Here is a 144179-nt window from a genome sequence, read left to right as displayed (position 1 = left end):
TTGGGAACATTTCCTCGCAGGTGTTGATATAATCCTGCTTACTTCAATGGCCTGTGACCTTTATATGGCCATTTGCAAGCCCCTGCACTACACAACCATCATGAATTGGCAGTTATGTTGGTTGCTAATGGGAATGGCATGGATAGGAGGCTTTCTTCACGGAATCATACAGATCCTTTTCATCATCAGATCACCCTTCTGCGGCCCTAATGTCATAGATCACTTTATTTGTGACGTGAACCCTTTGCTTGAACTTGCCTTCACTGATACCCACACTCTAGGGCTCTTCCTTGCTGCCAACAGTGGTATTCTCTGTCTGTTAAACTTCCTTCTCTTGGTCGGCTCCTATGTGGTCATTCTGTACTCCCTAAGGACCGAAAACTCGGAGGCCAGACGCAAAGCCCTCTCCACTTGTGTCTCCCACATCACAACAGTTGTCATATTCTTTGTGCCCTGCATATTTGTATACATGAGACCTGCAGTTATTTTGCCTACTGATAAATCAGTGGCTGTATTCTACACTATGATAACCCCCACATTAAATCCCTTAATCTATACCTTGAGGAATGCCCAGTTGAAAACTACCATTAGGAGATCGTTTAGAAGTAAAGCTATTTCAGATGAAATACAAATGTGGCCAGAACCCAAAGTCTATTGAACAGAGATAACTGTCAAAAGGACATTGCTGATAATCTCTGCAAAGAATACCTAGTGAAATAAAGAACAACAACAACCACAAAAAATTTTACCAAACTTAGATTCTGTAAAAAGCAAATTAGAAATTGGTGCAAGAAAATGGGAAAAGCCAAACCCAGGACCATTCTCTAAATATGTAGAAAATTCTAGCAAATTGGGACTTGATATCACTGAATTCATCAATTTATATGGATTCAAAATGTTTATTCTAGTAAAAATAAAAGCCATAAAATATATTGTTTCTTATTAATAATCTCAATAACAATCCATAGAGATAGGCATGGCTATTTTCCCCATTAACAGGTGAGATACTAAACAGAAAGGAGTAAATTCCAAAATGAAAATATAAAAGAACTAATAAACAGAATTTAACTGATCATTCATATCATGCTCTTAACTGTCAGAAAACAATGACAGAAGGGTAGCCTAATTACCATTCAAAGAATCTGGGACTGTTTCAGACTACACACACACACACACACACACATATATATTTATGTGTGAGTTATATTACATGCCATATATTATCATATAATCATATTACATATTATTAATATAGTATATGCATTTATTATATAATTAGTTATATTACATGTATAGTTATATGTATATATTATATATACAATTGGTTATATAACATATTATTAGGTTGGTATGTATATATGTGTGTTCCCAGTCATGTACAACTTTGTGATCCCATGGACTGTAACCCACTAGGCTTCTTTGTCCATGGAATTTTTCCAGGCAAGAATACTGGAGTGGGCTACCATTCCCTACTCTTGGGGTTTTCCTGACCTAGGTATGGAAACTGTATTTTTGTGTCTCCTGAATTTTCAGGCAGATTCTTTACCACTAGTGCCACTTGTGAAGCCCTAGTATGTGTACTAGGTTATTACATATAACTAAATACTAATAATTTTATTAATAATTATGCCTACTTATATACATCACAGTAGATTATAAGACATTGACTTATCACTGTGATATGTATTTGCTTTAGCCGGTCCCTTCTCCAGGGGATCTTCCAAACTCAAGGATCACACCCAGGTCCCTGGAATTGCAGGCTGATTCTTTATCAGATGAGCCACAGCAAAGCCCTAGAATGCTGGAGTGGGTAGCCTATTCCTTCTCCAGTGGATCTTCCCAACCCAGTAATTGAACTGTGGTCTCCTGCATTGCAGGGAAATTCTTTACCAACTGAGCTACCAGGGAAACCCTCATAAAAGCAACAGGGCATTCAATCTCTAAAGGGCAAGTAATGAATATCACATCATGTGTCCAAATATCCTTTTAGCATTCTGAATTCTTTTGCATTGTCCATGTGACCTTCTTATGTTTCTGATCTATCACGAAAAGTAATGATTTAAATCAAAGAATATTTTGAAGTAAAACAGAAATTTCAATTTATTACATAAACTGTCATACTCCTTAAAACATTAGCTTACTTGATAGAAATGGATTCTACAATAGCATGATGTATGGTTTATAATAAATATCAAATGAATAAATACAAGTATTTACAGTAAGCAGAATGACAAACACCTATAATATTGTCTTCCCTGGTTGAGAAGATCCCCTAGAGAAGGGCATGGCAACCCACTCCAGTATTCTTGCCTGGAGAATCCCATAGAAATGGAAGCCTGGGAGGCTACAGTCCATGGGGTTGCAAAGATTCAGACATGACTGAGCAATTTAGCATGAGTCTGGAATTGTCTAATTGATTATGGAATTTTAGCTCAGGTCCATGTTACTGAACCAATGTGGTTATTTCCTCAGATCTATAGCTGAAATGGACAAAGAACAACCAACAGATTCTTATTGTTGTTCATTGTACCATAATCCACTATGTTGATCCATTACATTGATGATAGGCTGACTGCATCTTCTGATCAAGAAGCAACAATTGCTTTAGATTTTTTTCTAAGACATTTCTGTCTGATGTTAGAATAAATCCAAATAAAATTCAGAGTATCAAACTCAGTGATAATTTTAGGCACAGTGGTATGGGGCATATCAAGGTATTCCTTTTAAAGTGAAAGTTAATTTGTTCCCTCTGTCCTCTCCTATAACCAAAGAAGATGCACTGTACTCAGTGGACTTCACTGTTCTTTGGAGAAAGCACATTTTTTGTGTGGATGTATTTGTAAAGGGACGCAGAGAGCTACTAGTCTTGAGTGAAGTCCGGAAAAAGAAATAGCTTTGCCACAGGTTCAGATTGTCATTCAAGCTTCTCAGCCACTAGGGACAAATGGTCCAGTAGATCTATGGTGCTTGATGTGTCAGTGGAGATAGGGATGTGGGAGTCTTTGGCAGGCCTCCACATGTGAAGTTCAGTGCAGACACTTAGGACTGTGGAGCAAAATCTTGTGATCCTTTTCAGATAACTACTATCATTTTGAGAAATAGCTCTTGGCTTTCTTAACAGAGATTGAATGCTAAACCATGGACCACCAAGTTACTAGTCAACCTGGGTTGCCCATCATGAACTTGTTGCTGGACTCATCAATGACATATGCTTGGGTATGCACAGTAATAGTTCATTAGTCATTAATTTCATCAAATGGAAGCACAGTATATGTAATCAGGCTAAGTTTGTATATGTGTGTGTTCAGTTGGTCAGTCATGTCTGACTCTTTTTGGCCCCAAGGACGTTAACACACCAGGGTCCTCTGTCCATGGAATTTTCAAGAAAACTGGAGTGGGTTGCCATTTCCTACTCCAGGGGATCTTCCTGATCCAGAGATCAAACCCTTGCTTTTTGCATCTCCTGCATTGGCAGGTAGATTCTTTATTTTTTTAAATCATATTTAATTGATTTATTTTTTAACTGAAGGAAAATTGCTTTAGAGAAATTTGTTGTTTTCTGTCATGCATCAAAAAGAATCAGCCATAGGTGGACCCATGTCCCCCCACCTCCCCAAGCTCCATCCCATCTCCCTCCCTATCCCACCCTTCTCCATGAGTCATACAGCAAATTCCAATTCTTTACTATTGCATCATAAACTCAAAAGTGGAAAATTGAGTGCTACAGCCCCATTCTGGAAAATCCCTAAAGGTCAGAAGGAAGATAACTCCACTCAATCAATAAAACTTGAAGCAGTGTACGTGGTTATTCACTTTGCTTGGAAGGAAAAATATCCACATGTGTACTGTATACTGATTTATGATTTTGATCAATGGTTTTGCCAGATGGTCAAGAGACTTGGAAGGAACATGGTTGGAAGATAAACAACAAGAAAATTGAAGGAATAGTTATCTTTACCTACTTTTTTTAGATATATTTAAAAAAAATGTGTGTTACATGCCACAATGTAAAAATTGGAGTGACACCACTTGCTACTACCTTTAGAAATCTATTAGCAAAATCTGTGCTTTCTATTGCCATTAACTTAGGTTTTTCCTGCTTAGAGGTCTTATTTCCAAAGGGAGAAATGATTCACCAGGAGACACAACAATGCTGTATTGATCTGAGAGTTAAGACTCCTGCCTGATCACTTTGGGCTCCTCATGCTTCTGAATCAACAAACAAAAATATAAGGTAGTGTGATCCTGACTGCTAAGGATAATTGGACTACTCCTCCTTAAAGGAGAAAATAAAAGTATGTCTGGAATATAGTAGGTCCCAAAGGGCCCCTCCTGAGTTACATTAAGGGCCCCCCCTTAATCACCATATCTGATGATTAAGATCAATAAAAAACTGCAACAACCCAATCCATTTATAATTACTAACAGTGAAGAATTTTCAACGATGAAGGTCTATGCCATTCCACCAGGCAAAGATAATGAACAAGTTAGGTGATTATTGAAGGCACAATCATTCCTCTTTGCTAAAACAGCTCCACTTAGTTTTATCTCCCTTTTTACTGTTTTCTGCTCTTTAATCTTCTTTGTACAGTGCCTCCTAATGATAATAACTCTTGCATTTATATATTCTAAAATTCTTCCATTATTTTAACTCTATTTCTTTTCATAAAATCCCATTATCCAGTTCTTTCTCTATTATGATATTTTCAGTGTATCTTAAATGACCTTATTTTTAAAAACTATTAAACTTGCACAAAAAACATTTTAATAAAAGCTGATTTACTAGAAATTTACTAGAAATTTACCCCTAATTTACTAGAAAATCTTTCTGAGAGTCTCTTCTTCACTTACTTATAAGATTTCCTCTAAGCATTGTACCACAATGTATTTGCTAATCAGTAAAACTTTACTTTTAGAGAGGTTTTAGGTTCATGGCTAAGCTGAGATTAAAGTATAGAGATCCCATATACCTCCTGTCCCCAAATGGGACACTCTCCCCTTCAGAGGGATACACTTGTTAAAATCAAAGGAACGTACAATGATGCACTGCTATCACCCCAATTTTATAGTTTACATTAGGGTTCACTCTAAGTACTGTATATTGTGAGGATTTTGACATATACATTGATAAGATTCAAAATTATAGAAACAAGCCAGAAGAATTTCACTGTGTTAAATATCCTTGGTGCTCCATCTATTCATCCTTCTCCCTTCCCTAATCCTTTACTTTCACTTATACTTTTTCTGTCTCCATAGTTTTGCCTTTTTCAGAATGTCATATAGTAGAAATATATAGAGGGAGCCCTTTCAGTCCGGTTTCTTTCATTTGGTAGTATGCATTCAAGTTTCCTGAATATTTTTTCACAATTTAATAACTCATTTATTTATTTATTTATTTTCTTTTTTTTAAATTTTATTTTATTTGTAAACTTTACATAATTGTATTAGTTTTGCAAAATATCAAAATGAATCCACCACAGGTATACATGTGTTCCCCATCCTGAACCCTCCTCCCTCCTCCCTCCCCATACCATCCCTCTGGGTCGTCCCAGTGCACTAGCCCCAAGCATCCAGTATCGTGCATCAAACCTGGACTGGCATCTCATTTCATACATGATATTTTACATGTTTCAATGCCATTCTCCCAAATCTTCCCACCCTCTCCCTCTCCCACAGAGTCCATAAGACTGTTCTATACATCAGTGTCTCTTTTGCTGTCTCGTACACAGGATTATTGTTACCCTCTTTCTAAATTCCATATATATGCGTTAAGTATACTGTATTGGTGCTTTTCCTTTTGGCTTACTTCACTCTGTAAAATAGGCTCCAGTTTCATCCACCTCATTAGAACTGATTCAAATGTATTCTTTTTAATGGCTGAGTAATACTCCATTGTGTATATGTACCACAGCTTTCTTATCCATTCATCTGCTGATGGACATCTGGGTTGCTTCCATGTCCTGTCTATTATAAACAGTGCTGTGATGAACATTGGGTACATGTGTCTCTTTCCCTTCTGGTTTCCTCAGTGTGTATGTCCAGCAGTGGGATTGCTGGATCATAAGGCAGTTCTAATTCCAGTTTTTAAAGGAATCTCCAGACTGTTCTCCATAGTGGCTGTACTAGTTTGCATTCCCACCAACAGTGTAAGAGGGTTCCCTTTTCTCCACACCCTCTCCAGCATTTATTATTTGTAGACTTTTGGATCACAGCCATTCTGACTGGTGTGAAATGGTACCTCATAGTGGTTTTGATTTGCATTTCTCTGATAATGACTGATGTTGAGCATCTTTTCATGTGTTTGTTAGCCATCTGTATGTCTTCTTTGGAGAAATGTCTAGTTCTTTGGCCCATTTTTTGATTGGGTCATTTATTTTTCTGGAGTTGAGCTGTAGGAGTTGCTTGTATATTTTTGAGATTAGTTGTTTGTCAGTTGCTTCATTTGCTATTATTTTCTCCCATTCTGAAGGCTGTCTTTTCACCTTGCTAGTAGTTTCCTTTGATGTGCAGAAGCTTTTAAGGTTAATTAGGTCCCATTTGTTTATTTTTGCTTGTATTTCCAATATTCTGGGAGGTGGGTCATAGAGGATCCTGCTGTAGGATCCTCTATGACCCACCTCCCAGAATATTGGAAATAAAAGCTCACTTATTTTTAACTCTGAATAATATTCCATTGTCTGGATGTACTACAATTTTTATCTATTTATGTCCTATTGAGGGACATCTTGGTTGCTTCCAAGAGTTGATAATCATGAGTAAAGCTGCTATAAACATCCTTGCACAGCAAAACTACTTTCTTCGTATGTATGTGTGTGAATATGTTTATAGACCACATTTTGTCTTTTTACTAGTTTTTGTTTTGTTTTGCCTTGTTATATTTTCCCCCTTCATTTTAACAGCTCAGTTGCTAAAGAATCTGCCTGCAATTCAGGAGACCCGGGGTTAATTCCTGGGTTGGGAATATCCCTTGGAAAAGGGATAGGCGATACACTCCAGTGGAGAAGTCAGTGGCATCCCACTCCAGTACTCTTGCCTGGAAAATCCCATGGACGGAGGAGCCTGGTGGGCTGAAGTCCATGGGGTCGCCAAGAGTCGGACACGACTGAGCGACTTCACTTTCACTTTTTACTTTCATACATTGGAGAAGGAAATGGCAACCCACTCCAGTGTTCTTGCCTGGGGAATCCCAGGGGCGGGGGAGCCTGGTTGGCTGCCATCTATGGGGTCACACAAAGTCGGACACGACTGAAGTGACTTAGCAACAGTAGCAGCAGCAGCATACATTCCAATATTCCTGGGTTTCCCTTATGGCTCAGCTGGTAAAGAATCCCACCTGCAGTGTGGCAGGTCTAGGTTCAATCCCTGGGTTGGGAAGATCTCCTGGAGAAGGGAAAGGCTACCCACTCCAGCATTCTGGCCTGGAAAATCTCATGGACTGTATAGTCCATTGGAGAAGGCAATGGCACCCCACTCCAGTACTCTTGCCTGGACAATCCTATGGACGGAGGAGCCTGGAGGAGACTGGTAGGCTGCAGTCCATGGGGTCGCTAAGAATCGGACATGACTGAGCAGCTTCATTTTCACTTTTCACTTTTGTGCATTAGAGAAGGAAATAGCAACCCACTCCGGTGTTCTTGCCTGGAGAATCCCAGGGACGGGGGAGCCTGGTGGGCTGCTGTATATGGGGTCGCACAGAGTTGGACATGACTGAAGCAACTTAGCAGCAGCAGTATAGTCCATGGGGTCGCAAAGAGTTGGACACAATTGAGTGACTTGCACTTTCATTTTAACAGGAGTGGGCTTTGATTCTGGATACAATCACTAGACACTTATAAATTTAGGAAAATAATTTTATTATACAACTCCTTAATTAATATTGGGAATGGTATTAAATTCAGGTCATTAGGTGGAAAACAAGTAAATTTGTTTACAGTGATCTGAATTATTGATTCTATCTTTGTATCATTATTATTTTCTATAGGGCACCAAGAGAGTTAACTCACAGGAAACACATTAAAATAGTTGCTACACTAAATATCTCTGCTGCACAATTTGTTCCTTAAAGGTGTGCTTCCTTTGAAAACAAAGTTTGATACTAATTTTTTTCAAAGTATTTTTCATCTCTGCCTTTCTTAGAGTATAGCTTAAAGGATTGAACATGGGGGCAATGATGGTGTAAAATAGTGCAAATACCTTATCCTCAGGGAAAGTATTGGGATGTCTAAGATAGATAAAGATAACAGGTACAAAAAATAAGATGACCACAGTGATATGAGACCCACAGATAGAGAGTGCTTTGTGTCTTCCCTTGGTTGAATGATTATTTAAAGTTAATAATAGAATGCCATAAGAAACAAACAAGACAGCAAATGTAACTAAGGCAACCATTCCTGAAAAGGCAGTCACAAGCACACCAGTGATGTAGGTACATGCAATTTTTAGCAATGGAAAAATATCACAGAAATAGTGATCAATTTCATGATGACCACAGAAAGGCAAGCCGATTGCTATAAAAAGTTGAGGAAAGGAATGGACAGCTCCACCAGCCCAAGCAGCTAAGAAAAGAAGATTGCATCTTGTTCTGTTCATGATAATCACATAGTGGAGAGGCTTGCAGATGGCAACATAGCGATCTAAAACCATGTCAGTAAGAATAAAGATCTCAGTACTTCCAAAGAAGTGCATAATAAGGACCTGTAGCATTCAGTCACCATAGGAAATAGTCTTTCTCTCTACTAACAGATCTCCAATTAATTTGGATGTAATTCTGGAGGTATAGCAGATGTCTATGAGGGATAAGTGGCTGAGGAAATAGTACATTGGTTGGTTAAAAAGAGGACTGCATTGAATGGAGAAGCGGATCAGAAGGTTTCCTATCAACAGGACAAGATAACAGAATAAGAAAAACACAAAGCAAAATATATGTATGTTCTGGTTATATGAAAGTCCTAGAAGAATGAATTCTGATATGTTTTTCTGGTTTTCCATTTGAGTTTAATGTAGATTATACACAAATGACTTATGTTTCAGAAAAAAAGAAAACATATGCTTGGGTGAATATGAGCACAATAATATAAAATTTACCAAAAATACATTTACATGAATTAAACTTTAATATTAATTATTGATTTAGCAAATGTTTTAATCTCTCTTACTTTATAAATCTATTGCAAAACAATTTATAATGAAAATGATTATATAATTTACTCAATTACTTGTAAAATTTTTAAATATTTAAACATTATTTTGAAAATAAAAATGTTAATTGCTGTTAATAAAATATTTTACAAAATAAAGAAGGCTAATTGACCCAAGGCAAGAAAATATTCTTTTGTATATTTTTCAATTCTTATGGCAATATACATGAAGGCAACTTTCCTTCTTTTAAAATTATCTAACCAAATTCCCTGAATTATCTGGGATGAATCCCAAAGAAACACATATTTGTTTAAAATCGAGGGATGGTATGGGGAGGGACGAGGGAGGAGGGTTCAGGATGGGGAACACATGTATACCTGTGGTGGGTTCTTTTTGATATATGGCAAAACCAATACAATATTGTAAAGTTAAAACATAAAATTAAAAAAAAATAAAAGACAAAAAAATAAATAAAATAAAATCCCAGCTTGAACTGCTGAACATTAATTTAAATAGGACATCCTAAGGTTTCTGTAATGGCTCAAGTGGTAAAGAATCTGCTTCAAAGCAGGAGACACTGGTTTGATCCCTGGGTTGGGAAGATACCCTAGAAGAGGGAATGGCAGCCACTCCAGTATTCTTGCCTGGAAAATCCCATGGACAGAGGAAGCTGGAGGGCTACAGCCTGTAGCATCTCAAAGTGTTGGACACAAGTCAGCATGTACACATACTCTGTGATCAAGCATAGTTAATGGGGCATGGTAAATCAATGTGATTGTTGTTACATAAAAAGGTAAAGAACTTTTGAGAAATATACATTAAGATTCACAATTTATATTTTATTTATACATTATGATTCGTGGGGTCGCAAAGAGTCAGACACGATTGAGCAACTGATCTGATCTGATCTGATGATTTAAATTGCAAAAATCTACAAATTAATTTATTTCTTGTATTTATATTTCATGTGTTAAGACAATTAATATATACATACTGATATTGAAGTTTGTTTTGAATATTGGTAAAGAACAATAAACATGAAATTGCTCAAGTGTTTGTTGCTGGAAACTTCATGAAAAAAAAAAAAAAAACTACTGTTAGTAAAAGAAATGATATGACAACTTTTGGTCCAGTTATCCCTCAGTGGCATGTGTTGCAGTAAAGAATTAATGAAATGTTTATAGATTTTCATCTTTTGTAACTAAGGGATAACCTTAGGACATTATTTAATCAGTGTAAAATAAGTGCAAGATAGAACAAGTTCACTTCTAGACACTATTTTAACCACTGATGAGGTACTGTTTGTCCACAGTGGCTTTGCAAAAGCTAGCACACTTTTAGTGTTTTACACTCATATCCAGGGCCCCAAATATCTATTTAAAAGAAAAAAGAAAAAACAGAGAATGAATGTTTTTATAGCAATTGCATGGTTTTCATATTTAAAAACTGTCAAGTCTAGGGCTTCACAAAGTTATTATTAATGTTATTTATAGTCTTGATGATTATTTTAGATGGCAAATAGTTAACAACCATTTTAAATGGCCTGTATGACACCAATTCTATTTTAAACTATTATTCAAAACAGCAATATCACAGAGATTAAATTTTCTCATTATCCTACTTTTTCACTCTCACTATAAAGCTTCCAGACTGTTTTTCTGTAACTACCAGAACAAAATATCTGTCATACAGTGTTTAGCAATTAGCATCAATTCAAAAGTACTTAAAAGGTTTTTGTGTGGGGGGGGGGGAGTGGGGGGGTTTGCAGCACATTGATCTGTATTTACATAATTACAATTGATACATAGATTTTTTTGTCAGGTTGAATAATATTGATATGTCAAATAAAAGCATTATTATATAAGTAGACAAAAATAAATAAATGAATTGGAGAGAAAGAACTTCATTAACCTGAATCTTTGACTTTAGAAGAGACCTAGATAGAGAGTTAAAATAATTCCTCAGAATTGGAAAGTAATACACTAAAATTAGAAAAGATAAACGCCCTGATTCTTTTTTAATCTGAGGTTAAACATGAGAGTTGAGATGAATGGGGAAGAAGTTATCACAAAGGGCAGCAATGAAAATAATGAAATCTCAATTCAGAATCCTTATCTGAGCAGAAAGCAACATGCAAATATCTGGTTAATGAATGTCCAGTGTGTCTTTCTGAGTATTGGCACTTGTAAAAAGATACTATATATTAAAAAAAAAAAAACACACACACACACATTTAACTGATAATATATTAAAACAGCATTGTATCATCTGAGCTATTACAATGTAATTAATGGTGTTAACAGAGGAAATGTGAAAAGTCAGGTGATAAAATATTGTCATAAAACAGCATTTTGAACATGTGATAGTAAGGAAATCTATACAAAACTGAAGACACAATAGATAAAATAAAGAATACCAGGCAGCCAGGAAACAGATGGTTCAATTAATGACAGCAAAGTTATGGGGTGAAAGTTGAGGAGTGCTAAATTAACTAACTAGTGTGACTCACAGGCTAATGGTTTAACATGTTTGAAAGTCCTATCTTATTTATCTTACAATTAAGATATTATTACATAATTCAGAAATTTGATGAAAAATATAAAATACCCAGTGATATATATGGTTCATAACACACTTCTTTTTAACACTCATTTTTGTTTTAGTAAGTAGTTTAGCAGTCAAACATAAAAGTTTGACTACATAAAAGTTCAACAAAAAGAAAAAATCCCACATAATTTTAACAAGTGAAATCATATAAGCATCAATTTCAACAATATGGTGATAAAAATTATCAATCAGTTTGTTGATAGGTTGGTTATTTGGCAATTTTTAACATATGTCAATTGTCTGATTTTCCTTGCGTCATGAAAAAATCCTCCAAAATTACTTTATTTCTTCATTTGAAAATATCTTTGCTGTTCGTTATGCTGTCAGCATAAGAGCAGGCACTCTCATATTTAAATTACATTCTCCAGAATATACTTAAATTTTCTCTTGTTTTATTAAAACATTGCATGTTAAAAACTTATTTTTATTGACCTAGATGAAACTAGTTATGTTAAAGTGGCAGATACTTTGAAATGGAGAATTACACATATTTATCATATAGACGCTTACTCCTTGGAAGGAAATTTATGACCAACCTAGATAGCATATTGAAAAGCAGAGACATTACTTTGCCAACAAAGTTCCATCTAGTCAAGGCTATGGTTTTTCCAGTGGTCATGTATGGAAGTGAGAGTTGGACTGTGAAGAAAGCTGAGCGCTGAAGAATTGATGCTTTTGAACTGTGGTGTTGGAGAAGACTCTTGAGAGTCCCTTGGACTGCAAGGAGATCCAACCAGTCCATCCTGAAGATCGGCCCTGGGATTTCTTTGGAAGGAATGATGCTAAAGCTGAAAATCCAGTACTTTGGCCACCTCATGCGAAGTGTTGACTCATTGGAAAAGACTCTGAAGCTGGGAGGGATTGGGGGCAGGAGGAGAAGGGGACAACAGAGGATGAGATGGCTGGATGGCATCACTGACTTGATGGACATGACTTTGAGTGAACCCCGGGAGTTGGTGATGGACAGGGATGCCTGGCAGTCTGCGATTCATGGGGTTGCAAAGAGTCAGACACGACTGAGCGACTGAACTGAACAGATGGATATTCAAGCTGAAATGGTGTCTTATCTTAATACTAATATGGGAAAATGCATACAAGTAGATGATGAGGCACAATGAAGTACATTGCCAACTTGAGAATGCTTTCATTCTGTTATTAAACAGAATTTTCCATTTAAATAATATATAATTACAACTAAAATATGCTGTGACACTATTATAGTAATTAAATTATCACATGTTACAAGAGGAGTAATAGATTTTAGAAAGAAATTATATCAAACAAATGTAAACAGCATAAACCAAGCTAGCACATGGCTGGTGGGACACTACCCAAACCAGTGTCACAAACATCAGACTTGAGTGGCTGTCAGGTTAGTTTTAAGATGCATCAAGAAGAATTCCACCCCCAGATACTTAGTCATCAATTTGTTCCTTGTATAAAAAAATCTGAAGTTAAATGCAAAGAATAAAAACCATTAATTCAAACATATCTCTCAAATATTTTGGAAATCAATACATCTTAAATCTTCCACAGGTTTACACGGGAAGCAGGATTAAAATATTCACTAAAATTGTCAGGAATGAAAGCAGTGTATCTTTATCCCACAGGAAATCATATTTAGGTCATTGGTATCATCTATTTTATACCTATGCCTGAGGAAAATTTGGTTGGGAAGGACAGAATATAAACTTCAGTAACTATGCAAAAATTAATAAGTATTTGAAAGCTGTAAGTAATTATATTCCCAAAGGTATTTGTCAGTTCAGTTCAGTCATACAGTCGTGTCCAATTCTTTGCAACCCCATGAATTGCAGCACGCCAGGCCTCCCCGTCCATCACCAGCTCCCGGAGTTTACTCAAACTCACGTCCATCTAGTCGGTGATGCCATCCAGGCATCTCATCCTCTGTCGTCCCCTTCTCCTCCTGCCCCCAATCCCTCCCAGCATCAGAGTCTTTTCCAATGAGTCAACTCTTCACATGAGGTGGCCAAAGTACTGGAGTTTCAGCTTTAGCATCATTCCTTCCAAAGAACACCCAGGGCTTATCCAAAACAAAGATTGTCAAGCCACTCACTGTCCAAGGTAATGTCCCTGTTCCTCTGGTTGTTTACTTTCCAAATTTATCTTATCTTGCCTCAGGTATTATTCACCTCGAGGCTCACAAAGTCTGTAAACAAGGCATTTCAGAAAACTCTGCTCCGTGTTCATCCAGCTTTCTGAAAGCTGGGAGGGAAACTAAAGTGGCTTTCAGGAAAACCTGAGATGAAATAGGACAGACAGAACCAATCATGTGCATTCCAAGAATGAAACATATGGACAATCAAGGTCCTACCGTGTAGCTAGCTGCTGGCTCAGATGGTAAAGAATCAACCTGCAATGTAACTGACCTGAGTTCAAGCCCTGGGTTGGGAAGATCCCCTAGAGGAGGGCATGATAACCCACTCCAGTATTCTTGCCTGGAGAATCTCCATGGAGAGAGGAGCCTGGTGGGCTACAGTCCATGGGGTTGCAAAGATTTGAACATGACAACTGAACAACTGAGCACACATACTGTATAGCAAAGGGAACTATACTCAATATCCTGTGATAAAATACAATGGGAAATATGAAATAGAAAACATATATATGTATATGTATACACATATACATAAACTGAATCAATTTGCTCTACAGTAGAAATTAACACATTTTAAATAAACTATGGCTAATGGACATGAGATTGAGGAAACTCCAGGAGATAGTAAAGGACTGGGACCCTGGCATGCTGCAGTCCATGGGGTCACAAAGAGTCAGATATGACTTAGAGACTGAACAACAAAAGTAATTTAAAAATAATAAAATTATAAAATATTGTTTGGAAGGTAAATATTTGCAGAAACATGGATGGAACTACACATTCTCATGTTACGTGAAGTAAGTCAGACCAAGTAAGGCAAATAATTACATCACTTATGTGGAATCAAAAATTGATACAAATTCATTTATTTACAGAGCAGAACTAGATTCACAGACATGGAAAACAGACCTCTGGTTACCAAAAGGGAAAGGAAGGAGGGAAAATTAGGAGTTTATCATTGGCATATACACATGAATTCCCTAGTGGCTTAGACAGAAGAAACTGACAATTCTTTTTTGAAATTTGTGTAGGAAGATACAGTTTCAAAATTACGTGGAATAGAAATTCATGTTCAAAGAAAGAACACAGCTGGAGAATTTATTCTACCAGCATTCAAGAGGAACTATAAAGCTCCCATAAGTTAAGTTGTGTGCTGTTAAACGTGACAGGATGTTTATAAATAAACATATATGTATAAATTTTAAACAAAAATATCAAGGAAAATTAATGCAGAAACAATAGTTTTCTGAATAAACGTTTGATCAATTGGATCAGTTCAGTTCAGTTGCTCAGTCATGTCCAACTCTTTCTGACCCCATGAACTGCAGCACACCAGGCCTCTCTGTCCATCATGAACTCCCGGAGTCCACCGAGACCCATGTCCATTGTGTCAGTGATGCCATCTAATAATCTCATCCTCTGTCATCCCCTTCTCCTCCTGCTCTCAATCTTTCCCAGGAACAGAGTCTTTTCAAATGAGTCAGCTCTCCGCATCAGGTGGCCAAAATATTGGAGTTTCAGCTTCAACATCAGTCCTTCCAATGAAGACCCAGGACTGATCTCTTTTAGGATGGACTGGTTAGATCTCCTTGTAGTCCAAGGGATTCTCAGGAGTCTTCTCCAACACCACAGTTCAAAAGCATCAATTCTTGAGGGCTCAGCTTTCTTTATAGTCCAACTTTCATATGCATACATGACTACTGGAAAAACCATAGCCCTGACTAGATGGATCTTTATTGGCAAAGTGATGTCTCTGCTTTTTAATATGCTGTCTAGGTTGGTCATAACCTTCCTTCCAAGGAGTAAACGTCTTCTAATTTCATGGCTGCAATCACCATTTGCAATCACCATTTTGGAGCCCAGAAAAATAAAGTCAGCCACTGTTTCCACTGTTTTCCCATCTATTTGCCATGAAGTGATGGGATCGGATGCCATGATCTTAGTTTTCTGAATGTTGAGCTTTAAGCCAACTTTTTCACTCTCCTCTTTCACTTTCATCAAGAGGCTCTTTAGTTCCTCTTCACTTTCTGCCATAAGTTTGGTGTCATCTGCATATCTGAGGTTATTGATACTTCTCTCGGCAATCTTGATTCCAGCTTCTGCTTTTTCCAGCCCAGCGTTTCTCATGATGTACTCTGCATATAAGATAGATAGGCAGGGTGACAATATACAGCCTTGACGTACTCCTTTTCCTATTTGGAACCAGTCTGTTGTTCCATGTCCAGTTCTAACTGTTGCTTCTTGACCTGTATATAGGTTTGTCAAGAGGCAGGTCAGGTGGTTTGGTATTCCCATCTCTTTCAGAATTTTCCACAGTTTATTGTGATCCACACAAAGCCTTTGGCATCGTCAATAAAGCAGAAATAGACGTTTTTCTGGAACTCTTTTGCTTTTTTGATGATCCAGCGGATGTTGGCAATTTGATCTCTGGTTCCTCTGCCCTTTTTAAAACCAGCTTGAACATCTGGAAGTTTATGGTTCACATATTGCTGAAGCCTGGCTTGGAGAATTTTGAGCATTTCTTTACCAGCATGTGAGATGAGTGCAATTGTGCAGTAGTTTGAGCATTCTTTGGCACTATCTTTCTTTGGGATTGAAATGAAAACTGACCTTTTCCAGTTTTCAATCATAAGATATCTATATGCAAAAAAATATGAGCCTGAACCACTACCACACACTATACACAAAAATTAATACAAATGAATTAGAGGTCTAGAAGTTACATCTACATATATAAACATTCAAAAAAAATTGGCCTTGAGATAGACTATTACTTATGAGATATGATGAACAGCATAAAGCATAAAACAACTTAAATTAAAACCTGTTAATTTGTCCTGCACACCCAATTTATCATCCTCATTTTTAAATAAAAGCAAATTCACAAAAGAAATAATAGAAAATCCACAAATTTGGATAGTATATATATATACACACACACATACACACGTGCACACACGCACACACACACACATATATATATATATAATTTCTTTCCCATGGGGATGGTCTTGATTCCTGTCTGCTGTCCAATGTCACGGACCTCTGTCCATAGTTCATCAGGCACTCTATCTATCAGATCTAGTCCTTTAAATCTATTTCTCACTTCCACTGTATAATCATAAGGATTTGATTCAGGTCATACCTGAATGGTCTAGTGGTTTTCCTCACTTTCTTCAATTGAAGTCTGAATTTGGCAATAAGGAGTTCATGGTCTGAGCCACAGTCAGCTCCTGGTCTTGTATTTGCTGACTGTAAAAAGCTTCTCCATCTTTGACTGCAAAGAATATAATCAATCTCATTTCGGTGTTGATAATCTGGTGATGTCCATGTGTAGAGTCATCTCTTGTGTTGTTGGAAGAGGGTGTTTGCTATAACCAGTGCGTTCTCTTGGCAAAACTCTATTATCCTTTGCCCTGCTTCATTCTGTATTCCAAGGCCAAATTTGCCTGTTACTCCAGGTGTTTCTTGACTTCCTACTTTTGCATTCCAGTCCCTTATAATGAAAAGGACATATTTTGGGGGTGTTAATTCTAAAAGATCTTATAGGTCCCCATAAAACCATTCAACTTCAGCTTCTTCAGCATTACTGGTTGGGGAATAGACTTGGATTATCGTAATATTGAATGATTTGCCTTGGAAACAAACAGAGATCATTCTGATGTTTTTGAGATTGCATCCAAGTACTGCATTTCAGAATCTTTTGTTGACCACGATGGCTACTACATTTATTCTAAAGGATTCCTGCCCACAGTAGTAGATACAGTGGTCATCTGAGTTAAATTCACCCATTCTAGTCCACTTTAGTTCGTTGATTCCTAGAATGTCGACGTTCACTCTTGCCATCTCCTGTTTGACCACTTCCAATTTGTCTTGATTCATGGACCTAATATTCCAGGTTCCTGTGCAATATTGCTCTTTACATCATCTTTCTTCTCTCACCAGTCACATCCACAACTGGGTATTGTTTTTGTTTTGGCTCCATCCCTTGATTCTTTCTGGAGTTATTTCTCCACTGATCTCCAGTAGCATATTGGGCACCTACCAACCTGGGGAGTTCCTCATTCAGTATCCTATCATTTTGCCTTTTCATACTGTTCATGAGGTTCTCAAAGCAAGAATAGTGAAGTGGTTTTCCATTCCCTTCTCTAGTGGACCACATTCTGTCAGACCTCTCCACCATGACCTGCCTGTCTTGGGTGGCCCCACAGGGCATGGCTTAGTTTCACTGAGTTGGACAAAGCTGTGGTCCATATGATTAGATTGACTAGTTTTCTGTGATTATGGTTTCAGTGTGTCTGCCTTCTGACGCCCTCTCACAAGTGAACCGTGTTTCCAGATGTTCAAGCTGGTTTTAGAAAAGGCAGAGGAACCAGAGATCAAATTGCCAACATCCGCTGGATCATGGAGAAAGCAAGAGAGTTCCAGAAAAACATCTATTACTGCTTTATTGACTATGCCAAAGCCTTTGAATGTGTGGATCACAATAAACTGGAAAATTCTGAAAGAGATGGGAATACCAGGCCACCTGAGCTGCCTCTTGACAAACCTATATGCAGGTCAGGAAGCAACAGTTAGAACTGGACATGGAAGCACAGAGTGTTTCCAAGTAGGAAAAGGAATATGTCAAGGCTGTATATTGTCACCTTGCTTATTTAATATATATGCAGAGTACACCATGAGAAATGCTGGGCTACAAGAAGAAGAAGCTGGAATCAAGATTGCCAGGAGAAATATCAGATGACAGCAACTTTATGGAAGAAAGTGAAGAGGAACTAAAGAGCCTCTTGATAAGAGTGAAAGTGGAGAGTGAAAAGGTTGGCTTAAAGCTCAACATTCAGAAAACTAAGATTATGACATCTGGTCCCATCACTTCATGGGAAATAGATGGGGAACAGTGGAAACAGTGGCTGACTTTATTTTTCTGGGCTCCAAAATCACTGCAGATCGTGACTACAGCCATGAAAATGAAAGATGCTTACTCCTTGGAAGGAAAGTTATGACCAACCTAGATAGCGTATCCAAAAGCAGAGACATTACTTTGCCGAAAAGATCTGTCTAGTCAAGGCTATGGTTTTTCCAGTAGTTATGTATGTATTTGAGAGTTGGACTGTGAAGAACGCTGAGTGCTGAATAATTGATGCTTTTGAACTGTGGTGTTGGAGAAGACTATTGAGAGTCCCTTGGACTGCAAGGAGAGCCAACCAGTCGATTCTTAAGGGAGATCAGTCCTGGGTGTTCTTTGGAAGCAATGATGCTAAAGCTGAAATTCCAGTACTTTGGCCACTCTATGAAAAGAGTTGACTCATTGGAAAAGACTCTGATGTTGAGAGGGATTGGGGGCAAGAGGAGAAGGGGACGACAGAGGATGAGATGGCTGGATGGCCTCACTGACTCGATGGACGTGAGTTTGAGTGAACTCCGGGAGTTAGTGATGGACAGGGAGGACTGGCGTGCTGCAATTCATGGGGTCGCAAAGAGTCAGACATGACTGAGCGACTGAACTGAACTGAAATGATATATATATATATAAATCAAGAATTTGACCATAATTTTTTGTAAATAAATATATTTATATATATGAAACATATATATGACAAACATGTATTTAGAATATGTAGAAAGCACTAAGTAATAAGAAACAAAGAACTATTATTTTTAAATTATAGAAAGAACTGAAAAATAAATGTCTCCCCCAAAGGATACACCTATAAAAATATTTTTTAAATGCTCAACATCATTAGTCAGCAGGAAAAGTGAATTAAAATTACAGTAGTTTATCACTGCATACCTCCTAGAATAACTGAATGAAAAATACTACAAAGTGACCAGAATATGAAAAATTATTTGTGGTTGATTTAGGCATTCCTCCTTGTGCTTTAAATATCTCTCCACATATTTAGTGTTGCCTAGTGTTTCATGCTGACCATCACATGGATCCTATTAGAGTTTCTGTTTATATACATAGCCCTTTGATGAAAGTGAAAAATGGTGGGTTTGGGCTCAAGTACTTTGAAATGACTTCCATTAACCTTATACCCTCACACTGTTCTAGCTCTCAAGTAATCAACATTAGGTTTCCAGAAAAAAAGTCAAATACTGATAAAATGATACAAGTTTTCTCTCTGAGATGAATCCACAAGTTCACTGTATCACATGTGCCCATGCCTGATTTATGTCATCATTAGTATTCACATGACATTCAGGTTTCTTAGAAACCCAGGTTCAGATATAGGAATGGGACTCACATGTTTTGGTTGCAAGTGCAGGGAATACAATTCCTCACTCCAAAATCAGTGTTCCACAAACATACCTCTTCAGAATACCTGCTTTTCATGCAAGGTTTTTCCATCAAAAGAGTTAATTAATTCCTGAGAGAGAAAATAGCATCTACAAGATGAGGTCTTTGAACATCTGTGGAAAACTCTTTAAATATCCATGTATTTCCACTGAAAAAGTCTTTTGTGAATTGTTTACATATGCAGAGCAAGATTCATCAAGGTTGGGATGACTCACTTGAATGTGTTTCCACCGACCTTTCTGCTTCTTGTCTGTGGGACAAGAACCACCTATAGACGATCATTCCTACGTAATGTTCTAAATGAATCCATTCTAAATCCAAGTCCAAGGTTTCCTCTGAAAATTTATAAGGCTTTCAGTTCAGTCAGTTCAGTCGCTCAGTCGTGTCCAACTCTTTGCGACCCCATTAATCGCAGCATGCCAGGCCTGCTATAAGAAAAGATTTACTCTTATATAAAGAATTAATATCTACTCTGAAATTGAATAATCTGAAATGTCTTTATGTCATATTTTTCAAACTGAAGTTACTTATCCCAAGTTGAAGTCAATTTGAAAATATAATTAATTCTGAATGCCCTCAAATATCATTAATATCATGTAAAACCAGAAGGTAAGTTATTCATTAGTGTTAATACTTGTTAAATTGTTACTTTACATATATAGTTAGTAATCACATTCTTCAATACTTTTAAAATATGGATACAGAACATTACAACTTCATCTGTTTCTTTAAAAGACAGTTGGCAAATAACATTAACCTAATTTGATTGATAATATATTTGAGGCTGGAGATTAAGAAATGTGTGTGAGCTAACACTCCATTACGAGATATTCTTTTTTTTTTTAATCAGGAAACACTTATTTTAATAATGAAAGCCATTTCTGAGGGATAAAAAGACAATTTAATACACTTCATACACAAAATATATAAATGCATTATAAAATAAAAATAATCACCTTTATTCCAAGCAGGAAGAAAGATAATTCTTTTTTGGATCAACTCCCAGTGTACTGCATGTTTAAAAGTTTCTCTGTATTATTACTCAAATTGTCAATTATTCCTGTCTACTAGCTGCGTATAGAGCCATAAAATAAACTGAAGTTTTTTGTGTGTTTTCACAGCAGTATGATGGATATATTCATATATGTTTCCTCAACCAATTCTCGTAAGAGACTGTGAGGCCGACATAATGTTCCCACTTGATACTAGAGGAAACATGGGTGTAAGTTGACAAGAAATGTAACCTGGATCAAGAGCTGCAAGTAGAAAAGGCAAGACTCTTCTAACATGGACTTTAGATTCGCCAGTCAAAATATTTAACCACTGGGATCAGCATTTTGTAGAAGAGTTTGTGAGTGTATGATTTCTATGGAAATTGAGGTAGGAAGGAAACGGAGGTAAAAGAAGGACAAAGATAAAATGGGCCTTCAATGAAAGCAGTACAGCATAGCTTTCAAAATTTGGGAATTCCAGTATGTTACACTGTGTGTGGTTGTGTCCGAGTCTGTGTGTATTTGTATTTGTGACTGTCAATGAAATTGCTTCATATATTCTTGACTCTGAGCAATTATACTTATTATGGTTATAGATCATGTCAAAAGGAAGAGTTCTAATTCAACATGGCTAATTTAAACTTAACAATAAGGCATGCATTTTAAGAGTTTTGGAGGGGAAAAAAGTATACTCTGACCTAATTTTACACCTATCTTTCATTAGTTGTTCTATTCGGTGCAGGAATCTAAAGACATTAATTAAAGTAACCACAATAATTATTTTTATTATCATGGTCATATCAAAGGAGTTTGCTGGCTTAACATTATTTATAATATAACATCACAATATAGGGTGTCTGTAAGAATTTAGAGGAAAAAGAAGATAAGAAGTATAATCTGATCTAATTTTGACTTTGCACTTTATTAGCTGCTTGATCTTGGCAGGATCCTAATTTCTCTATTCTTCTCTTCCTGATATGTAAAATAAGTATAAAAATGATGGCAGTAAACATCCTAAAGATTTTTAACGAGGATTAAATAACCAAATGTCTGAAAAAATAGCACACAGTAAGTGTTCATTAAGTTTTTTTAAAATAAATTTATTGGAGTATTGTTTATTTAAAGTAAGGGTTTTGTTAATAGTATCATTAGTATTACTAATTACATTAGTCTCTGAGATTATGTGCAAATTCCAGGCTACTATCATGCCATACTTATTATGGCATGGAAATTATTCATTAAGTATATCAGGTATTATAAAACTATCAGGTTTAGGCAATTGGTTTATCAATTCTATTACAATACTCCCTGTATGTTTTTCTTTCTTTCCCATTACCAATGCAAAGGTACATTTAATGTCAACTAACGAGTCTGAGTAGACTCCAGGAGTTAGTGATGGACAGGGAGGCCTGGTGTGCTGTGACGGGGTCACGAAGAGTCAGACACGACTGAGCAACTGAACTGAACTGAACTGAATACAAATAGTTTGACAATGGCATTAAATTCTCTGATTTCCATCCTGTTACTGAATCTCAGCCTACTTCATCCAAGTCCATGAAAAGTTTACTATACTTGACTCTTGAGAGTCCCTTGGGCTGCAAGGAGATCCAACCAGTCCATCCTAAAGGAGATCAGTCCTGAGTGTTCATTGAAAGGACTTATGTTAAACCTGAAACTCCAATACTTTGGCCACCTGATGTGAAGAGCTGACTCATCTGAAAAGACTCTGTTGCTGGGAAAGATTGAGGGCAGGAGGAGAAGGGGGCGACAGAGAATGAGATGGTTGGATGGCATCACCCACTCAATGGACATGGGTTTGGGTGGGCTCTGGGTGTTGGTGATGGGCAGGGAGGTCTGGCGTGCTGTGGTTCATGGGGTTTCAAAGAGTCAGACATGGCTAAGTGACTACGTGAAGTGTACGCAAGATTCCCTCCTTCTCAAAACCCTCTTCTCCATTACATTCATATTCTCATATAAAATTCTTACACTCATATTTTTATATTCTCATACACTCATATCTAAGTAATTTTCAGTGGTTCAGAATTATTTTCTTTTATCAGAAAAAGTCGTGAAATTTATAATACAGTATAAACTATGGATTAATCATTTATTACATTGATAGGCTTACTAAATTCAAAGTAGAACTAATAAATTGTAACTTTTTTCAGGTAACATCATTAATTATAACGAGATACGTGAAGAATAGAAACAACATGACAGAGTTTATTCTACTGGGACTCACACTGAATCCAAAGATGCAGAAAGTCATATTTGTAGTCTTTATGGGTTTCTACATTGTCTCTGTGGTAAGAAATGTGGTCACTATGGTCACCACCACTACCAGCCCATTATTGGGGCCTTCCATGTACTTTTTTCTGGCTCATCTCTCTTTTACTGATGTCTGCTATTCCTGTGTCAATATCCCTAAACTGAATGTAGATTCACTGCATAAGAAGAAAGCCAGCTCTTTCATTGAGTGTATGTGCCAGATCTTTGGGGAGCATTTATTTGCAGGTGCTGATGTCATCCTCCTGACTGCAATGGCCTATGACCACTACATGGCCATCTGCAAGCCCTTGCACTACAAAACCATCATGAACTGGCAGGTGTGTTGGTTGCTGGTGGGGGTGGCATGGGCAGGAGGCTTTCTTCATGCAATCATTCAGATCCTCTTCATCTTCAGGTTACACTTCTGTGGCCCTAATATCATAGACCACTTTATGTGTGATCTGAACACTTTGCTCAATCTTGCCTGCACTGATACCCACACTCTAGGACTCTTTGTTGCTGCCAACAGTGGGTTCATCTGTCTGTTAATCGTCCTCCTCTTGGTTGGCTCCTATACTATCATTCTGTTCTCTTTGAGGACATGGAGCTTGGAGCCAAGGCAAAAAGCCCTTTCCATCTTGATCTCCCACATTACAATGATCCTCTTGTTCTTTGTGCCAAGCATATTTACTTACATGAAACCAGCAGTTACTTTACCTATTGATAAAGCAGTTGCTGTATTCTACACTATGATAACTCCCATGTTAAATCCTTTAATCCATACCTTGAGAAGTGACCAGATGAAAAATGCCATTAGGAAATTGTGTGGTAGAAAAGTGATTTCAAGTGATCAATAAAATGTGTTTGTGTTCCAATGTTCATTCAACTGATGCAAATGTCAAAAGGACATTATTGGTGAACACACATTATCAGTTAAGAATATCAATACGATAAAGAAAATAATAACCAACAGAAATCATTGCTTCTGCAAAAAGGGGAGAAGAAAGTAATGCAAGATATGATAGAATGACCTAGCAGAGGACAACTCATATTTAAAATGTTCTGCAAAATCAGAAACTGATTTTACTAGTTTCATCACTGTACATACATTCATAAGCTTTAATCCCAGTAAAATGAAATAAAATAGATAATTAATTGACTTTTAGCAGTCATTTCTATAATAACACAAAGAGGTAGGTACTCTTTTTATCCCCATTTTAACAGGTGAGTAACAAACATAAAAGAGGATGATCCAAAACAAACAAACAAACAAAATGAAGATCCAGTAATCAGAGTATAACTTCCTCTCATTCCATGTTCTTTATTGCTGTGATAATGTTTGGAAATGCAATAGTAAGGTAATATAATTATACTGTTACAATTTATTGAGACAACAGTAATCCTGGACTATCTATTTATCTATCTTTCTGTCTCTCTCTATATATATATGCAAATATGTATTTGTTATATATTTATATATTTAATTGGCTCTATATACTAGTATACGTACTGTCTTTTATTACATGCATATATTCATATATATAACTAAATCACATATTTTCACTCACTCTGTTCATTTTTATATAACATAGTGGGTAGTAATATGTTGATTTTAACACCATGTTATGTAACTACTTTTGAAATACAAAATTAATGTGTAATTTAAACTCTAATGCATAAGTAACAATATTATACCATATCCAAATATCCTTTTAGCATTAAGAAATACTAAAAATAAAAAAGTGATGCATAAAAAAGTAAAAATCAAAAAAAAATTCTGTATTTTTCATGTCAGCAACTTAGGTTTAAAAACCATCAGAAAAGAGGATGATTTAAATAAAAGAATATTTTAATTCCAGACAGTAATTTCAATGTATTCTCTAAACAGTCCTACTCCATGAAATACTTTTAGATTTCCTAGCAATAATTTCTGCAAATAGCACACATTTGATTTATGATAAATGTTGAATGGATAAACATTATTTGAAAGGAAAATGAACATATTCAGTAAAATATAGGGGAAAAGAAAGTAGTAGTGGAGAATAGGAATTTTTTTTCTCATCTTTTTCAGAATCTAGGAAGAATTCTAGCTATGTCTATTTTGGAAGCCACAAGTTGTTTTAGTCCTGCTTATGTAAGAAAAAAAATTGAAAGTATGTTATTACATAAAAAAATATTTTACATTGATATCTTCTCTGCTCTTAGAAAGATTTTTTTATGAATATTGTTTGATTTGTTATATTTTTCTTTTCTCAAATTAATGTTTTTAATTTTTAATTTTATATTAGAGTATAGTCAGTTAACAATGTTGTGATAGTTTCAGGTGAATAGCAAAGGGACTTAATAGCAATGCATATACACATATTAATTCTTTCTCAAAGTCCCTTCCCATCCAGGCTGCCACATAACATTGAGCAGAGTTACATGTGCTATTCAGTAGATCCCTGTTTGTTATCAATTTTAATTATAGCAGTGTGCACACGTCCAACCCATGTACATGTTGTATTTTTCTGTTATTAATTTTTATTTCTAACTTTTTATTTCTTTATTAATAAAAACAGTTTTAAAAATATGTAGCTCTGTCTATACAGAAAACAATTGCAGTGAAAATATATTCCATTCATTTCTTTTGTCCTTCGTTCATTAAACAACAAATATGCTTGAGCTCAAGAAGTATAACAGTGGTCCAAGGGTTGCAAAGAGTCAGGCACTTCTGAAGTGACTGCACATGTGCACATATTTGACTTTGATCAGTGGACAGAGGAAGGGGAGTTTTGTGACTTTTATACCAAGAGTCCTGCAGTGATAAGCAGGCATCACCCTAAAGCAGACAGCTGCAGAACTAATAGCCCCATTCATTCTTAAAAAAAAAAAAAAAAAAAAAAAATCCTCGAAGGTCAGTAGAGATGGAAAGCCTCCCAATTAGTACAAGTTCAGGCAATACACCTGGTTTTTCACCTTGATTGGAAAAAGACATATCAGATGTGCAATATATACTGAATCATGGATTTTGACCAACAATTTGGCTGGATGGTTGCTGGTGCTGCTAAGTCACTTCAGTCGTGTCCAACTCTGCGACCCCATAGACGGCAGTCCACCAGGCTCCCCCGTCCCTGGGATTCTGCAGGCAAGAACACTGGAATGGGTTTCCATTTCCTTCTCCAATGCATGAAAGTGGAAAGTGAAAGTGAAGTCTCTCAGTCATGTCCGACCCTCAGCGACCCCATGGACTGCAGCCTTCCAGGCTCCTCCATCCATGGGATTTCCCAGGCAAGAGTACTGGAGTGGGGTGTCATTGCCTTCTTCAGGACGGGTGGTTAGGAACATGGAAAGAACGTGTTTAGAAAATTGGGCAAAACCAATATGGTCAAACCCCCAAAATTCTAAGGTCAGTTGTTTATAATATGTAAGCAGTTGTTTGAGGCACATGGGGTAAGAATCTCAGCACAAGGAACAGGTCAGATTGAGAGTATAAGGTGCCATAGGCATCTGGTGGCCTACAGTCACATGGGGTCACAAAGAGTTAGACACAACTGAGTGATTAACACTTTCACTGCACCATCAGGCTACTTGCAATGGGCCTAAAATTTCCAAAGTAAAACCTTTCAAAATAACTTCAATCATAAAAGCTGAATTCAATCATAAGTAGGTTGTTTGAAAGAATTGAGAGAGTAAAGAAAGAATATTGCATGAAGTATAAGAAGCGGCTTGAAAAATAACAAATTGTAATCAAAAAAGGAACTTTCAAGAAAGTCTAAATACATTTTTTTTTCCAGCTGTTGGAAGAAAAGAAACAACTGTAAGTAAAATATATGGTAGCGTTCCTATCTTTAAGATTTAGGAATAACTATAGAAAACTTATTTGTATACATGCTGTATTACAAATATATCATGTAAAATTACAATTTGGGGGTTCATACTATACACAATTATTGAAAGCAAAACCTCAAATACAGTTAAATGATTTTGGAACTAAAAAACAAAAATGGTGACAGTACTTAGAAATTTAATCAAAAGACCCTGTGCATGTGAAGGAAAGGCCCATCGATGGATGTTGAGGTTTTCAGTGACCAGAGTCTGGATACTGATCAGGTCAAACATGGGTTTCCAAGGTCCTTGCTTCCTTCTAAGAAAAACGTCAAGTCATTTCCTGTTCCCAAGTAAAGAGTTCCTGGGGAAGCAATAGTTACATTCAGAGAGAAGGTTCTGCCTTTCCCCTTTTATAGATGTCCTTTATATTGAAACCTATAAAATGCTACTCTAGGGAAATTTTAAAAGTCTTATAAGTAGAAACATATTTCACATTCATGGGCTAAACAATTAGTATAATTAAGATAACATAATTCCTCACAGTGATCTATAGACTCAATATAATTTCCATCAAGATACTATTAGTATTCATTTTTTTCCAGAAAGAAAACATTGATCCTAAAATTCATAAGGCACTCCAAGAAACCCTAAATAGCTAAAGAGTCTTGATATAGTTTTGAAATATTCTTTATTAAGAACAAATGGGGAGGACTCACACTTCTTGCTGAACTTACTAAAAGCTAAAGTAGTTAAAACAATGTATTAGAATGAGAAGACAAAGATCAAAAGAATAGAAATAAAAGCCCATAAATTACCCTTATATCTATTGGCAATTGTTTTTTCACAAGGTTTCCAACACCATTCCATAGGCATTGAATAGTATATATACAAGTAGTACTGAAAAACTTTTGTATCAAAATGAAAAAAAAAAAAGGATTTGAAACCTTACCTCATACCATAAATGGATACTAAATCAAAAGAGATCAAGGATCAGATGCACATCTAAAAATATAAAATTCTTGGTAGGGAGAAATATTTATAACCTTGTATAAGCCAGTGGTTTCTTAAATATAGCAACAAAAGCACAAATAGCACAAGGAAAATAGAATTAGATTCCATCAAAATTAAAAACTCTTGTGCATCAAGGGACACTATCAAGAAAATGAAAGCCAGAAGCACTGCTGATGGGATGTAAAATAGTGATAAGATGTTGGTCCTCATTATTGTTTTGTTCATTTTCTTTTCATTTATTTTTTTTTCTCTGATCTTTATGATTGCTTTCCTTCTATTAACTTTGGTATTAAACAAATTAAAGTAAATGAAATATGCTAAGTTATTCAATAATTCACCATGATCATATGTAGGTTATACCAGGAATAAAATATTGTTTGAAGTGAAAAACATAATCAATTATATTCACTAAATTAACAAAATAAAAGAGGATAATAACATCACTTCAGTTGTTGTGTTCAGTTGCTAAGTTGTGACTAACATTTTGAGATCATTACAATAGATGCATACAAATTAATACACTTCTATTTGTATTTATGAATGAAAATATTTATGAATAAATATTCCACAAGATAGTTATTACTAAATAAGGAAAGTAAAATTGTTTACTCAACCTGATAAAAAAGGCATTGGTATAAAAACTATAGCCACCCTCATACTTAAAGATGAATTCTCTCTCAAGGTTAGAAACAAGTCTCTCCTTTCCAAATTCTGTTCTACATTATAAGACTCCAGCCATTGCAACAAAGTAAGAAAAATAAAAGACACACAGATGGGTAGAGAAGAGCAAGACCATGCAAATATATTTATGGGCATATAACATCCCAATATAGGTAAAAATTGTGAAGGGCTCTACAAAAAATAAAATAGACTAAGCAACTAACTAAACAAGCTCACTGGATAGAATTTAACACAAAATATCAAATGGATTTCTATAAAAGCAATTAAAAATTGAAAGTAGAAACAAAATGTTATGTAAAATAATACAAAACATGAACTTTGATGAGCATATTATGAGCATATTTAAAAATATAGTCAATATTTATACATGAAAACCATAAAATACTAATGAAAGTAAATATCTAAGCAAAGGGAGATATATGCTATGTTGATAGATTAACAGATTCAATATGTTTACCATATCATTTTTTACAATTTTAAAGCAATTCCAATAAATATAGCCCACAAGATATTTGAAGAAACTAAAAATAATGTTTTGAAATTTATACTGAAATATAAACTTTTAAAAGAAACGGGGATAAAAAATAACTCTCAATGAAAGAACAAAATTGAAAAATAATTCTACCCAAATTGAAGACTTAGTATAAAGCTCTCATAACCATGTTGTATAGTATTGAAACATAATAGAATATACATAAAAATGTAAATGTAGAGGTTCTTTTTAAAAAAGACATCAAATTAATTCAATGCAAAACAACAGATTTTTCAACAAACGTTGATTTTTCACAAGTGCTTATTTATTGCATCAGGTCTAAAATATTGATCTACCTCCACATCAGGTATGTTTGATCTAGAATTTTTCCAGGCTTAAGTTTAACATCTAGTTATCTGACTCATTTTGCATTAACTTTTACATAAAGCAGTGGTTGAAGTCCATTTTTTTCTTACATGGATAATCTAGAATATATAATAGTGCTAATTAGCATTATTACTAAGAAAACGTAAAGTTTTTTTTATAGGTACATTATGGAGAAGGAAATGGCAACCTACTCCAGTATTCTTGCCTGGAAAATCCCATGGAAAGAGGAATCTGGTAGGCTACAGTTCATGAAGTTGCAAAGAGTTGAACACTGCTGAGGACAGACACACAAATAGGTACTTTGTATATACATGCTATGTATATATATATATATATATATATATATATATAGAGAGAGAGAGAGAGAGAGAGAGAGAGAGCATGTAAATATATTTATATATAAAAGTTTATGCATACAATTTTATATAATACATAAATGTGCGTGTATATATATATCTATATATAATATAATATATATACCTATATCTAGAATATATAAACCATCTTTACAACAACTTAGTAATAGGAAACTCAGATATCATTCTTAAATTGTGGAGAGATGGAATGGGGAGGGAGGAGGGATGGGGTTCGGGATGGGGAACACGTATATACCTGTGGCGGATTTATGTTGATGTATGGCAAAACCAGTACAATATTGTAAAGTAATTAACCTCCAATATAGTTTAATAAATAGAATTAAAAAAATAAAAAAATTGTGCAAAACAACCTACAGCTCAACTCAAGAAAAATAAATGACCCAATCAAAAAATGGGCCAAGAAACTAAATAGACATTTCTCCAAGGAAGACATATAGATGGCTAACAAACACATGAAAAGATGCTCAACATCACTCATTATCAGAGAAATGCAAATCAAAACCACTATGAGGTACAATCTCACACCAGTCAGAATGGCTGTGATCCAAAAGTCTACAAATAATAAATGCTGGAGAGGGTGTGGAGAAAAGGGAACCCTCTTACACTGTTGGTGGGAATGCAAACTAGTACAGCCACTATGGAGAACAGTCTGGAGATTCCTTAAAAAACTGGAAATAGAACTGCCTTATGATCCAGCAATCCCACTGCTGGGCATACACACTGAGGAAACCAGAAGGGAAAGAGACACGTGTACCCCAATGTTCATCGCAGCACTGTTTATAATAGCCAGGACATGGAAGCAACCTAGATGTCCATCAGCAGATGAATGGATAAGAAACCTGTGGTACATATACACAATGGAGTATTACTCAGCCATTAAAAAGAATACATTTGAATCAGTTCTAATGAGGTGGATGAAACTGGAGCCTATTATACAGAGTGAAGTAAGCCAGTAGGAAAAACACCAATACAGTATACTAATGCATATATATGGAATTTAGAAAGATGGTAACAATAACCCTGTGTATGAGACAGCAAAAGAGACACTGATGTATAGAACAGTCTTATGGACACTGTGGGAGAGGGAGAGGGTGGGAAGATTTGGGAGAATGGCATTGAAACATGTAAAATACCATGTATGAAACGAGTTGCCAGTCCAGGTTCGATGCACGATACTGGATGCTTGGGGCTAGTGCACTGGGACGACCCAGAGGGATGGTATGGGGAGGGGGGAGGGAGGAGGGTTCAGGATGGGGAACACATGTATACCTGTGGCGGACTCATTTTGATATTTTGCAAAACTAATACAATTATGTAAAGTTTAAAAATAAAATTAAAAAAATAAAAAAAAAGAAACTTCTTGGTGGGGGAAACAGATACATGAATGGCCAATAGAATATATATTTTTTAATGTTCAACATCATTAGTCATCAGGGTAAACAAACTAAAACCTCAATAATCTATCATTGCACATGTCCTAAATGACTAAAAGGAAAAAAAAAAAATCATGCAAAGTGATAAGAATGGTGAACAATTCTTGTGTTTGAATTTAGAACTCCCCTCTTGAGCTTCAGATATCTTTCCACATGTTTAATGTTGCCTAGGATTCCATAATGACCATCACATGGATTCCTGAGATGTTTTATCTGCAGCCTTTTATAGTTTTTTTTTTTTTAATTTTTCTTTTCTTTTTTTTTAATTTTTTTTAAATTAATTTTATTTTATTTTCAAACTTTACATAATTGTATTAGTTTTGCCAAATATCAAAATGAATCCACCACAGGTATACATGTGTTCCCCATCCTGAACCCTCCTCCCTCCTCCCTCCCCATACCATCCCTCTGGGTCGTCCCAGTGCAATAGCCCCAAGCATCCAGTATCGTGCATTGAACCTGGACTGGCATCTCGTTTCATACATGATATTTTACATGTTTCAATGCCATTCTCCCAAATCTTCCCACCCTCTCCCTCTCCCACAAAGTCCATAAGACTGTTCTATACGTCAGTGTCTCTTTTGCTGTCTCGTATACAGGGTTATCGTTACCATCTTTCTAAATTCCATATATATGCATTAGTATACTGTATTGGTGTTTTTCCTTCTGGCTTACTTCACTCTGTATAATAGGCTCCAGTTTCATCCACCTCATTAGAACTGATTCAAATGTATTCTTTTTAATGGCTGAGTAATACTCCATTGTGTATATGTACCACAGCTTTCTTATCCATTCATCTGCTGATGGACATCTAGGTTGCTTCCATGTCCTGGCTATTATAAACAGTGCTGCGATGAACATTGGGGTACACGTGTCTCTTTCCCTTCTGGTTTCCTCAGTGTGTATGCCCAGCAGTGGGATTGCTGGATCATAAGGCAGTTCTATTTCCAGTTTTTTAAGGAATCTCCAGACTGTTCTCCATAGTGGCTGTACTAGTTTGCATTCCCACCAACAGTGTAAGAGGGTTCCCTTTTCTCCACACCCTCTCCAGCATTTATTATTTGTAGACTTTTTGATTGCAGCCATTCTGACTGGTGTGAAATGGTACCTCATAGTGGTTTTGATTTGCATTTCTCTGATAATGAGTGATGTTGAGCATCTTTTCATGTGTTTGTCAGCCATCTGTATGTCTTCTTTGGAGAAATGTCTATTTAGTTCTTTGGCCCATTTTTTGATTGGGTCATTTATTTTTCTGGAGTTGAGCTATAGGAGTTGCTTGTATATTTTTGAGATTAGTTGTTTGTCAGTTGCTTCATTTGCTATTATTTTCTCCCATTCTGAAGGCTGTCTTTTCACCTTGCTAATAGTTTCCTTTGATGTGCAGAAGCTTTTAAGTTTAATTAGGTCCCATTTGTTTATTTTTGCTTGTATTTCCAATATTCTGGGAGGTGGGTCATAGAGGATCCTGCTGTGATGTATAGTTTCTGTTTATTCTAAAAGTACTATGATAATTGCAAAAAACTGGTTTGACATCAAGTATTTTAAAACCACTGTCATTATTATGTCCTCATTGCTTTTGTCTCTCTTGGCAATGGATACCAGATTTCCAGTAATACCTTAGTATGGATTAGACGAAGTTTTCTTTCCAAAATGAGTGCACAGGTTAACTACATCATAGGCTGCCAGGCTGGAATTAAACCATCCTTGCTATTCACCAAAGATTACCTTCTTAGAAAGCTTGGTTCAGATAGAATAAGGGGACTCACATGTCTTGGTTACAAGTGCAGGGAATGCAATTCCCCACTCAGGAATGAGAGTTTGATAAATGCATGCCTCCATAATACCTGTTTTTAAGACAAAACTTTAACATCAAAGCAGATAATTAATTCACTGGAGAGAAAATAGCATCTACAAGACAAGAACGTTTATGGAAATCTCTTTAAATATCCATGCATCACCTATGAAAATGTCATTTCTGTTTTCATCTCCAGAGCAAGATTCATCAAGGGTGCAATGACACATTTGCATATGTTTTCACCACTCTTTCTGCCTGTTGTCTGAAGGACTAAAACTACTTGTTTTGGCCATTTCCCCATGATGTTCCAAGATAATGCATTCTAAATTCAAGCCCCGAATTTTCTTTGTAAACTTTGTGAGTCTTTAGGCTAGAAGAAAAGACTTAGACTTATAAAAAGGATAATATTTCTACTGTGAATAATCTGAACAGGGTCTTTTGAAATTTGTCATATCTTTCATACCAAAAGCTACTTATCCAAAGATGAGGCGGGATAATTTGAAAATGGAATTAGTTCTGAACACTTTGAAAATCATTACTATCATCTAAAACCAGAAAGTAAGTTCTTTGATAGGGTCGATCATAGAGCTTGTGATTTTATGTATACAGTAATCATTCTGTTTCAACAGTTTTCAAATATAGTGATAGAGCATTTTAACTTCACCCAATTCTTCAAAAGGTAGTTTGTAAATATAATTTACATAATTTTACAAATAAAAAATTATGGTGCATAGAATTTAAGAAAAATTTAAGATCTAGCTAAATATTAAATATAGTTCTTTGGCCATGAGATACTTCTTTTAATCATTAAGACTAATCATGTGAGTGAAAATAAAACTTAAATATAATTTACACACATATGTAAATAAATGTAAATATTAGATGATATAAATCATCACTTGTTTAGTTCAAACATGAATGTAAAGAACATTTCCTGGGATCAACTACTGTGCAAAATAAAGTTCTCTGTGACTTCATTAAAAATAAAATTGGAGATGACTCTTCCTCACTTTAATTGGTTAATTTATTTGTATTATCACACAAAATATCAATTCTTCCTACTGCTGCATAAATAGAGGAATAAATGAAATACCTTTATGTGTTCTCCACAGTGTGGTGGATATATTCATATATGTTTCCTGAATCACTTTTTATAACAACCTGTGAGTCAGACACTATTGTTCTCACTTGATTAGAGGAAACAAGGATGGAAGCTGCAATGAAGTGTACCCCAGATCAAGAAGTTGTAAGTAGGGGAAAACAAGATTCTCATCTGGTTTTTCTGACTCTCAAAAAAACATACTTAACCACTGGGATTGTGGTTTTCAACATTTTTCAGAAGAATCTGTGAGATTATATTTTATAGCAGAATTGGGGAGAGAACAAAAAGACTAAGGGAACACAAAAATAAAGTGGATCTACAAAGAAAGCAGCACCATATGTCATTGTTGTTGTTGTTGTTCAGTTGCTCAGTCATGTCCAACTCTTTGTGACCCCATGGACTGCAGCATGCCAGGCTTCCTTGTCCTCCACCATCTCCTGGAGCTTACTAAAACTCACTAATTAATTAATATTTGAGTATTCAAAAAAGCTATATTGTGTGTGTATGTGTGGATGTTCCTGTGTTTCTGTTGTATTTGCTTGATATACACTTGCCTCTAAAGTTATTAAAGTAATTCAAGTCATCATGGTCATATCAAAAGAATTTACTATGTAAATATTGTTTATTATGACATAATATAGAGCATGAATTAAAAATTTGAAGCAGAATCAGTATTCATTAAGTTTTAGTTAATGATTATTATTATGACTAAAAGTAGTCTTTACAATTTTTAATCCTGTGCAAAAAATGAAATAATACTATCCACATATGTTGCTATCATGCCATGATAATGCCAGTCATTGGAAGTATGCTTATTGGCATTATAAATTTACTAAAATTAGGCAACACATTGATCATTTGACTACAGTAACTGTGTCCTTTCATTTCCTTCTCATCAACAATGTTCTGTTACAATTTATGTCAACTATTGCAATCAGTCTGACCCTGGGGTTCCCATATCTATCCTCCTTTACTTTCCTGAACCTCAACCTGTTTCATAAAAGTCACACAAAGACCTCTATCAGAGTTATATCCAGCATTCCCTCTTTCTCAAATGCTTCTTCATCATTCCAATAGTATTCCAGTTACTTTCCCTGGTTTCTTATTTTCTAAGATTAAAAGGAAAACTCTTTAACTTTGAATTTATAGCCTTTGCATCCATTTTCTACTTCTTTTTTCAGGCTTAGTTGCCACTATACATGAAACTTACTGCTTCTACTAAGACCCTAAATCATCTCACATGGTTCAGTATACACAGATTCCCTCTTTCCTCTGTGTTCACTAAGTTCCTCATGACTCTAAGCATTATCTTCTCCCAGGAAAGAATTTGAGTAATTTTTCAAGATATCAGAAGCTCTTTTTTTTTATTTAATCTCAAATAAACTCATAAGGATACAGAACTCAATAGAATTTAGGTATTTATTACTGGGGACAATGAATTCAAGGTTGCATTATGAAAAAGTGAGATTTTTTTCATGTAATGTAATTAACCATAATATGAGATACATGGAGAAAAGGAATAATGTGACAGAGTTATTCTACTGGGACTCACACAGAATCCGAAGGTGCAGAAAGTCATATTTGCTGTGTTTCTCATCGTCTACATTGTCTCTATGGTAGGGAATGTGCTCACCTTGGTCACCATGACCACCAGCTCATTATTGGGGTCCCCCATGTACTTTTTCCTGGCTCATCTCTCTTTTATTGATGCCTGCAATTCCTGTGTCAATACCCCCAAACAATGGATGCATGGCTCAAATATTTGGGGAACATTTCTTTGGAGGTGCTGATGTCATCCTACTTACTGTGATGGTCTATGACTGCTATGCGACCATCTGTAAGCCCTTGCATTATATGACCATCATGAATGGGTGGCTGTGTGGACTGCTAGTGGGAGTGGCATGGGTGGGAGGCTTTCTTCATGGAATCGTTCAGATCCTCTTCATCTTCATGTTACCCTTCTGTAGCCCTAATTGCCGGGGTTCAGCCCCGGTGGATCCAGGGAATTTGAAGTGACAATGGCGTCAGTGAAGGTCAGGAAACAATTGCTTAATTAAACATTAATTAAGGATATAAAGAGTGGTTAAATAAGGACAGCTCAGTGAGGAAATTCAGTGGAAAAAAGAGGCTGAATAATTCAGCAAGAAGGTGAGAGAAAGAACGACATGGGGAGACCAAGTTTCGGTGAACAAGGCCCACACTTTATTTTCCAAAGTAGTTTTTATACCTTAAGTTATGTATACAGGATAATGGGGGAAGAGGTAGAGTCATGCAGTAAGCCAGGCTTTCTTCCTGCAAACTTATCATATGCAAAAGTTTAGCTGATTTGCATCATCTTCTGGCCCAGAGGCCTGTTAACATTTTAAGACCCTTTCTTCAGAAAACTTATTTTTCTCTAAGGGTGATTAGTCAGGTGCCACCCTCCAAAAGCATTAGATAAAGTTGCATTCCTATAGGGCAAAGGTATGGTGGGCTATAACAAGAAAAAGAATTAACTCAAGGGTCCAAGGTTACAAACGTTAAAGCTACTACTTACACCAGTTATATTAATCAATACACTGCCAGGGACACAGCAGGTAAGGGATATGGAAACTTAGCAGCAAACATTGGCCCAACAAGTGAAAAACCCTTCACTAATACAATTTCTAATCAATCTTTTAACTGCTGAAAGGAATCTGTATTTAGACAGTTTAGAACATCTCATGCCTCTCACAGTTGGGAGACTCTGAACAATCACATGTGGCCAGAAAATCCTATTCAGGCAGGCTAGAGGACTTCCAAAGGAGTTTGTAGGTTGAAACACTATCACACCCAGGAACTTTATTAACTGGAGCTGTAAGTTAACTCTTTTCAAGAGAGAGGACAACCCCCCATAAAGTCAGAGGTGTAGGTGAGAGCAGAAAGTAGGCAGACTCTGGTTTGGGGGGTAGATGCTCGAGAATTTCCAGGGGGACTCCTGAGGCTTTATCTCTCCTGTGCCTATGGCGAGCCTCCTTCCTCATGACCTTTGCCACAGGCAGAATTCCTCACGCTGGCTCCAGGCATCTCCCCCTTTTTTATTTCTTAAAACAGCCAGATGCAGCTCAGTCGCAAGCTTCTGAATGTTCTGCCGAAGAATCCTGACAATACAAGGAAGAATGCTTATGAGAAGCAAAATTAAAGCACCAGCAGCGACATAACCAAGGATATTAGACAGTATGTTTTTTCCTGAAATGAAGTTAGAGAAAGTGTGAAAAAAGTCATTAGCTGCTCCAGCAGCGGTAAAATCCAGTTGAGAGTGTTCCAGGGTCTGTATTTGATTATGAGGTTTCCCTAAGTCCAGGCCAATGTCAGAGCTGTTCCAAACACCTGAGATATGATTTTTGATTTTTTCCCATTCATAATCTGTCTCATTTACCTTTAAAGATGTCGCGCATATCCACTGGTAATCAGCCTGGCAAGACAGAGCCATTTTCATTTTTAAAGCCTGTAACTGAGTCCCAATATGCATTATTGCCTCCTCCAAGGCATCTACCCTCAGCTCCAACTTTCTATCTATAGCTTCTTGTGTTGTTAGAGTTAGAGAAACATTTTATTTTATTTTTAAACTTTACATAATTGTATTAGTTTTGCCAAATATCAAAATGAATCCGCCACAGGTATACATGTGTTCCCCATCCTGAACCCTCCACCCTCCTCCCTCCCCACACCATCCCTCTTGGTCGTCCCAGTGCACTAGCCCTAAGTATCCAGTATTGTGCATCGAACCTGGTCTGGCATCTCGTTTCATACATGATATTTTTCATGTTTCAATGCCATTCTCCCAAATCTTCCCACCCTCTCCCTCTCCCACAGAGTCCATAAGACTGTTCTATACATCAGTGTCTCTTTTGCTGTCTCGTACACAGGGTTATTGTTACCATCTTTCTGAATTCCATATATATGCATTAGTATACTATATTGGCATTTTTCTTTCTGGCTTACTTCACTCTGTATAATAAGCTCCAGTTTCATCCACCTCATTAGAACTGATTCAAATGTATTCTTTTTAATGGCTGAGTAATACTCCATTGTGTATATGTACCACAGCTTTCTTATCCATTCATCTGCTGATGGACATCTAGGTTGCTTCCATATCCTGGCTATTATAAACAGTGCTGCGATGAACATTGGGGTACACGTGTCTCTTTCCCTTCTGGTTTCCTCAGTGTGTATGCCCAGCAGTGGGATTGCTGGATCATAAGGCAGTTCTATTTCCAGTTTTTTAAGGAATCTCCAGACTGTTCTCCATAGTGGCTGTACTAGTTTGCATTCCCACCAACAGTGTAAGAGGGTTCCCTTTTCTCCACACCCTCTCCAGCATTTATTGCTTGTAGACTTTTGGATCACAGCCATTCTGACTGGTGTGAAATGGTACCTCACAGTGGTTTTGATTTAAATTTCTCTGATAATGAGTGATGTTGAGCATCTTTTCATGTGTTTGTTAGCCATCTATATGTCTTCTTTGGAGAAATGTCTATTTAGTTCTTTGCCCCATTTTTTGATTGGGTCGTTTATTTTTCTGGAGTTGAGCTGTAGGAGTTGCTTGTATATTTTTGAGATTAGTTGTTTGTCAGTTGCTTCATTTGCTATTATTTTCTCCCATTCTGAAGGCTGTCTTTTCACCTTGCTAATAGTTTCCTTTGATGTTCAGAAGCCATTAAGGTTAATTAGGTCCCATTTGTTTATTTTTACTTTTATTTCCAATATTCTGGGAGGTGGGTCATAGAGGATCCTGCTGTGATGTATGTTGGAGAGTGTTTTGCCTATGTTCTCCTCTAGGAGTTTTATAGTTTCTGGTCTTACATTTAGATCTTTAATCCATTTTGAGTTTATTTTTGTGTATGGTGTTAGAAAGTGTTCTAGTTTCATTCTTTTACAAGTGGTTGACCAGATTTCCCAGCACCACTTGTTAAAGAGATTGTCTTTAATCCATTGTATATTCTTGCCTCCTTTTTCAAACATAAGGTGTCCATATGTGCGTGGATTGATCTCTGGGCTTTCTATTTTGTTCCATTGATCTATATTTCTGTCTTTGTGCCAGTACCATACTGTCTTGATAACTGTGGCTTTGTAGTAGAGCCTGAAGTCAGGTAGGTTGATTCCTCCAGTTCCATTCTTCTTTCTCAAGATTGCTTTGGCTATTCGAGGTTTTTTTGTATTTCCATACAAATTGTGAAATTATTTGTTCAAGCTCTGTTAAGAATACCGTTGGTAGCTTGATAGGGATTGCATTGAATCTATAAATTGCTTTTGGGTAGTATACTCATTTTCACTATATTGATTCTTCTAATCCATGAACATCGCATATTTCTCCATCTATTAGTGTCCTCTTTGATTTCTTTCACCAGTGTTTTATAGTTTTCTATTCATAGGTCTTTAGTTTCTTTAGGTAGATATATTCCTAAGTATTTTATTCTTTCCGTTGCAATGGTGAATGGAATTGTTTCCTTAATTTCTCTTTCAGTTTTCTCATTATTAGTGCATAGGAATGCAAGGAATTTCTGTGTGTTGATTTTATATCGTGCAACTTTACTATAGTCATTGATTAGTTCTAGTAATTTTCTGGTGGAGTCTTTAGGGTTTTCTATGTAGAGGATCATGTCATCTGCAAAAAGTGAGAGTTTTACTTCTTCTTTTCCAACTTGGATTCCTTTTATTTCTTTTTCTGCTCTGATTGCTGTGGCCAAAACTTCCAAACTATGCTGAATAGTAATGGTGAAAGTGGGCACCCTTGTGTTGTTCCTGACTTCACAGGAAATGCTTTCAATTTTTCACCACTGAGGATAATGTTTGCTGTGGGTTTGTCATATATAGCTTTTATTATGTTGAGGTATGTCCCTTCTATTCCTGCTTTCTGGACAGTTTTTATCATAAATGGATGTTGAATTTTGTCAAAGGCTTTCTCTGCATCTATTGAGATAATCATATGATTTTTAGTTTTCAATTTGTTAATGTGGTGTATTACATTGATTGATTTGCGGATATTGAAGACTCCTTGCATCCCTGGGATAAAGCCCACTTGGTCATGGTGTATGATCTTTTTAACGTCTTGTTGGATTCTGATTGCTAGAATTTTGTTAAGGATTTTTGCATCTATGTTCATCAGTGATATTGGCCTGTAGTTTTCTTTTTTTGTGGGATCTTTGTCAGGTTTTGGTATTAGGGTGATGGTGGCCTCATAGAATGAGTTTGGAAGTTTACCTTCCTCTGCAATTTTCTGGAAGAGTTTGAGCAGGATAGGTATTAGCTCTTCTCTAAATTTTTGGTAGAATTCAGCTGTGAAGCCGTCTGGACCTGGGCTTTTGTTTGCTGGAAGATTTTTGATTACAGTTTCAATTTCCGTGCTTGTGATGGGTCTGTTAAGATTTTCTATTTCTTCCTGGTCGAATTTTGGAAATTTGTACTTTTCTAAGAATTTGTCCATTTCTTCCACGTTGTCCATTTTATTGGCATATAATTGCTGATAGTAGTGTCTTATGATCCTTTGTATTTCTGTGTTGTTTGTTGTGATCTCTCCATTTTCTTTGTTTTTTTTTTTTAATTTTATTTTATTTTTAAACTTTACATAATTGTATTAGTTTTGCCAAATATTTTTGTTTCTAATTTTATTGATTTGATTTTTCTCCCTTTGTTTCTTGATGAGTCTGGCTAATGGTTTGTCAATTGTATTTATCCTTTCAAAGAACCAGCTTTTGGTTGTTGATTTTTGCTATGGTCTCTTTTTTTTCTTTTGCATTTATTTCTGCTCTAATTTTTAAGATTTCTTTCCTTCGACTAACCCTGGGGTTCTTCATTTCTTCCTTTTCTAGTTGCTTTAGGTATAGAGTTGGTTTTTTATTTGACTTTTTTCTTGTTTCTTGAGGTGTGCCTGTATTGCTCTGAACTTTCCCCTTACGACTGCTTTTACCATGTCCCACAGGTTTTGGGTTTTTGTGTTTTCATTTTCATTCATTTGTATGCAAATTTTGATTTCTTTTTTGATTTCTTCTGTGATTTGTTGGTTATTCAGCAGCGTGTTGTTCAGCCTCCATTTGTTGGAATTTTTAATAGGTTTTCTCCTGTAATTGAAGTCTAATCTTACTGCATTGTGGTCAGAAAAGATGCTTGGAATGATTTCTATTTTTTTGAATTTACCAAGGCTAGATTTATGGCCCAGGATTTGATCTATCCTGGAGAAGGTTCCATGTGCCCTTGAGAAAAAGGTGAAATTCATTGTTTTGGGATGAAATGTCCTATAGATATCAATTAGGTCTAACCGGTCTATTGTATCGTTTAAAGTTTGTGTTTCCTTGTTAATTTTCTGTTTAGTTGATCTATCCATAGGTGTGAGTGGGGTATTAAAGTCTCCCACTCTTATTGTGTTATTGTTAATTTCTCCTTTCATACTTGTTAGCATTTGTCTTACATACTGCGGTGCTCCTGTGTTGGGTGCATATATATTTATAATTGTTATATTTTCTTCTTGGATTGATCCTTTGATCATTATGTAGTGACCTTCTTTGTCTCTTTTCACAGCCTTTGTTTTAAAGTCTATTTTAACTGATATGAGTATTGCTACTCCTGCTTTCTTTTGATCCCTATTTGCATGGAAAATCTTTTTCCAGCTCTTCACTTTCAGTCTTTATGTGTCCCCTGTTTTGAGGTGTGTCTCTTGTAGACAACATATTTTTAGATATGGTATCAACATATTGGGCAGTATGCACCTGTTGAGTCAATGATATTGCTGCTGCAGAAGTAATTGCGGTTATTAACGCTGTTATTCCCAGGATAAACAAGCCCACAAACCATCACAATCACATTAAATCCTGAAGTTGTTGTAATACAGCAAGACTATAGTTATATCAATAAGTGGTTACATTATAAGATAAGGTGGATGTTATAACATTACAAAGGAGCAAACGTTACATTGAGGGTTTAAACAAGATGCCTTGTTCACAAGTCACTACATTAGATCCACCTGAATAATTCATATGTACATTGAGTTTCTTGGAGTCATTAGTAAAAAGAAAAACATAAGGCAAGCGTAGACAAGCTAAAACAGAATAAGTAGAATTATTTTCTGGTTGGAGTCTGCGCTGCAGCAGCCCCGTCAGTCTCACCGGGATCTCCATGTTTATCTTGCCTCCCCTTACGGTGGGCATCGCCCCCACTCCTTCGCTGATCCGGCCTCGGGCTCAGGGGCAGCCAAGCGAGTGCAAACGTAGGCTGGCGGGGCTATCTGTTGCAAGCACTGTGCGCTGGGCCCAGGCAGCCAGGCTGGTCGGGTCCGCAGCTCCCAACGTGCAGCTGTTCTGTGCAGCAGCTGCGGTGGCAGGGGCAGAGGAGTGCCCCTCCTCTTCTGTGATAGAAGCAATGGGGGAACCGGATGTCTGGGGGACTGCAACATGGTGCATCAGCCTGTCTGGGATAAATTGGAGAATCTGCGTCCTGTGGAAAAATACAAGCATATCCTCGACCGCTAGTTAATAATTGGTCAGGACCCTCCATTGTCTGGAGAGGAGGTCCTTCCATTTAACTAATGGTTTTGCATTTAATTGCTCTGAGCACCAATGATGAAGCATTGCAGTAGTTCCAGCTGAATCAGTATTTAAAATATTTATTACGAAAAGAGCATGTTGCAATATTTGATGGGGAGAACTATACTTAAATTCCCCTTCCGTTAATTTTTTGAATTTGGATTTTTAATGTTTGATGTGTTCTTTATGTGTGATCTGAACCCTTTGCTCGATCTTGCCTGCACTGATATCCACACTCTAGGACTCTTTGTTGCTGCCAACAGTGGATTCATCTGTCTATTAAACTTCATTCTCTTGATGGGCTCTTATGCGGTCATTCTGCACTCCCTAAGGACCTACAGCTTGGAAGGGAGGCAAAAAGCCCTCTCCACCTGCATCTCCCACATCATGGCAGCCATCTTATTCTTTGTGCCCTGCATATTTGTGTACATGAGACCCACAGCTACTTTACCTGTTGATAAAGCAGTGGCTGTATTCTACAGTATTATAACTCCCATATTAAATCCCTTAATCTATACCTTGAGAAATGACCAGATGAAAAATGCCATTAGGAAATTGTTTAGTCAGAAAGCTATTTCAGATGTAAATATAAATGTGCTTTGACACCAAAGTCAATTGAAGAGAGGCAATGTTCAAAGGATATTTTTGACCAAAGAAAGAAACTAGTATAAATCATAAATTCTACAAAGAGGGCAGAATAAACGGGTGTAGAAATGGGACAAAAAAAATAAGCTTTTGTAAATTTGGAAAACTACCAAATTTTTACCTATTTATCTAACTTCATTAATGTTTATGGATTCAAAACTATTTTTCTAATAAAACAGAAGTAACAAAATATGCTGATATTTATTAATAATTTCAATTACAATCCAAAGTGTAGACATAGTTATTATTGCCATATTACAAGTGAGCCAACAAACAGAAAGGAATATGTTTCAAAGCAAAAGTACTGAGGAACCAGTAACCTGAAGCTACCTGAACTGTCAGACTATGTTCTTAAATGCTGCAGTGTACGACCAGGCCATAATGATCAACAAGCAACATAGTTATATTTGTTAACATTTATAGAAATAGTTCTGCTGAAATGTATATTTATACATGTATTATACCTTAGTATATACACTATCATAATGTGTATATATATATATATATATATATATATATATATATATATATGCACACACATATATTTAGTTGTCGTTATATATGAATAAATGCTAATGATTTTAATTAATAATACTGACCACTTTTTATGTGTCATAGTTGATGGTTTTATGTCAAGTAGTGTGCTATTGTGTTGTGTAACTATTCTAGGAATATAAAAGCAATGTACCATTTAATATCTAAATGATATACTATATTTCAAAATTTCCTGTTGCATTCAGAATCACTTTGAATCACTCATGTAACCATCTTATCCTGATAAGGAATCAAAAGGAAGAATGATTCAAATAAAGTAGCATTTCATGTCAAATGGGAATTTCACTGTATTAAGTATATAAATAGTCATACTCCATAAACTATTTGCCTACTTGCTAACATTTTTTTTTACAATTAGCCCAATGTCTGGTTCATAATAAATGCTGAATAAATAATATAAGTGTAAACAAAGATGAATAACATTAATAAAATAAAGATAAATAAGGTAGTGATAGAGATTAGGAAACTTTTTCTACTTTTATGTGTTTTAAAGTCTGGGATGAATTCTAGTTTTATCTCCTTGGAAACAACAATTTTTTATTTATTCCCACTTAAACTATGAAAAAGAAAGAAACTAAAGCTGTTTCTGTAATCAAATGAGCAAATTATTAACCTTTTAATCTTTGTGCTATTACTAAGATTTCATTATTGTGTTACTGTGGGCTTTTTCTGTTATTTGTTAATCAATTTAGTTTTGGGTAACATTATATTATGAAAAAAATTTTAAATAAGTAGCTTCAGTTACATATGAGGTAATTTCAGCATAAATGTATTCCATTTATCACTTTCATATTTCATTCATTAAACAACAAATAGTTTTGGGTCCAAGGAATGAATAAAGCACATTAATATTTGCTTGGGTTTCAGTGATAAAGTGGAGGAGGAACTAGGAACCCACTCCTGTACTCTTGCCTGGAAAATCCCATGGACGGAGGAGCCTGGTTGGCTGCAGTCCATGAGGTCGCAGTCGGACACGACTGAGCTACTTCACTTTCACTTTTCACTTTCATGCATTGGAGAAGGAAATGGCAACCCACTCCAGGCTTCTTGCCTGGATAATCCCAGGGACGGGAGAGCCTGGTGGGCTGCTGTCTATGGGGTCACACAGGGTCGGACACTACTGAAGCAAGTTAGCAGCAGCAGAAGCACCAATAAAGAGAAATTCAAGTGATGGCTTCACAAAGTTTAGGACCACTGAGATACCCCAAAAAGTACAGGTGATTATAATGCAGTTTTACAAAAAAATAAGACAGTGGAAGGACAGGATGCTCTGAGAGCATGCTTGATGGATACACAACAAAGACTTTGGAATCAGAAAATTTACAGAGTGAAAAAAATCTGAAAACTGAAACTAGAAGTATGAGAAAATGTTACCAGAATAAATAGACATCAATTGAAGTAAGAGTGTTCTTGGAGATGGAGTATATAACAAAGGCTAGAAGGTGAATATAAGAATGCAGGAATCCTAATAATTTTGATAGAGTTGTGGTTGTGAAATCAACTATTCATTTAAAATTATTTATTGTATTCCAACTATATGCCAGGAAACATGCTGGCCATTTAGCTTATAAAGGGAAAATAGCAAGAGATAGAAATAAGGAAGTTAAAGAAGGGTCTCATAATTGTGTCAAGGCTTCATGCTATGTACTATATGGAAAGGACTGGTCTTTTAAGCTATCTAGTGATGCAGTTAGACTTGAAATTTAGGTGATGACTCCAGATACAATACAGAAAATAAATTGAAGGGAGCAACACAAGCAGCAGTAGAGCAGTTAGAATGTTACTGTAATTATCTGGGTATGAAATGATAGAGGCTTGAGCTGCGGTGGTACTAATGATGACACGGAATGTGGTGGCCATGTTGCACCTGGTCAAATCTCCTTCACTGGGCCAATGTACCCAGGAATAGCTATCATATGGCTGAGCGGCTAAGAGCTCACAACCCCATTGTTTCTGTACAATTGCACCAGAGAAAATTGGAACTGCTTCACTGGGGATTATTCTCACTATCCCAGTGTCCACCACTGGCCAATAAATGACTGGGTTTGGGGTGAAAGGCTGGTCCTCTTGCCTTAAAGTGGAGCCAATATCATAGTACAATAAATACTGCAGAACTCTCAGGGCTCCTTGGTAAATCCAAACACTAATTGAGACTCTATTCCTTTCCCCCTGTGCTACAGACAGCTTCCCTCAACATTTCTCCTTAGAAATTACTTTTATAAATTTCCCTCTCTGCATTTGACCTAAGAAAACCAAAGTAAAATGGAAAAATAGAGAAGGGTTCCAGAAGTATTCCAGAGATATAGGCAAAATAATTTCATATATAAAATGAAGATTTAAGAAAGAAGAGTCATGTTGAAATCCAGATTCTATCATAGATCACTGGAGGTTTGAGTAACCCAGGGAGAGGGAAAAAAAGAAAACCAAGTCTTCTTTGCCAATAGAAGAGGTCTCCCCAGACCCAGAGGACATGACCTCTCATCCTCTCTCTGAAGGATTAGCCTAGCACTGGTTAAGGAAATTGCAGCCATTGTGAAAGACAGTATTACATTTCTAAATAAGTGAAAAATAATATTACCCAATGATCCAGCTTTTCCAGTTCTGGGCATATTCCCAAAAGAATTGACATGAGGAATTCAGATATTCATAGGGTAGTAGCACTACTCAGAGCAGCCAAAATGGTTAAGGAACCTAAGTACCCATCAACACATGAAAAGATGAACAAAATGTGGTATACAGTTAAAACAATATGATTCAGCACTTAAAAATAATGAGTCTCTGACACATGCTACAACAGAAAAAATGAGGATGAGTCAAAATATGCCACTCAGTTTTCATATTTAAATTTTTGTATTTAAAAGTTTGTATTTAAATTTGGAAAACTCAGAAGTGGCCACAGGACTGGAAAAGGTCAGTTTTCATTCCAATCCCAAAGAAAGGCATTGCCAAAGAATGCTCAAACTATCACCCAATTGCACTCATCTCACATGCTAGTAAAGTAATGCTCAAAATTATCCAAGCCAGGCTTCAGCAATATGTGAACCATGAACTTCCAGATGTTCAAGCTGGTTTTAGAAAAGACAGAGAAATCAGAGATCAAATTGCCAACATCTGCTGGATCATCAAAAAAGCAAGAGAGTTCCAGAAAGACATCTATTTCTGCTTTATTGAGTATGCCAAAGCCTTTGACTGTGTGGATCACAATAAACTGTAGAAAATTCTGAAAGAGATGGGAATACCAGACCACCTTACCTGCCTCTTGAGAAACCTATATGCAGGTCAGGAAGCAACAGTTAGAACTGGACATGGAACAACAGACTGGTTCCAAATAGGAAAAGGAGTACTTCAAGGCTGTATTTTGTGACGCTGCTTATTTACCTTATATGCAGAGTACATCATGAGAAAAGCTGGACTGGAAGAAACACAAGCTGGAATCAAGATTGCCGGGAGAAATATCAGTAATCTCAGATATGCAGATGACACCACCCTTATGGCAGAAAGTGAAGAGGAACTAAAAAGCTTCTTTTTTTTTTTTTTTGATATTTTTTAAAATTTTATTTTATTTTTAAACTTTACATAATTGTATTAGTTTTGCCAAAAGTGAAAGAGGTGAGTGAAAAAGTTGGCTTAAAACTCAACATGCAGGAAACTAAGATCATGGCATCTGGTCCTATCACTTCATGGAAAATAGATGGGGAAACAGTGGCTGACTTTATTTTTCTGGGCTCCAAAATCACTGCAGATGGTGATTGCAGACATGAAATTAAAAGACACTTACTCCTTGGAAGGAAATTTATGACTAACCTAGACAGCATATTAAAAAGCAGAGACATTACTTTGCCAACAAAGGTCCATCTAGTCAAGGCTATAGTTTTTCCAGTGGTCATGTATGGATGTGAGAGTTGGACTGTGAAGAAAGCCGAGTGCTGAAGAATTGATGCTTTTGAAGTGTGGTGTTGGAGAAGACTCTTGAGAGTCCCTTGGACTGCAAGGAGATCCAATCAATCCATCCTAAAGGAGACCAGTCCTGGGTGTTCATTGGAAGGACTGATGCTGAAGCTGAAGCTGAAGCTCCAATACTTTGGCCACCTCATGCGAAGAGTTGACTCATTGGAAAAGACCCTAATGCTGGGAGGGATTGGAGGCAGGAAGAGAAGAGGCTGACAGAGGATGAGATGGCTGATTGGCATCACCGACTCGATGGATGTGAACTCTGGGAGTAGGTGATGGACAGGGAGGCCTGGTGTGCTGTGGTTCATGGGGTTGCAAAGAGTAGGACATGACGGGGCGACTGAACTGAAGAAAGGTTTAAGAAGTAAAAATTAAACTTAGTCAAGGGAACAGATTAAAATAAATTTAATGATAGACTGGATCACCTGGCTGTGTATTCATTTCTAAAATTGTATGCTTTTTTTTTTTTTGTCTCCACTCAGTCTACTATCATATGTGTCTATGTGTGTTATGCAGTGTGTATATGTGCATATATTTTTATGTGTGTTTTGTTGTAGTTCAGTCACTAAGTTATATCCGACTCTTTATGACTGCAGCACACGAGCCTTCCCTGTCCTTCTCTATCTTCCAGAGTTTACTCAAACTCATGTTCTTTGAGTTGGTAATGCCATCCAAGCATCTTATCCTCTTTTATCCTCTTCTCCTCCTGCTTTCAATCTTTTACAGCATCAGGGTCTTTTCAATGAGTCTGTTTTTCTCATCAGATGATGAAAGTATGGGACCTTCAACTTCAGCATCAGTCCTTCCAGTGAATATTCAAGACTGATTTCCGTTAGGATTGACTGGTTTGATCTCTTTGTTGTCCAAGAGATTCTCAAGAATCTTCAGGTTTTATTATGAAAGACATTCTGAAATGTTTGAATTCTGAATCATTACTCAAAGCAATATTGAGTAGAACAGTATTTTGTCACTGGACATTTTGTTAAAGATGTGACAGCATATTGAGTTAATTAGGTAAACTATTTCTCTACTTCTGCAATAGGGAACTTTAATATCAGTATGTCCTTGATAGAAATTGAAGACAACCAGCTGAAAAAGTTTTTCTCTCTTGTGAAATAACTCAATTATTATTCATGGCATCTGAAGAATTATTTACTTTTTTAATTATCTTCAATTTCTTATATTATTATTTTCAGATGCATTTATGAAACAGGTTGAATGAGTATTATGAATTCCATTTAATGCAGATAAAACATTGCACTGCAGATAAATGATTAAGCATTGAAAGGTGGCAGTCCCATGAACATGTGTACCTATTAGGGCTCTATCACGCTAGCGGTAAAGAACCCACCTGCCAAAGCAGGAGACAGACACTGGTTCAGTCCCTGGGTCAGGAAGATCCCCTGGAGAAGGAAATAACAATCCATTCCAGTATTCTTTCCTGGAGAATTCTTTGGACAGAGGTTCCTGGCAACTACAGTCCATGGGATCACAAAGAGTGGAACATGACTAAAGTGACTTATCACGCATGTGTCATTCATGCCATTTTCTTTCTTCTTTTATCCTTTTATCCTAACCCTAACCCTAACCCTGCAGATACTTTCTCAACAGAGCTTTGCCCTCACCACATGAAACAATGCAGCAAAATAAAAGTGTAATTCATACTGTTAGGGTTGACTCAAGATCCTAAGAGAAAGAAAAGGGTATATGTAATCTTCTTCATTTTCTATGTAGGAACATTGAATGATAATTTGCTTATTATTATGACCATAAATTTCAGCTGGACACTTGGAAGCCCCATGTACTTCTTCATATTTATTTGTCTTTGGTTGATACCTGCTTTTCAACTTCAATATCCCCAAGATTACTCATGGATGCCCTGTCTGCAAAGAAAAGCATATCTTACAATGAGTGCCTGACACAGGTCTTTGCACTGCATTTGTTTTGATGCATGGAGATCTTTGTCCTGGTCCTCATGGCCATGGATTGGTATGTGGCCATCTGTAAGCCCTTGAACTATGCAACCATCATGAGCTGGCAAGTCTGCATCATCCATATTGTTCTTGCATGGATAGACTCTTTTTCACATGCTCAGATTATTCTGGCCTTGAGATTGCCCTTCTGCGGATCCAATTTCATTGATCACTATTGCTGTGATATGCAGCCACTGCTGAAACTTGCCTGCATGGATATTTATGTGATGAACTTATGGTGGCAATTAATAGTGGGGCACTTTGTGCAAGCAGTTTTATAATTCTGATGATCTCTTACATTGTTATCTTGCAATTGCTGTGGAACCACAGGGCAGAAGGGAGGAAAAAGGCCCTCTCCACTTGCACTTCCCATGTCATCATAGTTGTCTTCTCGTTAGGTCTGTGTATATTTATACATACTCGGCCCCCAACCACATTCCCCATGAACAAGATGGTGGACGTATTTTACATGATTGGAACACCCTTCCTCAATCCACTCATCTACACACTGAGGAATGCAGAAGTGAAAAATGCCCTGAGAAAGTTATGGCATGTCAGAATTACCTCAAAAAACAAAAGATGAATTGTGGGCCTGGATTGATTGTTTATTGAGTCATGGTTTTAGTGAATCTGTACAAATTATCATATATTACAATATTTGACTCTTGTGGGAATAGCATAATTAAAATCAAAGTATTCTTTGCTTTATTATTATTATTTTTTAATTCACAGACAAGATGAATGCCAAGGCTTCTCATTCTTACATGCACCAAACATGCCAATTCTAATAATGATCCCCTGTCAAGTTTATTTTTCAATCAGTTCAGTTCAGTTAAGTTGCTCAGTTGTGTCCGACTCTTTGCAACCCCATGGACTGCAGGACACCAGGCTTCCCTTGTACATCACCTAAAGAGTAAAAATAACATGAATTTTTGTTTGTTTGTTTTAATTCTCATGTATTTGTACTTTTTGTGACATTGCAAAGTTCGGTGTCTAAACTGGTGACTCAGAAGTTTCATGTGATGCATTAGGAGGCCCATATGTATAAAAAAGAACAGAAGTGTCATAATTTTGTTGCAAGCTCATCTAGTCTAAATATCCCTCATGCCAGTACACAAACAGGCACAGAGACATACACTTACTCTACAGGAGTTTGTGGTTATTTGTACTTCAGATGATTGAATGGATGAACAAGTGTAAGAGATATAAAAGAGAAGAAAATAAGCTCGCATGCAGATGAAAACATAAACTTTTGATAATAGAATAAGATGTTATACAGGGAAAGAAAACTTAGAAGTTTTTATGTAGTTCAGAAGTACTTACAGCCAAATTAAATAGGGGAAATGGTGTAATTTTAAATGATTTTTGGAAGATGCTATTAATATAAACAGAGTATATAATTGTTCATAGTCATCTGCCCTCAAAAGTGATTCACCTAAAGGAGAAACTCTCAATTCTAAGTATAATTTCATTTCTCTCACGAAGAAGTAGAATTCCTGATATGTTTCCAGTGCTTTTTTGCTATCTCAGTTATGGCTCAAATATATTATAAAGTTGAATATGTCTTTCAAAAACATACAAAAAACAAATTCAGAACAAATAGCAATTCTCTGAAGTTCCCAGAGTAAACTCATCCTCGAGATTGTTCTGCTAAGAAATATAAGAAGGAAGGTTTCAAAATCTTCCATATGTCTTCCTTATCTCTAATCTATAATAAATGACTCTTCCACTTTATTTAAACATCTGCAATGTAAACTAAAACACAAGAAACATTAGGAATTGATAAAGTGGTCATGAACTGGTTTTATTCTAGCTTTGAAATGGGGAATAAAATATAATGATTAAGAGCATTAGGTTTGGATTCAGTCTTGGTGAATCCAAATCCTTGTTCTATCACCTCATAGACCTGTAACTTCAGGAAAGATAGATGGACTTATAGGCCTCAGTGTTTGTCTATAAAATGGAAATTAAAATTATTTCTATGTTATTGGCTTGTCATAAGGGTTCAGGATTGCATACATAACAAAATCTAGTATGTGCTATTGTTATCATAAATGAATTTTAAATATAATTACTAAAATGTCTGTTTTTAATTAATGGCAACCACATACGTTTGCCAGCAATATTTTTTTTACTTCCTTTCATTCTATGTATCTTTAATTCATTTTTTGTATTATTGAAATAGCTAAGACTTTATTGTATTCAGAGAATACAAGTTACAGTTATAATGGAAGGAAAATCAAACTGAAGATATCCATCAAGCATTGGTTTTGTGTGTGTGTTGTTTTGACATTTTAAAATATATTGGTACGTTGTCAATTTACAATTTTCTGTTGGTTTCAGGTATATAGAAAAGTGAATCTGTTATGCATATACATATATGCACTCTTTTTGTTTAGATTCTTTTCCCATATACACCATAAAACAGTATTGAGTAGTTCCCTGTGCTATACAACATGTCCTTTTTAGCTATCTAGTTAATATATGGTAGTGTGTACATGTCAATCCCATACTCCAAAATTATCCCTGCCCCTCTTTATTCCCTGGTAAACATAAATTTATTTTCTACATTCATGGCTCTACTTCTGGTTTATAAATAACTTCATTTATACCCTCTTTTTAAAAATCCCACATATAAGTGATATCATGATATTTGTCTTTGTTTGACTTACTTTACTCAGTATGACACTCTCTAGGTCCATCCATGTTGATTCAAATAGCATTATTTTGTTCTTTTTTATGACTGAGTGGGCTTCCCTGGTGGCTCAGTCAGTAAAGAAGCTGTCTGCAATGCGGGAGACCAGGATTTGATCCCTGGATTGGGAAGATCCCCTGGAGGAAGGCATGACAACCCATTCCAGTATTCTTACCTGGAGAATCCTTTGGACAGTGGATCCTGGTGGGCTACAGTCAATGGGGTTAAAAAGAGTCAGACAGGATTAGGCAACTAAGCACAGCACAGCATGGTTGAGTGACACTCCATTGTATATTTGTACCACAACTTCTTTATCCATTCCTCTATTGATGGGCATTTAGATTGCTTCCATGTCCTGACTATTATAAGTAGTGCTGTAATGGATATTGTGGTGCATGTATCTTTTCAAATTGTTTTTTCCTAGATATATGCACAAGTGTGGGATTGATGGGTCATAGGGTAGTTCTATTTTTAGCTTACATCACGAGAAACACTGGGCTGGAGGAAGCACAAGCTGGAATTAAGATTGCTGGGAGAAATATCAATAACCTCAGATATGCAGATGACACCACCTTTATGGCAGAAAGTGAAGAAGAACTAAAGAGCCTCTTGATGAAAGTGATAGAGGAGAGTGAAAAAGTTGGCTTAAAGCTCAACATCCAAAAAACTAAGATCATGGCATATGGTCCCATTACTTCATAGCAAATAGATGGGGACACAGTGGAAACAGTGGCTGACTTTATTTTGGGAGGCTCCAAAATCACTGCAGATGGTGACTGCAGCCATGAAATTAAAAGACACTTACTCCTTGGAAGGAAAGTTATGACCAACCTAGACAGCATATTAAAAAGCAGAGACATTACTTTGTCAACAAAGGTCCATCTAGTCAAGGCTATGGTTTTTCCAGTAGTCATGTATGCATGTGAGTAAAGAAAGCTGAGCACCAAAGAATTGATGCTTTCGAACTGTGGTGTTGGAAAAGACTCTTGAGAGTCCCTTGGACAACAAGGAAATCCAACCAGTCCATCCTAAAGGAAATCAGTCTTGAATATTCCTTGGACGGAATGATGCTGAAGCTGAAACTCCCATATTTTGGCCACCTGAAGTGAAGAGCTGACTCGTTTGAAAAGACCCTGATACTGGGAAAGATTGAGGGCAGGAGGAGAAGAGGACGACAGAGGATGAGATGGTTAGGTGGCATCACCAACTCAATGGACATGGGTTTGGGTGGACTCTGGGAGTTGGTGATGGACAGGGAGGCCTGGCGTGCTGTTGTTCATGGGGTCAGGAAGAGTCGGACATGACTGAGTGACTAAACTGAACTGAAGGAACCTCCATACTGTTCCCCATAGCTACTGCATAAATTTACCTTCCTGTCAACAGTGTTGGAGGGTTCCATTTTCTTCACATCCTCTTCAGCATTTAAATAAAGATCAACAAAAAAAGAATAGAAAGCACAGAGACAAACCCATGCACCTATGGTCCCCTAACTTATGAGAAAGTAAGCTAGAATATATAATGGAGAAAAAACAGTCTCTTCAATAAGTGGTCTGGGAAAACTGGACAGTTATATATAAAACAATGAAATTAGAACACTTCCTAACACCATACACAAAAATAAACTCAAAATGGATTAAAAACTTAAATGTAAGGCCAGACACTATAAAAGTCTTAGAGGAAAATAACCAGAAAACTCTTTTACATAAATCATAGCAATATCTATTTGGATCCACCTCCCAGAGTAATGAAAATAAAAACAAAAATAAACGAATGAAAGCTTATTAAATTTTAGTTTTTGCACCACAATGGAACCCATAAACAAAATGAAAAGACAACCCTTATAATGAGAGAAAATAATTTAAAGTATATATATATATTTGGGGGTATGGTGCAGATGGTGACTGCAGCCATGAAATTGAAAGACGCTTACTCCTTGGAAGGAAAGTTATGACCAACCTAGATAGCATATTCAAAAGAAGAGACATTACTTTGCTAACAAAGATCCGTCTAGTCAAGGCTATGGTTTTTCCTGTGGTCATGTATGGATGTGAGAGTTGGAATGTGAATAAGGCTGAGCACCAAATAATTGATGCTTTTGAAGTATGGTGTTGGAGAAGACTCTTGAGAGTCCCTTGGACTGCAAGGAGATCCAATCAGTCCATTCTGAAGGAGATCAGCCGTGGGATTTCTTTGGAAGGAATGATGCTAAAGCTGAAACTCCAGTACTTTGGCTACCTCATGCGAAGTGTTGACTCATTGGAAAAGATTCTGATGCTGGGAGGGATTGGGGGCAGGAGGAGAAGGGGACGACAGAGGATGAGATGGCTTGATGGCATCACTGACTTGATGGATGTGAGTCTGAGTGAACTCCGGGAGTTGGTGATGGACAGGGAGGCCTGGTGTGCTGAGATTCATGGGGTCACAAAGAGTCGGACACGACTGAGTGACTGAACTGAACTGGTATTATATTTTTCATATAATTGTTATAACTAATTAAATGTATGAATATTATTTATGTGTGTACACATGTAAATACATATATATATATGCAACATATATATGTGTGTATGTATATATATGGATAGGGAAATGGATAGGTAGTCTTTCAAGTCCCCAAATCAATAAATATTAATTAGTATAGTTATGCTGCTCTTCGATCATCATTGCCTTGGCCATCTCACACAGCACTTAAGTGCATGATCTGAGATGTCAGTTAGATTTCAGTTACATGTTCTTCAATATTTCTGTTTTAGAATGTACTCCTTTCGTTTGTTTACCCATCTGTAAAATGAAGATAATATAAGTGCTTGCCTTTTTGTATTGCTATAAAGATTAGTGCTGAATATCACTGTTGTTGTTTTGCTTATTTTTTGTGCATTTATTTTTAATTAATTAATTGTTGCTACATTGCCACTTTATTGTTGTGTGTGGGCTTTCTCTAGTTGTGGCAAGCTGGGACTACTCTTTGTGGTAGTGTGTGGGCTTCTCACTATGATAGCTTCTCTTGTTGAGGAGCACAGGCTCTAGGCACTTAGGCTTAAGTAGTTGTGGTATGTGGGCTCCATAGTGTGGCAAACAGCCTTAGTTGCTCTGCATAATGTGGAATCTTCCTGGACTGGGGTCAAATAGTGTCCCCTGCATTAGCAGTCACATTCTTAACCACTGGACTACCAGGAAAGCTTCATCACTATATTTTTTAATTTCTTCAATGCATTTTACTAGGATGAAATCTTATGAATACATATACAATAATCAAGCTTGTGAAACTAGGCTTCAATTTGGTTTTAATAAAACATCAAATATTTAAGAGTAGTCCTGGACTGTTTTTGATCTATAACAGCAGGGCCACAGAAGGGTACTCTGATGATGAAGAGGAGTTCTACAGCTGAATGAAGAAAGCCTCCCACCCATGCCACTCCCACTAACAGTCCACACAGCCACTGATTCATAATGGTCGTATAGTGCAAGGGCTTGCAGATGCCGCACAGGGTGATAGGCCATCAGAGTAAGTAGGATGACATCAGCACCTGCAAAGACATGTTCCCCAAGATCTGCATCATGCTTTCATTGAAAAGGCTGATTTTGTTTTCATAGAGTGAATATATGATCAGTTTGGAAATAGTGACACAGGAGTAGCAGGCATCAACAAAAGAGATATGGGCCAGGAACTATCACACAGGTTAACCTAATAAAGAGCTGGTGGTGATGGTGACCATAGTGAGCACATTTCCTATCATAGAGACAAGGTAGATGACCAAAAACACAACAAATATGATTTTCTGGTTCTTTGGATTTTGTGAGACCCCAGTAGAACAGATTCTGTCATGTTGTTTCTATTATACCTGTATCTCAGGTCATGATTAATTACACCAATATATGGCCTGGGCTTCTACTTGGATGAACAGGAAGAAGTACTTTAAGATTCTTTTGTGCTCAAGGCCATGTGTGCACTAACCTAGCTGTGACCCCAGCAATTTTTCCATTATATGAGACTGAGGGACAAAGAGGTCAGTATTTCACTGGTATTTAACAGCTATTTTATGCCTTCAGAGGATGGAAAGATGCAATTGCCTATATGGAAACTTTTTTCAGAATTCACATATAAGGCCTAGAATGACAGTAATCAAGCCACAAACTTACTGAATTCTAGAATCTCTGTGAGAAAGAAATGGCAACCAACTGCAGTACTTTTGCTGGGGAAATCCCATGGACAGAGGGGTCTGGTGGGCTACAGTCCATAGGGTCACAAAAACTCTGACTTGACTGAGTGAGAAAACCAACAGCAACATGATAACAAAACTAAGTTACAGAAATCATATGGCCATATCCAGGGGGAACTTGTAAAATAATTCAAACTCATGCTGCATTTTTATACAGATGAATTGTATTTTATACAGATGAATCCTACAATACAAAGCATTTACTAACCTACAGAGAAAATCAGATTTCTTAGTTAAGTGATCCATTTCCTAGTCTTGTTGATCTTTTAGAGACTTGGTTTGGTCTGAAAGCTCATGGTAGAAAATCACTCTCAAGAAAGGATTTATTCTACTTAAATTCAAGGCATAGTATAAAATTACTACAAAACAAGTTATGTGCTATTTAAACATATTAGAATGTTCATGAAAATCTAAATGTATGAATTTCCCAACAAAGATATCAAAGAAATTCAGGGTGGAAATAATAGATCTTTCAACAAATGCTGGATCAATATGATATCCACTTGCAAAAAAATGAACCTCAACAATACTTTACACTATACACTAATATTAACGCAAAATAAGTCTGTGAACTAGATGTAAAATCTAAAACCATAAAAATTCTAAAAGAAGTATTTTTATCATGAGGATATTGTTCAGTTGATAAGTCTTGGTGGACTCTTTGTGAATCCATGGACTGCAGTATACTAGGCTCCCATGTCCTTAGTGGGACAAACTCCAGAGGTTTGTTCAGATTCATCTCTATTGAGTCAGTGATGCTACCTAGCTATCTCATTCTCTGCTGTCCCCTTCTCTTTTTGCCTTCAATCTTTCCCAGGGTCAGGGTTTTTTCCAATGAGTTGTATTCTCGTATCAGGTGGCCAAAGTATTAGAGCTTCCCTGTCAGTCCTTCCAATGAATATTCAGGGTTGATTTCCTTTAGGATTGACTGGTTTGATCTTCTTAGTGTTCAAGGGACTTTAAAAAGTCCTCTCCAGCACCACAATTTGAAGGCAATAATTCTTTGGCCTTCAGCCTACTTCATGATCCAACTCTCACATCTGAACATGACTACTTTAAAACCAAAGCTTTGACTGGACTTTTGTTGGTAAAGTGTGCCTCTGCTTTTTAATACATTGACTAGATTTGTTATAGCTTTCTTTCCAAGGAGAAAGTGTCTTTTATTTTCATGGCTATAGTCACCATCCACAATGACTTTGGAACCCAAGAAAATAAAATCTGTCACTGTTTTCATTGTTTACCCATCTATTTGCCATGAAGTGATGGGACCAGATGCCATAATTGTAGGTTTTTTTTTTTAATTTAATTTTATTTTTAAACTTTACATAATTGTATTAGTTTTGCCAAATATCAAAATGAATCCGCCACAGGTATACATGTGTTCCCCATCCTGAAACCTCCTCCCTCCTCCCTCCCCATACCATCCCTCTGGATCGTCCCAGTGCATTAGCCCCAAGCATCCAGTATCGTGCATTGAACCTGGACTGGCAACTCGTTTCTTACATGATATTTTACATGTTTCAATGTCATTCTCCCAAATCTTCCCACCCTCTCCCTCTCCCACAGAGTCCATAAGACTGTTCTATACATCAATGTCTCTTTTGCTGTCTCGTATACAGGGTTATTGTTACCATCTTTCTAAATTCCATATATATGCATTAGTATACTGTATTTATGTTTTTCCTTCTGGCTTACTTCACTCTGTATAATAGGCTCCAGTTTCATCCACCTCATTAGAACTGATTCAAATGTATTCTTTTTAATGGCTGAGTAATACTCCATTGTGTATATGTGCCACAGCTTTCTTATCCATTCATCTGCTGATGGACATCTAGGTTGCTTCCATGTCCTGGCTATTATAAACAGTGCTGCGATGAACATTGGGGTACACGTGTCTCTTTCCCTTCTGGTTTCCTCAGTGTGTATGCCCAGCAGTGGGATTGCTGGATCATAAGGCAGTTCTGTTTCCAGTTTTTTAAGGAATCTCCAGACTGTTCTCCATAGTGGCTGTACTAGTTTGCATTCCCACCAACAGTGTAAGAGGGTTCCCTTTTCTCCACACCCTCTCCAGCATTTATTGCTTGTAGACTTTTGGATCGCAGCCATTCTGACTGGTGTGAAATGGTACCTCACAGTGGTTTTGATTTGCATTTCTCTGATAATGAGTGATGTTGAGCATCTTTTCATGTGTTTGTCAGCCATCTGTATGTCTTCTTTGGAGAAATGTCTATTTAGTTCTTTGGCCCATTTTTTGATTGGGTCATTTATTTTTCTGGAGTTGAGCTGTAGGAGTTGCTTGTATATTTTTGAGATTAGTTGTTTGTCAGTTGCTTCATTTGCTATTATTTTCTCCCATTCTGAAGGCTGTCTTTTCACCCTGCTAATAGTTTCCTTTGATGTGCAGAAGCTTTTAAGGTTAATTAGGTCCCATTTGTTTATTTTTGATTTTATTTCCAATATTCTGGGAGGTGGGTCATAGAGGATCCTGCTGTGATGTATGTCAGAGAGTGTTTTGCCTATGTTCTCCTCTAGGAGTTTTATAGTTTCTGGTCTTACGTTTAGATCTTTAATCCATTTTGAGTTTATTTTTGTGTATGGTGTTACAAAGTGGTCTAGTTTCATTCTTTTACAAGTGGTTGACCAGATTTCCCAGCACCACTTGTTAAAGAGATTGCCTTTAATCCATTGTATATTCTTGCCTCCTTTGTCAAAGATAAGGTGTCCATATGTGTGTGGATTTATCTCTGGGCTTTCTATTTTATTCCATTGATCTATATTTCTCACCATTGCAACGGAAAGAATAAAATACTTAGGAATATATCTACCTAAAGAAACTAAAGACCTATATATAGAAAACTATAAAACACTGGTGAAAGAAATCAAAGAGGACACTAATAGATGGAGAAATATACCATGCTCATGGATTGGAAGAATCAATATAGTGAAAATGAGTATACTACCCAAAGCAATTTATAGATTCAACTCAATCCCTATCAAGCTACTAACAGTATTCTTCACAGAGCTAGAACAAATAATTTCACAATTTGTATGGAAATACAAAAAACCTCGAATAGCCAAAGCGATCTTGAGAAAGAAGAATGGAACTGGAGGAATCAACCTACCTGACTTCAGGCTCTACTACAAAGCCACAATTGTAGTTTTTTGAATGGTGAGTTTTAAACCAGCTTTTTCACTCTCCTCTTTCACTTTCAAGAGTCTCTGTAGCTCCTCTTCACTTTCTGCCATTAGAGTTGTATCATCTGCATATCTGAACTTGTTGATTTTTTTCTCCCAGGAATCTTGATTTCAGTTTGTGATTTGTCCAGCCCAGATTTCTCATGATCTACCTGCATATAAGTTGTACCAGCAGCTGGCAATATACAGACTTGACATACTCCTTTGTCAATTTTAAACCAGGGTGTTCTTCCATGTCCAATTCTGTGGCTCCTTGACCTGCATACAGATTTCTCAGAAGACAGGTAAGATAGTCTGGAGGAGGGATTGTCTACTTACTCCAGTATTCTTGCTGTGAGAACCCCATGAACAGTAGGAAAAGGCAAAGAGATCTAAAGTTTGATCAATATTTATTAGATATGATATGAGAAGCACAAACCATAAAACTACCAAAAAAATTAAAGACTTTAAAAAATTAAAGAAAATTCACAAACTAAGGGAAAACTGTGTTTGTGTATAATGGATCAATCTTGCATAACATTTTATATACAAATACCTCATACTTTGTATAATAAACATGACAAAACACATATGTTTGGAATACATAAAAATCATGAATAACTAAGTTAAAGATACTGACTCATTGAACATGAATCTGAACTATGGGAGACAGTGAAGGACAGGGAAACTGGTGTGCTGCAGTTCAGGAGTCGCAAAGAGTCAAACATGACTTGGTGACTGAACATAAAGATACTCAGAACTCATATTTTTAAATTGTGCAAATAATCTGAAAATAAATTTCCCAGTGAAAACATATACCCATAAAAATAGTTTCTAAAAATGCTCAAAATCATTAGTCATCAGGAAATGCAAACAAAAATTTCAGTAACTTATCACTTCATAACTCTTAGCATAAATAAATAGAAAATAATACATAGTGATCAGAATGTGGAAAGAAATTGTTTGATGTAGGCTTCCCTTCTTGTGCTTTAGATATCTCTCCAGAAGTTCAATATGTTCCATGCTGACCATCATACATGTTCCAGATATTAATCATCTGGATCCTATTAGAGTTTCTGTTTACTTCCATTACTCTCTGGTGAATGGGGAATAAAAGGTTTTTATTTCAGGCACTTTGAAAAGGTTTCCACTAATTTTATGCCCTCACTGCTCTAATGTACAAGCAATCAGTCCTAGATTTCCAGAAAGGATTAATATTGGTAAGAAAATAGAAGTTTTCTATTTAAGATGAGTCCACAGTTTAACTATACATCACAGGTACCCATGCTAGAAACATGACACCCTTTCTATCACATGCCATTAAATTTTCTTTGAAACCCAGATTCATATACAGATTGTGGACTCACATGATTTGGTTGCAAGTGCAGGGAATACAATTTCCCACTCTAGAATGGATGTTTCTCAAGTATGTCTCTCCAGAATACCTGCTTCTAAGCCAAAGCCATTCCATCAAAAGAAGTAATTAATTCCCAGAAGAGAAAAAGAAGCTACAAGACAAGGTCCTTGAATGTTTGTGGAAAACTGTTTAAATATCCATGCATTTTATGGACATTTTCATATATTTTTTTATTGTTGTTGTTATTTACCTCTCTAGAGCAAAGTTCATCAAGGGTAAATGAAACATTTGAAAGTGTATTCACCACACATTCATCATTCTGCCTATGGAACCAGAACCATGTATAGAAGATCATTTCTACATCAGGTTACGAGTGAATGCATTCTAAATTCAAGTCCAGGGTTTTCTGTAGAAAGTTTTAGAGGTTTATGCTAGGAGGAAACAGTTATACCCATAAAAAGACTTACAGAGAACTGTTGATTTGATACAAATTATCTGAACATTCACTTTTAAGTGTGCCATATTTTTCATATCGAAAGTTACCTATCCCAGTTCAGTTCAGTTCAGTTCAGTCACTCAGTCGTGTACGACTCTTTGTGACCTCATGAATCACAGCACGCCAGGCCTCCCTGTCCATCACCAACTCCCGGAGTTCACTCAGACTCACGTCCATCGAGTCAGTAATGCCATCCAGCCATCTCATCCTCTGCCGTCCCCTTCTCCTCCTGCCCCCAATCCCTCCCAGCATCAGAGTCTTTTCCAATGAGTCAACATTTTGCATGAGGTGGCCAAAGTACTGGAGTTTCAGCTTTAGCATCATTCTTTCCAAAGAAATCCCAAGAAGGGGTCAATTGGAAGACAGGATTATTTCTAAAAACCCTGAAATATCACTAAGATGACCTAAGACCAAAAGGTAAGCCCTTCAATAGTGCCAATGCTTACCAAAGATGGTTATACTACTATTCTAATTGTTGTTACTTTACATATAAAGCAAACTTGATGTTCCAATATTTTAAAATAAAGTATTGGAATCGGAGCATTTCATCTTCAGGTTTTGTTCACAATATGGTTGGTAAATATCATTAACCTAACTTGACAGATGGAAAATTATGAAGCTCATAGAGATAAAAAATTTAGAAGATACAGCTCTCTAATACCAGATACAGTCCTTTTGCCATGAGATACTTGATTGATCATTTGAATGAAAAGAAAATTTAAATACTCTTCACACAGGAAATAAAAATAATGTGAATATTAAATGATGTAAATCATCATCTGTTTAGACCAACAGGAATATGAAGAACTCTTGGGATCAACCACAGTGTATAATATGGGTCTCTGTGGCTTCTTTAAAAGTAAAATTGGAGATGACCATTCTTCAGTTTACTGCATGGCTAAATGTCTCTTTGTATTGTTGCTCAAAATGTCTATTTTTCTTACAACGAGGTGTACAGACAGTCAAAAATAAGTGAAGGTCCTTTGTGTGTCCTCCATGATATGGTGAATATGTTCATATGTGTTTCTTCTATCAATTTTCATAACTGCTTCTAAGGTGGACTTCAATCTTCTCACTTGATTGTAGAGGAAACAAGATGTAAGGTGCCAGAAATATACTCAAGATCAAGAAGTTGCAAGTGGAGAAGGACCTGATAGTATGGCCTTTCTGATTCTCAAAACAACATGATTCACTGCTGTGTCACCATTTTCAATGTCGTGTGGGAGAATCTGCAGGACTATTCATTGCAGGGGAATTCAAGAGGGAGAAATTAAAGTGAGGAAAATAAGATGAAATGAAACATCAGTGAAAGCAGTGTCACATAGTTATTGATATTAAAGAGTTCAATATATTATCCTGTGTGAGTATGGTGTGTGTGATTACATGTGTATTTGTGTGTTGATGAATTTTCCTCATAGGTATGTTTCTGAAGTTATATTGAAGTAACTATAGTAATTATGATCTTATCAAAAGGAATTTACTAGTTAAACATTGTTTATTGTAGTATAAAAATCTAGACAATGGGTTAAGCATACAGAGAAAAAAATCTAATATTATTTGGATATTAAATATCTGCCTAACCTTGCACAAGAGCTTTAACTTTTCTAGGTTTCTATTCCTTAATGTGTAAAATAAGTACAAAATGACAGTAGTGATCAGATCACAAATTTGCAATGAGAATTGCAACCAATTTCTTCAAAGAAAAATTAGAGCACTGAGAACACTGAGGAAGTGTTCAGGAAGTTTTAGCAAATATTAGTATTACTATTATTTACATCTAATGTGATTTCCTGAGATTGTTTTTCATCTGCAAGAGGAATGAAATAATAATACACACATGTTGCTACCATGCCATGCATATAACAATCAATCATTAAAAGTATATTCATTAGTTATTATAAAGTCATTGGATTTAGGTGATATGCTTTATCAAATATATTGTGGTAGCTTCGGTATTCTGCCATTACTTACCATTCAATATCTATTAAACTTTAGGTCAACAATTACAAATATCTGGTATCAGGGTTTCTTTTCTCTGGCTTCTATCTCCATACAGAACCTCAACCAGCTTCATCGAGATCACACAAAGATCTTTACTAGAGTTAAAGCCAATATTCTCACTTTTTCAAACCTCTCTTTATCTTTACATTCATACTCTAAGTTACATTTACAGGTTGGCCATTTCCTAAAAATAAAAGAGAAGTTGCCCAGCTTTGAATGCATAGCCTCTGCATGCATTTTCTACCTCTCTCTTCAGGCTTAGCTGCCACTGTATGTGAAATTCACTGCTTCACCTTAGGCTGTGAGTCATCTCACATACACAGATAATCTCTGGCTTCTATCTGCATATTTTTCATGTCTGTACTTTAAAAAATCACCTTCCCCAGGAGACAATTTGAATAATTACTGTCTTTTCTTGAATGATTACTGTCTTTTTTTCTATCTCAGATAAATCATAAGAATCAAAACCCATAGAATTTAGGCATTCATTATTACATTGACAATATTAATTAATTCAAGGTTGAATTAATAAATTTTGACACTTTTTCAGGTAACATAATTAATCACAACCAGAGATACGTAGATAACCAAAACAATGTGACAGAGTTCATCCTACTGGGACTCTCACAGGATCCAAAGATGCAGAATATCATATTTGTTGTGTTTCTGGTCATCTACATTGTCTCAATGATAGGAAACATGCTCACTACGGTTATCATCAAAGCCAGTCCACTGTTAAGGTCCCCAATGTACTATTTCCTGTCCCATCTCTCTTTTGTTGATGCCCACTATTCCTGTGTCATTACCCCTAAACTGATCATAGATTCTCTCTATGAAAAGAAAACCAGCCCTTTCAATGAATGCATGATGCAGATCTCTAGGGAACATGTCTTTGCAAGTGCTGATGTCATCCTGCTCACTGTAATGGCCTATGACTGCTACGTGGCCATCTGTAAGCCCTTGCACTACACGACCCTTATGAATTGGCGACTGTGTGGGCTGCAAGTGAGAGTGGCATGGGTGGGAGGCTTTATTCATTCAACCATATAGCTTGTCTTCATCATTAGATAACCTTTCTGTGGCCCTAACATCATAGATCACTGTATGTGTGACTTAATATTTTTGCTAGATCTGACCTGTACTGACACTCACATTCTAGGACTTTTTGTTCCTACCAACAATGGTTTCCTCTGTCTGTTAAATTTGCTCCTCTTGATTGGCTCCTATGTGGTCATTCTGCGTACCCTAAGGACCCATAGCTTGGAGGCCAGACACAAGGCCCTCTCTAACTGTGTCTCTCTCATCACAGCAGTTATCCTGTTCCTTGGGCCCTGCTTATTTGTGTACCTGAGACCAGCAGTTACTTTGCCTGTTGATAAATCAGTCGGTGTATTCTACAGTATAATAATTCCCATGTTAAATTCCTTAATCTATACCTTGAGAAATGACCAGATGAAAAATGCCATTAGGAAATTGTGTAGCAGAAAAGTGATTTCAGGTGATCAATAAAATGTCTGTGAAGCCCAAAGTTCAGTCAACTGATGCAAAAATATCATTGTTGGTGACCTCCAGCAACAATACCTATGAGATATAGGGGGAAAAAAATCCTTATAATCATAGATTCTGAAAGGGGAAAATAAGAAATGGATGCACACATGTATACCTGTGGCGGATTCATTCTGATATTTGGCAAAACTAATACAATTATGTAAAGTTTAAAAATAAAATAAAATTAGAAAAAAATAAAAAATAAAAATAAACATTATTTAATTGTAAAAAAAAAAAAAAAGAAAGAAATGGATGCAACAGAAGAGACAAAAACCTAGCCTAGGACTATTCTTTGAATATTTTAAAAGTTCTACCAAATTGGAGCTGAGTTTTACTAGCTTCATTCATTGTATATGTATTCACAAGCTTTAATCCCAATAAAATTAATCAAAGAAATTTAAAAATACAGTGAGGAGCATCCCTGGTGGTCCCGTGGTTAAGACTCCAATTGCCAATACAGGGAACATGGGTCCAGAAAGATCCCCCAGGCCAATGGGCAAATAAGTCCATATGCCACCTCTATTGAGCCTGTGCTCTGGAGCCCACAAGCCACAACTACTAAAGCCCAAGCACCTGGAGCTCTTGACCTGAAACAAGAAAGGCCAGTGAAAAGCCCAACCACCACATTGAAGAGTAGCCCCTACTCATTCTAATCAAAGAAAGCTGACACGAGGCAATGAAGGCCCAGTGCAGTCAAATTAATTACTTAATTAACCTAAAAAATAAAATATAAAACATAGTGATAGCAGAAATCGCTATAATAGTACAGAGGTAAGCACTGCTATTATCCCCATTTTTCAGGTGAGAAAACAAACAGATAGAAGTACGTTTTAAAATAGAAATATTGAAAAACAAGTAACCAGAATCTAACTGAAATCTCAGACCATGTTCTTGACTGCTGTGATAATATGGCCAGGCAATGATGACAGAAAAGTACATAATTATATCAGTTACCATTTATCAATACAGAGACGGTGCTGGAAAATCAATCTTTCTGTTCATATACATACATATATACATACATACATGTGTGCAGTGCTGTACTCAGTCGTGTCCAAATCTCTGTGCATGGACTGTATAGACCATCAGGCTCCTCTGTCCATGGGGTTCTCCAGGCAAGAATACTGGAATGGGTTGCCCTTACCTCCTCCAGGATATATATATATATATACACACACACACACATATATATTAATAATATTTATATAGTTATTATACTTATATGTATTAGTATATATACTATTTTATATGCATATATCAGTTATATATCATCATATGCAAAGAATTATAATATTTTTTATTAATGACTCCGCTCATTTTAATACACTGCGATTCACGGGGTTGCAAAGAGTCAGACATGACTGGGTGACTGAACTGAACTGAACTGATGGTGATTGAGATATGTTGCCTGTAACCCTAGGATATTTAGCCATTTTAGGAAATAAAGCCAATGTGCCATTAAACCTATAAGGGGTAAGATATCATACCAATTCAAATTTACTTTTAGCATCAGAATCATTGTGTATTGTTTGTGTCACCATCTTAGGTTCATAAATCATCAGAAAGAGGGATGATTCAAATAAAAGAATATTTTAATGTCAGAAAGTTCAATTTATTCAATAAATGGTCATACTCCATATAGTAATTACATACTTTATAACAATAATTCTGTAGTAGTACAATGATGGTTCATGATAAATGTATGTGTAAATGAAAAAAAATCCATTAAAACACAAAAAAAGTAGCAAAGTAGACTTGGAAATTGTTCCTACTTTGCCTTTTTCAGAATCAGAGAATACTGTTTCTGTTCTTGGAAACCACAATTTGTTTTATTCTTACTTAAATTAGGACATAATTGAAGTAATGTAGCATGTAAGCTAGGAATAATAAAAAAAAATAAATTGAAAATTAAGGTACCATTATAAGAACAAAACCTCTACCTTGATATTCCATCTGCTCTTGGAAAAATGACATCATCTTAAAGATATTAGTGGTTTTTGTTACATTTTTCTGTTAATAAGTTTGCTTTGTGGTAACATTTTCTTATGAAGAGTGTTTTTAAAATTAGCTCTGTCAAAAAGAAAGAAAGAAAGAAAATCAGTCTAAATATATTCAAATTATCTTATTTATTCTTCATTCATTAAAAACAAATATTTTTCTATTCAGGAAATGTATCCAGCACATTAATAGTTACTGGGATTCAGTTGTGAATAACAAGAAGAGAAATGAAGCTTTCACAGTACTTTAATCCATTGATAAATACCAAAAGGGGGAAGAAAATTATACTGTAGTTGCATGGGGCACGTCAACCTACCCCTTTGAAGCTGAAAATATTGTCTTCATTTGTCTGCTCATGGGCAGGAATCCCTTAGAAGAAATGGAGTAGCTATCATAGTCAACAAAAGGGTCTGAAATGCAGTACTTGGAATGCAATCTCAAAAACAACAGAATGATCTCTATTCATTTCCAAGGCAAATCATTCAATATCACAGTAATCCAAGTCTATGCCCCAACCAGTAATGCTGAAGAAGCGGAAGTTAAAAGGTTCTATGAAGACCTGCAAGACCTTCTAGAACTAACACCCAAAAAAGGTGTCCTTTTCATCATAGGGGACTGGAATGCAAAAGTAGGAAGTCTAGAAAAACCTGGAGTAACAGGCAAATTTGGCTTCAGAGTACAGAATGAAGCAGGGTAAAGGCTAATAGCGTTTTGCCAAGAAAATGCACTGGTCATAGCAAACGTCCTCTTCCACAAACACAAGAGAAGACTCTACAAATGGACATCACCAGATGGCCAACACTAAAATCAGATTGATTATATTCTTTGCAGCCAAAGATGGAGAAGCTCTATACAGTCAGCAAAAACAAGACTGGGAGCTGACTGTGGCTCAGATCAAGAATTCATTATTGCCAAATTCAGATTTAAATTCAAGAAAGTGGGGGAAACCACTAGACCATTCAGGTATGAACAAAATCAAATCCCTTATGATTATAGAGTGTAAGTGAGAAATATATCTAAGGGACTAGATCTGATAGAATGCGTGATGAACTATGGACAGAGGTTCATGATACTGTACAAGAGAGAGGGAGCAAGATGATCCCCAAGAAAAAGAAATGCAAAACAGCAAAATGACTGTCTGAAGAGGCCTTACAAATAGTTGTGAAAAGAAGAGAAGTGAAAAGTGAAGGAAAAAAAGGAAAGAAATACCCATTAGAATGCAGAGTTCCAAAGAATAGCAAGGAGAAATAAAAGAGCATTCTTCAGTGATCAGTGTAAAGAAATAGAGGAAAATAATAGAATGGGAAAGACTAGAAATCTCTTCAAGAAAATTAGAGATACCAAGAGAACATTTCATGCAAAGATGGGTTCAATAAAGGGCAGAAGTGGTATGGACCTAACAGAAGCAGAAGATATTAAGAAGAGGTGGAAATAATACACAGAACTGTACAAAAGTTATCACGACCCAGATAATCACGGGGGTGTGATCACTCACCTAGAGCCAGACATCCTGGAATGTGAAGTCAAGTTGGCCTTAGGAAGCATCACTATGAACAAAGCTAGTGCAGGTGGTGAAATACCAGTTAAGCTATTTCAAATCCTAAAAGATAATGCTGTGAAAGTGCTGCACTCAATAGGCCAGCAAATTTGGAAAACTCAGCAGTGGCCACAGGACTGGAAGAAGTCAGTTTTCATTACAGTCCCAAAAAAAGGCAATGCCAAAGAATGCTCAAACTACCACACAATTGCACTCATCTCACACACTAGCAAAGTAATGCTCAAAATTCTCCAAGCTAAGCTTCAGCAACAGTTGGACCATGAACTTCCAGATGTTCAAACTGGTTTTAGAAAAGGCAGAGGAAGCAGAGATCAAATTGCCAGCATCCACTGGATCATCACAAAAGCAAGAGAGTTACAGAAAAACATATTTCTGCTTTATTGACTATGCCAAAGCCTTTGACTGTGTGGATCACAATAAACTGTGGAAAATTCTGAAAGAGATGGGAATACCAGACCACCTGACCTGCCTCCTGAGAAACCTATATGCAGGTGAGGAGGCATCAATTAGAACTGGACATGGAAAAACATAGTGATTCCAAATAGGAAAAGGACTATGTCAAGGCTATATATCATCACCCTGCTTATTTAACTTATATGCAGAGTACATCATGAGAAACGTTGGGCTGGAAGAAGCACAAACTGGACTCAAGATTGCCAGGAGAAATATCAATAACCTCAGATATGCAGATGCCACCACCCTTATGGCAGAAAGTGAAGAAGAACTAAAGAGCCTCTTGATGAAATTGAAAGTGGAGAGTGAAAAAGTTGGCTTAAAACTCAACATTCAGAAAACTAAGATCATGGCATCTGGTCACATCACTTAATGGGAACTAGATGGGGAAACAGTGGAAACAGTGTCTGACTTTATTTTTCTGGGCTCCAAAATCACTGCAGAAGGTGATTGCAGCCATGAAATTAAAAGATGCTTGCTCCTTGGAAGAAATTTATGACCGACCTAGACAGCATATTAAAAAGCAAAGACATTATTTCCCAACAAAAGTCCATCTAGTCAGAGATATCGTTTTTCCAGTAATCATGTATGGATGTGAGAGTTGCACTGTAAAGAATTCTTAGTGCTGAAGAATAGGTGCTTTTGAACTGTAGTGTTGGAGAAGACTCTTGAGAGCCCCTTGGACTGCAGGCAGATCCAACCACTCCATCCTAAAGGAGACCAGTCCTGGGTGTTCATTGGAAGGACTGATGTTGAAGCTGAAATTTCAATACTTTGGCCTCCTGATGAGAAAAGCTGACCCATTTGAAAAGACCATGATGCCGGGAAAGATTGAAGGCAGTAGGAGAACGGGACAACAGCAGATGAGATGGTTAGATGGCATCACCGACTTGATGGACATGAGTTGAGCAAACTGGGAGTTGGTGATGTGCAGGGAAGCCTGGCTTGCATGGGTTCTGTAGGGTCTATGGGGCCCATGGAGAAGGCAATGGCACCCCACTCCAGTACTTTTGCCTAGAAAATCCCATGGACGGAGCAGCCTGGTAGGCTGCAGTCCATGGGGTCGCTAGAGTCGGACACGACTGAGCAACTTCACTTTCACTTTTCACTTTCATGCATTGGAGAAGGAAATGGCAACCCACTCCAGTGTTCTAGCCTGGAGAATCCCAGGGAAGGGAAGCCTGGTGGGCTGCCTTCTATGGGGTCGCACAGAGTTGGACACGACTGAAGCGACTTAGCAGCAGCAGCAGCATGGGGTCCATAGGGTCGCAAAGAGTCAGACACCAGGGCAACTGAACTGAACTTATGATGTGGGTAGGTTACACCAGGGATACAATATTATTTAAAATTAGAAACACAGGCAATTATATTCACTAACTTAACAGAATAAAAGAGAAAATTACCCTTTTAATAAATGCATACAAATGAATGTATTACTATTTAGATTTATGAATAAAAATGTTATCAAAAAAGGAATGAAAAATAACTTACTCAACCTGATAAAAGAGTGTCTGTATAAACATATAGCCATATTTAATGGTGCTTTTCCTCTAAGATTGGAAACAAGACAAGACTTTCCCATGAAAATTCTGCTCTGGATTGTACTTTAGACTCCAGCCACTGCAACAAAGCAATAAATAGAAGAGTTACAGATGAGAAAATAAAGAGACAAAATTTTACATGTACATTTATGCCAGATAATATCACTATATAGGTATAAATTGTTAAGGACTCTTCAAAAAAGTAAAATATGCTTAAGCTGTTAATTTAACATGTTTATAGGATACAATGTCAACACAAATATCAAATTAATTTCTATGAAAACAATTAACACTGAAATTAGAGACAATGCACTATGTAAAATATTATTATTTTTTTTATTCTTCCAATTTTATTTTATTTTTAAACTTTACATAATTGTATTAGTTTTGCCAAATATCAAAATGAATCCACCACAGGTATACATGTGTTCCCCATCCCGAACCCTCCTCCCTCCTCCCTCCCCATACCATCCCTCTGGGCCGTCCCAGTGCACCAGCCCCAAGCATCCAGCATCGTGCATCGAACCTGGACTGGCAACTCGTTTCCTACATGATATTTTACATGTTTCATTGCCATTCTCCCAAATCTTCCCACCCTCTCCCTCTCCCACAGAGTCCATAAGACTGTTCTATACATCAGTGTCTCTTTTGCTGTCTCGTACACCGGGTTATTGTTACCATCTTTCTAAATTCCATATATATGCGTTAGTATACTGTATTTATGTTTTTCCTTCTGGCTTACTTCACTCTGTATAATAGGCTCCAGTTTCATCCACCTCATTAGAACTGATTCAAATGTATTCTTTTTAATGGCTGAGTAATACTCCATTGTGTATATGTACCACAGCTCTCTTATCCATTCATCTGCTGATGGACATCTAGGTTGCTTCCATGTCTTGGCTATTATAAACAGTGCTGCGATGAACATTGGGGTACACGTGTCTCTTTCCCTTCTGGTTTCCTCAGTGTGTATGCCCAGCAGTGGGGTTGCTGGATCATAAGGCAGTTCTATTTCCAGTTTTTTAAGGAATCTCCACACTGTTCTCCATAGTGGCTGTACTAGTTTGCATTCCCACCAACAGTGTAAGAGGGTTCCCTTTTCTCCACACCCTCTCCAGCATTTATTGCTTGTAGACTTTTGGATCGCAGCCATTCTGACTGGTGTGAAATGGTACCTCATAGTGGTTTTGATTTGCATTTCTCTGATAATGAGTGATGTTGAGCATCTTTTCATGTGTTTGTTAGCCATCTGTATGTCTTTTTTGGAGAAATGTCTATTTAGTTCTTTGGCCCATTTTTTGATTGGGTCGTTTATTTTTCTGGAGTTGAGCTGTAGGAGTTGCTTGTATATTTTTGAGATTAGTTGTTTGTCAGTTGCTTCATTTGCTATTATTTTCTCCCATTCTGAAGGCTGTCTTTTCACCTTGCTAGTAGTTACCAACAGTATTCTTCACAGAGCTAGAACAAATAATTTCACAATTTGTATGGAAATACAAAAAACCTCGAATAGCCAAAGCGACCTTGAGAAAGAAGAATGGAACTGGAGGAATCAACCTACCTGACTTCAGGCTCTACTACAAAGCCACAGTTATCAAGACAGTATGGTACTGGCACAAAGACAGAAATATTGATCAATGGAATAAAATAGAAAGCCCAGAGATAAATCCACGCACATATGGACACCTTATCTTCGACAAAGGAGGCAAGAATATACAATGGATTAAAGACAATCTCTTTAACAAGTGGTGCTGGGAAATCTGGTCAACCACTTGTAAAAGAATGAAACTGGACCACTTTCTAACACCATACACAAAAATAAACTCAAAATGGATTAAAGATCTAAACGTAAGACCAGAAACTATAAAACTCCTAGAGGAGAACATAGGCAAAACACTCTCCGACATACATCACAGCAGGATCCTCTATGACCCACCTCCCAGAATATTGGAAATAAAAGCAAAAATAAACAAATGGGACCTAATTAACCTTAAAAGCTTCTGCACATCAAAGTAAAATATTATTAAACACAAAATTTGATGGATATATTTAAAAACTTTTTAAGATTTGTATATGAAAAACAGAAAATAATGTTGAAAAAATAATAAGTAAAGGTAGAAATATACTCTGTTGATAGATTAAGAGACTGAATATATTCACCTTATCAATTATTCTATTTCAATGTAATTCCAGTAAATATATCACAGGATATTTAAGAAACTGACAATCATATTTTAAAATGCACTAATATATAGAAATATACAATTTTACATGAACCTGCTATATAAAATCACTCAGGAAAAAGGCAAAACAAAACACAGATAACTTATTCTACTCTAACTCAAGACTTACTATAAGACTCCCATAAACCATGCTGTGTAGTATTGAAACATAATACAATTTTCATAAATAAAAGTAAGTGTAGGGTTTTTCTAATGATATCAAGGCCATTCAATGCAGGAAGAACAGATTTTTTTAAAAAATTCTGGTTCTCTTTGATATACATATATAACAAAAACAACAAAAAATTGAACCTCAACCACTGCCTCACACTGTACAATGAAACTAATACAAAATGAGTCATAGGTCTAGATATTAAATTCAAGCCTGGACAAATTCTAAAATAAATACATTTGAGCTTGAACTAGATCAAAAATTTAGACATGAAATCATAGCCCAAGCCATAAGAAAAACTGAAAAGTTGAAATTTGTCAATAATGCAAATCTTTGCTAGTCATATATTGTCTCTTTTAAATGGAAAGCATATCCACAGGTTATGAGAAAAAGAATGTATGCACACATACATATACATAAGTGAAAGTGAAAGTCATTCAGTCATGTCCATTCCATGACCCATGAACTATAGAGTTCATGGAATTCTCCAAGCCAGAATATTGGAGTGGGAGGCTGTTCCCTTCTCCAGGGGATCTTCTCAACCCAGGTATCAAATCCAGGTCTCCCACATTGCAGGCAGATTATTTACAGCTGAGCCACAAGGGAAACCCACATATATATAATATATACACAATTACACACTGAATAGAACAGAGATTTCACAAATAAACCTACACAATTATGGTCAGTTAATCTTAAGTTACACATTAACATTAGGAGGCAATAACATACATTAGAGAATAGACAGTCTCTTTAGCAACCAGTATTGGGAAATTTGGAAAGCCATGTGTAAATCAATGAAATGCTGGGGCCCTGGGTTCAATCCCTGGTCAGGGAACTAGATCCCACATGACACAACTAAGACTTAATGCAGCCAAAAATATCAATGAAATTAGAACATAATTTCACACTATATACAAAAATAAACTCAAAATGGCTAAAGACTGAAATATAAGACATGTCACCATAAAACTCCTAGAAGAGAACATAAGCATAACTTTCTATGATATAAAGTGTGGCAATGTTTTCTTAGGTCAGATTCCCAATGTAAAAATAAATAAATAAATAAAATAAAAGCAAAAAATAAACAAGTGGGATCTAATCAAACTTACAAACTTTCATAAGCAAAAGAAACCATAAACAAAACAAAATCAAACCCAACAAAGAACCCAGAAATAAACTCACACACATGGTCAATTAATCTTTGATAAATGAGGCAAGAATATACAATGGAGAAAAGATATCATACCTGAAACTAACATAACATTGTTAAATAAGTATGCTCCAATATACAATAAAACTTTTTTTTTTTTTAAGGTCACTTAATTGGGGAAAACTGGACATCTACATGGAAAAGAATAAAATTAGCACATTCTCTAACATCATATACAAAAGTAATGCCAAAATGAATTAAAGACCTAAATGTAAGATTAGATACTATAAAAATTCTAGATGAAAACATAGAATGTTCTTTGGCATCAATTGTAGCAACATTTTTTTTTTTTCATCTGTCTCCTATAGCAAAAATCTCAGTATATCTTAGAATAGTTATATAAGCTTAGGTTTTACAAGTGGAGTGAAACTTCAGTTCAGTTCAGTTGCTCAGTCGTGTCCAAATCTTTGCGACCCCATGAATCGCAGCACACCAGGCCTCCCTGTCCATCACCAACTCCCGGAGTTCACTCAGACTCACGTCCATCAAGTCAGGGATGCCATCCAGCCATCTCATCCTCTGTCATCCCCTTCTCCTCCTGTCCCCAAACCCTCCCAGCATCAGAGTCTTTTCCAATGAGTCAACTCTTCGCATGAGATGGCCAAAGTACTGCAGTTTCAGCTTTAGCATCATTCCTTCCAAAGAAATCCCAGGGCTGATCTCCTTCAGAATGGACTCGTTGGATCTCCTTGCAGTCCAAGGGACTCTCAAGAGTCTTCTCCAACACCACAGTTCAAAAGCATCAATTCTTTGACTCTCAGCTTTATTCACAGTCCAACTCTCACATCCATACATGACCACTGGAAAAAAACATAGCCTTGACTAGACGGACCTTTTTTGGCAAAGTAATGTCTCTGCTTTTCAATATGCTATCTAGGTTGGTCATAACTTTTCTTCTAAGGAGTATGCGTCTTTTAATTTCATGGCTGCAGTCACCATCTGCAGTGATTTTGGAGCCCAAAAAAATAAAGTCTGACACTGTGAAACTTAAATATCCATTAATCACCAGAGATGCAAAATGGATGATCAGATTGCAGTAATAAAGCATTTTTAAATTCTTATGAAAGCAAATATATTGCCTTTTGGAAAAGCTAGGATTGCTGCTGCTGCTAAGTCGCTTCAGTCGTGCCCAACTCTGTGCGACCCCATAGACGGCAGCCCACCAGGCTCCCCCGTCCCTGGGATTCTCCAGGCGAGAACACTGGAGTGGGTTGCCATTTCCTTCTCCAATGCATGCAAGTAAAAAGTGAAAGTGAAGTCGCTCAGTCGTGTCCGACTCTTAAACGACCCCATGGACTGCAGTCCACCAGGCTCCCCTGTCCATGGGATTTTCCAGGCAAGAGTACTGGAGTGGGGTGCCATTGCCTTCTCCATTCCTCTGGATATACTTCAGACAATCTCTTATATTGATCTATGCTTGTCTATATATACTTGTCTATGCTTATATAAAATCATATACTTGTCTATGCTTTTATAAAAAAAAATCGCAACTAGACCACTGTAGATTTATAATAACCATTTAAATTAGGTAGTGTAAGTTCTTCAAATGTTTTTTAATAAGGTATTGTGGGCTAGACTATATCCCCTATATTTCAATATAATAATTAAAGTTTTCTTTTGAATTCCTCTCATATACATGTATATAAGTTCTGTTCTGATTTCTTGAAGGGGGTTTCTTTCAGAGTAATTGAAGAAAGAGAGACACATTTTTTAACTGAGATCTAGTTTTTTGATACATAAACATGGAGCTATCTATTATTTAGATCTTCTATACAGTTTTTAAAACATTTCTCTGAATTAATGTACATTTACTACATGTTTTGGGGGAAATTTATTCCTAAGTAATTAATATAGTTGATTCCACTACATATGGCATTTAAAATAATGTATTGTTGATTATTTATTACTGGTATAAATGTATTTTTATATTGATTTTATAAATTGAAATCTTACCAAATTTAATTTTTGCATTTCAATACTGTTAGACTCAATGAACATGAAATTGAGCAAACTCTGGGATATAGTGAAGCACAGGAAAGCCTGTCGTGTACAGTCCATGGGGTCTTTGAGTCACAAAGAGTCAGCACAACTTAGTGACTGAATAGCAACAAGAAACAGACTTAAGAAAAAAAAAACACCCAGACTAGAAAATAAAACAAAGTGATCCTTATTCACAGATGATATGACTGTCTCTGTTGAAAATTTAAAGAATATGAAGATTTTGTAGAAAAACTACAAAAGTGGATAAGTATAAGAGAAATACTGAACTCAAGGAATGAATTCAGATGTAATCTTTTATGTTCTATTTTTGTCTAGCTTTGTTTAGAACAGATGCTATTTCTTTTTTAATTTCTTTTAGAATTTTATTGAAATTATATATACAATAAATTTGTTTATGAAAACTTGAAATTGGAAATTCAATTTCTTTAAAACACATAGAGATACTGATTTTGTCTATTATTTGCTTTGATGAGTTTCATTATTTTATATAATTATTGGAACTTCTCATTTTATAAAAGTTGTATTTATTGGCCTTAGTGTGTTGATAATATGCCCTTTTTGTCCTTATAAAATGATATAAAGTATTGCAATTGAACCTCTATCATTAAGAAATAAAATATTTTGATAATAAATGATCTAAGTCACCTAGTTATCAAAACCTGAAAATTTGAAAAAAAATAAATCTAAAAATATTGATATATGATACTATTAATCTAGAGAATGATTTCTATACAAATTGTGAAATTATTTGTTCTAGCTCTGTGAAAAATACCATTGGTAGCTTGATAGGGATTGCACTGAATCTATAAAGTGCTTTGGGTAGTATACTCATTTTCACTGTATTGATTCATCCAATATATGAACATGGTATATTTCTCCATCTATTAGTGTCCTCTTTGATTTCTTTCACCAATGTTTTACAGTAGTAATTTCACAATTTGTATGGGAATACAAAAAACCTCAAATAGCCAAAGCAATCTTGAGAAAGAAGAATGGAAGTGGAAGAATCAACGTGCCTGACTTCAGGCTCTACTACCAAGCCACAGTCATCAAGACAGTATGGTACTGGCACAAAGACAGAAATATAGATCAATGGAACAAAATAGAAAGCCCAGAGATAAATCCACACACCCATGGACACCTTATCTTTGACAAAGGAGGCAAGAGTATACAATGGATTAAAGACAATCTCTTTAACAAGTGGTGCTGGGAAAACTGGTCAACCACTTGTAAAAGAATGAAACTAGAAAACTTTCTAACACCATACACAAAAATAAACTCAAAATGGATTAAAGATCTAAATCTAAGACCAGAAAATATAGAACTCCTAGAGGAGAACATAGGCAAAACACTCTCCGACATACATCACAGCAGGATCCTCTATGATCCACCTCCAAGAATATTGGAAATAAAAGCAAAAATAAGCAAATGGGACCTAATTAAACTTAAAAGCTTCTGCACCACAAAGGAAACTATAAGCAAGGTGAGAGGACAGCCTTCAGAATGGGAGAACATAATAGCAAACGAAGCAACTGACAACTAATCTCAAAACTATACAAGCAACTCCTACAGCTCAATTCCAGAAAAATAAATGGCCCAATCAAAAAATGGGCCAAAGAACTAAACAGACATTTCTCCAAAGAAGACATACAGATGGCTAACAAACACATGAAAAGATGCTCAACATCACTCATTATCAGAGAAATGCAAATTAAACCCACAATGAGGTACCATTTCATGCCAGTCAGAATGGCTGCGATCCAAAAGTCTACAAGCAATAAATGCTGGAGAGGGTGTGGAGAAAAGGGAACCCTCTTACACTGTTGGTGGGGATGCAAACTAGTACAGCCACTATGGAGAACAGTGTGGAGATTCCTTAAAAAACTGGAAATAGAACTGCCATATGACCCAGCAATCCCACTGCTGGGCATACACACTGAGGAAACCAGAATTGAGAGAGACACATGTACCCCAATGTTCATCACAGCACTATTTATAATAGACAGGACATGGGACCAAACTAGATGTCCATCAGCAGATGAATGGAAAGAAAAACACCAATACAGTATACTAATGCATATATATGGAATTTAGAAAGATGGTAATGATAACCCCGTATGTGAGACAGCAAAATGTATAGATGTATGGAACAGTCTTTTGGACTCTGTTGGAGAGGGAGGGTGGGATGATTTTGGGGAATGGCATTGAAACTTGTGTAATATCATATATGAAATGAATCGCCAGTCCAGGTTCGATGCATGATACTGGATGCTTGGGGCTGGTGCACTGAGATGACCCAGAAGGATGGTATGGGGAGGAAAGAGGGAGGGAGTTCAGGATGGGGAACACATGTATACCCCTGACAGATTCATGTTGATGTATGGCAAAACCAATACAATATTGTAAAGTAATTAACTCCAATTAAAATAAATAAATTTATATATTTAAAAAAAAATAAAAAATAAAACTTTCAATAATTAAAAAAAAAGAAAAAAAATCTAGAGAATGAAATCAAAGACATAGGTAAGAACCTCTAAGTAGGAAACAAGACAAAAGTCAAAAGTCTTTTAGTTGAAAGGATTAATAAAAGTCAGAAACCCATTTCCACCCATGACTGATTCTGTCAATGTATGGCAAAAACCACTACAATATTGTAAAGTAATTAAACTTCATTTAAAATAAATTAATTAATTTAAAGAAATCAATCAAGAGAAGAGAGATCAAACAATAAAGCTACCAGTATGAGGAACAAAATATTTTATATAGCTGTCAGTAGTACAGATTTATAAATACATTTTGAAATGTTTTTTGACAATACCCACTAAAGTGGCCATGGTTTATGATCTGACAATTTACTTCGAGGCAGTGATTTATGATACCATAAATTTGAATGACTTTTCCCAATATATTTTCAATTAAAGGAGTAGATACAGAATGTATATAGTCTTAGAAGAAAGAATAATAAAATAAGCATATGTCTTTCAGAACTAGAGCAACTGATATTGTTCACAATAAATGTCAAAGAAGAGGTGAAGAAATTAAGTTCAGTTATGGAGAAATAAATTGCATTTGGCCTTAATGAGATTATATACCCATTTTAGAGTGAGCAACCAAGCACTCTAAGGAAAAATGGGAAATCTAAAGAGCCAGAATTTCATCTGCAATAGACATTTTGTTTTAGGGAAGACAATTTTTGCTGAGACTGAGATATTATTTCTCAACATTTCATGTGACATAGTTTCACTATAGAAGTTATAATACTTTCAAAACCAAATAGCACACTGATAATGTCTCATAAGTCAGAAAAAAAATACCCTCCAAAAAATTATAGCTTAATTATTATTAGTGAACAAAGAATATCTCATGCCACTTAAATAAACAAAGGATGTTGCCAAGTCACCCATCACTGCAGTGACCCAAATGTGTACCCTAAGGGAATTCAAGATAGAGAAAAATAGGATACTGGTTGTGGATAATAAAGACACATATCAAAGCTTGATTTCAATAAACCCAGACTCTTGCTCCTTTTTATATTTGGAAAATACTAAAGTTATTAACTTGTAACTACTGGTGATATTTTTATTTAGACTATATTTTGTTGCTGTTGTTGGGTGAGAATTACCAGACTCATCAAGGGGAAAAAAAAAGGAAGAAGACTGAAAACAATAAAATTAGAAATGAAATGGAAAAGTTACAACAACTACTGCAGAGATACAAAGGATCATGAGACTACTACCAATAATTATATGCCAATAAAGGGAACAACCTAGAAGAAATGTACACATTCTTCGGAAAGTACAACCTTTTAAGACTGAACAAGGAAGAAATAGAAAACACAAATAGACCTATTATAAGCACTGAAATTAAAATGATAATTAAAAATCTTCCAACAAAAGCAGCCCAGGGATAAATGGCTTCACAGTCATATTCTATGAATTGTCTAGAGAAGAGTTAACCCTTATCCTTCTCAAACTCTTCCAAACAATTATGGAGGAAGGCACACTCATAAACTCATTCTATGAGGTCACCATTATTCTTATGCCAACAAAGTATCAGGAAAAAGAAGATTACAGTCCAATATCCCTGTTAAATGTAGATGCAAAAATTTTCAACAAAATACTATTACTAGCAAACAGAATCCAACAATACATTAAAAGGAGCATACATCATGATCAAATGAGTTTTCTTGAACCACTTGAACCAAGTTCTCTTGAACCAAGTTCCCTTGTACTGGACCAGTCTAGACAGGAAATTGATGACCTCAAACTCACCTTAAAATAATGTTCTAACAGAAAAGAAACATACATATCAGGATTAAAAATAGAGCATATCAGAGGTAGATAGCTACCCCAAAATTCTAGATCTGGTCTATATGATTATATTAAATATTTTCTTGACTTCTTGGACCTTTGTTTATGAATCTAAGGTTTCTGAATCTTGTTCATAACCATGTGTAAATTTTAGAAACCAATCGAATTGTTGGCTTTGGGGTCAATTACCTACTTCCAGTACTTCTGGTTTGCTTTGATGGGATTTTTTTTTTTTTCTTTTCCAAGGCTCTGATTAGATGGTCTTTCAAAAATTTATTTTAGAAGAAAAAGTTATATTTTTGTCTAGGCCACTACTGCGATTAGTAGATGGTCAACCAGAGCACTTATTCTGACCCCGGCCATAAATAGGAGCTTTTCTTTAGTGTTATTCAAGCTCAATAAGACTCATGAGTTAAATTTCAGGCAAAATTATAACTTCCCAATGATTACAAGTGTCTCTCTCTCAGTTATTGGATTTATTTATATAGCTAAGAGGTGGCTATGGTCATTTACGTTTAGCCCCTCCACTCATGCTGGGAATATATATCTATATCTATGTGTGTGTATATATATATATATATATATATATATATATATATAATCAGTGTAATAATACTCTTGAGAGTCACTTGGACTGCAAGGAGATTAAACCAGTCAGTCCTAAAGGAAATCAACCCTGAATACTCATTGGAAAGACTGATGCTGAAGATGAAACTCCAATACTTTGGCCACCTGATGGGAAGAGCTGACTCATTGGAAAAGACCCTGATGCTGGGAAAGATTGAAAGCAGGAAGAGAAGGGGACAACAGAGAATGAGATGGTTGGATGGCATCACAGACTCAACAGACATGAGTTTGAGCTAATTCTGGGAGGACAGTGGATAACAAAAAGTAGAACACCACTTAGTGAACTGGGTAATTAAGCTACATGCCTTGTGAAAAATTCAAATATATAATGTTTCTGAAGGACAGTGATTGGTATGGGACAGACTGAGTCACACTGAAAGTAAAAGTCGCTCAGTCATATCTGACTCTTTTCGACCCCATGGACTAGTCCATGGAATTCTCCAGACCAAAATACTTGAGTGGGTAGCCTTTCCCTTCTCCAGGGGATCTTCCCAACCCAGGGATCAAACCCAGGTCTTCCCCACTTCAGGCAGATTCTTTATCAGCTGAGCCACAAAGGAACCCCATGAGTCACGCTTCTAGAAATGTGATACTGAGTTGCACCTAATGGAACTCAATGGTTTAATGCACTGATATATGGCCCTGGCTTCTGCCAGGAAAGATAGGAAGATATACTTCAGGATTCCCTTGTGGTCATAGCATCTTATGTGCTAATTTAATTACTACTTTAAGAAATTTGCCATCAGTATGAGACCAATGAACAAAGACACCTGTATTTCACTGGTATAATGACTTAACAGCTATTTTTGTGCCTTCAATGGGATTGGAAGATGCAATTGTACACACAGAAATCTTGACAGAATTCACCCAGAAGGCCTTAAATGACAGTAACCAGGCTATAAAAGTATTAATTCTGGAGTCAAAATGATGAGGAAAACTATATTACAAAATCATGTGGCCCTCAATAACCATATAGCATTTCAAGGGGGTACCTGTGCTGTAATTCAAATTGAATGCTGTTTTTGCTTTTAATACCAGATGAATCCTACAATATTTAGCATTTACTGACCCATACACAAAATCAGACTTCTTGCTCAAGTGATCCACTTTCTGGTCTTGCTGGTCTTTTAGAGACTTGTTTTGGTTCTGAGGTTTCCCTGGTGGCTTAAAGAGTTCTGAAAGTACATGGTGTAAATCTCTACTTACTACTTTATTATTGTTACTAGCTGTATTACTTATATCCTGTCTGTTTTGTAAAATTATTATCTCTTGCCTTATTCAGTGTGTAATCAGCCCTCTGGCAAAATTAATAATGGCTAAATATCTTGAGGTGGCCAATTATATATACATATATATATATATATATATATATATATATATATATAAAATGGTAATAGTGCAACTCTAGATATGAGAAGAATCAGGAAAGGAAAGTATTTCTTAGATAATAATAGACTAGTAAAATAGGCAATTCAGAGAGTTTTAGATTATCAACAGTGCCTAATCTGAAAATGAGTACATTGAATGGCTTCTCAGCACAATCCTCTCCTGATACAAGGATATGGCTTCCTAGTACCAGATAGAAAATTGATTATAAAATGCTTACCAAATGTTGATTTGAATTTATGACCAAGAAAAGATACTGTGGACAAAGAATGTTGCCTGCCATTTTGATAGACAAAGGATCTTGGGGCTATGTCAGCCATCAGATGCTGCAGTCATTCCCCACATGATGGACCATGAGGGAAATTCAGAGTGGAGAGAAATAGAATACCCATCCTAGATCGATAAATACATATATTGTATCACATAGATAGTCAGGTAGAGAGGTGGATAGATAGGCAGATGATATATTATGTATCAGTACCACAATATTAATGCAAATATGTTAGAAAATAATATGTAATATCAATTGCTAAATATTATTTCTTATGGAGGTAGAGAAAATTAAGCAGGAAGTAGGAAGAACATAGGAAATAAGGATAAGAAAAAGTCACTGAAGTAGAAAATGAAAAATAATGACAAAATCAATAAAATATAAATCTGATTATTTGAAAACATCAATAAAACTGATAAGCCCTTAACCAGATTAAAAAATAGAAGTGGGAGTAGAAGGAGAAAAGATAAAAGACAAGAGAGAATGAAAAGACATATTTGCCACTTCAAGAATTAAAACACAGAATTACAGATTCAGAGTCTACAGATATTAATAGAATAGTAAGAAATATCATTAACAAATCTGAACCAGAATATTTGATAACTTAAAATTCAGTTTACTGTAAAATGTTATTAAATAGGTAATTAAAAATCCAAACAATCTTATATTAGTTAAAGAAATTGAATTTGTACTTAAAAGCATAGTCAAAAATAATTCCATGTACAAAAAATTATACACAATGGAGTATTACTCAGCCATTAAAAAGAATTCATTTGAATCAGTTCTAATGAGGTGGATGAAACTGGAGCCTATTATACAGAGTGAAGTAAGCCAGAAGGAAAAACACCAATACAGTATACTAACGCATATATATGGAATTTAGAAAGATGATAACAATAACCCTGTGTACAAGACAGCAAATAGACACTGATATATGGAACAGTCTTATGGACTCTGTGGGAGAGGGAGAGGGTGGGAAGATTTGGGAGAATGGCATTGAAACATGTAAAATATCATGTATGAAACGAGATGCCAGTCCAGGTTCAATGCACGATACTGGATGCTTGCGGCTAGTGCACTGGGACGACCCAGAGGGATGGTATGGGAAGGGAGGAGGGAGGAGGGTTCAGGATGGGGAGCACATGTATACCTGTGATGGATTCATTTTGATATTTGGCAAAACTAATACAATTATGTAAAGTTTAAAAATAAAATAAAATTTAAAAAAATTCAACTTCTAAATTCCATAAAATATTTTAAAAAATAAATAATGCTATTTCTACACAAAGTTTTTCAAAACAATAGAGAACAGTAAACACATCATTTCATGCAGGAAGCATTTAAGTGACAAATTTCATTACAAGAAAGAAAATGACAAATGTCTCCTATCAAAATATGCAAAAAAATATTAAGCAACATACCAATATGTGAAATATATATGCATGTTAGTTTGTATCAGAAATAAAAGTCTTTGGCATTCAAAAATATTCATTAAAATAAAAGACTAAAGGTGAAGATTTATAATGCCATTTCAATAGATACATATGAATTCATTCAGTTCACTTCAGTTGCTCAGTCATGTCTGATTCTTTGCAGCCCCATGGACTGCAGCACGCCAGGCTTTCGGGCCCACTGCTAACTCCTGGAGCTTGCTCAAACTCATGGACATTGAGTCCATGATGCCATCCAACCATCTCATCCTCTGTCGTCCCCTTCTCCTCCCGCCTTCAATCTTTCCCAGCATCAGGGTCTTTTCCAATGAGTTAGTTCTTCGCATCAGGTGGCCAAAGTACTCGAGCTTCAATCCTTCCAATGAATATTCAGGGCTTATTTCCTTGAGGATTGACTGGTTGGCTCTCCGTACAGTCCAAGGGACTCTCAAGAGTCTTCTCAAACACCACAGTTCAAAAGCATAAATTTTTTGGCACTCTGCTTTCTTTATAGTCCATCTCTCACATCCATACATGACTACTGGAAAAAACCATAGTTTTGACTAGATAGAACTTTGTTGGCAAAGTAATGTCTCTACTTTTTAACATGCTGTCAAGGTTGGTCATAGCTTTACTTCCAAGGAGCAAGTGTCTTCTAATTTCATGACTGCAGCCACCATCTGCAGTGATTTTGGAACTCAATAATAATAGTAATAATAAAGTATGTCACTGTTTCCATTGATTCCCCATCTATTTGCCATGAAGTGATGACACTGCATGCCATGATCTTAATTTTTTGAGTGTTGAATTTTAAGCCAACTTTTTCACTCTCCTCTTTCACTTTCATCAAGAGGCTCTTTAGTTCTTCTCTTTCTGCCATAAGGGTGGTGTCATCTGCATATCTGAGGTTATTGATATTTCTGCCAGCAATCTTGATTCCAGCTTGTGCTTCATCCAGCCTGGCATTCCACAGGATATCCTCTGTATATAAGTTAAATAAGCAGTGTTTCAATATACAACCTTGATGTACTCCTTTCCCTCCTTGGAATTAATACAAATTAATAAATTTCATTTCAGATTTATGAAAAAAATGTTTTAGAAAATGAAGAATAGAAAGGACTTTTCCCCAGCCTGATAAAGAGTATCTGTATATATTCTACACATGTAAGAGTTGGACTGTGAAGAAGGCTGAGCACCGAAGAATTGATGCTTTTGAACTGTGGTGTTGGAGAAGACTCCTGAGAGTCCCTTGGACTGCAAGGAGATCCAACCAGTCCATTCTGAAGGAGGTAAGCCCTGGGATTTCTTTGGAAGGAATGATGCTAAAGCTGAAACTCCAGTACTTTGTCCACCTCATGCGAAGAGTTGACTCATTGGAAAAGACTCTGATGCGGGGACAGATTGGGGGCAGGAGGAAAAGGGGACAAGAGAGGATGAGATGGCTGGATGGCATCACTGACTAGATGGACGTGAGTCTGGGTGAACTCCCGGAGTTGGTGATGGACAGGGAGGCCTGGCATGCTGCGATTCATGAGGTCGCAAAGAGTCGGACATGACTGAGCGACTGAACTGAACTGAACCATCATACTTAATGGTGAATTTTCTCTAAGATTGTACATGAACAAGTTAGGCCAGTCCGAATTTCTCTTCTGCAATGTAACCTAAATTTTAGCTATTGCAGAGGTAAGAAAATGAAATAGAACAGAAAGGTGAGAAGAGGAAACAATTAAAAAATATACCAATGGTTAGATGGAATCATTATAACAGTATGTATATTCAGGACATTAAAAACAATCAAATATACCTACTCAGTTAATTTAACAATGTCACAACATACAATGTCAACACAAAATATCAAAATTATTTCTGCAAAAATAGCAATTAGAAATTGAAAACAAAATGCTATGTAAAATGCTAGTAAAAACAGGAAAGTTGAGGTATACATTTAAAAAATATATACAGAGTAGGCCAAAAAGTTGATTCTATTCTTTTCAGAAATTGTTGGAGAAATCTGACTGAACCCTGTGTCCAACCCAATATAATTGTATCATTTTCCTTTACACTTGAAAGTAACAGAAAATTATAAGCCAACTATACTTCAGTAAAAATATAAGTAAAGGGGGAGATATGTCCACAGAATATTTTAAGAAACAGACAATTCTATTTTTAAATTTATATAGAAAGATATAATTTTAAAATCTGAAATAGAAAATCATTCTCCAAAAAAGAAATTATTCTACCTAAATTAAAGACATACTATAAAATTCCCACAAACCAAGCTGGGTGCTATTGAAACAGAATGTTCATTAACAGATCTAAATGTATAAATTTTCTAACAAAGCTATCAAACTAATTCAATGCATATATATATATATACAAACAATATTGGATTAATTGGATATTCATATACAAAGAAAAATAAAGAACCTCAATCACTACGTCACACTATACACAAAAACTCATGGAAAATGAATCAGAGAACTGGACATGAAATCTAAACATAAAAATTCTAGAAGAAATGTTTTGGACCTTGAGGTAAAATAGTATTTATGAGGTACACTACAGTAAACATGAACTATAAAAAAAATAAAAAAAGAAGAAGCCTGTTGGTTTCCTGTTCATCAGATGTCATCCCTTTGGAGAATGGCATTAAAACATGTATAATATCTTATAAGAAATGAATCACCAGTCCAGGTTTGATGCAGGATATAGGAAGCTTGGGGCTGGTGCACTGGGATGACCCAGAGGGATGGTATGGGGAGGGAGATGGGAGGGGATTTCAGGATGGGGAACACATGTACACCCATGGCAGATAAATGTTGATGTATGGCAAAACCAATACAATATTGTAAAGTAAAAAATAATAATAATAATTTAAAAAATAAAAAATAAAAGGAAAGCCACAGACCAGGAGAAAAAAAAAAGTTTGTATATATATTTAACTATATATATATATATATTTGCATAACATTTTATATACAAATATAGGTATAAACAAATGACAAAATACATATACCCAGATGATATAAATCACTTATAACAAGAAATAAGAGCCCATAATTCAATTTTTAAATTGCATGAAGAACTTGAAAAGAAATCCCTCCTTCAAAAAGAAGATACGCTCTTAGCAACCTTTTTAAAAATGCTCAACATCATTGGCCACTACAATAACTAAAAAAAAGTAATACAAAGTGACCATAATGTGGAAAAAATACTTGTAGTTTGATTTATGGCTCCCTTCTTATGCTTTAGATATCTTTTCATATTTTTGTTTACTATTGCCTAGTGTTCAATGCTGACCACCATATGGATCCCAGAGATCAATTATCTGGATTCTATTAGACTTTTTGTTTACTTCCATTGCCCTCAGAAGAATGTGGGGGAAATTTAAAAGGTTTTTATTTTACGCAGTTTGAAATGGCTTCCAATAATATTATGCCTTCACTGATCTAACTCTCAAGAAATCAGTACTAGGTTTTAAGAAAAGATTTAATATTTATAATAAAATAAAACTTCTTTTTCCAACATGAGTGCATATGTTATGTCACAGGTCCCCATGCTGGAATTAAGCCACCTTTTCTAGCCACGTGTCATTAAGTTTTCTTAGAAACCTAGGTTCAGACAGAGAAAGGGGACCCACACATTTTGGTTGCAAGTCCAGGGAATACTGACTCTTTTCAACTGACTTATTTGAAAAGACTCTGATGCTGGGAAAGATTGGAGGTGGGAGGAGAAGGGGATGACAGAGGATGAGATGATTGGATGGCGTCACAGACTCAACGGACATGAGTTTGTGTAAACTCCAGAAGTTGGTGATGAACAGGGAGACCTGGAGTGCTGCAGTCCATGGGGTCACAGAAAGTCCGACACGACTGAGCGACTAAACTGAACTGAACTGCAGGGAATACAATTCCCCACTCAAGAATGAGTGTTTCTCAGGTCTGTCTCTCCAGAATACCCGCTTCCAAGGCAAAGCCTTTCTATCAAAAGAGATAATTAATTCCTGGGAGAGAAGACAGAATCTACAATAAAAGTCCTTGGACTTTTGTGGAAACTGCTTTAAATGTCCTTGCACCACAGGTGAAAATGTCTTTTTTGTTATCTACATTCTCCAGAGCAAGGTTCATTGAGGTTGGAGTGACCTTTTTGATTGTGTTTCCACCACACATTCTGCCTTCTGCCTATGGGACCAGCGCCATCTACAGATGATCATTTCTCCATAGTGTTCTCAGTGAATCCATTCTAAATTCAACTTGCAGGTTTTCTGTGAAATGTTTTTGAGGCTGTAGGCTAGAAGGAAAGATTTAGACTCATTAAAAGACTTATCCACTGTGAGACTGAATATTCCGTTTTGGATGTATCATATTTTTCATGTTGAAAGTTACTTAGCCCAAGAGGAGGTCAATTTGAAGACAGGGTTATTTCTGAACATCCTCAAATACCATTAAATAATTTAAAACCAGAAGGTAAGCTTTTCAATAGAGCTGATGCTTATTAAAGATTGTTACTTACCATATACAGTAATCATCATATTTCAACTCTGTTTAAATAGAGTAATACAGCATTTCATCTTCACCCTTTTCTTCAAGAGGTAATTAATTGGTAAGTATCATTAATCTAATTTGCAGATGAAAAAATTTGAGGCTCACAGAGATAAAGAAATTTATAATATCCAGCTCACTAATACCAGACACTCTTCATTTGCTGTGAGATACTTATTTAATAATTAAGACTGATCATGACAAAGACTGATATGATCAAGGCAAACAAAATTTAAAATCATTGTACCACAAAAAGATATAATGTGAATATTAAATCATAACCTGTTTATTTCAAACACAAACATGAAGAACTCTTCCTGAAATAAACCACTGTGCCTAATATGGGTCTCTGTGGCTTCTTTAAAAGTAAAGTTGAAAATGATTCTTCCTAAGTTTAAAGCATGGTTAAATGTTTCTATGTATTATTGCTCAAAATGTTGATTTTTTTTTTCCTATTTCTGGGTGCACAGGCAACAAAATAAAAAGTCAGGGTCCTTTGTGTGTGTCCTGAACTGTGTGATGGATATGTTCAGAATTGTTTCCTCAATCACTTCTCATAACAGCCTGTGAGGTGGTCATTAATGTTCTCACTTGATTTTAGAGGGAACAAAATGTAAGGTGCCAAGAAATATACCCCAGATCATGAAGTTGCAAGTGGGGAAAAACAAGATTCTTATCTTGTCTTTCTGATTTTCAAACCAATTTGTTTTACCACTGGGATTGTCACTGTTCATACTTTTCAAGAGAGTCTGTGGGATTATGTTTTTGATTGGAATTGGAGAGAGAAGATAATTGGAATTGAAGAGAAGAGGATAAAGTAGACCTTCAATGAAAGAAGTGCCACATGGCTATCAGTATTAGAGGCTTACTTCATAGCTCAATCAGTAAAGAAGCTGCCTTCAATGCAGTAGACCCAGGTTGCATTCCTGGGTCGGGAAGATCCCCTGGAGAAGGAAATGGCAACCCACTCCAGTAATCTTGTTTGGAGAATCTCCTGGGCAGAGAAGCCTGGCAGGTTACAGTCTATGGGGTCACAAGAGTTGGACACCACCTAGTGAATAAACCACCACCATCAATAAGTTATATATTGTGTGTGTATCTAGTGTTTGTGTGTGTATGTGTATCTGTGTGTGTATGTGTATCAGTTTCTGATGATCAATTTCCTTCATATATACTTGCCTCTGATGTTGAATTGAAATAATTATAGTTATTATGATCATATTGAAAGTAGTTTAGTAAGCACTGTTTATTATGACAATGTAGAGCACGGGTTAAGGATGTGGAGGAAAAAATCCAATCGTGCTTCTGTTATTTATTATCTGGTTGATCTTAGACAGGATTCTTAAGTTCTCTATGCTTCATATTTCTTAATGTGTGAAATAAGCATAAAATGAGGGTAGCAATCATCTCATAAGTTTGTGATAAGAATTAAAAAACAAATGCCTACAAAATAACTGAGAATAAATTAAGTGTTCAAGAAGTTTATGGTAATAAGATTTTTATTATTACTGTCATTATTATTATTAACATGATTTTCTGAGATTGTTTCTCATCTGCAAAACTAATGAAATAATAACATCCACACAGGTTGCTACCATGCCATGCATATAGAAATCAACCATTAAAAGTATGTAATTAGCTATTAAAAAAACTGTTGGATTTAAGTGATGCATGCTTGCTCAGTTGTGAATAAGTTCAGACTCTTTGTGACCCTATAGACAGTGGTCCACCAAGCTCCTCTGTCCAAGGGATTCTCCAGGCAAGAATACTAGAGTGAGTTGTCATGCCCTGCTCCAGGTGATCTCCCTGACTCCAGGACTGAACCTGAGTCTAGTTGCATCTCCTGCATTGCACACAGAATCTTTACAACTGAACCACAGGAGAAGCCCAGATTTGGGCTATATGTTTTATTAAATGTATTGCAGTAGCTTCTATATCCTTTCATTATGTCAACAATTACAACTAATCTGTTGCCAAGGGTTCTTTTCTCTGGCTTCTATCTCCAAACTGAACCTCAAGCCATTTCATTTAAGACATACCAACACCTTTACTAGAGTTATGCCCAAGAATCCCTCTTTTTGAATCCCTCTCTATCTTACACTCATATTCTCAATTACCTGTGCTGGCTTCCCATTTCCTAACAGTAAAAGTGAAATTCCTTAGCTTTGAATTCACAGGCTTTGCATGTGTTTTCTATCCCTCTTTTCAATCTTTGTTGACACTGTACATGAAATCTACTAAATCACATTAGGTTGTGAGCTATCTCACATGGCCTAGAGATCATCTCCTGCTTCTGTCTGCATATGGTTTTGCATGTCTATATATTAAAAATCACCTTCACCCAGGAGAGAATTTGAATAATCTTCAAAATATCAGAACTTTTTTTTTCCTATCTTAAAAAAACATTATTCAAATTCAGAACTCAGTAGAATCTGGGCATTTATTATTTCTTATGTTGACACTCTTAATTCAAGGTTGAGCTAATAAATTATGACTTTTTTTCAGGTAACACAATAATAACATAAGATACATGGCTAATGCAAACAACGTGATGGAATTTATTCTACTGGGACTCTCACAGAATCCAAAGATGCAGAAAATTATATTTGTTGTCTTTTTGGTTGTCTACATCATCTCTATGGTAGGAAACGTGCTCACAGTGGTCACCATTATCACCAGCCCATTACTGGGGTACCCCATGTACTATTTCCTGGCTCATCTCTCATTCATTGATGCCTGCTATTCCTGTGTCAATACCCCTAAAGTGATTATAGATTCCTTCTATGAAAAGAAAACCAGCCCTTTCAACGAATGCATGACCCAAGTCTTTGGGGAACATATATTTGCAGGTGCTGATGTCATCCTGCTCATTGTGATGGCCTATGACCACTATGTGGCCATCTGTAAGCCCTTGCACTATATGACCATCATGAATCAGCAGCTGTGTGGACTGCTAGTGGGAGTGGCATGGGTGGGGGGCTTTATTCATTCAACCATACAGATCCTCTTCATCATCAGTTTACCCTTCTGTGGCCCTAACTTCATACACCACTTTATGTGTGATCTGAACCCTTTGCTCAATCTTGCCTGCACTGACACTCACATCCTAGGAGTCTTTGTTCCTGCCAACACTGGTTTAATCTGCCTTTCAAACTTTCTCCTCTTGATCGGCTCCTATGTGATCATTCTGCGCTCCCTAAGGGCCCATAGCTTAGAGGCTAGACATAAGGCCCTCTCCACCTGTCTCCCACATCTCAGCAGTTATCCTGTTCCTTGCACCCTGCTTATTTGTGTACCTGAGACCAACAGTTACCTTACCTGTTGATAAAGCAGTTTCTGTATTCTACACTATGTTAACGCCCATGTTAAATCCTTTAATCTATACTTTGAGAAATGACCAGATGAAAAATGCCATTAGTAAACTGTGTAGTAGGAAAGTGGTTTCAGGTGATGCATAAAATGTGCCTGGAACCCAGCATTCATTCAACTTATGTAAAATCCAAAGGACATTATTGATGACCTCAGCCAAGAATACCTGAGATAAAAATAAAACTGCAAATGATCAATTCTACAAGGAGAGGAAAAGAAATGGAGGCATCAAAAGAGAGGAAGAACATAGACTTGGGCTACTCTTTGCATATTTGAAAAGCTCTGCCAAATTATAGTCTAGTTTTACTGGCTCCATCATTGTATAAGGATTCATAAGCTTTCATCATAATAAAACAAAATAAAATAAATGTTAAGATACAGTGATACTCAGCAGTAAGCTTTTTAACAATACAGAAAGGTAGGCACTACTATCATCCCCATTTTGCATGTCAGAAAACAAGCAGTAAAGTGTTTGTTCCCAAACAGTAACATTGAAGAACCAGTAACTAGAAAGTAATTGACCTCTCTAACCATGTTATTAATGGCTATGGTATATATAGCCAGGAGATGATGATAGAAGTGTAGCAAAATTATACGTTACTATTTATTAATACAGGGATTGTTCTGAACTATTTATGTATCTTTCTGTACATATACATACAAATGTACATACATATATGTATATATATTATACATATGCAATATATTAGCAATATTATATGCTATATTAGTTATATATTAGTATTAATATATACACTACTTATGTGCATATGTTTAATTATATATAAGTAAATTCTAGTGATTTTCATTAAGGCTTCCCTGATAGCTCAGTTGGTAAAGAATCCGCCTGCCATGCAGGAGACACCCATTCAATTCCTGGGTTAGGAAGATCCCCAGGAGAAGGGAAACACTACCCACTCTAGTATGAAATCAGTTATTATAGTATTAATACATATGCTACTTATGTGCATATATGTTTAATTATATATAATTAAGTTCTAGTGATTTGAATTAATAACCTGCTAATTTTTATACATCATGTTTGCATGTATGCTCAATCACTTCAGTTGTGTCTAACTCTGCACCCTATGGACTGTAACCTACTAGCCTCTTCTGTCCATGGGATTCTCCAGGCAAGAATATACTGGAGTGGGTTGCTGTGCCCTCCTCCAGAGGACCTTCCAGACACAGGGATCGAACCCAAGTCTCATGTTTCCTGCATTGGCATGCAGGTTCTTTACATTAGTGCCACCTGGAAAGCCTTTTATGCATCATAGTCACTGAGAATATGTTGACTGTAATACTGTGTATGTAATTACTATAGGAATATAAAAATAATCAACTATTTAACCACTAATGGGTAAATAACAAATGTAACACCATTTACAAACTTCCTTTAGCATTAAAAATCATTCTGTAAAGGTCATACCACCAACTTAGGCTCATAAACCAATAGAAAGAGTGATGTTTCAAATAAAAGAATGTTTTAATATCAGGTAGGATGTTCAATGTATTAAGTACATGGTCATACTCCATTAAGCGCTTGCCTACAGGATAATAAATTCTGCAAATAGCACAAGGTCTGGTTCATGATAAATATAAGCATAAATGAAAATGTTCACTAAAATACAGAAAAACTATGAGTGGAGACTTGGAAATTTTTTGTAACTTATCTTTTACAGAATCAAAGATGAATGTTTTTTTTTTTCCCCCTTTTTGAAACCACAAATTGTTTTACTCCTACTTATCCCAGGAATAAAAAAAAAAAAAAAAAAAAACTTATTATGTCATCATATGAGCAAATCTTTTACCTTGATAGTTTCCCTGCTTTTAGGAAGACTTTGTCATCCTATGAACACTTTTTTTTTGTTTGTGTGTTTAGGAAGTTTACTTTTGAAAGGTTGCAGCTGAGCCATGAAAGATTCCAGGATTCTTGGCCTCCGGAGGAGAGAGATTCAATCCAGGGCCAGTGATAAGGCTTGATTGCTCAGAGCTTTTGTGAAAAAGATTTATTAAGATATAACAGAGATAAAGCTTCTGAATTAGACATCAGAGGGGGGTGGGGAGTGTGCCTCCCACCAACCATTCAGTTAGTTCAGTACAGTCTCTCAATCGTGTCCGACTCTTTGAGACCTGATGAACCACACAGCATGCCAGGACTCCTTGTCCATCACCAACTGCCGGAGTCTACCCAAACCCATGTGCATCGAGTTGGTGATGCCATCCAGCCATTTCATCCTCTGTCGTCCCCTTCTCCTCCTGCCCTCAATCTTTCCCAGCATCAGGGTCTTTTCAAATGAGTCAGCTTTTTGCATCAGGTAGCCAAAGTATTAGAGTTTCAGCTTTAGCATCAGACCTTCCAGTGAACACCCAGGACTGATCTCCCTTAGGATGGACTGGTTGGGTCTCCTAGTAGTCCAAGGGACTCTCAATAGTATTCTCCAACACCACAGTTCAAAAGCATCAATTATTCAGCACTCAGCTTTCTTTATAGTCCAACTCTCACTTCCATACATGACCACTGGACAAACCATAGCCTTGACTAGACAGACCTTTGGTGGCAAAGTAATGTCTCTGCTTTTTAATATGCTGTCTAGTTTGGTCATAACTCTCCTTCCAAGGAGTAAGTGTCTTTTTAATTTCATGACTGCAATCACCATCTGCAGTGATTTTGGAGCCCAGAAAATTAAAATCAGCCACTGTTTCCACGGTTTCCCCATCTATTTGCATGAAGTGATGAGACCAGATGCAATGATCTTAGTTTTCTGAATATTGAGCTTTAAGCCAACTTTTTCACTCTCCTCTTTCACTTTCATCAAGAGGCTCTTTAGTTCTTCTTCACTTTCTGCCATAAGGGTGGTGTCATCTGCATATCTAAGGTTAGTGATATTTCTCCTGGCAATCTTGATTCCAGCTTGTGCTTCTTCCAGCCCAGTGTTTGTTATGATGTACTCTGCATATAAGTTAAATAAGCAGGGTGACAATATACAGCCTTGACATGCTCTTTTTCCTATTTGGAACCAATCTGTTGTTCCTTGTCCAGTTCTAACTGTTGCTTCCGGACCTGGATATAGGTTTCTCAAGAGGCAGGTCAGGTGGTCTGGTATTCCAATCTCTTTCAAAATTTTCCACAGTTTATTGTCATCCACACAGTCAAAGGCTTTGGCATAGTCAATAAAGCAGAAATAGATGTTTTTCTGGAACTCTCTTGCTTTTTCCATGATCCAGCAAATGTTGGCAATTTGATCTCTGCTTCCTCTGCCTTTTCTAAAACCAGCTTGAATATCTGGAAGTTCACAGTTCACATATTGCTGAAGCCTCGCTTGGAGAATTTTAAGCATTACTTTACTAGTGTGTGAAATGAGTGCAATTGTGCAGTAGTTTGAGCATTGTTTGGTATTACCTTTCTTTAAGATTGGAATAAAAACTGACCTTTTCCAGTCCTGTTGGCAGTATGTTATATACCTATCAGGAAGTTGTTAATTAGAGAAAGGAGATGTCTCAAAACTCAGAGTGGCATGAGGCCCCTCACCCACAGTATGAACTTTGAGATAGCATTGCACCAGGTGAGTCATCCCAGGCCATAAAATGATGGACGTAAATCTTGAATAAAGTCAGGCTTCCAAATAAATATATAGTTTCATTAACACAGATTAGGAGAACAATGCAACAGTAAAATGTACAGATTTATTGAACCCTTATCTGTTCTGAGTCTTTAAGCTGAACCAACTTGAAGAAGACAGAGACTAGGGTAAACACACCGTTCATTAACATAACTAATGGAAAATATTTCCATAAGAAAAAGGCATTGGTTAGCTCAAGGTTTGAGAAAAGTTAAGTTCAGGTGGAGTCAAGTGCCATTATGGCAGCACAGAATTTTAAGAGAAACCTCCTTTTAATTTTGTATAGACAAGGGAAAAAAAAAAAACACCTGACACTTGTAGTTTGTTTCATCCTGCCACTTAAGAGAGATAAAAAACCTTTGACACTTGCAGCCTATTTCCTCAATTTGAAGACCCCTTAGCCTTCCTGCCTGTTTTCCTCTCATTTTCATGTAACATATAGCTCTTATGAAAAGCAGTTTGAAAAGTATGTAGGTCTGTCTCACAAAAGGCAATATTAGTTTAAATATAATCCTTTCATCTTGTTTGTTCTTCATTCATTAAATAACAAGCATTTTTGAACCAAAGGAATGTAACAGATACATTGATAGTTCCTGAGACTTTAGTGATGAATAAAGAGAAATCCAAAAGACGTGTTCTGATCCACTGAGACCTGATAGACAGAGTGCTTGAAAAACTATGGACAGAGGTTCATGACATTGTACAGGAGGCAGGGATCAAAACCTTCTCCAAGAAAAAGAAATGCAAAAAGGCCAAATGGTTGCCTGAGGAGGCCTTACAAATAGCTATGAAAAGAAGAGAAGCAAAAAAGCAAAGGAGAAAAGAAAAGCTATATCCATTTGAATACAGAGTTCCAAAAAAGATCAAGGAGAGATAAGAAAGCCTTCCTCAGTGATCAATGCAAAGAAATAGAGGAAAGCAATAGAATGGGAAAGACTAGAAAGCCTAGAAACCTCTTCCAGAAAATTAGATATACCAAGGGAACATCTCATGGAAAGATGAGCTCAGTAAAGGACAGAAATGGTATAGACCTAACGGAAGCAGAAGATATGGCAAGAATATATAGAAGAACTGTACAAAAAAGATCTTCATGACCCAGATAATCACAATGGTGTGATCACTAACCTAGAGCCAGACATCCTGGAATGCAAAGTCAAGTGGGCCTTAAGAATCAAGACTATGAACAAAGCAAGTGGAGGTGATGAAATTCCAGTTGAGCTATTTTAAATCCTAAAAGATGATGCTGGGAAAGTGCTGCATTCAATATGCCAGCAAATATGGAGAACTCAGCAGTGGCCACAGGACTGGAAAAGGTCAGTCTTCATTCCAATCCCAAAGAAAGGCAATGCCAAAGAATGCTCAAACTACTGTGCAATTGCACTCATCTCACATGCTAGTAAACTAATGCTCAAAATTCTCCAAGCCAGGCTTCAACAGTACGTGAATCATGAACTTCCAGATGTTCAAACTGTATTTAGGAAAGGCAGAGGAACATCTGCTGGATCACTGAAAAAGCAAAAGAGTTCCAGAAAAAAGCATCTATTTCTGCTTTATTGACTATGACAAAGCCTTTGACTGTGTGGATCACCACAAAATGTGGAAAATCCTTAAAGAGATGGGAATACCTGACTAACTGAACTGCCTCTTGAGAAATCTCTATGCAGGTCAGGAAATACAGTTAGAATTGGGCATGGGAACAACAGATTGGTTCCAAATAAGAAAATGAGTACATCAAATCTGTATATTGTCATCCTGCTTATTTAACTTATATGCAGAGTACATCATGAGAAATGCTGCACTGGATGAAACACAAGCTGGAATCAAGATTGTCAGGAGAAATATCAATAACCTCAGATATGCAGATGACACAACCCTTATTGCAGAAAGAGAAGAACTAAAGAGCCTCTTGATGAAAGTGAAAGAGGAGAGTGAAAAAGTTGGCTTAAAGTTCAACATTCAGAAACTAAGATCATGACATGTGGTCCCATAACTTCTTGGTAAATACATGGAGAAACAGAGAGTTATGGGACCACATGTCATGATCTTAGTTTCTGAATGTTGAACTTTAAGCCAACTTTTTCACTCTCCTCTTTCACTTTCATCAAGAGGCTCTTTAGTTCTTCTCTTTCTGCAATAAGGGTTGTGTCATCTGCATATCTGAGGTTATTGATATTTCTCCTGACAATCTTGATTCCAGCTTGTGTTTCATCCAGTGCAGCATTTCTCATGATGTACTCTGCATATAAATTAAATAAGCAGGATGACAATATACAGATTTGATGTACTCATTTTCTTATTTGGAACCAATCTGTTGTTCCCATGCCCAAAAATCACTGCAGATGGTGACTGCAGGCATGGAAGTAAAAGACACTCTTTGGAAGAAAAGTTATACCAATCTAGACAGTACATTAAAAAGCCAAGACATTACCTTGCCAACAAGTTTCCATCTAGACAGGTTTTTCCAGTGGTCATGTATGGATGTGAGTGTTGGACTATAAAGAAAGCTGAGCATAGAAGAATTAATACTTTTGAACTGTGGTGTTGGAGAAGACTCTTGAGTGTCACTTGGACTGCAACGAGATCCACACAGTCCATCCTAAAGTATATCAGACCTAAATATTCATTGGAAGGACTGATGCTGAAGCTGAAACTCTAATACTTTGGCCACCTGATGTGAAGAACTGATACACTGAAAAAGATTCTTACGCTGGGAAAGATTGAAGGTGGGAGGAGAGGGGGATGACAGAGGATGAGATGGTTGGATGGCATCACTGACTCAATGAACATGAGTTTGAGTATACTCTTGGAATTGGTGATGGACAGGGAGACTTGGTGTGCCACAGTTGGACATGACTGAGTAACTGAACTGGACTGAATTTATCCACTGAGAGACACTCAGAGTTGAAAATTACAACACAGTGTATAGGGCAGGTAAAACTATCCCTTTTAAGACGAAAATGACATCTTATATCTGTCCCCTGTTATAACCAAAGAAGTCACACAATGTCCAATGGGCCTCATTGGGATTTGGAGACTGTATATTTTTCATTTCAGTAATTTTCTTTGATGCATTCATCAGCTGACTCACAAAGCTGTTAGCTTTGAGTGGGAACCATGAAAAGAAAAGGCTTTACAACAGGGTCATGCCATCTGTAAGCTTATCTGCCATTCTGGACAAATAATCCAGTAGATCCATGGTGCTTGATGTGTCAATGGCAGATAGGGATGCTGGAGTCTTTGGCAGGCCTCCACATGTGAACTGCAGTGCAGGCACTTAAGATTTTGCAGCAAAGTGTTGCCGTTTTTTTTTTTTTTTTTAGATAACTACTCTCCTTTTGAGAGAGAACTCTTGGCCTGCTAGTGGACCTTAATAGAAATCGAACATTTAACCAAAACCCACTAAGTACTAGGCAAGCTGAGCTGTCCATCATTAACTTGATGGAATCTGACCCATCAAAGTCATAATGCTGGGTGTGCACAGCAGTACTCCTTCCTCACATAGGAGTTCTACACATGTGATCTTGTCCAAATAGCATCTGAAGGAAATTTCCATGCAAAAGTTTAAAAAAAAAATGTTCATAGTCCCCACTCTCATTACTCTAGCTTCTCTCTCCGTGCCTGAACTTATGGATTCATTAACTATGATTAATTTATAAAGAAGCCTTGGGACCTGAATATGGAGAATCCTGCAGTGCTAAGTAGGCATAACCTAAAAGTGGGGAGCTATAGGACTACAGCCTCATTATGAAAAGTCACTCAAGGTCAGGAAGGATGGTAATCCTCCAATGGGTACAAATTCAGGCAGTTCACCTAGTTGCTCACTTTGCTTGAAAGTAGATACATCCAGATGTGTAATGCATACTGAACCATGGGTTTTTACCAACTATTTGGCTGGATGTATAGGGACCTGAATGTTAAGCTTTAAGTCCACTTTTTCACTCTCCACTTCATGGGAAATAGATGGGGAAACAGTGGAAACAGTGTCAGCCTTTATTTTGGAGGGGGGGCTCCAAAATCACTGCAGATGGTGACTGCAGCCATGAAATTAAAAGACGCTTACTCCTTGGAAGGAAAGTTATGTCCAACGTAGATAGAATATTCAAAAGCAGAGACATTACTTTGCCAACAAATGTCTGTCTAGTCAAGGCTATGGTTTTTCCAGTAGTCATGTATAGATGTGAGAGTTGGACTGTGAAGAAGGATGAGTGCTGAAGAATTGATGCTTTTGAACTGTGGTGTTGGAGAAGACTCCTGAGAGTCCCTTGGACTGCAAGGAGATCCAACCAGTCCATTCTGAAGGAGATCAGCCCTGGGATTTCTTTGGAAGCAATGATGCTAAAGCTGAAACTCCAGTACTTTGGCCACCTCATGCGAAGAGTTGACTCATTGGAAAAGACTCTGATGCTGGGAGGGATTGGGGGCAGGAGGAGAAGGGGACGGCAGAGGATGAGATGGCTGGATGGCATCACTGACTCGATGGACGTGAGTCTGGGTGAACTCCCGGAGTTGGTGATGGACAGGGAGGCCTGGCGTGCTGCGATTCATGGGGTCACAAAGAGTTGGACACGACTGAGCGACTGAACTGAACTGAACTGAACTGAAAGGGACCTGGAAGAAATATGGTTGAGAGGTTAGTGAAAACAAATTTGGTCAAAACCCAGAAACTCTTGGACAAAATCCAGTCATTTATAACCACTTAGATGGGACATGGGTACCACTCTGATGAGAAATAATCTCAGGAAAATGAACATATCAGGAATTAGGAGAGTGCAATGTACCAGAGACAATACTTTGCCAACAAATTTCTGTATAGTCAAAGGTATGGTTTTTCAACTAGTCACATAAGAATGTGAGAATTGCACCATAAAGAAGGCTGAGTGTCAAAGTACTGATGCTTTCAAATTGTGGTGCTGGAGAAGAATCTCGTGAGTCCTATGGACTGCAAGGTGATCAAACCAGTCAATCCTAAAGGAAATCAACCCTGAATATTCACTGAAAGTTCTGATGCTGAAGTTGGCCAAATACTTTGGCCACCTGATCTGAAGAGCTAACCTATTGGAAAAAAACCCTAATGATGGGAAAGATTGAGAGCGGGAAAAGCAGGGGCTGATAGAGAAAGAGATGGTTAGATAGTATCACTGACTCAATGGACATGAGATTGAGCAAACTCCAGGAGGTAATGAAGGACAGGGAAGCCTTTCATGTTGTAGTCCATGGGGTCACAAAGATTCAGACACAATTTAGTGACAGAACAACAACCAAAGAAAAAACAAACAAACAAAGAATATGCCAGAAGACTATTTGCAATGGGGCCAAGGATTTTGTAGTGAAAGCTTTCAAGATGGATTCTGAGTTTAATTAAATTATAAGTAGGTTGCTGCTGCTAAGTTGCTTCAGTCGTGTCCAACTCTGCATGACCCCATAGACGGCAGCCCATCAGGCTTCCCCCATCCCTGGGATTCTCCAGGCAAGAATACTGGAGTGGGTTGCCATTTCCTTCTCCAATGCATAAAAGTGAAAAGTGAAAGTGAAGTTGCTCAGTCATGTCCAACCCTCAGCAACCCCATGGACTTCAGCCTACCAGGCTCCGTCCATGGGATTTTCCAGGCAAGAGTACTGGAGTTAGGTGTCCTTGCCTTCTTTGATAAGTAGGTTACTTGGAAGAATTGGAGGGAGAACCTGAAGAAAGCATTAATGCATGAGGAATAAGAAGTAGCTTGAAAAAGAACTACTTGTAAGAAAAGAAAGCACTTTCAAGAAAGTCTGAATACAGTAACAAATTATTTGCAGTTGGAAGAAAAACAACTTTAAGTAAGATATATTGTGTTCTGCCCATACTTAGGATTTAGGAGTGAGTGTGGAAAAGCTGAACCATTATACATGCTATCTCACAAACTTATCATATAAATTATAATCTGGAGGGGGAAGTTCAGACCTACACAAAATTGTTGAGAATAAAAAAATCAGAAATAAAGAAATTAGGGAGCATAAAATGGTAATGTTACTTGGGAATTCAACCAGAAAGAACGTGGGCATATGAAGGAAAGCATAACCAGCAGAACTTGAGAACATTCAGTGAAAAAAGAGCCAAGACACTAGGCAAGGCAAACAGAGCCCTGAAAATTTCGTCCTTCCTTATAAGAAAAATGTGAAGTTAGGGAATATGCTTGTTCCCAAGCAAAGAGTTCCAGGCAAACCTATAATTACTTTCAGAGAGAAAAATCACCAACATCTCAATCTCCCTTTATCTCTCAAAAGCTGCCATTTACACTGAAAGCTATAGAAGATTATTTTAAGGAAATTAAAGAAGACCTATAAGTAGAAACATCTCACATGCATGGATTAAACAATTAGTAAAATTAAGATGACGATACTCCAGGAAATGAATTGCAGGTTCAGTGCAATTCCTATCAAGACACTAATAGTCTTTTTTGGCAGAAAGAAAAAGCCAATCTTAAAATTTGTAAGATACTCCAAGGAACCCCATAGAGCAAAGCAGTCTTGAAAAAAAAGAAAAAATGAGAGGACTCACACCTCTCTATCTGAAATTATTAACTGCTACAGTTAAGACAGTACTAGAATGAGAAGACAGAGATCAGAGAATTGAAGGCCCAGAAGTAAACACATACATCTATTGTCAACTGTGTTGCCAATTCCACTCAATGGGAATTAAACAGTCTTTTCAACAAGTAGTGCTGAGAAACTGGTATGAAAATACAAAAAAAAAAAAGAATTTGGTACTCTACCTCACACCATACATGTTAATTAACTAAAAATATATCAGGTACCAAATGTACAACTAAAAACTCTTAGTGGAAAACAAGGAGAAATCTTCATGATGTTGGATTAATCAATGGTTTCTTAAAAATGGCAATAAGACCACAAGCAGCAAAACTGAAATAGAAGAATCAAATCCCATCAAAATTAAAATTTTTGTGCATCAAAGGACATTTCAGGAAAGTAGACAATATTGATGGTGGGAGTATAAAATACTCATAAGTAGTGAGAACAGTTGGATATTTCTCAAAAGTAAAATATAGAATTGCCATATGACCCAGCAATTCCTCACTTAGATTAATACTCAAGAGAATTACAAAGATCAATCCAAACAAATGTGTGGAAATGTTCCTAGTAGCACTATTCACAATGGCCATAACAATCCATGTTTTTAATAATTGATCAGTAAATAATGAAAATTTGGTATATCCATATAATAGACTATCATTCAATGAATGATAAAATGAAGTACTAATACATGCTGTAACATAAAGTTCAACCTCATGCTAACTGAAAGAACAGGGAGAGTGTACATTGTTTGGTTTTGTGTATATGAAATGCCCAGAATAAGTAAATTCAAAGAAGTGAAAAACTGATTAGTAGTTTCTGGTTCCTGGGGTGAGAAAGAAATGGTAATGCAATAATTGATTGACAAGAGGTGATAAAAATATTCTACAATTAATTGACAAGAGGTGACAAACCTATTCAGCAATTAGAAAGTTTTAATGTTTGCACGACATTGTTAATGTAACAAAAACGTAACAGACTCACAGGAAACAAGCTAGCGGTTATCAGCAGGGTGGAAACATAAAAGTAAGGGTGTGGATTGCACAAACTATTGGATGTAAAATAGATTCAGTGAAGAATTGTACAGCATGAGGAATATAGCCAATATTTTCTTTTTTTAATTACTCCAAATTATATTTTATTAAAGCAAGTTCTTTTTTAACTGGAGAATAATTGCTTTACAATGTTGTGGTGGTCTTTGCTATATATCAGTGCCAAACTGTCATAATTATATATATATATATAACAAATATATATATATATATTTATATATATAAATATTTATATATATATATAAAACAAAAATAAATAGTTCTATAATAGCTGAAGAAATTAAATTTGTACTTAAAATTCTTCTAAAAAAAATAACTCTAGGCCCAAAAGTACAAATTCTGCATCAACAAAATATTTTTAAATAAAACATATAAATTCTACATAAATTATTTTGAAAATAGGAAATAATAAGCACATCATTCCATGCAGCCAACATTGCCTAAATGTCAGATCACATTATAAGAAAGAAAATGACAATTATCTCTTATGAACATAGACACAACTATATTAAACATGTTAAATGAAATTTGTCAATTTATTTAATAATAATTCACGAGGACCATGCATGAGAAGTAATTGAAAGTGTTAATCACTCAGTTATGTCCAAATCTTTGCAACCCCATGGACTGTAGCCCATCAGGCTCCTTTGTCCATGGAATTCTCCAGGCAAGACTACTGGAGTGGATCGCCATGCCTTTCTCCAGGGAATCTTCCTGACCCAGGGATTAAACTTGGGTCTCCTGCGTTGCAGGCAGATTCTTTACTGTGTGAACCACCAGGGAAGCCAAATAGCTTATACCAAAGGTAAAACATTGCTGAAAAGAAAAAGAAAAAATAAAATCAAATATATTCACTCTGTGTCTGTGTGTGTGCATGTGTGCTCAGTGGTGTCCAACTCTGAGATCCCTTGGACTCTCACCCTCCAGGCTCCTTTGTCCACTGAGCTTTCCAGGCAAGAATACTGAAGTGAGTTACTATTTCCTTCTTCAGGGGATCTTCATGACCCAGAGATTGAACCCACCTCTCTTGTATCTCCCGCATTATCAGGTGGATTCTTTACCACTATTATATTCACTAAACTAATAGAATAAATGAGAACAGCAAGATAATATCAATAGATATTTACTAGTCACTGTAGTTCTATTTAGATTTATGAATAAAAAATATATGTTACCAAGTAGGGAAAGGGAAAAATACTCAATCTGATAAAGAGCATCTATATAAAACCTATGGCCATCATTATAGTTATAGGTGAATTCTAAGATCGGAAATAAGACAAGTCTGCCCACTCTTAATTCTCTTTTGCATTGTACTCTACATTCTAGTTGTTAAATTTTGAATAAAGCCTCAACAAAATACTCATTTTTTTAATCCAACAACACATTAAAAGGATTATACATCATGATCAAGTGGGATTTATCTGAGGAATGCAAGAATCCTTCAATGTATGGAAATCAATCAATGTGATATTAAGCAATTTAAGAATAAAAATCATATGGTCATCTCCAAAGATGCAAGAAAAAAAAATTGGACAAAATTCAACAATCATTTACAATAAAAAAAAATCTCCTGAAAGTGGCCATTAAGGAAATATACCTCAACATAATGAAGGCCATATACAAAAAACAAAAAAAAAATGCAGTAAACAGCATTCTCAGTGATGGATGCTGAAAGCATTTCTCCTCAGAACGTTAACAAGACAAAAATGTTGTCTCTCACCACTATTATTCAACATAGTTTTGGTAGTCCTAGCCATGACAATCAGAGAGAAAATAAATAAAAGATATCCAAATGGGAAAAGAAGAAAAACCATGACTGTTTGCAGATGATTTGATACTGTACATAAAAAAATGTACAAGATGCCAAAAGAAAACTATTAGAACTTAATCAATACATTTGGTAAAATTGAAGGGTACAAAATTAATACACAGAAATCTCTTGCATCCCTATACAATAACAACAAAAGATCAGAAAGAGAAATTAAGGAAACAATCCCAGTTACTACTGCAACAAAATGAATGAAATATCTAGGAATAAAAATACCTAAGGAGGCAAAAAAAAAAAAAAAAAAAACTGTACTCAGAAAAGTATAAGATACTGATAAAAGCAATCAAAGTTCACCAACAGATGGAGAGATCCATGTTCTTGGATTGGAATAATCTACTACCCAAAGGAATCTTCAGATTCAATGCAATATCTATCATATTACCAATAGCATTTTCCACAGAATTAGAAAAATAAATTTTCAATGTGTATGGAAACATAAAATACCTTCAGTAGCCAAAGCAAACTTGAGAAAGAAAAACAGAGCTAGAAGAATCATGCTCCCTGACTGCAGACTACAGTACATAGCTACAGTAATCAAGACAGCATGGTACTGGCACAAGAAAGAAATATAGATCAATAGAATATGATAGAAAGCTCAGAGTTGAACCCACACATCCATAGTCACTCTATGACAAAGCAAGCAAGAATATGCACAACATAGAAAAGATAATCTCTTCTTTAAGTGGTGCTAAAACTGGAGAACTTCATGTAAAAAAAAAAAAAAATGAAATCGGAACAGTTCTTAACACCATACACAAAAATAAACGCAAAACGGATCAAATACCTGAATGTAAAGCTGGACACTATAAAACTCTTTGAGGAAAACATAGGCAAAACACTGTTTGACAAAAATCACAGCAAGATCTTTTTTGATCCTCCCCAGATTAATAGAAATAAAAACAAAAATAAACAAATGGAATCTAATTTAACTTCAGTTTTGTACAACAATGAAAACCATAAATAAGATGAAAAGTCAAAAACTCAAAATGGGAGAAAATGTTTGAAAATGAAGCACCTGACAAGGTATTGATCTCCAAAATACACAAAGATCTCATGCAACTCAACACCAAAATACAAAAGAACTCTATCAAAAAATGGGAAGAAAAACTAAATATATATATTTTTCCAAAGAAGGTATACAATGGCCAACACACATATGAAAGGATGCTCAATGGAACTGATTATTAGAGAAATGCAAATCAAAGCTACAATGAGTTCTCATCTCATACTAGTCAGAATGGCCATCACCTAAAAATCTACAAAAAATAAGTGTTGGGGAGGATGTGGTGGGAATGTAAATTGATGCACCCACCATGGAGAACACTGTACTTGTTCCGTAAAAATCTGAAAATAGAACTACCATAGTAATCCTACTCTTGGATCTATACCCAGAGAAAACCGTAATTCTGAAAGACACAGGCACTCTAATGTTCTTCAGAGAAGGCAGTGGCAACCCATTCCAGTACTCTTGCCTGGAAAATCCCATGGATGGAGGAGCCAGGTAGGCTGCAGTCCATGGGGTCGCTAAGAGTCAGACACGACTGAGTGACTTCCCTTCCACTTTTCACTTTCATGAATTGGAGAAGGAAATGGCAACCCACTCCAGTGTTCTTGCCTGGAGAATCCCAGGGATGGGGGAGCCTGGTGGGCTGCCATCTATGGGGTTGCACAGAATCAGACACAACTGAAGAGACTTAGCAGCAGCAGCCAATGTTCTTGCAGCACTATTTACAATATCCAGGACATGGAAGCCCATCAAAAGAAACATGAATAAACAAGATGTGGTACATATTTACAATGGAATATTATTCAGCCATAAAAATGAATGAACTTGTGCCATTTTCAGAGACATGGATGGAACAGAAACTGTCACACAGGGTGAAGTATGTCAGAAAGAGAAACATAAATATATAATGTTGCTTATGAGTATAATCTAGAAAAATAATACAGATAAACTTATTTGCAAAGCTGAAATTGAGATACAGACATGGAAAACAAACATACAGATACCAAGGGGGGAAGGGATGGTGGGATGAATTGGGAAATTCAGACTGACATATCTATATTAAATGGAAAGGAGATTTAAAAATAATAAATAAATAAAGAGGGGATATATGTATATGCATACCCAATTCACTTTACTGTATAGCAGAAAGTAACTTGACATTGTAAAGCAACTACTCCAATTAAAATTAAGTTAAAAAAAACAAAACCAATGCCATTAATTTTATGCCCTCACTGCTTTGGCTTTCAGGTAGTAGATACTAGATTCTAATATGGATAAGACAGAAGTTCTCTGTATGACATAAGTGCACAGTTTAACTATATCACAGGTCCCCATGCTGGAATTATACCCTAATTACTATTCATGTAACATTCAGCCTTCTTAGAAAGCCTGGTTCAGATAGAGAAAGGGGAGTCACACGTTTTGGTTGCAGGTGCAGGGAATACAATTCCCCACTCTAGAATGAATGTTTTTCAAGTATGTCTTTCCAGAATACTAGCTTCTAAGACAAAGCCATTCCATCAAAGGATATAATTTATTCCTGGGAGGGAAAATAGAAGCTACAAGACAAGGTTCTTAAACCTTAGTGGAATTTCTTTAAATATCCATGCATTGCAGGTTAAAATGTTTTCTTTGACTACTTACATCTACAGAGATAGACTCATCACAGGTGGAACGATCCATTTGAATGTGTTTTCACCACACATAGTACCTCCTACCTATGGGTCCAGAGTCATCTATGGAAGATCATTTCTCCACAGTGTTCCAAATAAGCCCATTCTAAATGCAAGTCCAGGGTTTTCTGTAAAAACTTTTTGAGGCTTTGGGCGAGAAGAAAATATTTAGACTTACAAAAAGACATTTTTCAACTGTTGATTTGCTATGAAATTATCTAAATATCTTTAGATGACTCCAGGAGTTGGTGATGGACTGGGAAGCCTGGTCTGCTGCAGTCCATGCAGTTGCAAAGAGTCAGACACAACTAAGCAACTGAACTGAACTATCTAAATACTACAAGTTACTTATCTCAAGAGGAGGTCAACTTGATGATGGGATTATAATGAACACTCACAATTATCAGTAAGTTCTTCTAACACTAAAAGGTAAGATTTTCAATATTGCTGATGACTATAAAAGACTGTGAGATTTCATACAGAGTTAGCATTATGTTTCCACACTTCTCAAATATACTAATAGAGCATTTTACCTCTACCCCACTATTCAAGAAATAGTTGGTAAATATACATAAACTAATTTGACGAATGAAAATTTGGGGGCTCATATAGATATAAAATCCAGCTCCCTAACACCACATACCTTTCTTTCATCATAAGATACTTCCTTTAGTAACCAAAACCAATTAGGAGAATCAAAAACATGTAAATACAAAAAATATTTTCACACACACAAATATATAATGTGAATATTAAATGATAGAAATCATAACCTGTTTATTTTAAGCCCAAACCTGAAGAACTTTTTTTGAGATCAACTGCTGTGAACAATATGGATCTCTGTGGCTTCTTTGGGGCATCCCTGGTGGCTCCTAAGTTAAAGAATCCACTTGCAATGTGGCAGACCTGAGTTCTATCCCTGGGTTGGGAAGATCCCCTTGAAGAGGGCATGGCAACCCACTCACTCCAGTATTCTGCCTGAAGAATCCCACAGAGGAGCCTTGTGGACTACTGTCCAAAGGGTCACAAGGTATTGAACACAACTGAGTGAAAAGTAAAACTGAAGATGATTCTTCTTTAGTTTGTTGCATAGTTAGATGTTTCTCTGTATTATTGCTCAGAATGTCAATTTTTCCTGCCGCTCGGTGAATAAACCATAAAATAAGTGAAGTTCCTTTGTCTGTCCTCAGCAGTGTGGAGGATATGTTTCCTCAGTCAGTTCTCATTATAGCCAGTGAGGTAGATACCGTGCTAACTTTATTTTAGACAAAACAAGGATTTGAAGTGCCAAGAAACACATCCTAGATACAAGAAGCTGAAAGTGGGGAAAAGCAAGATTCTTATCTGGCCTTTCTGATTCACAAAACCACACACTTCAGCACTGGATTTTCATTTTTCATATTTTTCAGAAGAGTCTGTAGGATTATGCTTTGGAGGGGAACTGGAGAGAAAGAAATGAGGTGAGGGAAAATGGATCTACCACAAAAGCAACACCACATGGTCATTAAGACTTGAGGATTTAAATATTATGCTGTGTGTGTGCATGTGTGTATGTATGGGTATTTGTATATCTGTTGATGAATTTGCTTCCTAGATACTTGCCCCTGAAATTTTATTAAAGCAATTAGTCAATATGGTCATATAAAATTTAGTTCACTAGTTAAATCATGTCTATTATGGCATAATAATACAGAGCATGAGTTAAGAATGTGGAAGAAAAAGATCTAATCATGGTTAAATCTTTATTACCTGCTTGATCTTGGGCAAGATCCTTAAGTTTTCTATATTTCTATTTCTCAATGTATAAAATGAGCATACAATGAAAGTAGTAACTGTCTAAGAAGTTTGTTATAAGAATTAAACACTCAATGTCTTCAAAAACTGAAAGCACAGTAAGTGTCCAGTAAGGTTCAATTATTATTATCATCATCATGATTTTCTGAAATTGCTTCTCATTTTCAAAACAGTGAAACAATATCACCCATACAGGTTTCTACCACACCATGAATATAGCAATCTATCATTAAAATTATATTAGTTCTTATAAAGTTGTTGGGTTTAGTCAACACGCGTTATCAACTTTATTTCAGTAGCTCCTGTATTCTTTCATTACTTTCCCATCAGCAATATCCTGGCTTCCCCAGTGGTTCAGTGGTCAAGAATCCACCTGCCATGCAGGAGACATGGGTTCAATCCCTGGGTCAGGAAAATTCGCTGGAGGAGGGCATGGCAACCCACTCGAGTATTCTTGCCTGGAGAATCCCATGGACAGAGGAACCTGGCAGGCTATGGTCTATAGGGTCACAAAGAGTTGGACAACTGAAGCATCTAAGCACACACACACACACACACACACACACACACACACACACAGAGCAATAACCTATTACACTTTATGTCAACACTTATAAATAGTATGGTACTGTTGTTCCTTTCTCTGGTTTCTATCTCCAAACAGAATTTCAGCCCACTTCATTCAGTCACATGAACATCTTCTCTAAAGTTATATTGGTGATTTCAACTTTTTCAGTCCCTCTTTGGTTTTATACTCATATTATCAATTATCATTCCTGATTTCCCCTTTCCTAAAAATAAAATGAAAATTCCTTAGCTTTGCATGCATAACCTTAGACATATTTTCTACCTCTCTTTTCAGTCTCCTGCTATGTGTAAGATTTACTGTTTCACCTATGCTCAGAGTCATCTTACATAATAAGTGTCTATGTCTATACTATAAAAATCCCATTACCCAGGAGAGAATTTGAGTAATCTTCAAGAGATCAGATAAGTTTTTCTATCTCAAAAAAAAAAAAAATCATAATCATTCAGAACTCAATAGAATTTAGGCATTTACTGTTTATAACACTGACAGACAATGAATTCAAGGTTGAGCTAATGAAATGTGACTTTTTCAAGTAACATGAATTAATCTTAACCTGAGATACATGGAGAATAGAAGCTTATTTGTCTTATACATAATAATTGGTATCTCAGTCATCCACTCTTTTCTTGCCCCTAACTTCTTCCCTCCCCCATTGCTAACCAGTAGTTTGTTCTTTATTTTTGTGAGTACATTTCTTTTTTGTTGTATTCATTATTAGCTTACTTTGTTGTTTAGATTCCATATATAAGTGATATAACATTTGTCTTTCTCTATATGACTTACTTCACTTAACACAATATCTTTCAGTACCATTCATTCATTGCTGTAAATGGAAAAATTTATTCTTTTTTATAACCGTAGTATCTCAATAGGGAATATCTGGATCCTATATCATAGAACTTATGCTTTCAAGCACCGTAGTGCTTTCCCTGGATTGTAGTGACCAACAACAAAAAAATTGTAAGGGCTAGAAAATTTTGTTTCCTAATGCAGGGGTGGGTAATTAGGGCACTGGTGGGAGCATAACAGTTTGTTGGTGGCCCACTTTCTCTCCTACCAGTAACATAGATTCTTCTTCCTGTTCTCCACTACTCTTTTTCCTCTTCTTCCCTGATATCTTTTTTTTTTTTAGACCAAGGAAAATATAATAACTACAAATACTTGTTTGATCTGGTTCCTGAGTACCAAGTGGATTAACTTGCTGTTCTTAACAGGCTAATTGGATAAACCAAACATTGAGGTTATTACATCTGGGATGAATTTGATTGAAAAGAAACTTTAGGGAATAAACTCTCTATAATGCTAAAAACTTACATCATTAAGTCTGAAACTATTCCCCCTGGAATGCAGAGAAGAACCATTGTTGCTTTGCGTGTGTATTTTTGTTTCCAGTATTCTTTAAGAAACTTGGTAACAGAAAAGGACAGGCAGATAATACTAATTCAGAGACTCTTCTAACAGTTAAGTGATAAATTATCTTTATATTTGTTTTCTTCCTTCTTTTGGGCTATGTAAAATTAGAGCATATTTGTCTACCTACCCTACATGATAGATAGATGTTCCCTATAATTTAATAACACTAATGTGACTTTGTAACCAACATAATGTGAAAACAATGAGGTAAATGTTACCTTTTATGGAGTTTTAGGAAATGATCAAGTTAAAAGGTCTTACTGAGCATCTACAGTGTATAAAGCATTGTGTTGGAACTGTGGAGAATGATATTCAAAGAACATGTAGTTTTCTGATATTCTCATTCCCAGAAGAAAGCTAAAGTAAGAATACATATTATTATAAGGAATAAGATTAGTACTATAAGAACATTATAGATAAAGCCTTTAGAGAGCAAAAGAGTGAATTTTCTTTCTCACAGGAAATCTCTGAAGGCCAGCTAAAGGATATTTCTCAGAAGTTTGGCTTGAAGTTTCCAGAAGGTTGAAACAGCTAGAAATGGAAGGACACTCCAGAAAGAAAGAAGAGAGCAAAGTGAGTTTGGATATTCTGCATCTATTTATTTTTCATCTTTGGCTGCTACATTATTTACATTACAGAGATTTCACATGATGTATCTACTAATTTTTACATGCTCACATTGCATCATGAATACACCCTGATCATATAAAGGCTTTGATTTAGTTCACTTGAGAATTATAGTCTCCATTTTCTAGGTCATGAAGTATTGCAGATTACAAAATAGGTTAAAATCCCCTCTTTCAAGATTCAAGGGGAATGACTGAAATGTACTGATGCCTGAGGACACAGTACTTTTCAAATAAATTAGTGACTAAAGTAGTTTGAATTTTTTGGAACTTGAATGAACAAAAATGGACTTTATGGCTGTAGATCTGAGTGAAGACATTGAATGTCTTTCTGAAACTACTGATTAAATACTTGATGAGGACACATGATTATTAACAAGTTAATGATTATATATGTTTATGATTCTCAAGTTATCTTAAATACACAAATCCAAATGTGAAAAGAGAGATAAGCTTGTCCTGGAAAATAATAGGAAAATATGTTTGACAACATACAAACCCCAAACTATAATACTCAAAGGAGTGACCAATGTTAGGGAATATTGACATGAAATAAACTTTTACATCACCTTATTTCCAATGGTTAGCATATTTCCAAGTGTTAAATATGTTATGGTACAGTTCAGTTCATTTCAGTTTAGTCGCTCAGTCTTGTCCGACTCTTTGCGACCCCATCAATTGCAGCACGCCAGGCCTCCCTGTCCATCACCAACTCCTGCAGTTCACCCAAACTCATGTTATGGTACATCACTCTTTAAAATCAGTGAAGGAAAGGAGGAGCTTATTGTAATGCTTAATATATCAAGACTCAATTTACTTATAGTTTAAGATTATGAGAGTTGAAAGAGATTTTTTAATACTTGAAAACCCAAATTGAATAACTTTATTAGACTTATTCTGAAGAGGTTCCCCCCCGCCACACACACACATACCAGGAATAAGGGATATTTCATCTCTGTTGAAGAGAAGAAAGTTCACCATGAGAGAGAAAACTATATTGAGAGGAAATCTTGTCCCTATCTAGTCTGTCATAATCTGCACTTTGGCTGTTCACAACTTTCAAGACATGCATTGAAGGTTGGATGGATTGAGGAGAGGCACAATGGAATAAGTAAATCTTCCAGATTATATTTAAATGCATTACATTGCATTTTATATTGATACTTGCATATAGTACCACTTGCCAGCATCTTCATAAGAAAGAACTAAAGAAAAAAGGTGTTCTTGGAAATGACCCCATCATAATATTTCTTTTAAAATGTGAAAATAGAAATCTTCATCCAAAGAAGGGACATTTTAAGTTGAATAATTATTTTCCAGGACAGAAAAGAACTGAATGAAGAAGTCAGTTTTTATTTATTATGACTCTTTTGGAAAATTACATTACCCTCCCTCTTCTGCTTTCCTGCTTTTCCAGCAAGGTGAGCTTTTCAGGTACCTGAGAATACAATCTCTACTGGGAATATAACCATGATTGGGACCTAGACCAACTGCCAGGAGACATCCTCCAATAAAAGAAAACCACCTCAGATTTAACAAGCTTAGGTAAAAGCTTGAATTTTTAAAACATAAGCTAGTAATTAATAAATTCTCTTTCATTTAGAAATTTAACTTCAGGAAGTCATTTTTAAATGTAACTTCAGGACATATGAGTGCTTAAAATGTACTTTTCCAAGGCTAGAGAATGAAAAAAAGAGTAATGGGCATTTTTGAAATATTATCAAATAGCAGAGATCAGTCTGTTCATCATATACATCAAGGACTAAATATAAATGTGCTTGGAGGTTGCAACAGATTATTTAAAGTAATATGTGTTTTCTCTTTTCAAACTAGGGTATCTAGAAGATAGTTTGTGCTACTTTTAAAATAAATATGTATAATAAATGGACAAAGTGTGTATATGTATGAACAAGATATTCTTTAAGGTGCTAAGGATGATGTATGACTTTATGTCATAAACCACCAATGGCAGTCAAATATACCCTAAATAATGAGTGATGCACAATACTTGGGATTCTGAATATATTGAATATGGCCAAAAAATGACAAAGGGAACAACCAAATGGAGCCATATATTGCATATATTCATAAAATTAATCATAATCATATCAGGTATAACAAGGGACTTTATTTAAAGAATCTTATTGAAAAGTTTAACATCCACAAGCTTATATGAAACTCATAATGACCCTATGAAGTGGTCATTACAAATTGAAGAACAAATGATATTATTAAGAAACAAACATATAATATAAATTATTGGAATTAATATACCTGATAAGTAAATTTGGTTTTACTTAAAATATTCCATCATATAATATATTGCACCATATATTGATTTATTTTTTGCAAATAATCCATTTTGCATTCATCCCTCATCTCACTCATGAAATCATGAAGCTGAACAATAATGTGACTGAGTTCATTCTACTTGGGTTATCACAGGATCCTGTTAGGAAGAAAATAATGTTTGTCACTTTCTTGTTTTTATATCTGGGGATATTACTGGGTAACTTCCTGATTATTTTCACCATCAAGACCAGCAGGACACTTGGAAGTCCCATGTACTTCTTCCTTTTCCACTTATCTTTATCTGATACCTTTCTCTCAACTTCCATAGCCCCTAGAGTGATTACCGATGCCCCTAGGGGAAAGAGCACAATCACTTTCAATGAGTGCATGACCCAAGTCTTTGCATCACATCTTTTTGGTTGCCTAGAGATCTTCATCCTTATTCTCATGGCTGTTGACCATTATGTGGCCATCTGTAAGCCTTCAATACATGACCCTCATGAGCCATCAAACCTGTGGTGTGTTGGTAGCTGTGGCCTGTGTGGGGTCTTGTGCTCATTCTTCAGCTCAGATTCTTCTACCCTTGAGTCTGCTTTTCTGCGGTCCCAATGTGATAGATCACTATTTTTGTGACTTGCCGCCTTTGTTGAAACTTGCCTGTACAGACACTTATGCAACCTGCTCTTGGTGTCCAACAGCAGGGCCATCTGTACAGTGAGTTTTGTCATGCTGATATTCTCCTATGCTATCATCTTGCATTCTCTGAGAACCACAGTGCTGAAGGGAAGAAGAAAGCCCTATCCACCTGCATCTCCCACATCATCGTGGTTATCTTGTTCTTTGGTCCTTGCATTTTATATACACACACCCTGCAACTATATTCCACATGGATAAGATGATAGCTGTGTTTTATACAGTTGGAACACCTTTGATCACCCTCTGATTTATACACTAAGGAATAGAGAAGTGAAAAATGCCATGAAAATGTTATGGGGCAAGAAACTGATCACACATGACAAAAGATGAATGGAAGTTTCATATTTTTCTTCAAGTTTATCTTTTACTGTCAGTTCATTCAGTCCTCAGTCATGTCCGACTCCTTGCGACCACATGAATCACAGCACGCCAGGCCTCTCTGTCCATCACCAACTCCCAGGGTTCACCCAAACTCATGTGAATCGAGTTGGTGGTGCCATCCAGCCATCTCATCCTCTGTTGTCCCCTTCTCCTCCTGCTCCCAATCCCTCCCAGCATCAAAGTCTTTTCCAATGAGTCAACTCTTTACATGAGGTGGCCAAAGTATGGGAGTTTCAGCCTCATTGTTCCAATGAACACCCAGGACTGATCTCCTTTCAGAGGGACTGGTTGGATCTCCTTGCAGTCCACAGGACTCTCAAGAGTCTTTTCCAACACCACAGTTCAAAAGCACAAATTCTTCAGCACTCAGCTTTCTTTACATTCCAACTCTACATCCATACATGACCACTGGAAAAATCATAGCCTTGACTAGATGGACCTTTGTTGGCAAAGTAATATCTCTGCTTTTTAATATGCTATCTAGGTTGGTCATAACTTTCCTTCCAAGGAGTAAGCGCCTTTTAATTTCATGGCTGCAATCACCATCTGCAGTGATTTTGGAGCCCCCCAAAATAACAGTGTTTCCACTGTTTCCCCATCTATTTCCCATGAAGTGATGGGACCAAATGCCATGATCTTAGTTTTCTGAATGTTGAGCTTTAAGCCAACTTTTTCACTCTCCACTTTCACTTTCATCAAGAGGCTTTTTAGTTCCTCTTCACTTTCTGCATATCTGAGGTTATTGATATTTCTTCCAGCAATCTTGATTCCAGTTTGTGCTTCTTCCAGCCCAGCGTTTCTCATGATGTATGCTGCATATAAGTTAAATAAGCAGGGTGACAATATACAGCCTTGACGTACTCCTTTTCCTATTTAGAACCAGTCTGTTGTTCCATGTCCAGTTCTAACTGTTGCTTCCTGACCTGCATATGGGTTTCTCAAGAGGCAGGTCAGGTGGTCTGGTATTCTTGTAGTGTTGATATAATCCTATCATACAGAAGTAGTATTCATTTCCTTCAGGAAAGTAAGCACTGTAAATACAAGCAGTGATAACTGTTCAGTCACTTTTATGTAGAAGATGGCACAACACCCATATACATTGCCTTAGGTGTTTTGCACTGCTGTGTCTCTGTGTCTCTTGACTGACTTATATCACAGTGGTTTTAATCTAATGTTTTCTATGCCCTTTTACATTTTGACTTATGGTCTTTTCTGTGTACAGTTGCACTTAAATACTTATATTCACAGTCTGGCAGTTTTTCCCTCTTTCATATTGTTCTGTTTATTAGATATTTTGGTCACATCTGTCTTACTATAGACCTTCAACTGGGCTGTTCTTCCTTACTCAGCAGGAAGTAACAGATTCAAATAATATAGAATCATGATATTGTAATGGACAGTGTACAATCTAGGCAATCTCCCTTCAATTTGTTGGTGTTATACTGTGAATTCATACCATGTGTTTATATTGATCTTTATAACAATGACAGAATATGGAGACAAAATTCCACTTCTGAGGTATTTATTAGAAGACAGGAAGGCCTTGGTTATTGGATTTATACTTTTAATGATATTCTTTTGGTAAAATATATGCTCCTAATTCATTTCCTTCTGAATTTGGGAGTGGTGTAATTTTCCCCATAAATTATATACATTTTAATATTTTGTTCTGTATTGACATCTTGTAACTGTAAAATTGATGACCCAAATTAAGGGTGATATATTTACACATTCTAGAAGGAGAGAGATAAGCAGCTGATGTAAGTGAGTATTAACACATCAGTAGATTAAACAAATAATGAAATAATTGGGAGGATTTTATGCTTTAAAAGAGCAGAATGTGCATTATGGACATGAATTATGAGTTCCAGTTCAGCAAATCACACCACTTAACATTAACCAAAAGGACTTGAAAACTACATCCACATAAAAATATTCACTGGTATTTATAGCAGGTTTAGTTTTGATTGTTAAAGCTTAGAAACAATCAAGATGTCAATCAGTGGGTGAATAGATAAACTGGTCAGTTCAGTTCAATTCAGTTGCTAAGTCGTGTCTGAATCTGTCATCCCAAGGACTGCAGCATGCCAGGCCTCCCTGTCCAGCACTAATTCCCAGAGTTTACTCAAACTCATGTCCATTGAGTCGGTGATGCCATCCAACTGAGAAGGTAACAGGCAGGAAGGCCACCTGTCTCCAAAAGGAGGAATTAGGCTGCAAGTGTCAGACATTTTTGTCTCTCTTAAGCAGCAGGTGGAAACAAACTAGAGATATTTTTTTCCTTCTCTATACAAATTTAAAAGGAGGTTTCTCTTAAAATACTGTGTTGCCATAATGACACCTGGTTTCACTTGAAGTTAATTATTCTCAAACCTTGAGTTAACCAATGCATTTTTCTTATGAAAATGTTTGTCTTAAGCTATGTTAATGTACTAGGCATTTACCCCAGACTCTGTCTTCAAGTCGGTTCCACCTAATGGCTCAGAACCTACTTAAAAAACCAGTACATTATACTCAGACATTGTTCCCCTAATCTATGCAAATGAAACTATTTGTATGGTAATCTGCCCTTCTACAAGATTCAGGTCAATCGTTTTGTGGCCGTGGATGAATCATCTGGTGCCAAGATTATCCCAAAATGCATCTTATGGCTGAGGGGCCTGGTGCCATTCTGAGTTTTAAGACATTCCTTTCTTTCATTGACAGACTGTTAGTGACTATGTAAAATCCAGCTGAAGACTAGCAGGGGGGTACTCTTTCTGCCCCCTTCTGATGTCTATGTCAGAACCTTTCTCTATCTCCTTTATATTTTAATAAAACTTCATTACACAAAAGTTCTGAGTGATCAAGCCTCACTCAGACTGGCCCTGGATTGAATTCTTCTCCTCCAGAAGCCAAGAACCCTGGCATCTTTTCTTTCAGCAACAACCTTTTACTACCATCTCATCCTCTGTCGTCCCCTTCTCCTCCCACCTTCAGTCTTGCCCAGCATCAGGGTCTTTTCAAATGAGTCAGTTCTTCACATCAGGTGGCCAAAGTATTGGAGTTTCAGCTTTAGCACCAGTCCTTCCAATGAATATTCAGGGCTGATCTCCTTTAAGATTGACTGGTTGGATCTCCTTGCAGTCTAAGGGACTCTCAAGAATCTTCTCTAAACCACAGTTCAAAAGCATCAATTCTTTGGCATTCAGCTTTGTTTATAGTCCAGCTCTCACATCCATGCATGACTAGTGGAAAAACCATAGCCTTGATTAGACAGACCTTTGTTGGCAAAGTAATGTCTCTGCTTTTCAATATGCTGTCTAGGTTGGTCATAGCTTTTCTACCAAGGAGTAAGCGTATTTTAATTTCATGACTGCAGGCACCATCTGCAGTGATTTTGAAGCCCACGCCCACAACACACAAAATTAAGTCTGCCACTTTTCCCACTGTTTCTCCATCTATTCACCAAGAAGTAAAGGGACCAGATGCCATGATCTTTGTTTTCTTAATGGTGAGCTTTAAGCCAATTTTTTCACTCTCTTCTTTCACTTTCATCAAGAGGCTCTAGTTCTTCTTCCCTTTCTGACATAAGGGTGTTGTCATCTGCATATCTGAGGTTATTGATATTTCTCCCGGCAATCTTGATTCCAACTTCTGCTTCTTCCAGCCCAGCATTTCTCATGATGTACTCTGCATATAAGTTAAATAAGCAGGGTGACAATATACAGCCTTGATGTATTCCTTTTACTATTAGGTCCAGTTCTAACTGTTTCTTGACTGTATTCCCATCTTTTTCAGAATTTTCCACAGTTTACTGTGATCCACAATCTAAGGTTTTGGCATAGTCAATAAAGCAGAAATAGATGTTTTTCTGGAACTCTCTTGCTTTTTTGATCTCTGGTTCCTCTGCATATTGTAAAACCAGCTTGTACCTTTAGAAGTTTATGGAACTCGTATTGCTGAAGCCTGTCTTGAAGATTTTGAGCATTACTTTACTAGCGTGTGAGATGAGTGCAATTGTGCAGTAGTTTGAGCATTCTTTGGCGCTGCCTTTCTTTGGATTGGAATGAAACCTGACCTTTTCCAGTCTTGTAGCCATTACTGAGTTTTCCAAATTTGCTGGCACACCAAGTACAGCATTTTAACAGCATCATCTTTCAGGATTTGAAATAGCTCACCTGGAATTCAGTCACCTCCACTAGCTTTGTTCGTAGTTATGCTTCCTTAGGCTCACTTGACATCATATTCCAGGATGTCTGGCTCTAGGTGAGTGTGAGTGATCACGTCATCATGATTATCTGGGTCGTGAAGGTCTTTTTTGTACAGTTCTTCTATGTATTCTTGCCCTCTTCTTAATATATTCTGCTTTTGGTTCCTCACACCATTTCTGTCCTTCATTGAGCCCATCATTGCATGAAATGTTCCCTTGGTATCTCTAATTTTCTTGAAGAGATCTCTTGTTTTTCCCATTCTATTGCTTTCCTCTATTTCTTTGCATTGATCACTGAGGAAGGCTTTCTTATCTCTCCTTGCTATTCTTTGGAACTCTGAATTGAAATGGGCATATCTTTCCTTTTCTCCTTTGCTTTTCACTCCCCTTCTTTTCACAGCTATTTGTAAGGCCTCCTCAGACAGCCGTTTTGCTTTTTTGCATTTTTTATTTCTTGGGGATGGTCTTGCTTCCTGTCTCCTGTACAATTTCACGAACCTCCATTCATAGTTCATCAGGAACTCTGTCTATCAGATCTAGTCCTTAAATCTACTTCTCACTTTTCTGTATAATTGTTAGGGATTTGATTTAAGTCATACCTGTTGGTCTAGTTGTTTTCCCTATTTTCCTCAATTTAAGTCTGATTTGGCAATAAGGAGTTCATGGTCTGAGCCACATTCAGCTCCTGGTCTTTTTGTTTTGTTTTGTTTTGTTTTCTGACTGTATAGAGCTCCTCCCTCTTTCACTGCAAAGAATATAATCAATCTGATTTCGGTGTTGGCCATCTGGCAATTTCCATTTATAGAGTCTTCTCTTGTGTTGTTGGAAGAGAATGTTTGCTATGACCAGAGTATTCTCTTTGCAAAAGTATATTAGTCTTTGCCCTACTCCAAGGCAAAATTTGCCTGTTACTCCAGATGTTTCTTGACTTCCTACTTTTGCATTCCAGTCCCTTATAATGAAAAGGACATCTTTTTTGGGTGTTAGCTCTAGAAGGTCTTGTAGGTCTTCATATAAATGTTCAACTTCAGCTTCTTCAGTGTTACTGATCGGGGCATAGACTGGGATTACCGTGATATTGAATGGTTTGTCTTGGAAACGAACAGAAATCATTCTGTCATTTTTGAGATTGCACCCAAGTGCTGTATTCTGGACTCTTTTGTTGACTACAATTTCTACTCCATTTCTTCTAAGGGTTTCTTGCCCACAGCAGTAGATATAATGGTCATCTGAATTAAGTTCACCCCTTCCACTCCATTTTAGTTTGCTGATTTCTAAAATGTTAATGTTCACTCTTGCCATCTCCTGTTTGGCCACTTCCAATTTGCCTTGATTCATGGACCTAACATTCCAGGTTCCTACACAATTTTGCTCTTACAGCATCGGAACTTGCTTCCATCAGCAGTCACATCCACAAGTGGGTGTTTTTTGTGCTTTGGCTCCATCTCTTTAGTCTTTCTGGAGTTATTTCTCCATTGATCTCCAATAGTATATTGGGTACATACTAACCTGTGGAGTTCATCTTTCAGTGTCCTATCTTTTTGCCTTTTCATATTGCTCATGGGGTTCTCAAGGCAAGAATACTGAAGTGGTTTGCCATTCCCTTCACTAGTGGACCGCATTTTGTCTGAACTCTCCACCACGACCCATCTATCTTGGGTGGCCCTACATCGCATGGCTCATATTTTCATTGAGTTAGACAAGGTTGTGGTCCATGTCATTAGATTGATTAGTTTTCTGTGATTGTGGTTTTAAGTCTGTCTGTCCTCTGATGGAGAATAATAAGAGGTTTATGGAACCTTCCTGGTGGGAGAGACAGACTGAGGGGGAAACTGGGTCTTGTTCTGATTGGCAGGGCCATGCTCAGTAAATCATTAATCTGGTATAGCCAGATGCCGGGAGCCAGCGTGAGAAGCTCTGCCTATGGCAAAGGTCATGAGGAAGGAGGCTTGGCATACGCAAATGCGGGATCGAGCCTCAGGAGTCCCCCTGGATATTCTCGAGCATCTACCCCCCAAAACCAGAGTCTGCCTACTTTATTGCTTTGTGCTCTCACCTCTGACTTTACGAGATCTGTCCCCCACCACCACCTCGCTCTCTCTAAAAAGAGTTAACTTACAGCTCCAGTCAATAAAGTTCCTGGGCATAATAGGAGTGTTTAAATCCAAACCCCTCAGATAGCTCTCTAACTGGTCTGACAAGTTTACCCCGACTCCTACAGCTATGCATACACTTGTTTAGTCTCTCAGCCTCGAGAGGCACCGGAAGCTTAAGATATTCAAATAGCTTAGAGCCTCTCAGAGAGTTAGAAACTGTCAGAATAAAACTAGTAAAAGATTTCATTGATGAGCCAATGCTTGCTGCCAAGTTTCCACATCCCCTCTATTGTATCCTTGAATGTGTATTAATTAATATAGTTGGTATGTAGAAAAAATAAGTAGTGGCCTTGGTGTTAGCAACTTTAGACTCTTAAGGTAATAAATTCTTTCCTTTGCTGTAAACCCACTGCACCTCTGCCCTATAGGAATGCAACTTTATGTAACACCTCCAGAGGATGGCACCAAACCTTAAAATAATTACTCTTAGAGAAAATGTCTTATGGTTGACAAACATGTGTCAAGAGTCATAAAATGTTAACAGGCCTTCTGGCCAGAAGATGATGCAAATCACCTAAACCATTTGTATACGTTAAATTTGCAGGAAAGAAACCCTGGTTTTGATAAGGACCAAAGACTGCTGACTTTGTATGATTTTACATCCCTTGTAATCCTCTATGTGCAACTTAGGGTATAAAAGCCCCTGAGGAAAATAAAGCTAAAGGCCTTGCTCACCGAAGCTTGGTCTCCCCGTGTCATTCTTTCTTGTTTCCTTTTCCTCCTTTTCTCTTCTGTTCTTCCTTCATGCCAAGATAATTTGGAGCTCAGGGGTCCTCTGCTACCACTTATTTGTCTGGGCTTCTAAGACTCACTCAAGAAGGTGCCTAAGGTGGGGCACCTTCCGCTATTTGAGAGGGCGCCTGCGGCCTCCGTGGTCAGAGCAAGTTTGGTGTCATGAACTTTATTGATTTCCCATGTAAACCAGTTATTATTGAGCATCTAACAAATATCTCAGCCTTTGCTATCCCTTAATCACCAACGCCATCATCCTGAGGGAATCCCTGGATCCAACCAGGGCTGGACCCTAGCAGCCAGACAATTGAATATTATTCAGCACTGAAAAGAAATAAGCTGCAAAGGCATAAAATAACAAGAAGAAATCTTACATGCATATTTTTAAGTAAAAGAAACCAGTGTTAAAAGGTTATGTACTGTACAATGCCCATTACAAAACATTCTGAAAAAAAAAAAAAACCTCTGGAGACAGTAAAATGTTCAGTGGTTGCCAAGGATTCAAATGTTGGGAGAGATCAATAGGTGGAGCGCAGAGGACATTTAGAACAGTGAAACCATCTAGGTGGTACTATAATGATAGATACATGTCATTGTACATTTGTCACCCATATGATGTACATCACCAAGAGTGAAGTCTAATGTAAACTCTGGACTTTGGGTGATAATGATATGCCAATCTAAGTTCATCAATAGAACAAATACATAACTTTTGGCGGAGGTTAACAATGTGGGAGAGCCGAGAGGAGCTACTCCACGTTCAAGGTCAGGAGGGGCGGCCCCAAGGAGATACCCCTCGTCCAAGATAAGAGAAACTCAAGTAAGATGGTAGGTGTTGCAAGAGGGCATCAGAGGGCAGACACACTGAAATCATAATCACAGAAAACTAGCCAATCTGATCACATGGACCACAGCCTTGTCTAACTCAATGAAACTAAGCCATGCCGTGTGAGGCCACCCAAGATGAACGGGTCATGGTGGAGAGGTCTGTCAGAATGTGGTCCACTGGAGAAGGGAATGGCAAACCACTTCAGTTTTCTTGCCTTGAGAACCCCATGAACAGTATGAAAAGGCAAAATGATAGGATACTGAAAGAGGAACTCCCCATGTTGGTAGGTGCCCAGTATGTTACTGGAGATCAGTGGAGAAATAACTCCAGGAAGATTAAAAATATGGAGCCAAAGCAAAAACAATACCCAGTTGTGGATGTGCCTGGTGATAGAAGCAAGGTCCGGTGCTATACAGAGCAATATTGTAGAGGAACCTGGAGTGTTAGGTCCATAAATCAAGGCAAAGTGGTCAAACAGGAGATGGCAAGAGTGAATGTCGACATTCTAGGAATCAGCAAACTAAAACAGACTGGAATGGGTGAATTTAACTGAGTCATTCAGTCAGTTCAGTTGCTCAGTCGTGTCCGACTCTTTGAGATCCCATGAATCAGCACACCAGGCCTCCCTGTCCATCACCAACTCCCAGAGTTCACTCAAACTCATGTCCATCAAGTCAGTGATGCCATCCAACCATCTCATCCTCTGCCATCCTCTTCTCCGCCTGCCTTCAATCTTTCCGAGCATCAGGGTCTCTTCCAAAGAGTCAGTTCTTTGCATCAGGTGGCCAAAGAATTGGAGCTTCGGTTTTATCGTAAGTCCTTCCAATAAATATTCAGGACTGATTTTCTGTGGGACTGACTGGTTTGATCTCCTTGCAGTCCAAGGGACTCTCAAAAGTCTTCTCCAACACCACAGTTGAAAAGCATCAATTCTTTGGTGTTCAGTTTTCTTTATAGTCCAATTCTCATATCCATACATGACTACTGGGAAAACCATAGCTTTGACTAGATAGAACTTTGTGGCAAAGTAATGTCTCTGCATTTAATATGCTGTCTAGGTTGGTCATAACTTTTCTTCCAAGAAGTAAGCACCTTTGATTTCATGGCTGCAGTCACCATCTGCAGTGATTTTGGAGCCCAAGAAAATAGTCTCTCAGTGTTCCCATTGTTTCCCCATCTACTTGCCATGAAGTGATAGAACTGGATACCATGATCTTTGTTTTCTGACTGCTGAGTTTTAAGCCAGTTTTTTCACTCTTCTCTTTCACCTTCATCAAGAAGTTCTTTAGTTCCTCTTTGCTTTCTGACATAAGGGTGCTGTCATATGCATATGTGAGGTTATTGTTATTTCTCCATGAATCTTGATTCTAGCTTTTGCTCATCCAACCCGGCATTTCATATGATGAACTCTCATATAAGTTAAGTAAACAGGCTAATGATATACAGGCTTGATGTACTCCTTTCCCAATTTGGAACCAATCCATTGTTCCATGTCCATATCTAACCATTGCTTCTTGACCTACATACAGATTCCTCAGGAGGCAGGTTAGGTGGCCTGGTATCCCTGTCTCTTTTAAGAATTTTCCAGTTGTTGTGATCTACACAATAAAAGGCTTTGGCTTAGTCAACAAAGCAGAAGTAGATGTTCTTCTGGTACCCTCTTGCTTTCTTGATGATCCAACAGAGGTTGGCAATTTGATCTCTGGTTTCTCTGCCTTTTCTAAATCCAACTTGAACATCTGGAAGTTCTTGGTTCATGTACTGTTGAAGCCTCACTTGGAGAATTTTGAGCATTACTTTGCTAGCTAGTGTGTAAGATGAGAATCTGATTAAGTGAGGCTTTCAGACCCATGACCCCACCTGGACTGACATCAAACGGTGTTTTTGTTGTTGCTGCTGTTGGATTGCTTTGAGTCCAAGAAGAAGCAGGTAAAGAGAACAGAATGAAAGTCACACTATTTTCAGACCTTGGAATCAAGTGGTCCAGATTCAACTGGGACTACTGAGACAATGGAGAGGAGGCTGACCCATTATAAAAGAATGATCTTAAAGAGAATACAGGCAGCAGGAAATAAACCTGACATTTGGAAAAAGATGAATAAAATCAGGAGCCAATAGAAAATCCTTCAGCATTCCTAGAGCACCACAGGGAAGGCATCTGAATTTATACTGCCACTAACCCTGAGATACTGGAAGGGAATACAGTGACTATCTGGTATTTAGTAACCAATATATAGAGGAAGAACTATCAGATAAAGAAAAAGGCCCACACTCAAGTCTGCCCACTGACTTTTGCCCTCTAGTGTCAACTTGTCAGCACAGGAATCTACACTAATGCCCACAGAGATTCTCGGCTCTGGTAAAGGTACCTGATCTCTGCTCCTTCTGAGGGCGAGCAAACCAGGACCCCACAGTGCACCATGCCAACAAGAGGGATACTAAGAGAGAGAATATTCTCAAAGTGACAGAAATGGCATGTCCTGGTCACTACCCTCAAAAGCTGAGATTCAAATAGATGAAAAATGATGGGCCCAGCAAGGCTTTCCCTAGTCCAATGACTAATACTTCACACTCTCAAGGCAGGAGGTGTGGGCTTGGCCCCTCGTCAGGGGACTAGATGTCACATGCTAAGACCTGAATATATATGTATAACTGAATCACTCTGCTATACAGTAGAAATTAACCCAATATTGTAAATCACCTATACCTCAACAAATCTAAAACAAAAAAGAAAGGATGGAAACTGGATTAATTTGCTTCTGACTGCCCTTCTTTGCATGTGCTTAACCCCAGAGGATAAGTTAAAATTAAATGCATTTGAACTCCTATATTGTAGACACATTCCTCTAGCCTGAGTGAATGGATACCCTAAATACCTTGAAATGGAACAGTTCAAGTGTGTCCTCCAGGTAGGAGAATCTGTGAAAGCTCTCACAAAACATAGTAACTAGGTGCTACCCTGACCTGGCCCACTATCTCTTCTGGCCTGGGGGCATCTAAAAATCAGGAAAACCAGTCACTTGCAAGACTAGATCACTCCTAGGTAGAACAACCCCACTTGGTGATCCTAACCACACATTCCGTGCTGAAGTTGCTGTAATCACTTCATGGGGTTCAAGTGAAGGGGGATCCCAAGCCTCAACCTCTGGAGAAATGATCTATGACAATGGCCTCCTTGACTACTCCTGTGAATCTCTCTGACCTGAAGCTTCTCTTCCAAAAAACAACCAAACCCTGACCAAAGACATTCAGACCCGGCCAGTGAAGCTGGACATCAGGGCATATTTGCCCACAGGCAAATCTAGATACTTTTACTCTTTCATGTTTCTGAAAGTTTCCAGTGTCCTTTTCCTCCAAAAGTATAGAAAACTGGGGTTCATCTCATGAAGATGAATGTTTAGAATTGAAGCTTGGTAACAACCAAACATACGTAATGGAGGCTGAGGGGAAAGTCTGCTCCTTTGCACAGGGCTATGATGATGCCTAAAATCAGCAGGAAACAATTACAGAGACAAACCATCACCCCTCCGCATCCCTTGAGAGTAAGAAGCCAGACATAGGAGGGGTTTTTCACCAGCAAAGCCCATTAGGAAGTCCCTGGCAATAACATTAGAAGCAGGGTTGGAAAACAAACAAACAAACAAACACTAACCTTTCTCTTTTCCTTCGTTTCTCATCTGGTTTCACTTGCTCACAGGCTGCCATGTGCCTCCTGCTGGTACTTCAGACCAGAGTTCCTCTGCTGAAGGGCTGTGCCAACTCTGAACAAGGATGTAGGCAGAAGGAGCAAACACAGCTCAGAGATTCAAGATGCAAGATGACGGTGGCCAGTTGAGGACAAGCGGAGCAGCACATCTGGATGTTCCCATGAGAATTCCGCCTCCTCTACACTGGCTGCCTCAGCAGCCCTGCCCACAGCCTGTCTGTCAGGGAGATACTGTGCTTTAGCAGTTGTTCCCAAAATTTTTGGCAACACTGACCACCTTCATAGAAGAACGTTTTTCCATAAACAATGGGATTGGGGACTAGGGGACAGTTTCCAAATAATTCAAAAACATTGCACTTATTTGCACGTTATTTCTATTATTATCACATCAACTTCATCTCAGATCATTAGGCATTAGATTCAAGAGGCTGGGGACCGCTGCTCTGGAGCCAGCTCATTCCTCTCATTCTTTGCTCATAGAACACAGTTTCCCTTCCTTTGCTTCTGAACTGAGCTCCTTTCATTCTATTGGTTTGAACAACAAGGACAGGGAGACCCCTGTTGGAGTCTGACTCAGTTCAGTTCAGTTTAGTTCAGTCGGTCAGTCGTGTCTGACTCTGCGACCCCATGAATTGCAGCACGCCAAGTCTCCCTGTCCATCATCAACTCCTGGAGTTCACTCAAACTCATGTCCATCGAGTCGGTGATGCCATCCAGCCATCTCATCTTCTGTCATCCCCTTCTCCTCCTGCCCCCAATCCCTCCCAGCATCAGAGTCTTTTCCAATAAGTCAACTCTTCACATGAGGTGGCCAAAGTACTGGAGTTTCAGCTTTAGCATCATTCCTTCCAAAGAACACCCAGTGCTGATCTCCTTTAGATTGGACTGGTTGGATCTCCTTGCAGTCCAAGGGACTCTCAAGAGTCTTCTCCAACACCACACTTCAAAAACATCAATTCTTCCTCACTCAGCTTTCTTAACAGTCCAACTCTCACATCCATACATGACCACTGGAAAAACCATTGGCTTGAACAACAAGGACAGGAGACCCCTGTTGGAGTCTGACTCAAAGGGTCAGTAAAAATGTGTACAAGCTTAGTAATGTCTAAGCTTGTGACTCCTAGACTAGTCCACCAGGCCCCTCTGTCCACGGGATTTAACAGGCAAGAACGCTGGAGTGGGTTGCCATTTTCTCCTCCAGAGGATCTTCCAGACCCAGGATTAGACCTACATCTCTGTCTCCAACACTGGCAGATGGATTATTTTACTGCTGAGCCATCTGGGAATCCCTCAGTAACAATACTACATGTAAAATTTTAAATACATGAGCAGAATGTAGAAAAAGTGATATTGTATGATTCCTGAAGCTTAGGTTGAAAGACCTTGAAGACTTAGCTTTTGTCAAACAACTACTGCCCTGAAACAGCCATTGTGTGCCACTGTAGGTGGCACTGTAGGTGCCACTGGAGAATGAGAGAGAACTGACTGAAAGGCATGTGGGTGAGGGAGCATCTACTCCATTCAGGCTATCAGAGTGCTGCCAAGAAGCATCAGTGGAAGAACCACCCAGGTGAATCCAAGGAAAACTTCAGAAGTATAACCAAATAAACTGTTTTTATTTTAAACTTTCAAGTTGTGGTGTTATGATTTTTAAACTAGTAATTTGGGGATTAAATTTTGTGGTGGTAAGCCACTGATTTTTGACTTAGCTCTGTTTGCCAACATATAGCAACAGATAGCTTACACACAAACAAGGCAGAAAGTGAAAGAAAAACACTGAAAATTTCCTGGAATTCTTCCCCAGAGAGTCCTTGTTGCTGATGAGGGGGTATATACTGTGTGACATGCTGCTAAGCTGCTAAGTCACTTCAGTCATGTACGACTCTGTGCAACCCCATAGATGGCAGCCCACCAGGCTCCACCATCCTGGGGAGTCTCCAGGCAAGAACACTGGAGTGGGTTTCCATTTCCTTCTCCAATGCATGAAAGTGAAAAGTGAAAGTGAAGTCGTTCAGTCATGTCCAACCCTTAGGGACCCCATGGACTGCAGCCTACCAGGCTCTTCCATCCATGGGAGTTTCCAGGCAAGAGTACTGGAGTGGGTTGCCATTGCCTTGACATGAGTGGATCTTAAATATGCTCAAAATTTTCCCATCAAACTCCCTTCTGCTACTATGAATGCCTCTGGTGCTCTCAGGACTGTTATCTGCTACAACTACAGGAAGAGTACATGGCCAGGAATTGCAGAGAAAATGGCCCACTGTGCTGTGGACTTTGGCTCATGGGAAAGAAAACTTGATGAATATGTACATCTTTCCCTGTCCAGTTTACAAATTGCTTGGAAAATGAATCCATGGTGTCCATTAAAAGCTTCAGTGAGATAAAGAAATCACCTGCAATGGGCAGCTTATAAGTTTTCCCTAAAAGTATGAACTAGTTGTTTTTTCACATTTTATTATGAATGAAGAAGGAGGTAAGATGAAAGTAGGAAGAAGAAAAAAGGTAAAGAAAGAATGGAGTAGAAGTACAAGAGGAATAAGAAAGAATATCAGTGGTCAAGAGTCAACCATAACAGTTTCCAATCAAAAGGTAAAAGAATGAAAGCCTGCACTGTGATTATTCCAAGTATAGGTTGGAAGTGAATTTGTTCCCAGCAGTTTCTCCAGAAATCACCAGAAACTATAATGAAAAAGAAAAAATGGTGCTAATATTATTGAATATACTATTTTCCAATCAAATGGAAGTTTTAAAAGCAAGACAATTAAAATTAAACAGAGAAGTACCTTCATAAATATATATTTTAATAAATATATTTATATGAAATATCAAGTAAACCATATTACATATATGTATATATGCATACATACACATTATTCCACTGAACAAGATAAACCTCCATAAAATAATCTTATATCTATGTTTACTGAAATGCTTTGGAATAGTGTTATTGTTCTAAATGCACAAATTAATTGTTTTTAAATTATTTTTATTGTAGTATAGTTGCTTTACAATGTTGTGTTGGTTTTTAACTTAAATAAGTTAAAAGTTTTTCAACATTTCTTTCTTTGCTTTTTCTTTTTTTTTTTTTTTTTAGCAAACTGAAAAAAAATCTGGAAATTAAACCTCACTGTTCTCTGAAGTGGTCCTGATTATAGAGGACACTACTTTTGGAGAAAGCTTTTCCTCAGGGTCATTAATATTTTTTATCATTCTCTTTAAAATGGCCATATAATAAGTAGAGAAAATAGCATTTGTTGCCAACAGTACTGCAAAATGGCAGATTTCAGTTGATGAGAGACAGATCAGGAACAACAAAATTCTACCAAGTTTTGAGTTTCTGGACTCAGGGATTCTCTGAAACCAATTATTCACAAAACAATCTTTAAGGCATTACTCCTAACTTTGTTTTGAATAGCTGCATCCAAATTATCTCAGGAGTGATAGAAAAACAAAGCAAAAACGAAGCTCTGGACAATACTGGTGAGATTTTTCAGTTCTAAAACCAACATTGAAGGTTTATGAAAAAGAGAAAATTTTATCAAATTTCTATATTTTGAATACTTGTAATATAATTGCAAGACAATGTTCTTAGAAACAGGGGGAGAATAAAATTTTTCAGATGATGATAAAATGATGAAATACATGCCAACCAGACTATGAGATGTATACTAATGACATATGAGTAAAAAAAATGCTTGACTTTCAAAAGAAAATGAGGTGTTAGTATGTTTGAAATGTTCAGAATGTGGAGGAAGAAATTCTTTGAGGTAGATCTTAATTCTGGGAGAATGAAGCTTTCCTCCTGGACCTTACAGGATGGACAATGGAGATACAATATCCAGGCTTGATTTTAAATGACTGATTTCCTTTAAATGATAACCAAGTCACATTATTCACAGTTGTCAAAAACTGCTATGATTTGAGGTCTCTTAAACTAAAGGACTCTGAGTAGAGAATAAAATGTTTTGTTTAATTCCAGAGGAAAATCAAAAGGAGAGTGAGAGTGTACATGAATTTTTGGACACCCTAGAGATATCAAACTCTCATATTGAGAGATGTGGTGTAGGAGAAAGAAAATCAAAATTATGCAAATCTGGTTTTAAGATAATGGTGCTGTACCTCTAGATAAATTGCTAAGCTTCATGGGGCTTCTGCTTTCCTTCTTACAAAGTGAGAAAATTTTAAGGGATGTGTTTGAGTCTGAATTGGTTTGTCATTGTATCTATTACAGTTTTTTTTTTTTTTCATTGATATATAGTTTATTGACAGTGTTGTGTTAGTTTCAGGTATACAGCAAAGTGATTTTGTTATATAGTTCTGAAAAGGATATATTATTTTCCATATAGGTTATTCTTTTCCACATAGCTCCTAGTGCTATACAGTCAGATAAGATCAGATCAGTCGCTCAGTCGTGTCCGACTCTATTACAGTTTTTATCATTATTTCTACTGTAAAAGAGAAGATACACCTGGAATGACTATGCCATCAAGTCTAATATACAGATCAGGAACAACATTGCTACAAAATATACCTTAGAGCACAGAGTTCAGTTGGAATTAACAGATCTTTAAGGGATGTGTCCTCAGGTCTATGAAATTCCTGATGATTACCTAAGACACTGTGTAATCCTATCCTAAACCAGAACTTACGGAATTGTTTATTAATACATCTGTAGCATGGCTTGAAGAACAGCTTGAGAGAGGCTTTAATCAGAGGTATTCCCCATGCCCCTTATTTGTACATATGCTGCAGTGACCTCACTAGAGTGTTTGACATTACACCACTGGAGAGTGATCCATTATAAGTAAATATGAAGGACTAGCAAGATTAAACAATGAGTCATATCTATTTATTTATTGATGCAGTTCCTGGGGAATCATCAAACACTGAGTTTGAAGGTAAGATTTCCCTCCTCTCATTTAAATCAAACACATCTTGATGTGCCTCCAACAGTTTCTTTTAAATTTGATCCCTTTAAGTTTGATATAACAGTCATACAGAGCAACTTTTTGTGTAGGTGGGTTCTTTTACTCTACAATGTGTTTTTGTGAAAATGTATTAGTTGAGTAGCTCTAGTTCGCTCATTATGACTGGAAAATAGTATTTCATTGTGTGACTTTATCACAATGTATCTACCCATCCTACTCTTTTAATGGCATAGATGAACTTATTTGCAAAGCAGAAATAGAGTGACGGATGTAGAGAACAAAGTATGAATACCAACAGGGGATGTAGAGTAGGTTGAATTGGGAGATTGGGCTTGCTATATGAATATTGCTATGAATAAAATTGATAACCAATGATAATCCTCATGTATAGCACAAGGATCTCTAGTCAGTGCTCTGTTGTGGCCTAAATGGGAAGGGAATCCACAAAAGAGGGGAAATGTGTATATGTATGTCTGATTCACTTTGCTGTACAGCAGAAATGAACACAACACTGTAAAGCAACTCTACTCCCTCCATTTCTTTCATTGTTTTCTTTAGTTTCTGCCCCTTTTCAGGTTTTTATGGCTATTCCAAGCTGAAAGAGTTGTTTTTTAATTTCATAGTAGAAATATCTCTTTATGTTATAGATGATAGTGAAATCAAAACTTTCTCATTTTGCAAGTGGGATAACAGAAGCCCCATGAAGCTTAACAATTTATCTAGAAGTACAGACCCAATATCTCAGAATCAGATTTGCATAATTTTGCTTTCCTTTCTACTATATCACATCACTCGTTATTATGAGAGTTTGATATCAAATAGGGGAACAAAAACTCATGTATACAAATATCACAGTTTCTTAAGAAGAAGAACGTGCAACATCATCCAGTCTCAACTATCCAAACACTCATAGAAGTATTCAGACAGGAAAATATGGGTGTGTGTGTGTGTGTGTGTGTGTGTGTGTGTGTGTCAAAAGTAAGATGAACATTTTCAGGATACAGATGTTATCATATTCTCAAACTCAAAAGTTGTTTCAAATTTCAGTTGAGTGTCTTAGACAGATTAGAAAGAAGCAATTTGTTAGAAACAGATGAAAGAATCTTTATGAAACATGAGGGAAGTGAGAGGGTTGGTTAGATGTGTGACTTGGAGGATTTACTTTATCTCTTTGGACTTTGTGTCTAAATCTGAATTAATGAAAGGACTATCATCTTGACATAAGATGATTAAAATATGTAGAACATGTGCACTTACATTTCTTTAGGTATACATGCTAAGCAGTGGTAAGTACCCATTTTTGCATTTTTATTGATTCTGGTTATTTTGAGTTAAAAATAAATGTTGCTGGCCTTTGTAAATTTTATTTTATTTTCTTTCAGGTAATGTAATTGTCTCTTGAGAACTTGACTTGCTAAACTCATTCCATGGAAAAAATGAGCAATGTAACTGCACTTGTTTCCTGGGGTCTTTCTCAGAACATAGAGGTCAAAGAAATGTGTTTTATGGTGTTTTCTTTCTTCTACATGGTCATTCTTCTGGGAAACCTCCTCATCATACTGATGGCTTGTGTGGGCAACCTTTTCAAGTCTCCTATGTATTTCTTTCTCAACTACCTGTCTTTTGTGGATATTTCTTACTCTTTGGTCACAGCTCCTAAGATGATTGTGGACCTGTTAGCCAAAAGGAAAATGATCTCTTACGTGGGGTGCATGTTGCAACTCTTTGGGGTACATTTCTTTGGTTGTACTGAGATCTTCATCCTTACTGTAATGGCCTAGGATCATTATGTGCCTATTTGTAAACCCCTAAGATCATGGCACCTGGTCCCATCACTTCATGGGAAATAGATGGGGAAACAGTGGAAACACTGTCAGACTTTATTTGGGGGGGGTCCAAAATCACTGCAGATGGTGATTGCAGCCATGAAATTAAAAGATGCTTACTCCTTGAAGGAAAGTTATGACCAACCTGGATAGAATATTCAAAAGCAGAGACATTACTTTGCTAACAAAGGTCCATCTAGTCAAGGCTATGGTTTTTCCTGTGGTCATGTATGGATGTGAGAGTTGGACTGTGAAGAAAGCTGAGTGCCGAAGAATTGATGCTTTGAACTGTGGTGTTGGAGAAGACTCTTGAGAGTCTCTTGGACTGCAAGGAGAGCCAAACAGTCCATTCTGAAGGAGATCAGTCCTGAGTGTTCTTTGGAAGGACTGATACTGAAGCTGAAACTCCAGTACTTTGGCCACCTCATGTAAAGAGTTGACTCATTGGAAAAGACTGTGATGCTGGGAGGGATTGGGAGCAGAAGGAGAAGGAGATGACAGAGGATGAGATGGCTGGATGGCATCACTGACTCGATGGACATGAGTTTGAGTGAACTCTGGGAGTTGGTGATGGACAGGGAGACCTGGCGTGCTGCAATTCATGGGGTCGCAAACAGACACGACTGAGTGACTGAACTGAACTGATGGAGGCAGGTGCAATAAAATGCTGCTGGGGACTAGGATAGGTGGGTTCTTACCCTCCATCATCCAAGTGGCTCTGGTAATTCAACTACCCTTTTGTGGACCCAATGAGATTGATCACTACTTTTGCGATGTTCACCCAGTGCTAACAATCACCTGCACAGACACATGTGTTGTTGGTGTTGTTGTGACAGCCAACAGTGGTACCATTGGTCTGGGGAGCTTTGTTACTTTGCTAATCTCCTATACCATCATCCTGGTGTCCCTGAGAAAGCAGTCAGCAGAAGGCAGGCACAAAGCTCTCTCCACCTGTGGCTCCCACATCACTGTAGTCATCATCTTTTTTGGTCCCTGTACTTTCATGTATGCATCCTGATATTACCTTTTCAGAAGATGAGATGGTGGCTGTGTTTTATACCATTATCACCCCCATGTTAAACCCCCTGATTTATACACTGAGAAATGCAGAGGTAAAAAATGCAATGAAGAAATTGTGGGGCAGGAAGGTTTTCTGGAAGGCTAACAGTAAATAGTAAAAAGTGACAATCCAAGGTGGATGATCTCAGAGTTTCTCATCTGCACAGTGAAGACAATAATAATGATCTCACAGGGTGTCTTGATGGGAACAAATGAGAGAATAACACATTCTACAGAAGCCAGTTATTATTTATCATTATGATTATATCTGTTCTAGTATTTCATAATCATAATTTTCTGAAATATCTAGAACAAAGAAATCCTATCAAACTCAGAAATTCAGCATGGTCAGACTTTCCCCTCTTCATTTTTTTTTTTTTTTCTTTTTTCAATTTTCTTTAAAGAATGAGAGTTCACTGTGATTGTATTAATACTTAAGGCTATTTTCTATTGTTTAGATGTATGGTTCTTACATAATGAACATTTGATATGTGTATGTTGTTTGAATGAAAGCATTCAGGAAAAATGACCAAAATCTGAGCTAAGGAATTCTGGTACAAATCCTTCAAAACAGCAAAACTAAACCTTGTAAAGTTTGGATGGCAGGGGTTGTGGGTAGAATGTCAAAGAGATAAAACATAGGCTTAGAAAGCAAAAGACCTGTTATCCTCTGGTTTGGGGAAAAAGCTTTCTTTTTCTAGGACTCATTTTCCTTACTCAAACAATAAGTCCATTGGGAAAAACATATTACCCCTAATAACCCTATTTTAACTATAGCATCCCATTTATATGCTTCTGATAACTGACTCTTGTAGTCTGTAGTCAGCTATCACTATTAACGTAAAGTGATTAACAGGAAACACTTAAAGAAACTGAACAGTACCAAAGACATCTGTGATGAATACAAGATTGTGTGTTAATCAAGAGGGTAAATGTAATTTACTGAAATGCATGGTGGGAAACCATATTTCCTCCAATGTCTGAACCAAGCAGCTTTACTGAAAACAGTGAGTCATTTATCACTGCTTCCTTGACTGGCACAATCTGATTTCTAGCTGTGGATTCTAGAGAAAGTCATTCTGGACAAATGAACGTACCTTTCTTAGGTAAACTGATACTTGCCCTAGTAATGCATTCCTCTTCTCTTTACCCTACCTAAGTTTTATTTTTCCACAGCAATAAACCCATCACTGATTATCTCTCTACCATTTATTTTCATTTTTCACAATTCTAATTATTTAAATTACTGTCAATATGTAGGCATGAGATTGTGATTTTGGAGTGTATGTGTGTGTGTGGCACACATATTATTGATACATTAAGCACTGTACACTGTCAGTGCCTTACACAATGATATCAGCTATTGGAGCCCTCATAAAATTAAAGACAATAAATATCAAAAGGCAGCAATACATTCAAAGTTATAATTGTTAAAAGTTATAAGACCCCTTGCCTCTGACTACATGAATCCATGTTATTGCCCCAGTTTGGACATAGACTCACTGGACCTCTATGAACCTGAGTGTTTGCTCAGTTTTAAGATCGTAACTAGGTCAGTGCTCTCTAAACTTGTCTGATCATTTTAATCCTCTTGAGATGTTTTTGAAAAGATGACAATATCTATTCTAATAATTTGTGATTCAGTAGACCAGTGTTCAGTTCAGTTCAGTTCAGTCACTCAGTCTGTTTGCGACCCCAAAGACTGCCACACGCTAGGAGTCCCTGCCCATCACCAACTTCCAGATCTTGCTCAAACTTATGTCCATCAAGTTGGTGATGCCAGCCAACCATCTCCACCAATGTTAGAGGGTATATAAAAAAAATCTGTATTTTCAGCAAGCCATTCTGGTAGTTTTTATACAGGTAGTGGCACATCAAAACTTTGGAAACACTGGGACTAGATGATACTTGATCTTAAAGCACAAAAGCGTCTTTGAATCAATCAATTTCAAAGGGTATATATTGGGTATATACATTGGGTATATATTCCTATCTGTTCTACTATTTAAAAGGAAACTAAACTTGAACTGAATTTAGAAAATTGTGGAATAAATTAATTGCCGGGAGCCGGCATATTGCATATTGAGTGCATAGTGCATATTGCATATTGAGTGCAGCACTTTCCACAGCATCATCTTTCAGGATATGGAATAGCTCAACTGGAATTCTATCACTGCTGGGAGCCAGTGAGGAACTTCGCCCATGACAAAGGTCATGAGGAAGGAGGCTCGGCACACGCAAAGGCGGGATCGAGCTTCAGGAGTCCCCCTGGAAATTCTCGAGCATCTAGCCCCCAAACCAGAGTCTGCCTACTTTCTGCTTTGTGCTTTCACCTACACCTCTGACTTTACGGGGGGCTGTCCCCCACTACCTCTCTGAAAAAAGTTAGCTTACAGCTCCAGTTAATAATTCCTGGGTGTGACAGTGTTTAACCTACAAACTCCTTTGGAAATCCTCTAGCCTGCCTGAATAGGTTTTTCCGGCCACATGTGATTGTTCAGAGCCTCCCAACTGTGAGAGGCAGGAGATGTTCTAAACTGTCTAAACACAGATTCTTTTGAGTAGTTAAAAGATTGATTAGAAATTGTATTGGTGAAGGGATTTTCACTTGTTGGGCCAATGTTTGCTGCTAAGTCTCCATATCCCTTACCTGCTGTGTCCCTGGCAGTGTATTGATTAATATAATTGGTGTAAGTAGTAGCTTTAATGTTTGTAACCTGGGACCCTTGAGTTAATTCTTTTTCTTGTTATAGCCCACCACACCTTTGCTCTGTAGGAATGCAACTTAATCTAATGCTTTTGGAGGGTGGCTCCTGAGCAATCACCTTTAGAGAAAAATAAGTTTTCTGAAGAAAAGGTCTTAAAATGTTAACAGGCCTCCGGGCCAGAAGATGATGCAAATCACCTAAGCTTTTGCATATGATAAGTTTGCAGGAAGAAAGCCTGGCTTGCTGCAAGACTCTACCCCTTCCCCCATTATCCTCTATGCATAACTTAAGGTATAAAAACTGCTTTGAAAAATAAAGTGCGGGCCTTGTTCACTGAAACTTGGTCTCACCATGTCGTTCTTTCTTTTACCTTCTGGCTGAATTATTCAGCCTCTTTTCTCCACTGAATTTCCTCACTGAGCTATCCTCATTCTATTACTCTTTATATCCTTAATTAACGTTTAATTAAGCAATTGTTTCCTGATCTTCGCCTACGCCGTCTCTCCTTCGAATACCCTGGATCAGCCGGGGCTGGTCCCCGGCAATTAATGTGGTTCATGTATGGAGAGGGTAGTGGCACCCCACTCCAGTACTCTTGCTTGGAAAATCCCATGGACGGAGGAGCCTGGTGGGCTGCAGCCCATGGGGTCGCTAAGAGTCGGACACGACTGGGTGACTTCACTTTCACTTTTCACTCTCATGCTTTGGAGAAGGAAATGGCAGCCCGCTCCAGTGTTCTTGCCTGGAGAATCCCAGGGACAGAGAAGCCTGGTGGGCTGCCATCTCTGGGGTCACACAGAGTCGGACACGACTGAAGCGACTTAGCAGCAGCAGCAGCAGTTCATGTATAAATTTCTCCGCAATATTCTTTCCTTTATGTTTCTGCATCAAAGACTTGACTATTGAGAGTTATTTATATTGAAGATCTGAAGTACTGAAGAAGGTACAAACTGACAGATTCAATACTCTCAAAGACCTAGAAACAAAACATATTGATGTAGGAGACAGACGGGCTCCAATTTAGATGTTTACAGCTGGTCTCCTGTTTACATTTCATGGGGTGCAAAGTGGGCTTCAGGCTGAATATATAAATCTTTTGGCATTTTCTGAGACAGTGGATAGGTGGGCTCCAGTTAAGGCATTTACAGCTTCCTGTTTGCCCTGGAAAATGAAAGTAACAACATAAACAGGGTAAATAGCCAATGTTTGTCTCTTGTAAGCATCTTAAGATAATAGTCATGACAAAAGTCAAATAAATAGTCAAGGCAAGGACAAAGAGGGGCAAAACATTGTTGAGTAAAGGATTAAGGGACTTCCCTCCTCTTCTTGAGAAAAAGGAGACATTACACATGTGCAGGAAGGCTTCATCTGTGTCAAAAGCCAAGTGGTAATAGCAGGCTATAATGAGTCTTATCCTTCCCAGAAGCCTTCACTCCGAGATCCTTCTTGACAGGGGGGAGGGGGTGTTTGCTCATCCAGGGAAGGCCCCAGGATAGGTCAAGTGTGGAAAAAGAAATCAGATAATTGGCTAAATGTAGATAAAACTGAAAGAACTGACCTATATAAAGGACTTAAACGCCTCCTTACCACACTCCCCCTCACTCAGAGGGACCCCCCTCACTCAGAGGGACGCCCTCACTCTTTCTCTCTGAGTGTGTCTCGGCCTTGTTTCTGTCTTAGCAAGCAGTTTCTCTATGTACTCTCCCACTTCTTGCTGTGCTACATCTCTAATAATAAACTTTGTATCTTCATTTACAGTTTCTGTCTCCATGATAAAGGAATTTTTCACTGGGGACAGAGATACAGGGAAAAACATCTTTTAGCCTCTAGCCCTAGCTGGTTTGATGGCAAAGATTCCTGGTTTACTGTCAGACTATATGTGTGTGTCTTAGTCACTTAGTTGTGTCCAACTCTTGGCGACCCCATGGACTGTAGCCCACCTGGCTCCTCTGTCCATGGAATTCTGCATGCAAGAATACTGTAGTGGATTTACATGCCCTTCTCCAGGGGATCTTCCCAACTCAGGGATCAAACACTGGTATCCTGCATTGCAAGCAGATTCTTTACCATCTGATCCACCCCAGACAGGCTCCTCAGGTTCAAATCTTAAATATCTAAATTAAGGAAACACCTGAATGTGCCAAAAGAGATTTTAGTTTATGCCCCAGTTGTCAACTGGCTATGCCTATTTCTTAGTCCAATCACCTTTATTTCTCTGTAGAATGAAAACCTGTCTGAGAGAAAAATGAGACAGATTTACCTAGTTTGACTAATGGAAGACACCATCAAAATCCACTATTAACATGATGAGAGTGAGGATTAACAAAATTCATCCCAGGAGCATCCATTTCTTCAGCTATATGCCTTCTTAAGCTCATGACATTTCACAGAATGGGAAATATTCCATGTTGCACATTTACAAAGAACATCAATTTTATATACTCATGATTGTTTAAATAAAGTGATAAATATGGTCACAGAATTGCATTTATAAAAACGCAAAGAATTGCTCATTTTTCAAGACTTTTAATTACCTACAATAAGGTACTAAGTTTTAATTACAATTTCTGCAAGTGTAGTGTAAGTAGAATAATTATATCCAATATATTGTTTTAGATGCAAGATTTGTTAATGTTTAAAAAATTAAAGTATATAACACTTGTAAAACTTTTGGCATTGCTTTTTTGAAATTATTGCAGTGGAAACTTAAAAAAAAAAATTAAAAAGGAAAAGGAAGTGTTTTAAGAAAGCTCTGTGAGAGATTATCTATTTCACTCAAGATTATCTATTTCCTGAAAGAGGTCAGAAAAGCCAACCATGCAGTCTTCACAACTTTCCCTGAAAAAAAGTGCTGAAATGCAGTCCTCATGTCAGGGAATACAAAGGACAGAATGTTCCAGAATGTCAGAGCTTGAAAGGACCTGAAGGGCATCTGATCCACTCCCCTTGTAGGCAGTCTCTGTCAGGTGACAGAGGGAGAGTGGCTGAGGGGGGCTTCACTCTTCAGGGTTGCAGCTTTGAATGACAGGACACGATACTTCTGTATTAACGATTGTGTGGATAAAACTGGATCTGACAAAGGGCAGGACAGCCAGATGCTCATTTTCCTGTATAGAGTTTATCTTGGCCTCACACTTTCCTCATGGCATTCTTCATGTCTGTGTTTCTGAGGGTGTAGATGAAAGGGTTGAACATGGGGGCAATAATGGTGTAAAACAGAGCAAAGACCTTGTGGTTCCTGACATAATCAGCTGTGGGGGCATAGGTGAAAATGAGGGACAAGAAGAACATGAAGACCATAGTGATGTGTGAACCACAGGTGGAGAGGGCTTTGCAGTGGCCCTTGATGAGCCTCAAGGGTGGACAGGATAATGATGTAAGAAATCACCAAGGCAACAAAGGTCAAAATGGAAAACACCCCTGTGGTGGTAATGATTGCAATCACCAACAGTCTAGTGTCCATGCAGGCAAGATTCAGCAAAGGGAATACATCACAGAAATAGTGGTCTATTTGATTGGGAACACAGAAAGGAAGCCCAGTAATAATTAATACTTTCATGATTGAATGGCTAAAGGCTCCCATAGCAGAAGCCATTACAAGGACATAGTACACCTGTCTGTTCATGATGACCATGTAGTGAAGAGGTCTGCAGATAGCGACATAACAGTCATAGGCCATGGCCACCAAGATGAAGATCTCAGTGGCTCCAAAGAAGTGGGCATAAAACATCTGGGCAGCGCAGCTGTTGTAGGAAATGGTCTTCTGCTGGACCAGCAAGTCAGTTATCAATGTAGGTGCCACAGTGGAGGTGAAGCAGGCACCCATCAAGGTTGAATAGCTGAGGAAAAAGTGCATGGGCTGTTCACTGAGGTGGCTGCCCCTGATGGTGAGAAGAATGAGCAGATTCCCTGAGAGAATCACAATATAGCAAAGTAAAAACAGCATGAAGCAGGCAAGTTCCCCATTCTCATCGATAAAAAGCCCCAGGAGGATAAATTCTGTGACATTTTCATGTCCCATTGCTTCTGTGGGTTTGATCGTTTAGAGGGGCAAGTTAGTATACCTGAAACACGCAAATTTCAAATTATTTATGTATTTCAAAAGTCATTCATCTAGTCAATAAATATATAGTGATGTTTTCAAATGATACAAACATTATAACTGCTGCTAAGGGTACAGTTTTATCGAGCCCATCTTTGCATGAAATGTTCCCTTAGTATCTCTAATTTTCTTGAAGTCATCTCTAATCTTTCCCATTCTGTTGTTTTCCTCTATTTCTTTGCATTGATCGCTGAGGAAGGCTTTCTTATCTCTCCCTGCTATTCTTTGGAACTCTGCATTCAGATGCTTATATCTTTCCTGTTTTCCTTTGCTTTTCACTTCTCTTCTTTTCACAGCTATTTGTAAGGCCTCCATAAATAGCTATTTTGCTTTTTTGCATTTCTTTTCCACAGGAATGGTCTTTATCCCTGTCTGCTGTACATTGTCACAAACCTCCATCCATAGTTTATCAGGCACTCTATCTATCAGATCTAGTCTCTTAAATCTATTTCTCACTTCCACTGTATAATCGTAAGGGACTTGATTTAGGTCATACCTGAATGGTCTAGTGGTTTTCCCTATTTTCTTCAATTTAAGTCTGAATTTGGAAATAAGGAGTTCATGATCTGAGCCACAGTCAGTTCCCTGTCTTGTTTTTTGCTGACTGTATAGAGCTTCTCCATCTTTGGCTGCAAAGAATACAATCAGTCTGATTTCGGTGTTGACCATCTGGTGACGTCCATGTGTAGAGTCTTCTCTTGTGTTGTTGGAAGAGGGTGTTTGCTATGACCAGTGCATTCTCTTGGCAAAACTCTATTAGCCTTTGCCCTGCCTCATTCCATATTCCAAGGCCAAATTTGACCACCTGACCTGCCTCTTGAGAAACCTATATGCAGGTCAGGAAGCAACAGTTAGAACGGGACATGGAACAACAGACTGGTGACAAATAGGAAAAGGAGTACGTCAAGGCTGTACATTGTCACTGCTTATTTAACTTATATGCAGAGTACATCATGAGAAACGCTGGGCTGGAAGAAGCACAAGCTGGAATCAAGATTGCTGGAAGAAATATCAATATTCTCAGATATGCAGATAACATCACCCTTATGGCAGAAAGTGAAGAGGAACTAAAAAGCCTCTTGATGCAAGTGAAAGAGGAGAGTGAAAAAGTTGGCTTAAAGCTCAACATTCAGAAAACCAAGATCATGGCATCTGTTCCCATCACTTCATGGGAAATAGATGGGGAAACAGTAGAAACAGTGTCAGACTTTATTTTCTTGGGGTCCAAAATCACTGCAGATGGTGATTCCATCCATGGAAGAAAAGTTATGACCAACCTGGATAGCATAATCAAAAACAGGGACATTACTTTGCCAACAAAGGTCCATCTAGTCAAGGCTATGATTTTGCCAGTGGTCATGTATGGATGTGAGAGTTGGACTGTGAAGAAAGCTGAGCACCAAAGAATTGATGCTTTTGAACTGTAGTGTTGGGGAAGACTCTTGAGAGTCCTTTGGAATGCAAGGAGATCCAACCAGTGCATTCTAAAGGAGATCAGTCCTGGGTGTTCTTTTGAAGGACTGATGCTGAAGCTGAAACTCCAATTCTTTGGGCATCTCATGCGAAGAGTTGACTCATTGGAAAAGACTCTGATGCTAGGAGGGATTGGGGACAGGAGGAGAAGGGAATGACAGAGGATGAGATGGCTGGATGGCATCACCATCTTGATG

General features: G+C 37.0%; 2 protein-coding genes and 10 pseudogenes across 2 annotated transcripts in view; 9 read left to right on the top strand and 3 right to left on the bottom strand.

Annotated features, from left to right (window-relative positions):
- Positions 1-658, top strand: part of OR4C181 (olfactory receptor family 4 subfamily C member 181) — a 963-nt gene extending 305 nt beyond the window's left edge. Inside the window, exon 1 of the mRNA XM_015474937.2 lies at positions 1-658. This exon is cut by the window's left edge and continues 305 nt beyond it. Coding sequence (XP_015330423.1) covers positions 1-658 — 658 coding nt within the window.
- On the bottom strand, positions 8044-8988 carry OR4P36P (olfactory receptor family 4 subfamily P member 36, pseudogene; annotated as a pseudogene).
- On the top strand, positions 23371-24282 carry OR4C188 (olfactory receptor family 4 subfamily C member 188). The gene has a single exon (NM_001390245.1). It carries the CDS (start codon positions 23371-23373, stop codon positions 24280-24282), a length of 912 nt encoding a protein of 303 aa, NP_001377174.1.
- OR4C341P (olfactory receptor family 4 subfamily C member 341, pseudogene) lies at positions 43199-43633 on the top strand (annotated as a pseudogene).
- Positions 49810-50734, top strand: OR4C197P (olfactory receptor family 4 subfamily C member 197, pseudogene; annotated as a pseudogene).
- On the bottom strand, positions 56134-56675 carry OR4C344P (olfactory receptor family 4 subfamily C member 344, pseudogene; annotated as a pseudogene).
- OR4C154P (olfactory receptor family 4 subfamily C member 154, pseudogene) lies at positions 64677-65606 on the top strand (annotated as a pseudogene).
- Positions 91896-92823, top strand: OR4C192P (olfactory receptor family 4 subfamily C member 192, pseudogene; annotated as a pseudogene).
- Positions 115297-116217, top strand: OR4C180BP (olfactory receptor family 4 subfamily C member 180B, pseudogene; annotated as a pseudogene).
- Positions 134242-134664, top strand: OR4S23P (olfactory receptor family 4 subfamily S member 23, pseudogene; annotated as a pseudogene).
- Positions 135305-135782, top strand: OR4AK1P (olfactory receptor family 4 subfamily AK member 1, pseudogene; annotated as a pseudogene).
- OR4P46P (olfactory receptor family 4 subfamily P member 46, pseudogene) lies at positions 141537-142428 on the bottom strand (annotated as a pseudogene).

The sequence above is a fragment of the Bos taurus genome, chromosome 15 (assembly GCF_002263795.3).
Source record: "Bos taurus isolate L1 Dominette 01449 registration number 42190680 breed Hereford chromosome 15, ARS-UCD2.0, whole genome shotgun sequence".
Taxonomy (NCBI): Eukaryota; Metazoa; Chordata; class Mammalia; order Artiodactyla; family Bovidae; genus Bos; species Bos taurus.
This window is presented reverse-complemented; position numbering and strand designations above follow the sequence as displayed.

Bases quoted from the DNA above. Each gene is read 5' to 3' on its own strand.
- OR4C188 (NM_001390245.1), top strand. From the start codon at position 23,371: ATGACAGAGTTTATTCTACTGGGACTCACACTGAATCCAAAGATGCAG.